The sequence below is a fragment of the Phaenicophaeus curvirostris genome, chromosome 12 (assembly GCF_032191515.1).
Source record: "Phaenicophaeus curvirostris isolate KB17595 chromosome 12, BPBGC_Pcur_1.0, whole genome shotgun sequence".
NCBI classification, from domain to species: Eukaryota; Metazoa; Chordata; class Aves; order Cuculiformes; family Cuculidae; genus Phaenicophaeus; species Phaenicophaeus curvirostris.
Window position 1 is genome coordinate 18640492 of NC_091403.1, and position 135381 is coordinate 18775872.

The 135381-nt window shown below is 53.7% G+C and overlaps 8 protein-coding genes and 1 long non-coding RNA gene across 15 annotated transcripts in view; 5 read left to right on the plus strand and 4 right to left on the minus strand.

The window, feature by feature from the left end:
* Positions 1-9121, plus strand: part of SNUPN (snurportin 1) — a 10152-nt gene extending 1031 nt beyond the window's left edge. Inside the window, exons 3-8 of the mRNA XM_069866491.1 lie at positions 715-819; positions 939-1035; positions 1595-1692; positions 2583-2660; positions 4585-4665; positions 8124-9121. Coding sequence (XP_069722592.1) covers positions 715-819; positions 939-1035; positions 1595-1692; positions 2583-2660; positions 4585-4665; positions 8124-8453 — 789 coding nt within the window. The 3' untranslated portion in view covers positions 8454-9121. The remainder of the gene's footprint in view (positions 1-714; positions 820-938; positions 1036-1594; positions 1693-2582; positions 2661-4584; positions 4666-8123) is intronic.
* Positions 9122-12777: 3656 nt separating this feature from the next.
* On the plus strand, positions 12778-25079 carry PTPN9 (protein tyrosine phosphatase non-receptor type 9). Of its 2 annotated transcripts, none has more exons than XM_069866409.1 (13): positions 12778-12826; positions 18193-18336; positions 18800-18889; positions 18984-19108; positions 19963-20068; positions 20698-20808; positions 21803-22131; positions 22512-22605; positions 22713-22782; positions 23338-23416; positions 23641-23791; positions 23893-24100; positions 24358-25079. In XM_069866409.1, the coding sequence occupies exons 1-13, from the start codon at positions 12794-12796 to the stop codon at positions 24582-24584; spliced, it is 1767 nt and encodes a 588-aa protein (XP_069722510.1). In that variant the 5' UTR covers positions 12778-12793; the 3' UTR covers positions 24585-25079. The 2 variants fall into 2 exon arrangements, with proteins under 2 accessions (XP_069722510.1, XP_069722512.1); XM_069866411.1 differs by lacking the exon at positions 12778-12826 and adding an exon at positions 15742-16122.
* A 4582-nt stretch (positions 25080-29661) lies between these two features.
* On the plus strand, positions 29662-66583 carry SIN3A (SIN3 transcription regulator family member A). Its single transcript, XM_069866967.1, has 21 exons — positions 29662-29822; positions 38417-38637; positions 40643-40819; positions 42257-42363; positions 42842-43124; positions 45332-45583; positions 46070-46222; positions 46545-46703; positions 47874-47963; positions 50063-50181; positions 52680-52890; positions 54834-54950; positions 55647-55885; positions 56953-57136; positions 57317-57890; positions 58606-58775; positions 60097-60270; positions 61091-61183; positions 61533-61627; positions 62061-62268; positions 63934-66583. Exons 2-21 carry the CDS (start codon positions 38449-38451, stop codon positions 64162-64164), a joined length of 3825 nt encoding a protein of 1274 aa, XP_069723068.1. The 5' UTR covers positions 29662-29822; positions 38417-38448; the 3' UTR covers positions 64165-66583.
* Positions 66584-67079: 496 nt separating this feature from the next.
* MAN2C1 (mannosidase alpha class 2C member 1) lies at positions 67080-84011 on the plus strand. Of its 2 annotated transcripts, none has more exons than XM_069866698.1 (26): positions 67080-67173; positions 68899-69024; positions 70446-70569; positions 71461-71531; positions 71749-71926; positions 72706-72895; positions 73784-73890; positions 74053-74163; positions 74538-74630; positions 76002-76118; positions 76854-76949; positions 77236-77381; positions 77833-77956; positions 78132-78253; positions 78825-78910; positions 79360-79521; positions 80211-80293; positions 80479-80573; positions 80701-80805; positions 81008-81164; positions 81479-81622; positions 81721-81830; positions 82409-82488; positions 82605-82750; positions 83256-83359; positions 83440-84011. In XM_069866698.1, the coding sequence occupies exons 1-26, from the start codon at positions 67082-67084 to the stop codon at positions 83555-83557; spliced, it is 3087 nt and encodes a 1028-aa protein (XP_069722799.1). In that variant the 5' UTR covers positions 67080-67081; the 3' UTR covers positions 83558-84011. The 2 variants fall into 2 exon arrangements, with proteins under 2 accessions (XP_069722799.1, XP_069722800.1); XM_069866699.1 differs by lacking the exon at positions 67080-67173 and adding an exon at positions 69522-69647 and having other exon boundaries at positions 69005-69024.
* Positions 84012-84264: 253 nt separating this feature from the next.
* NEIL1 (nei like DNA glycosylase 1) lies at positions 84265-89685 on the minus strand. 2 transcript variants are annotated; one of them, XM_069866971.1, is made up of 9 exons: positions 89251-89685; positions 87845-87964; positions 87598-87676; positions 86461-86560; positions 86185-86309; positions 85672-85699; positions 85153-85235; positions 84789-84987; positions 84265-84613 (listed from the first exon to the last, which is right to left on the minus strand). In XM_069866971.1, exons 1-9 carry the CDS (start codon positions 89676-89678, stop codon positions 84600-84602), a joined length of 1176 nt encoding a protein of 391 aa, XP_069723072.1. In that variant the 5' UTR covers positions 89679-89685; the 3' UTR covers positions 84265-84599. The 2 variants fall into 2 exon arrangements, with proteins under 2 accessions (XP_069723072.1, XP_069723071.1); XM_069866970.1 differs by having other exon boundaries at positions 84265-84619.
* A 1119-nt stretch (positions 89686-90804) lies between these two features.
* Positions 90805-93214, minus strand: COMMD4 (COMM domain containing 4). Its single transcript, XM_069866506.1, has 8 exons — positions 93169-93214; positions 93014-93085; positions 92848-92913; positions 92396-92435; positions 92196-92315; positions 91901-91981; positions 91642-91818; positions 90805-91002 (listed from the first exon to the last, which is right to left on the minus strand). Exons 1-8 carry the CDS (start codon positions 93169-93171, stop codon positions 90962-90964), a joined length of 600 nt encoding a protein of 199 aa, XP_069722607.1. The 5' UTR covers positions 93172-93214; the 3' UTR covers positions 90805-90961.
* A 3203-nt stretch (positions 93215-96417) lies between these two features.
* LOC138725813 (mucin-1-like) lies at positions 96418-103249 on the minus strand. Its single transcript, XM_069867041.1, has 13 exons — positions 103189-103249; positions 101054-102492; positions 100813-100874; positions 100404-100558; positions 99194-99297; positions 98977-99035; positions 98576-98712; positions 98376-98500; positions 98085-98143; positions 97610-97764; positions 97094-97203; positions 96843-96965; positions 96418-96633 (listed from the first exon to the last, which is right to left on the minus strand). Exons 1-13 carry the CDS (start codon positions 103247-103249, stop codon positions 96586-96588), a joined length of 2637 nt encoding a protein of 878 aa, XP_069723142.1. The 3' UTR covers positions 96418-96585.
* Positions 103250-104653: 1404 nt separating this feature from the next.
* C12H15orf39 (chromosome 12 C15orf39 homolog) lies at positions 104654-115411 on the minus strand. 4 transcript variants are annotated; one of them, XR_011338300.1, is made up of 4 exons: positions 115219-115411; positions 107241-110451; positions 106465-106956; positions 104654-106055 (listed from the first exon to the last, which is right to left on the minus strand). XR_011338300.1 is itself a non-coding variant. In XM_069866969.1 (4 exons), the coding sequence occupies exons 2-3, from the start codon at positions 110389-110391 to the stop codon at positions 106465-106467; spliced, it is 3189 nt and encodes a 1062-aa protein (XP_069723070.1). In that variant the 5' UTR covers positions 110392-110451; positions 115219-115410; the 3' UTR covers positions 104654-106055. The 4 variants fall into 4 exon arrangements, 2 of the variants coding, with proteins under 2 accessions (XP_069723070.1, XP_069723069.1); XM_069866969.1 differs by having other exon boundaries at positions 106465-106502; positions 115219-115410; XM_069866968.1 differs by lacking the exon at positions 104654-106055 and having other exon boundaries at positions 106345-106956.
* Positions 115412-126790: 11379 nt separating this feature from the next.
* On the plus strand, positions 126791-132970 carry LOC138725630 (uncharacterized). The gene is made up of 3 exons (XR_011338275.1): positions 126791-126963; positions 127193-128377; positions 129133-132970. It is a non-coding gene; the product is annotated as an uncharacterized lncRNA (long non-coding RNA).
* The last annotated feature ends 2411 nt before the right edge of the window (positions 132971-135381 follow it).

Genomic DNA, 135381 nt, shown 5'->3' on the forward strand with positions numbered 1-135381 from the left:
TTCAACAGTTCCATATCCTTCTTATGTTGGGGATTCCAGAACTGGACACAGGACACCAGGTGGGGTCTATGAGAGCAGAGTAGAGAATAACTTGTCTCAGTGCTCAGTTAGGAAGTGTGCCGCAGTTCTGCCCCTGTTCTATTCCAGTGGATGACAGTTGGAGATAAGTCACCTGTGTACTTTGGGAGGTTTGTATTCCATTGTGCAGCAGGCAGTTAAAGGCTTCCATCTCTCTCCATGTCTGGGACACCAGGAAGGAAGGGAAGCCTCAGCTGATGGGTTTCATAAGCCTTGACTGCTACATTGGTCCTAAAAGGTTGAGCACCGTTCAGGTGATAACAGCCAGAGTGGCTCTGAAGAGGTTGGCTTATCTGGGCTCCTTCCTGCTGGTGTTCATGAATCTTTAAGCTCTGATGTGTATTTATAGAGAATTAAATTCAAGGTGCTGGAATACAGAGGTGCCCAGGTGACGACTGTGAGCCTTGTGCTATAGTTGGAAGCTTAGCCAGCAGCTGGGAAGCAGGAGAAAGAATTGAGAGGGTTTGTTTTCCTGACTGGATAGAGAGATGGAGGGAGCCCCTTTGGTGCTGTAATGCAGGATCTAAAGCACCTAGTTTAGCTGTAGAAGCAGAGTCAAAACCTTCTTGCTGTGACTTTACCATAACTGCCAGAGAATTATTGCTGACTGCTCTTTTTTTCTGGATTTCTCCCTAGCTGATGCTGTCTGAATGGCTGGTTGATGTGCCCTTGGATCTAGAGCAGGAATGGGTTGTGGTGGTGTGTCCCGTTGGAAAAAGGGCACTGGTTGTGGCATCCAAGGTAAGGGGCAGCAGTGGTGACACCTCACCACTGGGTAAAAGACCTGTACCCATCTCCCAGCCAACATCTGACTGGTCCCTGTGCCTGACTTGGCTTTCCTTTCTCTCTGGTTTACACAGGGCACAACGGCGGCTTACACCAAGAGTGGCTATTGCGTCAACAGGTTCCCATCCCTGCTGCCGGGAGGGAACCGGCACAACGCAGGGAGCGAGAAAGGTAACAGCGGTGGGGAGGCTGTGGGGGTAGAGAGAGGGGAGCTACCCACTCTTCCCTCTGCGTGTGTCTGCCAGCAGCTCGGTGTCGCTCCTCCAGCTCCCGGGAGATGTGCCCTTTTCTGGTGCTTCAGACCTGATACTGTACTTCTGGGGATAACTAGGCATGAACAACCTCAGGCACTTTTATGTTAGATAAAGAGCATATTTAAATTAGCTTCCTGATTAACTTACACTCTTAAACCTCGACATTGTCTCTGTCTTCTGACAGAGCAGCCTACAGTGTTATCTTTCTTGATACCTCTTGCAGTTGCTTTGCTTGTCCTGAGGAGGGGTTGCTGCTGCAGAAACGCTGCCCTCTGAAGCATTCTTTGCTTTGGCACTGGCCTCCCAGCTGAAGATTTTCAGCGGTCACAGCTTCTGTTAGCAGAAGTGGATCCCTCTCTACCTCTCAGCCTTGTATCAGGGCAGGGTTAATGTAGGGGAGCTGTGATCTGGTGTTATCCTGTTGGGTTGGGCAGTCTCTGCAGCATGTCCAGACCTCCCTGTGTTTGTGTGCACAGTGTACTCCATCTTGGACTGCATCTACAATGAGGTAAAGCAGACGTACTATATCCTCGACGTGATGTGCTGGAGAGGACACCCTGTGTATGACTGCCAGGTACTGAACCTCCCACTGCTGCTCTGTGCTCCCTTTTGTTGTTCCCTGTACTGTGAGCTGCTTTGCAGGAGGCCCTGGGCAAATCCTGCTGTGCAGTGGGATGGATATTTTGTCTTTGCAGCTTGTGGGCTGCTGCCAACTGGAACCGTGAAATGGTTTGGGCTGGAAGGGACCTTAAAGTCCATCCAGTTCCAACCCTCTGCCATGGGCAGGGACACCTCCCACTGGATCAGGTTGTTTGGAGCCCCGTCCAGCCTGGCCTTGAGGCCTTCCAGGGATGGGGCAGCCACCACTTCTCTGGGCAACTTGGGACAGGGCCTCCCTACCCTCACAGGAAAATATTTCTTCCTAAGATCTCATCTCAGTCTCTCCTCTTTCAGCTGAAAACCTTTCCCCCTCGTTCTGTCCCTGTCCTTCCTGATCAAGAGCCCCTTCCCAGGTTTTCTGTAGACCCTGTCAGTAGTGGGAGCTGCTTTAAGGTCTCCCTGGAGCCCTGTTTTATCCAGGCTGAACATGCCTGCTTTTCTAAGCCTCTCATCGTACGGGAGGCGTTCCAACACTTGAATCATCTCCGTGGCCTCCTCTGGACTTGCTCTAACAGATCCTTGTCCTTCCTGTGCTGAGGACTCCCAGAACTGAACACAAGGATCCAGGTGGGATCTCACCAGAGGGGAGAGCCTCCCTTTAGGCTGCTCTCTTGAGACCTCTCCTAATTGGGTGCATCTTTTGGGCGTGTCTGGGAAAATAGCGGAGTTCAAGGTGCCAGCTGGTTCTACGGATAAGGCTGAGTTTGTAAATCTCCTGGGAAGCACAAGGGACTGGAGACACTCGGCAGGTGCTGATTGGTGATGTGTGGGCACTAGTCATTAAATCTCTGCCTCCTTTCACAGACCGACTTCAGATTCTTCTGGCTTTTCTCTAAGATCCAAGAGGAGGAAGGACTGGGAGAGAAAAGCAGGATTAATCCGGTAAGTTCTTTTGTGCTGGGAGGAGGATGGGGGGTGAGCTCTCCTGTTCAACAACTTCAGCACTTTCTTTCACAAGCGGAAGCTTTTTTCTTCCCTCCCCTCACAGGTCAGGCTTCAAAATGTACTTCTGATGAAATGGGATGCCGTGTTCAGGATGTAAATAGAACCTCTGAGTATTGTAAATGAGCGTGGTTTTCTTTTTCCCAGCCAAAGTGCTGAGGGAGATCAGACTGCAGGGTATCGGCTAACTTCCATGCCGTTTTTAGCTTTCCATTGAAACTGAATGGAAAACCAGTGCGGTTTCTATGGGGGCAGCGTTAATCAGCAGCCTGACTACAATGGGATTTGTTCTTGCATAGTCTTGTGGGCTTGCAAGGCAAGGGGAAAGGCTCATAAAGCTTTAGCCTTCCCTCCTGCTTTTAAACTGTTCATTGACATGGGGATGGATGCTGGATTGCCACCCGCAGTCCCTGCTGAGCACGGATAAAAAGTCTTCCTTTGAAGACTTACGCGTGGAGGTCAGACCTGAGACCCACAGCAGCTTGGAAAGCATTTTTTGGGGGATAGAAGGAAGAGATTTGGCAGCCTAGCTTATGGACCAGAGTTTGCAAAGCAGGGTCTGATCACTACATGGCCCTTATGTGTGCTCAGAAACTGCTCCAGGTGGTTTGGCAGATCTGTCGTAAGTGAGGTTGACTGCTCCTGTGCCAGCAGTGAAGGTATCTGCATTTAAAGAATGTCCTGTTCTGATTCCAGCAGGAATATCCAGAAGACAGCTACCTAAGGAAAGGGAGAATGATTTCAGCTTTCATTTCCTGGGTGGGAAAATTTGCTTGGCTGAGCCAGCAGGCTGGAGCAGGCGTCTGTCTGCTATGCATCCTGCCCAGGGGCCATCATTTTCTATTTTGGTTAAAAGAACTTCTCAGGGTCAGCTCTCCTGAAAAGTCCTTCCTGCAGCCTTAGATGATTGGGGAAAAAAGGCATCAGTAGCATGTGGGAGCTGTGTGCTGAGTCTACTACATCCTCATCTCTCATTAAATGCCAGAGAGGGGGTTATTTGGATGATAAAATACCTGAAATAGGTCTTTCTGGGCACTCTGGATTTTGTGCTGTCTGGGCACTGTGGTGGTAATTCCCTGCTCTTTTAAGGGTCATTTTCTGTTGTTGCAGTGAGATTTGTAATGCCGCAGCAGTGTGTGTGCTTTACTGAGCACTGCTGGAGAGGTGGCGGGGATGATCTCCCAAGGGTTTTTCCCACCTGGTGGCCAGGGTGATTGCTGTAGGTTTTCCTGCAGGCAGTTTGAGTTTCTTTGGTGGGATGACCAGCTTAGTCCTGTCGTTTTGTCTCTAGATAACGGAATCATGAAAACTTTGGGTTGGAAAGGACAGTAAAGATCATCCAGTTCTAACCCACTGCCATGGGCAGGGACACCTTCTACTGTATCAGGTTGCTCAAAGCCCCGTCCAACCTGGCCTTGAATCTGGGGTTTGCTTACAAACCGCTGTTCTGAATCACATCTGTCTGTCCCAGTGGTCATATTCACAGAGATCTGTCAATATGGGAAGGGTAAGGACCTGGGGATACCTGTCATCTTGTCGCTGTCTTCATCAGCCAGGGGCTGCACCCAGACCACGGAGTTAATGGCTGTGGGGACACATCTACCTTTCAGGAGTTGGTCTAATCTGCATTTGGGTCCCAGTTCCCTGTGGCAGGAAGAGCAGCGGTTTAATGATGTGCTCCCTGCTTGACATCTCTCTGGTCACTTCCTTGGATACCTGTCCCTCGCCCTGCCTCTCCCATGCTGGATCTTGTGCTGGGGGAAATCCTTCCTTAGTAGCTGCCTGAACACCAGTGCTCAATTCCATGAATTGTTCTGCTTTAGTCCGTGCTATTATCTTTTCTAACCCTTTCTTACTCTTCCAGTTCAAGTTTGTGGGCCTGCAGAACTTCCCCTGCACCTCGGAGAGCCTCTGTAAGGTGCTGGCCATGGAATTTCCCTTCGAGGTGAGAATACGCAGGTTGGGGCCTGGATCTCAGCCTTAGAGACAGCCCTGTGGTACCTCTGCCAGTGCTTGGAGAGGTGCATCCCCTTCGCTTGGGAACTGTGTCTCTCAAAGCCAGCGAGAAGCTGGCTGAGCTGCGCTGTTATTTCTTGGGGGTGCACGTCTCTTATGCTTGTGGCTGCGCTGTTACGCTGTCACCAGGTACAAGCTGTGCCCAAACAAATTAGCAAGAGTTAAATCGTGGCATTCCCCGGGCTCGGGTTGCCTTTACTGCTGTTGGCTTGTCCAAAAGTGCCCTGGGGGGGAAGGGGTTGATGCGTACACCCGAAGAACTGCCTCTGGAAGCAGCGCAGCTCCCATTCACACGGGCCAGCGTGATGGCCAGCTCGATGGCCAGCTCGCTGATTTAGGGCTGAAGCTGGTGCTACTGGCTGCCCTGTGGGTTGGCCTGGGTACAGACATGAGGGTCTCTGCGTAGTGCTCCCTTATGTGTGGTGTTTCTTGAGAGGTCTGTGGGGTGGCCAGAGTGATTTCCTTAGTCCAGCTGCTTCCAGCTGCCTATCTATGCAAGGCACTCAGCTGCCCTGTGTCTTGTGGGGAGGACAGAGGAGCAGGGTGGTAGCTCTTGGTGAATTCTAAGGGGTTCAGATGCTGGCGATGGGCACTTGAGACATACAGGAGCTCGGGGCAGGTGGCTGCAACAGAAATGGCTGGGAGGGGTTCAGGTGAGTCTTTCCTCCTGCTGGATCTTGTGGAGGGGGTGGTGCAAGCTCTGCTCTTTGCTCCGGTACAGAACCAGCAGCCTCCTGCCTTTGGCTCATGCTGCTCTTGGCTTGCTCTGAAGTGGACGTTCCCGTCCCTGCCTCCCCACCCAAACAGCAGCTGAACAGGACACCTGCATTTACTTCAGCAGCTTTGACCGTGCCTATTCTGTTCTCCTGGCCTCCATTAGTGATTAACATTAAGTACAGGTTTAAATTTAATGCTTGTCAACACTAGGATGGTCGTTAGAGTCGGAAAATTCCAGCCCCTTGCTGGTCTTGCCAGACCCTGCTCTGAACACAGATCAGGGAATGCTGAGAAGGCATCCCAGGTTTCCTACAGCTGACTTGCTCAATTAAAAATGCTCCAAGTGCATCTACTGAAACAATCCTTCCCGTCTTTGCTGAGTAAAGCTTCGTTCCTTCCCGAGGCAGCGGCTCCCAGGAGAAAAGGCTGAAGAGTATTGCCCCACTGCAGCGGAGGAGACTTTTGGAAAATGCCAGAGGAGCGAGATGGAGTTGGTCAGACTTTCCCTTGCAGTCCAGCTGTGCTTTGCACCCCAGGTTCTCTGGTTGGTACCTTGGGGCGCCAGTCCAGCAAGTGGAACGTGGTGTAATTTGGCTCAAAGCAGCCAGTAACCCCATGGAAACCATGATGCTGCTTCCAGGAATGAAGGGAACTCTGGGTCTCTGGGCTGTGCCACAAGGGGGAGCCCAAGAAATCCCTGTAAATAGCTTCCACCGATGGCAGGTAAAGGAAGGAACTTTGCAGAAGTCAAAACGCTGCCTTGCTATGGGTATAGCAGCGTAACAGAGGTCTCTATGCCTGGGCCTTTGTCATCCTTGCAAGGATCTGGTGCATGTGGAGGCAGCAGGTGGGTTCAGTGCTTTCGGACCTGGGTCTCTAGAGTTAACCTGTAACCTCAGAATGGATCAGATCCTCGCTCTACGCAGCAAAATTTCACCCCACTGAATTCAGTGGACTTCGGATCAGTTGACTGGCACTGAATTGGAAGTGGTTTTTGAAGTGGATCCTAAGAGCTACTGTCCTACTCATGGATCCAAGTAAAACAATGTTCAGGTTTCCACTGAGGCAGGAGGAGCCAAAGTCTCTGAGGATACCCACTATGAAGGAATGGGCTTGCAAGCACTGAAAATCTGAGCTGCATGTCTGTGGAATCCTGCCAGGCCTGTTTCTCACCAGGTTCGGTCACTTGGGGACAGTGTCAGCCCTTGTTCTGGTGTCGTGTGGTGACTCAGGGTAGGGAGCCAGTCAGCCAGTTAAACAAACTGGAAGGAATATGGGAGTTGGAGTAAGGGAAGTCAGGGGAAGGAAGAACATTACCTAACTCTGTACCAGGCTGAACTCACTTTGAGTTCTCCAGCTTGGGGAAGATATTTGGAGGGATCTGAAAGGCAGAAGCCTTTCCAGGCTCTGATCTTTAGTAAAACATTCCTGTGGGTGCTGGAGAATCCCTATTGCTCATCAAGTGCCGGGTACCCACAGGAATGGGCTGGATGTGCAGGAAGGGTGCTGGAGTGCTGTGGAATCTGGCTCTCCTGACATCTTCCTGGGAGGCAGGGGGAGGGAAAAGCTTTGCACTTTAGATATCCAGAGGGTTACACAAGCTCATTGTCCTGTTTACTGTTCTGGTTTCATGTTTTCCTAGCACAGGAATCCCCCTTTTCTGGGATTATTTTGCAAGATCTTAACAGTGACTGAAAACTGCAGACAGAGTAATGCAAGAAGCTCTACCCCCTCTGCGTCCATGAAGCAGAGGTTGGATGGATGCTGCTCTTTGCTCAGCCTGGCATGCAGTCCACTACAGTAGCAGAAATCACCTCAATCTGCTTGGTTCACCCACACGTAAGCTCCCTGTTGATCCAGATGCCGTTGTGCCATATATATTCCAGGGCCTGTAGGCTCAGGAGGGGCTTGAGAGTAATTCAGCCTGAGGTGAGCTCTTCCTCATCTGACCACTCTTACTCCTAGGCAAACGATCTTTTAGGAGCTTGTGAGGCTGAGCTAAGAGGAGCACGAGCTCCAGCATTAGTCAGGATGTAACCCTGCAGAGCACCCTGGAAGGTGCAGGAAGAGGAGAGTGAAAAGCCCTCAGCATGTCAGGGAAGCGGGGAAAACGTCAGCCGGCTGGAAGTATTGCAGAGTATGGAAATAGTAGCACAAGAGTTAGGGCCTAAACCTTGAAAGTCCTGAGTGCCCTTAACTGTCATTGATTGCTGGAGAAGTTCTCCCTTGGGAAGCATTAAGAATTTATTTTGTATAAGCCAGCTGAAAGAGCAGTAGCTGTGTTACGAATCCAGGCTCCTTGGCGTCATGCGCTCTAATTACTCTCCAAATGTATTATTTAAAATAACCTTAATCCAGTAAAGTGGCTTTTCCACATGCTGCCTTATTCAGAAACCTGATGGCTTTTCTGCACAGTGGGATCCTAGCAACCAGAGGAAAAGTCCCGATCTGTGCTGACATCAGGCTGGAATTGTTTGTGTTGGATGATTTAAAGCTATCCGGCCATCTCTAGGTTCGTACTGCTCTTTCAGGGCAGGAGCTCTGCAGCTTTCTCCTTTCCTTTCCACTATTTATTGCACTGCTTGAGGAAAAGCGATCCAGCTGGTAGTTTTGGCCACCTGGAAAAGCCAAAGGTTCCGGCCTTTCATTCACTCGCTCTCCCTTTTACAGGTCGATGGGCTTCTCTTCTACCACAAGCAAACCCACTACACCCCCGGCAGCACCCCGCTGGTGGGCTGGCTCCGGCCCTACATGGTACCTGAGATCCTCAGCCTCGCCGTGCCCGCTACCGCGCTCACTGCCAAACCAGACTACGCTGGGCGTCAGCTCCAGCAGATCATCGAGAGCAAGAAGAGTAAAAAGTTGGCAGCAGGAAATGATGCCCCGAGCAGTGCAGTGGCTGCAAGGAATGGGCATTATGAGCTGGAACACTTGTCTACCCCTCAGCCAGCAAATTCTCCAAAGGGCCAGGATGAAGCAGTGAGCCAGATGGAGAATTAGGCTGCTGGGGTGGACTAGTTGGGTGTGGAGGAAGCAAAAGGTTCCCCGTCTCCCTCTGTTGCTCAAGCTCCCTGAGAGGAGGGGTGTCAAAGGTAATGATAGGAAGTTTTGTTCAAAGGGCAGGGAAGTGGAATGTCTTGCTCCAAGTGCCACTGGATTGTTATTATTTTTATTTTGCCAAGGCTTCTGTGAAGCCATAACAGGATTCTCTAGTTCTTTGCCGAGGCTGTCATGCATTGGGAAATGAAATTATCTGTCCCATGCTGCAGGGTTCCCAGTTCAACTCCTGACCCCAGCTTCTGTTAAAGCCTCTGGCAAAGCTCCGGCATAGGAATAGTGCTCAGACCTCTGAGGTGCAGCCGTTCCTCGGAACACTGGAAATCGGGGCATTCCAGCCTTTGATCTTACTGTTTACAGAGACCTAGTCAAGGAAGGCTTTGTGGTCAGTCTGCTTTTAGTAGCAAGTTTACAGCAGACTGCTGTGAATCTGAAGGCTGGGCTTTTCACACTTGCATCTTATTGAGAGGAATTGAATCGCCGTGCAGCTTTGTGCAGCGTGAGTGCAGCCCAAGCCTGCGCTCAGGCTTTTCTCAGTAGGGGGAGGAAGGCATAGTTTCGTTCAGAAAAACACTTGCATTGATTGTGCCAAATAAAAGGTTCCTCAGAAAGGCAAATTCTTGAGTGTCTTCCTGCTACCTAAGGGTGGGTGCGTGCTGTGCCTCCCAAACAGGGACTGGAAAATTGGATACGGCGCTCACTGGAGCGGAGGAAATGCTTGTGCGGGTTTTCTCCTTTGCACACTGAGGTGCTTTGATCCCTCCCTGCCGCTCTTATCCCATCCCAAGCCTGCTTTGGGAGCCCTGGCTGCTGCCTTTCCCTGGTTTTAGCAAGGATGAAACAATTGTACGCAGCGTCCCAAGGTTGTTTTCCAGAGGGGGATAAAGAGGCCAGAGCAGGACTGCTGTCGCTGTGGAGCAAGGGGGATGGAATCAGTCTAACGGTGGGGGGTGTGCTCCCAGCCCTCTGTAAAAATGCCCAGGAAGAGAGCAAGAGCCCTCCCAAGAGCAGGATACTCTGCTGATACTGGGGGCACTTGGAACCTGCCCTTGCACTCCCTGTTTTTCCCAGAAAAGCACTTATTTCTGTGCCAAGCATGCAGCCTGCGCGCGTTCATCTGACCGTGCAGCCGCTATTGATTATACCAGCGGGCAGCAGGAACTGCAGCCGGAGCTGCCTGTGAGATGGGAGGAAGGAGCACCCCTGCATTCAGATGCGGCCGAGCGTGCTGCAGCCTTTATCAAGTGGCTCCTTATTTTTAATATATTTATCATCATTATTATTTTGATAGGAATGGTTGGACTCGATGATCCGGTGGGTCTCTTCCAACCTGGTTGTTCTATGATTCTATTCTATTTTCAGCACGTGAAGCAACTGGTCTGGGGGAGGAGGACAAACACCTGGACTGCCTTGTTTTCCCTGTCCCTCTAAGGCTCTGGGCTGCTTCGACTCTGGGTTCCCCCCAAGCTTCGTCCTCCCCAGCTGGCAGAGGAGCACAGGAAGAGCCCTGGCCGGGAGACCGCATCCAGCCTCCTGTCAGTGCAGTTTTCCTTCCGTCAGGCAATTAAACCCGGAGGTGGGCATCTGGATGAAAGATTTGTGCATCCCTCAGGGCACAGAAAGCTGCGGCTCCGGTTACAGCCTCCCTGCTGCCCTCCAACAACTTTCCAAGGTCCTCCAGCCACGGGAAGGGAGCAGCAGGAGGGAAGACACAGCTGAAGAGGGGCTGCCCTCCTGATCCACGGAGGAGAGCAAGAGGGAAGCAACTGTCGCTTTCCGCCTGCTCCAGATGATGCTGCACAGTTTCCCTTTTAAAAGCATGAGCCCGGCTGGAGAAATAAATATTTGCGTTACGATTCCTGTTGGAAACGAAAGGCCGTGTTTGGAGAGTGGGTGTCAAACGGAAGTTGCCGGAGCCAACGCAGTTTGTTGCTGTGACTGTTTTATTTGCTGGGTGCGATCCCTCTCCCAGCTGTTCCCTGCTCCCAACCGGAACAGGCGGCAGCTTCAGCAGTGACTGAGGAGGCCTCAGCCCCTGGGGGCTTGGTTTTAGTCTGGAGCAGGAGAGCTGAGCAGGAGGCTTAACCTGTAAATGTGGCTGATGGATGGACAGCCAGCCAGCCCGCATCCAGCACGGGGCTCAGCCGCTTCCCTCGGCCCTTCCATTTTCTCTGGGTTAGGTGCAAAGGCTCCGGCTGCGGGCGCGTTGCCAGCACAGGCCTTCTCGGCTGAACAAAATGTCCCCCTGTCCCAGAGCCCCGCGCTGCGGGGAGGTCGCTGCTGTGCAGCACAGGGCCCTGCTTCCCGGGATCCCCACTCCTTTCCGGAGGAACACCGGGGCTCTCTGTCCATCTGTGCCCAGCTGGGGAATGCTGTTTAGGGATTGCAGAGGAGGGAGAGCAAAGAAACAGCTGGGAATCCCAGACTCCTGCGGGGGGAAGGCTGTGGGGCAGAGGCTGAAGTACCGGGAAGGGCGAATCATAGGATCACTAGGTTGGAAAAGACCTCTTAGATTATTGAGTCCTGGAAGGGTGGTGAGAGAGGGGAGCCAATGCTTGGAGCACGCTGGCTGCTCCCATCCTGAATCACACTTGGGGGTTACAGCACACGTCCTGAATAAACCAGGACTGATGTTGGAAGCTTCCCTTGGTGCTGGGCTCACACCAACACCCGGCCCTTGGGGTTCCTCCAAGGTCCCTTCCTGCCTGTAAAGGTGTTCCCAGGGTGAAATACTGGAAAGGGAGAGTCATAGAAGGGTTTGTGTTGGAAGGGACCATGAAGGTCATCCACTTCCAACCCCTCTGCTGTGAGTAGGGACATCTTCAACTCAATCAAGTGATGTTGGGAGCTTCCCTGGGTGGTGGGATCTTGGGTTTCCTCTCATGTCCCTGGTTGTGAAAGTGTTCCTGGATGGAAGGCAGAGCCTGAGGCGGGGTAGGGGGGGTGTTCAGGAACCCTTTTCCAGCACTGTCCCCTCCTCTCCCTCCACATTACAGACATGGATCTGTTGGAGCGAGTCCAGAGGAGGCCATGAAGATGATCCAAGGGCTGGAGCACCTACCATATGAGGAGAGGCTGAGAGTTGGGGTTGTTCACCCCAGAGAAGAGGAGTCCCTGGGGGGACCTTAGAGCAGCTTCCAGTACTGAAAGGGGCTCCAGGAATCATAGAATCACTAGGTTGGAAAAGACCTCTTGGATCACGGACACCAACCATTCCTATCTGCCACTAAACTCTTTGGAGAAGAGGAGGCTGAGGGGAGACCTCATTGCTCTCTACAACTGCCTGAGAGGCGGTTGTGGAGAGGAGGGAGCTGGGCTCTTCTCCCAAGTGATAGGGGACAGGACAAGAGGGAATGGCCTCAAGCTCTGCCAGAGGAGGTTTAGGCTGGACATTAGGAAAACAAAATTCACAGAAAGGGTCATTGGGCACTGGCAGAGGCTGCCCAGAGAGGGGGTTGAGTCACCTTCCCTGGAGATGTTTAGGGACGGGTGGACGAGGAACCGAGGGACATGGTTTAGTGATTGATGGGAATGGTTGGACTCGATGATCCGGTGGTTCTTTTCCAACCTGGTGATTCTATGATTCTATAAACCATGTCCCTGAGCACCTCATCTACCCATCCCTTAAACCCCTCCAGAGATGGTGACTCCACCACCTCCCTGGGCAGCTTCTGCCAGTGCCCAACGACCCTTTCTGTGAAAAATTTCTTTCTGCTATGCAGTCTGACCCTCCCCTGGTGGAGCTTGAGGCCATTCCCTCTCGTCCTGTCCCCCGTCACTTGGGAGAAGAGCCCAGCTCCCTCCTCTCCACACCCTCCTCTCAGGCAGTTGGAGAGAGCGATGAGGTCTCCCCGCAGCCTCCTCTTCCCCAGGAACGCCGGGCCGGGGCTCTGACCCGGCTCTGCAGGGCGGGGGGGGCTGGTTTCCGAAGAGGGGGACACGGCGGGGGGGCTGTTCCCGGGGTTCCCGGTGTCACCGCCCCCGGGGGGTGTTCCCGGCCCCGCCCGCAGCTCAGGGGCTTCCGCCGCCCCCGCCGGGGCTGAGCGAGCGCAGCGGGGCCCGGCGGCCGCATCACTTTTAGTGCTATTTTTTTTGTACTAGATTTCCATTTTTTATTTTATTTTTTTAATTTTTTTTTTTTTTTTTTTTTTAAGGCTCGGAGCCGCGGGAGGGGCCGGGGCCGGGGATGGGGGCGGGGGGGGGGGCGGCCGCCGCCTGACCCGGCACGGACCAGTACGGACCAGTACAGCCCAGTAGGGCCCAGCAGGGGCCGGGCGCCCAGCATGGCCGCGGAGCTCAGCGCCGAGGAGGAGCAGGTAGGGCCCCGACCCCCCCCACCCCGCGCCGCTTCGCCTCCCCCTCCCCGCTGCCACCTCGGTTCCCGGCAGGGCGGCTCGCCCCGAGGGCAGCCTCCGGCCCCACGGCCCCCATCCCCACATCTCCAACATCCCCACATCCCCCCACCCCCACATCTCCCCCATCCCCTCCATCCCTCCATCCCCTCCATCCCCCCATCCCTACATCCCCCCATCCCTACATCCCCCCATTCCCACATCTCCCCCACCCCCACATCTCCCCCATCCCCTCCATCTCCCCATCCCCTCATCTCCCCATCCCCTCCATCCCCACATCCCTCCATCCCCACATCCCCACATCTCCCCATCCCCTCCATCCCTACATCACCCCATCCCCACGTCTCCCCCATCCCCACATCTCCCCCATCCCCACGTCTCCCCCATCCTCTCCATTCCCACGTCTCCCCCATACCCACATCCCCCCATCCCCTCCATCCCCCTGTCCCTCCATCCCTACATCCCCTATCTCTACATCCACTCATCCCTCCCCATCCTCACATCCTCCACATCCCCACGTGCCCCCCACCCCCACATCTCCTCCATCCCCACATCCCCACATCTCCCCCACCCCCACATTTCCCCCACCCCCACATCTCCCCCATCTCCCCATCCCCCCATCCCCCCATCCCCCCATCTCCCCATCCCCTCCATCCCCACATCCCTCCATCCCCACATCCCTCCATCCCCACATCCCTCCATCCCCACATCTCCCCATCCCCTCCATCCCCCCATCCCCACGTCTCCCCCATCCCCACATCCCCTCCATCCCCTTCCCCCCCATCCCCACGTCCCCGCCTTCCCCCCTATCCCTACATCCTCCCATCCCCTCATCCCTCCTCATCCCCCCTCCATCCTCCCTGCCCCCTCCATCCTCCCTATCCTTTCATCCCCACATCCCCCTTTCCCTGCAGCCTCCCACTAACAGAGCCCCTCATCTTCACAGGCCCCCATCCGGACATCCCATAGCCCCCAACCCCCACAGCCTCCCACTCACACAGCCCCACATCCCCTCAATCCCCACACCCCCAAATCCCATATGCCCCTTTCACTAACAGAGCCCCCCATCTCCTCAGGGCTGCCCGGCACAGCGTGTACCCCAAAAACCCTGCTAGTGTCTGTACAGTGGGCAAGCCGGGGTGGTTGCGCTGGGGCAGGCAGGGGTGCTGCGGTGTCGGGCTGGGGTCACGCATTCGCAAACCGGCGTGTTCCCCCCCAGTACCGTCAGCCTCTCCTCGCAGCACCCCTCTCTCCGTGGGCAGGCTGGCGTGGGGATGTCTGTGCACGCGCTTCCCACGCCCCAGGCCTCCTGTGAGGTCCCGGCTTCCTCCGCCGGCCTTGCGTCACCGCGGGAGGATGTTGCTCAGCTCGGGGAGAAAGGCTGATAACCCAGCCAGGGCGCGTCAGATGGATGGCGAGAGCAACCTCTGACTCTCCCCTCCTTCATCCTCATCCCTGAGGATGCCCACCCAGCTCTGCATCCTCCTTCATCCTTATCCCTGGAGATGCTCACTCAGCTCTGCATCCTTCTTCATCCTTACCCCTGGGGATGCTCACTCAGCTCTGCTTCATCCTCGTCCCTGGGGATGCCCACCCAGCAACATATCCTTCATCCTTATTCCCAGGGATGCCCGCCCAGCTCTGCTTCATCCTCATCCCTGAGGATGCCCACCCAGCCCTGCATCATCCTTCGTCCTCGTCCCTGGGGATATCCACCCAGCTCTGCATCCTCCTTCATCCTCATCTCTGGGGATGCTCCTCAGTTCTGCTTCATCCTTCATCCTCACCCCTGGGGATGCCCACCCAGCTCTGCTTCATCCTCATCCCTGAGGATGCCCACCCAACTCTGTATCCTCCTTCATCCTCATCCCTGGGGATGCCCACCCAGCTCCACATCCCTACTGGATGGGTGCCAGAGGCTGCCTTGAAGCTGGACTCCCGCAGTGATGCTCAGGCTGGCTGAGGGCATCTCATCCACCACCTTGTTGCCTCCCGGGGCTGCAATGCCAAGGCCAAAGGGACTGGATGGTCAGTTTTCCATTTGTTCCATTGCTTTCCTTTTATAAAACATCTTTCATCGCAACAGGGAGTTTTGGGAGGGTTGGCACAGAGAACTCACGTTCCCAACCCCCCCCATGCCATGCAGGGAATGCTTGCTCAGAGCTAGAGAGGCTCATCCTGCACTGGTTCTCAGGAAGTGCAGTGCTCCTAGGCTTTCTCCTCCGCCACTCCTCCCTCATATCAGCGCCGCTTCTGGGAGCAGTACTGCTATCTCCAGGGTAATAAAATCCCTGGACTAGGGGGGTGGTTCTTGCCCTTTGTCCCCGCAGGTGCCTGTGGTTTGTACTTCTTCTGCGTCGTGGAGAGGGCAAAGCTTCCAGCAAAGGGGGTTTTAGGAGACCCTTCTCTGGTCTCCAGTGAGAGCTGCAGCTGGGCTTTTCCAGCGGTGTCCCAGGGATCTGAGATGTTTGGTTTGTGTGGGAGTATTGGATGGAGAAGATGAAGGACTATTTGCAATAGCGGCTCCAGGTTTGGACCTGCAGCCTGGGATGGGGGAAGCCTGGCCTTGGGGCTGCCTTCCATGTCTTGCGAGCTGAAATAGTGGAAATTACGTCCCCTTCCTGCCATCCCTACGGCCTCCTCAGGACCATCAGGATTTCCTTCACTCACTCCTCTCTCCCCACTACTGACAGCAAGCCACAGGGGGATTTCACCCCTCTGCGCTCCCTGCCAGCTTCAGGACATCTCATGCTCCGTTGGATTTCCACACTTCCCTCTCCATCCCATCCCAGAGGGACCAGAGGCGCCAAACCCATTTTCCTTGGGGGGTTTTCAGCCCAGCTGCAATTTTTCACAGGACTTATTTTGGGGGTGGATTTGCTGCTTGCGCCACCGTGTTCCTGCACCGATGGCTTTGTCACCACCCTGCCCTGGCGCAGCGGAGCAGGGACTTGGATGATGCCAGCGCTCCAAAGACCAGCATTGTTCTAAACGCCTGGCCACAGACTGTTTTGCTCACAGCGCTGCCATCGTTTGCAGAAATGGAGTTTCTTGCTGCAGATCTGGGTCCATGAGCTTCATTTCCAGCACATGGAGTGATCCCTGCCGCGCTTGCCTCAACATCTGTATAAATCCGTTTAGGATTGGGTCCAAGAATGGCAATGAGACCCAGTGGAGAGTGCAAGGGAGGCAGAGCGACAGCTAGTATTGATGCTAAGCTCAGTAACTCCTGGCTCGCCTACTCTTGAATGTCAGCGCTGGTAAGTTTGGGATTTTGTTTTGCTTCAGAGAAAGCAGGGAATGCTGGAATTCATGGCTGAGCCACCCAGCAAAGCCAGCACTTGTTCTCCCGAGTCTTCTCCCTTGCCAGAAAACCACAGCAACCCTCGTGATGGGTGCTGGAAGTGGGATCGCAGGAAGTGCGATAGGTTAGATGTTGAGGAAGTAGACCTGAACCACACATTACATCCTCTCCTTGCTGTCACTGTGCCCCTTGGGGTGTCTTTCTCATCATCTCAGGGTATCCTTCCCATCATCTTAAGGCATCTTTCCCAGCTCAAGTCGCGCTGCTGGCTCCAGTTTCCACCTGAGGGCAGTGGGGGTGTGCCTAATGGCCATACAGTTTCCCTATCTCACCATATGAATAGGATATATTTCTGTATGCATACGTGTGTGTGAGTTGTCTTAATATGAATATGGTTTCTGTACTGCCCCATTTATTTTCCTGTCCCTGTTCAGTAGAGGAGGAACCATTAGGAATTTGGGACAGGGAAGAATTGCTTTTGTTTTGGCAAAGCGGAGGCTGTTGGAAATGAAGCCGTAGGGATAAAGGTGTCCTGTAAGCACAGCTCCCAGGAAAACCTCTCACCGGATGCTTGCTGGGAGGTGGGAATAAGACGGGATGTGTAGCACCCTGTGCTCTTTGCTCCCCCTTTTGCCTGCTCCCTTTTAGTCCCTTGCTCCCAGCAACTGTCTGTCTGTCTGGTGAACATCGCACGCTGCCTCACTGGGAGGGCTCACGATCCTTAAAGAGGATTTTTGCGAGGGCTTGGAGCTGGGCTATTGAAATCTGCTTTCACATTCCTCCTGGCACTGTTGGCAGCAGATCCAGGCTGATTCCATGAGTTCCCTGCTGGCTGGGGTTTGCCTGGCAGTTCTGTGGGACTCTGATACTGAGCTAGGGAGCATCTGGCTGTGATGTACTGGAGGTCTGGGCTTCCAACAGCCGGGTGAGCTGGTATTCCTTCCAAAACACCCACTGCAGTGCCAGGCAGGCTGTGGAGAGACCCCTCGGGTGAGCTAGGCTCCTTCGGCTCATTGTATGAGAGGGCTCAGTGCCCCCACAAAGCCTCGCACCACCGATAAACCCCGGCCCTTCGCTTCCTCCCATCGGAAGTCATTAATGCCGATGAGCTTTTCTGGTTGAATAGCTCCCAGTAACTCTGTGCCACCGCTTGACATCCAACACCACCGCCTGCCCACAGTCAGTCTGCAGCAGAAAGCAAAGCTGCTTCCATGAGTTCAGGAAGCCTAAGCCCACCTTGCAAACCCAGCTTGTCAAAATAATACTTTTTGGAGTTATTTTGCTTGCTCTCAGGTCTTGAAGCCTGACAGGAGGTTGCAGTTGGGTTTTGTGACTCTGCTCCATCTGCACGAGGGTTGGAAAAGTTTCTTTCACAGTTTGGTGTGTGTGCGGTGCCGGTGCTTTGGGAAGGGAGTGTGATTGTGCAGGATGGCCCTGGCTTGTTATGGGGAATTTGGGGAGCACTGGGAGCATCCTGGGACCCGCCTGAACCGAGCCCTTCTCGTCTGGCCTTCTGTAGCTGTGTGAAACTCACCTTACTGGGTGAGCTGGGCCATGTCCTGTAGCACAAGGAAGCGTCAGCCCGTGGTGCTGGTCATGCTCAATACCTGTGTCCACACAGCCAGGTTTGCTGCTCCAGGGTGGAACGGCAGCCCTGGGAGGCCGCTGCCAGCTGGTGGGTTCCTGCTGCATCCGGGCTGCTCTGAACTGGAGTTTGCCACCTGTAAATCCTCCTTTTGCTCCCTTTCTCCCTTCCCTAAGTCTCTCCCAGCCCGAAGGCTGTTTGTCCTCTGCCAGCACTGCCACCACTTGCTCCCTTTCCCGTGCAGGTGTTGCCTTCATCTCCATCCTCACCTTTCCCAGTACCTGCTGCAGAGCTCCCCGCTTCCCTTGAGGAGCTGTTGGGTTTGCCGAACCATGCTCAGCACCTGCCTGCGCACCAAGGGCCATACCCCTCCCACGGTGACCAGCGATGCTCTTCAGGTGCTCTTCCCATCTCACCACATGCCCCTCATCTCTCCCACAGGCAACCAAGCAGTTCCTGGAGGAGATCAACAAGTGGACAGGCCAGTACAATGTGTCCCCGCTCTCTTGGAATGTGGCCGTCAAGTTCCTCATGGCTCGCAAGTTTGATGTCCTGCGAGCCATCGAACTCTTTCACTCCTACCGGGTAAGCACGCGAGGCTGGGTTCCCCCCACCCGAGGGCTTCTTGTTCTTCAAGAGATCTCTAGTCCCAAAGAAGACTTTCCCCTTGCTTTTCTGATTTCCCCACCCTCTCTTATGGGCTTTAACTGGCTGAAAAATCCTTTTCCAGCCCAGGCGAGTCACCATGGAGATCTCACTGACCCTGATCTCCTCCCTCCGCTCAGAGCAGCATGCATGCTCGCAGGGTGCCCTCCCATCTGTCCCACAGGGCATCCTCCATATATAGATGTATATGCATTTATAACTTCTCCGTCCCATGCTTTTCTCCATGCTGGGAGTCGCAGTTCCCAGCTGGAAAATCGGGCTGTGGATCAGAAGTTTCCCCACTGGGGCTGCCCTCGGAGGGCTGGGTGCCCCCCAAGGACGTGGTGGTGGGTGGAATACCGGGGTGCCCGCGCTGGCTGTCACACCAGCTCCCTGACTGCAGGAGACGCGGCTGAAGGAGGGAATCGTGAAGCTGAAGCCACATGAGGAGCCTCTGCGCTCAGAGCTGCTCAGCGGGAAGTTCACCATTCTGGTAGGTGGGGTTGTTACTGCTGGGGTGGAGGCTCATCCCGGCTCCGCTTGACGTCCTTGGGTGCCGTGGGACCCTGACCCTGTTTCCTCACCAGAGTGTGCGGGACCCCTCGGGAGCCTCCATCGCCCTCTTCACAGCGAAGCTGCATCACCCTAGCAAGAGCGTGCAGCATGTGGTGCTCCAGGCGCTCTTCTACCTGCTGGACCGGGCAGTGGAGAGGTGAGTCCTCTGGTGTCACATTGCCAGGAGCCCCTTTTTCCCCCAGGGATGAGGGGAGATGCTGCTACATGCTGAGTTTTTGATGAAATCCCTCCTAAAGGCTTTACAGGGAAAAGATGAGGCATCTCTGCAGTGAGCATGAAATACTGAGGGGGAAATTGTGCCTGAGTCTGTCTGCCTCTTGGTACAGTTAGGAGAGGAAAGAGGGTCACAGCTCCCTGTGGCTTGATATCCCCTGTCTTCCCCCAGTTTGAACTCAAGCCAGTCATTCCTATGGAGACATTCAGCAGGGGAATAAAATCCCCAGCTCTTCACAGCCTTTCCCTGCCCACGTCCAGGTTTCAGTTTAGCAAAACCCCTGATTCCTTGCAGGCTCCAGGGAGGAGGCAGCGCTGCTGCCAGCGAGGCGTAACATGAGCCCTGCCAAAAATACAAAGACAGGAGGTCCCATTCATCCTGCTGAGCTCTTTCTGGTTTTGAACTTGCCCATCACAGGCTTAAGACATGAGCCAGGCTGAAACAGGGATTGCAGGAGAGGCAGTGGAGCAGCTGGGAAATGCAGGAGTGACCTCTGAATCCTTCTGGAAATACAAGAGGGGATTTTGGGGGGTCAGCAAGCAGAGGATGAGGTTAATGTTGAATCATAGGAATCGTTTAGTTGGAAAAGACCTTTGAGATCATCAGGTCCAACTGTACCTGTCCACTACTGAACCAGATCCCTGAGCACGTCATCTGCCCATCTTTCAAACACCTCCGGAGATGGAGCCTCCACCACTTCCCTGGGCAGATCCACTAGTCCAGGAGCCAAGCAGTTGGATGTTGCAGGACTGACATTGTTCTCTCCCCTCTTTCAGCTTTGAAACACAGAGGAACGGGCTGGTGTTCATCTACGACATGGCTGGCTCACAGTACACCAACTTCGAGCTCGACCTCAGCAAGAAGATCCTCAACCTGCTGAAGGTAACAGCTGGGGATGTCCAGGGATGTCATGCAGGCCACTGGCTCACTGAGTGTGGGAAATCCTGTGGGTTTGGCGTAGATTTTCATGCCGGACCGTGTTGACCACGTCTCAGCCAGCTCCAGCCCGCAGGACCTCAGGAAGGCACTGGGAGCCTGCCAGCTTGGACCTGGCCCGGGCTGTGGTGTCCAGTGGGTGTGAGGGGATCAGCTGTCCCCAGGCTGGATTCCTCGCGCAGCTGCTGGCGGTGCTTTTGGGAAAACAGATGCAAATTATTTTTTAATCATGCTGGCATTTCTTGCCTCCTCCCTTCTCCGGAAGAAAGAAATAACAGTAAATATTGGCCGGGATATGTTCTCCACAAAAATCGCTGCTTCCAGGCTTCACCTCTGCCAGGCAGATCCAAACCCTCTGCCTATCTAGATCCAAGGAAATAATTTGTTTATCGGAGCATGAAAATAAGCCATGGGCTGCTGGCTGTGCACAAGGCACACTTTGAATGTGACATTGCTACCTTGGGATGCCTATGCTGGCTGTCACCTCTGCTAGGAAGCATCCACCGCCCTGGCAGAGGACAGAGATGGAGTGGTTCCTCCCCATCAGCATGGATCTGACCCCTTCCTGCCCGCAGGGTGCCTTCCCAGCTCGGCTCAAGAAGGTTTTCATCGTGGGAGCGCCCATGTGGTTCCGCGTGCCCTACTCCATCATCAGCTTGCTGCTGAAGGAGAAGCTGCGGGAGCGGGTGAGCGCTGGTCCCACCCCAGCACGGGACCCTCGGCAGGGAGGGCTGGGACTGTTTTCCTGTCGGGACAGGGTGGTGTAAGTGGCCTGCGCCCCTCAGCTTCTTCTACTGGGAGCTGCTGAGCCCAAATCCATGGAAAACAGATCAGGCTGAGGACAGGCTGAGAGAGTTGGGGTTGTTCAGCCTGGAGAAGAGGAAGCTTCGGGAAGACCTTAGAGCAGTACCTGAAAAGTACTCCAGGAGAAGTGGGGAGGGACTTTTTACAAGAAGATGGAGTGACAGAATGAGGGGGAATGGCTTTAAATTGCAAGGGCGAAGTTTTAAGGAAGAAATTCTTCACTATGAGTGTGGGGAGGCCCTGACCCAGGTTGCCCAGAGAAGCTGTGGCTGCCCCATCCCTGGAGGTGTTCAAGGCCAGGTTGGATGGGGCTCTGAGCAACCTGATCCCATGGGAGGTGTCCCTGCCCGTGGCAGAGGGGTTGGAACTGGATTGGCTTTAAGGTCTCTTCCAACACAAACCATTCTATGATTCTTCCTCTGTGATGAGGCTGCCAGCAGGAGCAACTGGAAGCAATGGTCAATAATTAAAAGGAAAGAACACCTATGCTGAGCACACAGGAGAATAGGGGAACTTAAAAACCTGAGCCCACCTCAAAAAATCTCCTTAGCATCAGCAGTGTTGCTGATAGAGCCTGTTTCCAGCGCAACATCTCCCTGGGCTGGACTTTGCCCGTTCGCTTTTGGGAAGAGCTCAGAGCCACTTGCAAATTGAGAGCTGGGTGTCAGTATGGGGTCGTATGTGGAACATGGGGGCTGGTGTTCCCCTGAATGCCCTTCCTGGGCAGGCGAGGAGTGGGAAGACCCTGATGCTGTTGGGAAAATCTCCAGACTGCAGTGGAATTGTGCCAGACCATGGGCATCCCTGTTCCCATCCCCAGTGAAACCCTCTGTATCTTTCTGGGAGTCACCCTGGCTCCTCCTCTTCCTCCCACAGGTGCAGATGGTGAAGATGTCAGAGCTGAAGGAGCACCTGCCCCGGGAGTGCCTTCCTGAGTACCTCGGGGGGTCCCTCAAGCTGGACCCTCTGAGCTGGAACTGCCGGTTTCTGCCCCAGCAGAATGGGCACCCTGACCCCCTGGATGAGCTCATCCTGGTGCCACTGGTGGCCCCCAAAGACAACGGCTCCGTCCACGTCCCTGGGCCCAAGTCCTTCACCCTGCAGGAGCTGCTGGACCACGTCAGCCAAAAAGAGAAACGGGGCATCTATGAGGAGTATGAAGATATTCGTCGCAGGAGCCCAGCCGGTACCTTCGTCTGCTCCTTGTAAGTCAAGGGGGAAGGAGCCGGGTGCGGGTCAGCATGGGAGTCCCTCTCTCACTCCAGAAAAGTTGGGTCATCCTTGCCCGCCTTGCTGCTGCTGCTTAGTGGGAGCCCAGCCATCTCTTTGTGATGTGGTGCTTTGGATTAGGAGTGGAGAAGCCCAGCCTAGTGATGCTGCAAACCCAGTTTGGGGCTTCTTGGGGAAGGAGGGAGCTGTGGAGGGAATAGTGAGGACCAGGACCTGGCTGGGACTCTGCTTCCCGAGGCTTTGGCCAGGTGATGGCAGCAGAGCCCAGGCTGTGGGTGCCTGGATGCTTATGCGGAGGGAAGGGTGCTGGGTGTTCCCTGGAAATATCCCTACTTCCCTCTCTCCTGCGTCTCAGGGCACCCTACAACCAGGAGAAGAACCGGTATGGAGACGTGCCCTGCCTGGACCAAACCCGTGTCAAGCTGGCGAAGCCGTACAGCCGCCCGGAGGTAAGCCAGCCCAGGATGGGAATTTGGGGTCCCATCTGGAGCTGCTGCAGCCATCCCAGCCACGGGGCTGAAGAGGGCTCAGGCTGTGCCTGCTTTTTTCTCCACAGCTGACCGACTACATCAACGCAAGCTTCATGGACGGCTACAAGCAGAGGAACGCTTACATCGGGACTCAGGGTACGGGCCTCAGGAGTCACCAAGGGGATTCTTTTGCTCCTGTTTTATGTGGGGGCTTCACCTCCCTGCCCAGCATCAGTCACCAGCTGCAGTGGGGACAGCCTGGGAGGACCACACTGCCCAGCAAGTCCCCTTTCTCTTGGGGTGTATTTACTCCTCTTGGGGTATGCTTACTTGTGTCCCGGTCCACAGCTGGGAGGGAGCAGTTTCTCCTGGGAGGGGCTGAGTGGGTCTGTTCTTCAACTGCCTCCCACAAACTGGGAGAGCAGCTCCCTGCTAGCAGCAGTGGTGGCGGCCCCTCCTCCTGCCCCTAAACCCAGCCCCTGCCTTTGCCCCAGGGATGAAGCAGCGCAGATTGCAGGAGGGATGGCAGAGGAGGGATCGGTGCTGAGCCATACAGGTTTGCTGCTGGGAAACCGAACTGGTGGCAGGCACAGGCAGGGCAGGTGGATGCACACTGGGATCAGTCCCACCGGGAAGAGACTGCGGTGGAGGCTACAGGGCACAGGGACTTGCCCGAAACCTTTTGGGCTGAGATGTGGACTGTCCCCACAGGGCCTCTGGAAAACACCTACGGTGACTTCTGGCGCATGGTGTGGGAGCAAAATGTGCTGGTGATCGTGATGACGACCCGGTGAGTGCTCTGGGCAGGGCTTAACCCTGTTTTCTCTGTCAAATGTTGGATGAGCTGCGCTGTGCTCTCTGCAGTGCCCCTGCAGCCATGGGACCAGCCAGAACCCTGCCAGGTGGGGACACCACATCAGGGATGGACTGAGCAGGATCCCCAACCGGAGAAGGCACGGGAAATGTCTTTAGCAGGGCGAGGAGGCCATCACCAGCTTGTCCTTCTGCTCACAGGCTGGAGGAGGGAGGCAGGAGAAAGTGCGGCCAGTACTGGCCCCTGGAGAAGGATTTCCAGATGTGCTTCGGGGCCCTGATCATCACCAATCTGGGTGTGGAGAACCTCAACCATTACAAGAAAACCATCCTGGAGATCCACAGCTCGGAGGTGTGTGGGTGCAGCTGCCTGGTGGGAGACACTGGGGGGAGGGTCTTCCATGGCCAGGGGCAGAGAAGGGGAGACGGTCTAAGCCCCGTGCTGTTTCACAGACCAGGGAACGGCGGCTGGTGTCCCACTTCCAGTACCTGAGCTGGCCAGATTACGGCGTCCCCTCCTCCGCAGCCACCCTCATCGACTTTCTGGGGGCTGTGAAGCAGCAGCAGAGGGTGGCAGTCAGCGCCCTCGGACCTCGCTTCAAGGGTCACCCTGGGGGACCCCCGGTCGTGGTGCATTGCAGCGCCGGCATCGGCAGGACAGGTGATGGGGCAACCCCGTGGCTGGGTGGGGGTCTTGGGGGTGGGAGGGTGAGACCAGCAGGACCAGGTTTGCAAGCTGGTTCATGAGGGACACACGTCCCTAGGGTTTTCTGCAGCCATCAGACCTGGAGGAAGGCTCTGCGCCGCTTCTCCTAACGCCCATGGTCCATGTGGGAGGCTGGGAGAGAGGTTGAGGACCACTGCTGCCCCACTCTTGTTCTCTTTGGTGGCTGACACTGTCCCCATCGTTGTCCCCAGGTACCTTCTGCGCGCTGGACATCTGCCTGTCCCAGCTGCAGGACGTGGGCACCCTGAACATCTACCAGACGGTGCTGCGCATGCGGACCCAGCGCGCCTTCAGCATCCAGACCCCTGAGCAGTATTACTTCTGTTACACTGCCATCCTCGAGCACGCCCAGCGCCAGGGCCTGCTGCTCACCAACCACAGCCGGGCCGGCCAGGAGAAGAGCTCGCCGGGACACTGAGACCCGCCACCTCCCCGCAGAACCCCCTTTCCCGTTCTCCCAGGGCTGACAGAGCCGTGCCTGCCAGGACTCAGCAGAGCTGGTAGCATGGGAGCACGGAGGCAGCTGCCCATCCTCGACTATTAGCAGTGCTGTCGAACTGTGCCTTATTCAAACCAAACGGTAGCTGCCGCTCGCTGCGGTGGAGGACGGCGCAGGAAGAGGCTCACGCTCCTCTCCGCGGTATTTCTGTTGGGGGTTTGGTTGTTTGGGGAGGTGGTTTTCTTTCTCTTGGAGTTGTTTGGTTTTTTTTTTTTATTGTTGTTTTATGGGTTTTTTTGTTGGGACCATCTAAAAAATGTGTCTAAAGAAGGGGCTTGGTAAAGCCCTAGGAAATGTATTTCCAGCCCTGCCCTGGCCTGGGGCTTAGGAAGAGGCACCTACTTCAGTCTTACCTGCCGCTAAGCCTGTGTGTCAGTATGTATGTGTGTATATAATATATCCTCGCTGTGCCCAGCCCTGGCTGTTACAGAGATCCATAGATACAAGCACCCATTTTAGCAGCTCCCAGGGTCCCCACGGTCCTGCCATCTCGCCACTGTGATCCCTGGAGCGGTGAGTTTGGGCCTGGCTCTGTCTTGTCTTTTTTTCCCCCGCCTTTTTTCCCTCCCTGCTCCTTGTGGGCAGCTTTGGGAACTGGTACCGCTCCTGTGCCCATCCTGTAGGAGGTACAGGGATGCTCAGTGGTATCCCCTGCTTGTCTTGTCTTCCCCACCCTTATCTCCTGCTGGGAGAGGGCAGCTCTGCTCCCAGGAGGAGGATCCGGAGGGTTTTGGCCAAGGGCGAGGAGCTTGCCGGCATCCTCCGCCCCTTGGGGTGCAGTCGCAGGAGTCACTAGGTACGAGGTGATGGGGACGGGGACCAACCGGCTCTCCGGGTTGCCCGGCTTTCCCAAGCCAGCGCTGGGAACCCGTGCACCCAGCTCTGCGGTGAGTCACGGGCTGGAAAAGTGCTGAGCAGAAAAGCCCAGAGCCCGAGGATGCAGTGAGTCAATCTCTGGGGCAGCAGAGGTCCTGGCCCCTCCACCCCCCAACCCCTCTGTGCTGCCTGGGGGGCTGGGACCAGCAGTGCCTGGGCGTCCATAACTTTATACTGTAATAAGCTCTTTGAATGTGTATATTCTTATTTTTTTATAATCCTGGGGAGGGTCGGGTCTTGTTTTATTTTGGTGGGGTTTTTTGTATTTAACGTTAACTTGATCCAAGCCAGAGCCAGAAGTATTTGTAAATGTTCCTATTTTGCTCTCGTTCAGAGAAACATTTTTGTTGTAGTTACTTTTTTGGGGTTGTTTTTTTTTTTTATTTGTATCAACATACAAATATACTACCAGTGACCGGTCCTCTTTGCTCTCCTGGTGGGGTTGGTCAGGAGCAGTTTAAGGCCGTGCTGGGGAGCACGGGGTCGGGCTTGCGTGGAGCTGGTGGCAACAGCTGTAAGAGCCGGCCAGCCTGCTGCTGGATGAGCCCTGTGAGAGATAACCAGGCTGCAGGCAGCTTTCCTGGGCAGGCAGGATAACTGCAGGAGGGAAGATGAGGAGATGGGCTGTGCTGTATGCAGCCCCGTTTGCTGGAGGGGTACGATCCGCCCTACTCCTGCTTTTTTTTTCCCAGGGCCTCGCTGAGCCTCAGAGCATCAATCCCTTGTCTTGCTCTGAGCAACAGAGCCTCTTCTTCTTTGCAGAGTCCTTTTCTCCAGCTGTGCCTTCCTCCTATCAATTGTTATTCATAATTATTTAGGAAGTGCCCAGGGTACTTGGCCACCCTGATGACCTGGCCAGGCAACCAATCCTCTGCCTGCAAGGAACCTCCAGGGCCCAGGCTGGAGAAGCAGCGCTGAGCCCTGGATGCGGGCTCGAGCAAGCGGGATCTGCCTGCTGCTGCCAGCACCTCATGTGGCATGGTGATTTCAGGGTGGCTGGGTTTGCCTCTGTCAACAGCAAAAGAATAGGTGGCTGCTTATTTGAACATGATACACTTGATCACGTTGCTGCTACATGTAACGTTCAAGGGATGGAAGTAGAGATTAAAGGAGTGGAGTTGTTGGGCACTTCTGGTGTTATTTCCCTGGCGGGTACAGCTATGGTTTGGGGAGCATCCGCTGTTTTCCCATGTTCAGGAGCTTTCTGCAAACTGCCCCTGTAAAATGATGGTGGTGTTGGGGAAAGGCATTTTGCTGCTGTATTTGGGGGTGAGGGCATTGCTTCTGTGCTGTCAGACCTGCCCTGAGAACGTTTGTAGGGCACAAAACACAGCTGGGCTGCCCATGGTCTGACAGCCAGCCCCAGCGCCTTTGGGTGCGAGCAATGCCAGTCTCAAAGCAGAGAGGCTTCGGGGTAAGGGAAGACAAGAAGTGACTGGTGCAAACCGAGCCCTAGAGCCAGCCCTGGCGAGGCTTGCAGGCAAGAGGAACCACCCACGGGTAGAAAGAGCAGCACCTGTGTTTGCTCAGCTGGAGTCTGAAAAAGCCAAGGAGGCCAGTGCCTCTCTGGGACTGGCAGAGGGGCAAGCTTTTCCCAGCACTTGAGGCATGAAAGGCTTGGCCATGGCAAACAGGAGCCAAACACATCAGCAGGATGGTTGGAAAAGAACAGGAAGCAGGTGGGCATCCCATCTCCGAGGGAGGGTACCCCAAGCAGCTGCCGCTCTGTGAGAGGTGGGCGTTTTGGACATCTCTGGATCTGTGCGTGTCCTGCCTGTGAAGCGGTTTTGTTTCAGCTGTAGTGTCCCATTCTTCTAGGTACCATTTTCTGCCCTGCTGGGCTCCTTGGGTAGCATCAGCCCTCTCTCTGACCTGCAGAGGTGGAGATCCTCTGTCTCAGGCTGGCCTCATGTTTCCTTCCCTGCACCCATGGTGGGTCCCAGCATCCAAGGGAGCCCCACATCCCTGGCTTCAGGGGCCCTCCCTACTCACTGTGAACATTCTTCACCCCAGCCAGGCTTTTTTGCTGGCACATGTGCAGAAAGGGGGTGTTTGTGGTTTGTTTTCAAGCCTGCGCTGTCAGTAGCAGCTCTCCTCAGCTTATTGGGGCATTCAGCAGGGTGTTGGGTGCAGGTGGAGCTGAGCATGGTCCCATGGCTGTGCCCAGCCTCTCTTCCCCTTCCACAGGCTGCAAAATCCCAACTGAGTCCTGTGCCAGGGATGTGGGGAAAGGCGGCTGCACCTTTCAGCTGAATCCCATTCAGTGTGGGGCCAAAGAACCAAAATACTTGCAGGAAGACTTATGTCTTGGATGCCCGTTGGTGGCACAGTGGGCAAGCAATTCCAGGGCTGTTTTCTTCGCATCCTTGAGATGTTATCTGCTGTTCATCAGACCAGTAGGTGCTCAGAAACACAGGCAGCCGGTGAAGGCATTTGATGGGGCTTTGAGCAAACCGTTGCAGTGGAAGGTGTCCCTGCCCATGGCAGGGGGATTGAAACTGAAGGGGCTTTAAGCTTCTTTTCCAAAACATTCTATGATTTCTTCCAACACAATCCAAATTGCTTCTTCTGCAGCATGGAAGTGCCTCAAAAACATCCTGGGTTTGGAGGGGATAGAGACCACCCTGCTCACCCAGCAGGGTTTTATTACCCTGCTACTACTTATCACCCTCACATCAGCTGATATAGAGGAGGTTGGAACTGGAGAGGCTTTAAAGTCCCTTCTGACCCAAACTATTCTATGATCCTTCTCTGCCATGCGTGCAGGACCTGGTAGCACATCCATGTGCCTGTCCTGGCTGGACATTGGAGCTGAGAAAGGGAAAAGCAGCTGCAAAGGGGAAAAACACAAAGAGTTTTAGAGCTTTTGGGAGTGAATGAGGGTGTTTGGGGCTATGGGGGTGAACAGGGAGATGAAGTTGAGGCACGGGAGTGTTTTATTCCCTCCTGAACGTGCTTGGAGTGACCAGAGGACCAGCAAGGCCTGGGAGAGCGAGGCCACGATGAATCCCAGGCAGGCAGAGGGGAATCCAAGAACTCCCGGCATAACTTTTATAAACCCCGGAGACAAGAAGGAAGAATTCAAACCAACGAACTCCGCCACTGCCGCCCCAGCAGGGTAGCCACGGCGGAGGGGCTGGGGCTGCTGGCTTTGGGCGTTCGGGGCGTGTTAACAGCTGCTTTTTACCCCCCTCTTCTCTTTGAGACACACACGCTTCCCGCCTCCCCCCTGACAGGGAACCCGCTTCCCGCCATCGCGCTCAGGGCGAGCGCGACAACGAGGCCACGCCCCCTTGGCGCCTATTGGCTGAAGGGCCGTGGCCACGCCCCCTCCGCTCCTATTGGTTCCTACGCCGAGGCCACGCCCACCGGGCCGCGCGGGGCGGCCCCCCCCCCCCCAATGCGTGTGTGTGTGTCCCCCCCCACGTGTAACCGACCCGCCGCCATCCCGGAAGTGAAGGGGTTGCGGACAATAGCAGCACCGCCCCCGGGCTCCGTAGCCGCCCCCTTCGCGCCGGGGCCCGTTGCCGACCCCCCCCCGCCACCGCCGGTGGCGGGGGGGGGTCGGCAACGGGCCCCGGCGCGGGGGGGGGCGGCGGCGGGCCGCGCGCAATGTAAACACGCCACAAAAGGGCTCCCCAGAGAGGGGGCGTGGCCTCGGCGCTGGGGGGGCGTGGCCAATCCCCTCGCCGCGTGGGCGGGCTCCCCGCCCGTGACGACGGGCGCGTCCCGCGTCGTGATTGGCTGGCGCCTTCCCCCGCCGGCCAATGGGAAGGCGGGGTGGGCGGGGCGCGCTGCTTATACGGACATTTTTCTTCGGCGCTCGCTCGCTCCCCCCCCCCGCTTCTCCTCCCTCCGCCCCCCCTCCCCCCTCCCTTCCTCTCCGCATCCCCTTCCTGGGCGCCGCAGCCAATAGGGGCGGGCTCGGGGGGCGGGACCAGCGCGCTGATTGGCTGAGGCGCTGATTGGCGTGCGCTGCGGCCAATCGGAGCGCGGGGCTCCCCTCCCTCAGCGTGCGCGGGGAGGGGCGGGATTTCCCGGGGAACAGAGAAGCGGGCAGCGCTCCGCCGCCGCGGCCCACGGGCGGTTACTCCATCTTATACCCCCTCCCCCCACTTCCCGGGCGCCCCCCCCATCTCCGACGGGGCTCCGACGCCGTCCCCGCCTTCCCTGCCTCCTTCTGCGGGAGGAGGGGCGCGGGGGACGCCCCCTCCCCGCTCCTCGCCGCTCCCCCCCCCCGGCCCCGAGGGAGCCCCGGCCGTTGCCAGGCCGCGGTTTGAGGTAACGGAGGCGGCGGGCGGGCGGGGGGGGGGGGGGGCGGCGGGGAGAGGGGGGCGATGGCGAGGCCCCCGATCCGTAGGGGGCGGGGCCCGGCGGCAGCGGAGCGGCGGGGGCGGGCGGGGAGAGGGGGATCCGGGAGGCGCGGGTGCCCCCGGGGGAGCTACGGGGCGAGAAACGGGGTGGGTGTGAAGGGGGGAAGGAGCTCGGTTGCGGGGGGGTGGGGGTGGGGGGAGAAGGGGGGGCGGGTGTCCCGGCCCCGGCATGGCGGGAGAGGCGGGCGGAGCGTGCGGCGGCGGCGGGGAGGCGGGCGGCGCCGCCTCCTCCTCCCTGCGCCCCGCCTCCCTCCCGCCGCCCTCTGCCCGGTGCCGCTCCCCGACCGCGCCGCCGCGGAGCACCGGCCGGGGGGTGGCGGGGCCCGCAGCCGTGGGCCCCCTCCTCGAACAACCCCCTCGTCCCCCCCACCAGCCCCGGAATGTAAGGGGGGAACCGAGTCCGGTTCCCCGTTCCCCCTCACCGCCCCGAGAGGGGGTGGGGGGATCCTAGCCGCGGTCCTTTGCTCCCCCTCATCGCCCACCCAAGGGGATGGGGGGGGGGGCGGGGCCGGTTTCATGTTCCCTCTCCTCGACCCTCACGGAATAGGTGGGGATCCCAACCGCGGTCCCTCGTTCCCCCTCACCACCTCTCAAAGAGGATGTGGGGGTCCCCGCCGCTGTCCCTCGTTCTCCCTCACCATCCTCCAAGGGGATCCCAGCCCTGGTCCCTTGCTGTTCCCCCCTCCAAGAGGGACGGGATGTTATCTCAGCCCCGGACCCTCGTTTCCCCTCACAGCTCCCCCCAGCCAAAGCGGGGCCGGGGGTGGTGTCTCAGCCGCGGTCCCTTGCTCCCCCTCACCGCCCCCTCAAGGGGATGCTGGGGGATCAGTTGCGGTCCCTCGTTCCCCTTCACCACCCCCACATGGGGATTGGGGGAGTCCCGGTCCCCCGTCCCGCTTACCCACCTCCCACTTTGCCCCTACCGAATGAGGGGATCCCTGTCCCCCCCACCCCAGGGATGGGGGGATCCCTGCCCTGGTGCCCCGTGCCACTTCTCTGCTTCCCCACAGGATGCGAGGGGGAGTCCCAGCCCCGGTCTCCTGTCCCCATTCTCCACCCCACACTGCCGCTGCCCCCAACCCATGGGGATGGGGAAGTCTTGGCCCTGGTACCCTGTCCTCCTTCTCCACGGGCATGGGGCATTATGGTCCCCTTTTCTGCCTCCCCATGGCATGGGGGGGTGGGGTGGGGGTCCTTCCTGTCTGCAGGGATGGGGGGTTCCCTGTCCCCCCTCCCTGGCCTATGGAGATGGGGGGATCCCGGACCCGGTCTCCACCGCTCCAAGGTGGTGGGAGGTCTCAGCCCCTGTCTCCTCTGCTTTTCTGTGTTCCCCCTCCTCACCCCTCCCTGCTGCCCCTGCCATGGGGATGGGAAGTCCCAGCCCCATACCCCCCTGCTGCCGATCCCAGCTTCCCAGAGGTGTTGCTGTTAAAAGCCTTTTCAACTGCCTGGTGAAGCTCCCTCCGTCTTTCCCAGGAGTCCCTTCTCCCAGTCCCTGCTGCAGTTTTTCACCTACAACCCTGCATCTATCCACAACGACCTGTTGGAGTGATATATGGATCTATGGAAACCAGGGAGCTCCTCTTCCACGCGTTAATTTTTTTTTAATAGCAAGCTGCCATCCTTTTTTCATGCCTTGAACTTCCCGGAGCCTCACACTTGAGACCTCAGCCCTGGTTTTTAATTCTCCGGATCACTCCCCGTCCATCAACACGGCATTCAGTGCTTGCTGGGGATTGCGGGAGGCTGGCTCTGAGCTTCAGATGGGCTTAAAAATACAAGTGCGCTTGCTGGCTGTATAGCTCAACCCTCCTTTTTCTGCATTTTCCCCCCAGTGAGTTTTTATAGTGCAAATAATGCCTATTCAGTGTGTCTATCCCAGATTAAATGCATTTATTTACACTACTAAAATGACACAAATAACCTGTCTAAAATAGCACTGGAACAAGGGACCAAAGGCGCCATGAGCTGTGCCGGGATTTTTAATCTCTCACACTGTCCAGAGGAATCAAAACCTGGTTTGTGCACTAGTTTGTGCCCTAACACCTTGGGTTTCTTTCCAAACCTGTTGCTTTTATACCCATCAGTTGTGTTAAAGGGTGTGGGGTCAGTAAACAAGCGGAAAATGCTTGACTTATTTCCGTATTGCTCTATATGCACTTAAGTCTTCTGCTCCAGACTTGGAATTTCATTTAAAAAAATGCAGAAACGCAGTTTCAGAGAGATACATGTTGTTCAAAATCCAATACCATGTATTAAAATGGCACCTTGCCTCAATTTAGTAATTTTAAGGCACCTGTAAAATTCCTTTCTCACATTAAAGCACCTTGGCAGCCTTGTGTCAGCCCGTGCTGCAGCGCCAGGAACAGAAACCCACTTTTTAGGGTCTTTTCTTCCCTGCCTGGGTGCAGTTAGTGGTTTTTCAGGCTCTTTACAAAAGCCAGCCACACTTTCTCTCCCCAAAGTCTCATCCTCATCCCTTCCCTTCTGGGTAAGGTGTGTGAATTCATTTAAAAAGCTTCAGCGTGGTTGTTCTCCCAATAAACGGGTAGTAATTTGGCAAAGTTGGGGCAAATCCTGGTGATTTAGATGTCTTTGGGAGGCAGGGTGGGAAGGGGGATGCTGTCATTCCCCCTACCGAGCCTGGATTGCCGGGGGAGCCCTCTGCACACACTCCTGGCACGTGTGGGTCTTGGAACTGGGAGCATCGTGTCGGAATTGGCAGGCAGATCATTTGTGTTTCCAGGATTTATGAATCGGTTTTCTGTCCAGATTGCTGGTCTGGTCTTCTCCAGTGCTGGAAAGCTTTTATGGCCCTTGAAACTGGAGCAGAAATGCAAGTCCTGTAAGAGCTGTCACTTCAGCAGGGGGTACGCTTGCGGGGGGGAGATCTGCTTTTTTGACAGCTCCTGCAGGGGGGCTTGTCTCTTTTACTAATAAATAAGTAAGTAATAGTATTCTCATAAATCCCTCTGCTTGGGAAACTGGTCAAAACAGTACTGACTGCTGCATGGAGTGTAAAGCTCGTGGTAGATCGTCTCTTTGAGGTGGAGTTTAATGCCCAGGTGGTTTGTAGCTTTGGCAAAGCAGGGATCGGTGCCATTCTGGCTTGTTATCTGGCTTGCACCATGTCACCTTGCTGAAAAAACTTTTAACTAAAGCTTTAACAGTTTATTTTTTATTCTGGATACTTCTCATTTCACTGTGAAATGCCTGGACCTCTCCAGTGATGAATCTGCCCATCCTGCTGCAGCAGGACCAGGGGCTTATTTCCATTTTACAGGCGACAGAATCCGGGCTGTGTGGCACTGTGCAAAAAATATACTGGCAAGTGCTGAACAAGCTGGGTCATGTTTTGGATGTCGTGCGGCACAGACAGCAGTGCTGCCGGAACCTGAGCCGGCTGCCTTCTAGCAGGTGCCGTGATATACAGCGTCAAAATCCGGTTGGGAGCTTGTCCCGTGGGACATCTGCAACGCCTCCAGGGTTGGAGCTGCCCCTCCAAGGTCTGGATCTGTAGCAGAGATTTATGCTTGCTGCTCCTGAGTCCCGAGTCCTTCCTGCCTGGAAAGGGAACCTTTTAAAAGCCCCCGTGTGTGTTAAAGCCATCATCTGCAGTCATGGGATTTCCCTGCCCTTTGTCATCTGGGTCCCCGGGCTGCTGGGACCGCAGTCCTCTCCAGCGCGCTTTCACAGCCTGTAGGTGAAGATGATGTTCAGCCCCAGGTGCCTTGTGGTTCCAACGGGTGCTGAGGCTGCAGGCAAGCCATCTTGACTTGGCTCCTATTCTCTATTTGCCTTTTCTTTTGATTCTGGCACCTATCTCACAGTGGATTTCAGAGGACCCTGCTTATCCCATCAGAATACCTGAAATAAAAGAGGCAGATTTTTGAGTTATTATTTGGTAAAAGTTCAGAAGTGGAGCTGCCACAGGAGAGGGAGTTTTGAGAGGTATGAGGAGGGTACCCAAGCTCTCTCACTTCTTGCTTCCAGGGAGGAGTGAGCAGGGAGAAGGGAGCTGTGCGGTGCTCTGCCAGCTGAATCCAGCCTTCTGGCCTTGTCCCCACTTTGTTCCTTCTCTTTCTGTGTCAGCGCTGCTGAAGGGATGCGCTCCACTTACATTTATCGGTCCCGCTGGCTTATCGAGGCAGATGGATGGGGAAACCTTCTGAGGAGATTGGCGGGGTAGAATTCCATAATTCCAGTGTTACTGAGATGAGATGCGCCTTTTTAAAAGTTTTGGGTTTGCTTTGCCAGCTGAGGATCCCCTATGTGTTTATGGTTTGTCTGCCTGATCACTATACCTGTAGCACTAAGCAAAGCTGGAGAGCTGGGAGGTCCCACAGGTGGGAAGATCGAGGTGTGTTCCTACGTGATGTCCTTTTCCCACAAACAGGAGCACTAAAAACCTCAGGAAAGTTAAAAATAAAAGTTTACATCCTCCTGTAGTCAAAATGTAGTGTACTCTGAAGCTAAAAGATAATTTGTGTAGAAACGTTTTTGGAGGAAGGGGATGCAATTCTCTGGACTGCAGAGAGTGGGACTTGGTCTCTTCAGGGATTGCTGAGCAATCCTGTGTGCCTCAGGTTAATGCTTTTAACAAAAGAAAGTAGCTGAATTGCATGACTTGCTTTCAGTTTTTTTCAGTCCTGGCTGTGATTTTGGGGCTGCTTTTTTTTTTTCCATGCCCAGATCAAGAGTATAGATGAATTGGTTCCAATTTCTAAGTCCTAGAGTCAAGGTCCATAAGGGGATGCCACACATCTGAGGAAACAACATAAAATAAGCTGGTTTTAGGGTCACCTCGGTGCAGGGTGGCTGGCTCATAGAAGTCTTTGACACTACTGATTGCAATTGTATATTCAAACACCTTTTCACATTAGCTGGGCTTTGCCATCAGCAAAGATGCTGAGAGAAATCAGGGATCGGTGAGGCCTGGAGCAGGTGGAACTGCCCCTTTGAACAGCAGACTTAAGTTAAATCAGTTTAAAATGGCATGTCTGGTCCTGGGTTTCACCACAGCCTTTCCTCCTTAGGCTAGGAGGGCTGGGACTTGCTGCACAACAGATCTCTTCAGCTTCTGGATGGAGGAGATCTGTCGGAGGTGCCAGGTTCTCAGGGAGGAAATGAATGCATCCCATTTTCTTCTGCGAGATGCAGACCAGTTTCTGCACTAGTGATGGTTTGCTTGCCCTGTGGTGCTTTCCGCTCTCTGTAGAGTTTCGGTGGTGGCGGATGCACAGCCTCAACGTCACCATTCTTCGCCCAGGTACAGCTGAGTGTTGAGAGCATCTCTCTGCTAGGATTAAAACAGCCACTAAATTAGTAATCTTTGCTAAGTGGTGGTCCACTGCAAACCACTCTTGCGCAGAGAGTGCAGACCCTGAGTAGGAGTTTAGTAGGGTGTTATCTAGGAAGGTTTCTAATGCTCTTTGCTTTATATAGAGAGAATAATACGAAATTTTAAAGTTGAAGCAGGGACAGTGCTTGGATAGAAGGAGGGTCCAAGCTCTGAGGGGAATTCTGAGGCGGAAAGAAAAACAATAGGAGCTTTAGTGTCAACCGTACAGCAAGCTGGATTTGTGGAAGATTGCTCACTTGGTCTGTAAGAATTAGGAACTTCAGAAAGTGATGTTCATGCCGCTGGTGTGTAAGTGATAATGTATCCTCAGTGCTACCGCAATTCCCACAGCCTTACAGGGCCGGGATGTTTGCTGGCTCCATGGGGAAAAGGCTTCTCTGTCAGCCTAAGGTGGCATTTTAATCCTCATAAGGGCACACGAGTCTTCCGGGCATCTCCTGTCCTCAAAAGCCCTCTGCTTTAAAGGTTGATTAGTCCATCCAAAGCGACAAGCGTGGCATGCTGCTCTGGGAAGTGAGATGCAAGGCTGGGATGCTGAACAGCCGCCTCACCACCTTCAGTGGGCTTATGGTCTGTCTATCTCTGTACATACATGTATAGACACACACCCTGCATCGCAGACATTGTGTTAAGCCTGCTAAAACCATTTCACTCATTTATAGCGAATCATACGTGAATGTTCTTTGAGCACGTTTCTGCATTGGGGATGTTGCAGGGGTGTGTCTGTAAACCAGCATCTTTGGCTTGCTTCCATGGGGAAGGAAAGCTTGAGAGGGTAAGGGGCAAAAAGGGAGGTGACAAGAAAGTGGAAGGACTGGCTGGGTTGCTAGTGTCCAGAGCAGAAGGGTATCCATAGTGGTGAGCAGGTTATAAATAGATGCCACCAAAGCTTTGCCCAGACTTTACTCGTGCAGTCAGCCATTGTCATGCAAAATCCTGGCTGGCTCTGCTCCGGGATGGTGGTGCCCGGCCAGATCTGCAGGCCTTGTTCAGTTTAGTCCCAGCTCTGTTAGCATAAACCTGTAGTTTTTTTACAAAGCTGAATTTGGGCTGTGCTTGAGGGGAGTAGCTCCCCGTTAACCTCTTTATTTGCCATCAGAGCTCAGCTGCATGAAAAGACAACCAACACAGGTACCCTTAGCAAAAGGAGATCCTGGAGCGTGCTTCCCTGCTTTCTGAGTGGGCGCTGGAGGTCAGACCTGCTTAGGATTTGTGCCTTGTAAATAAGATCCAGTTAGCGAGCTTTCCCCTCTACTTGGGGTGCGGAGTCCTCCTCTGCCTCTGACAGTTGCCTCCCACCTGCCAGGTGCTTTGGAGACCTGATAAGGGCCTGTTCCGAGAGGTTAAACTTGAAAAGCAACTTCAAAATGAAATGAAGTCATCTTCCTTCTTGTCCTACCCCCTCCAAGCGTAAACAGAGACTAGTGGAGAGTAGACTGTGTTGCACAGAACCTTGATCTGTTCTGAACCTCTGTCCTGTCCGTTCCTGTTTACATACTCATGCACTGAGATATTGGTGAATGGTCTTTGGGTTACTTGGTTAGTGATGGGTTTAGACTGTGAAGAGCTGTCCTGACTTGGTAGATGAGGACTGGCTTAGTTGGCCGTTGTACTATTATTCTGGTGGACCTCCATTCCCTCTTGTTTGTCTGTGTGTCCGTGTTGGCATTGTGTGTGTTTAACTGTGCTGGAACTGAAAAGGAGTTGCTTTGGAGAGGTCTTGCTGAATTAGAGGCAGAAAGAGAGTGTATTTCTCTCTGTTCTCTGCCCATAGAATCATAGAAAGGTTTGGATTCAAAGGCACCTTAAAGCCCATCCAGTTCCAACCCCCCCTGCCTTGGTGCTGGGACACCTCCTACTACATCAGGTTGCTCAAAGCCTCATCCAACCATCAAAGGCCTTTATCAGCTGCTTTTGAACACCAAGTGGTCTAATGAACAGCAGATAACATCTCAAGAATGCATAGAAAACAACACTAGAATTACTTGCAGAAAGGAGTTGGTGAGTAGTACAGTCAGAGCAAAGAGTTCATGGCATTTATTGAAGCGGGACAGTGGCAAAATGATCTGTCACCTAAAGAGGAAGGAAGGTGCATAAAGGCAACTTGGAGTAGGGCAGGAACGTGCCTGCATGTTGGAGAAGAATACCAGAGAGTGAGTGTGAGAGCTGCTGCTCCGTGCTGGCTGGTGTCCTTGGCAGACATGTGGGATGCCAGCCGCTGTGCCTGCTGGCACTGCTCTGCTTTGTGCTCTTTGGCTGGGTGCTGGTGAGTGGGACCAGGGTGCTGGGAGGACCTCAGCTCCGTGGTGTTGGGTGTGGGGGCTGTGGATTTGACTGAGGTTCCGCAAGTGAATTAAGTGTATTAAACAGAGAGCGCGTTCCTTCAGGGCTTTGTAAGGGGTTTCAGTATCTGACTACACGTCCCGCTTTTTTCCTCCTCCTTTGACCTACCACCCACATTTTTTAAAGCCTATCTCACAGCTGGATGTCATCCCACCTGGACTGTCCAGGAGGGCTTGTTTTTTGCTTTCGGTGTAGGCAGCTTGGTTGAATCTTTATGCAGGTAACGTGCCCGTCCAGAGTCTGTTGAGTTCCAGCATTGCCTTTGCGAGTTCTGTGTTGCTTAGAATCATAGAATAACCAGGTTGGAAGAGACCCACCAGATCATCAAGTGCAACCATTCCTATCAAACACTAAACCATGCCCCTTAGCACCTCGTCCACCCGTGCCTTAAACCCCTCCAGGGAAGGTGACTCAACCACCTCCCTGGGCAGCCTCTGCCAGTGCCTAATGACCCTTTCTGTGAAAATTTTTTTCCTAATGTCCAGCCTAAACCTCCCCTGGCGGAGCTTGAGGCATGTGCTTGAGATGCCCAGTGTTTTGTTCTCTAAGCTAGACTGAAGAAATCGCTAGCTTGTAAGCAGAATATGTTATTGCCAACAAGGCTGTGTTTTTTTGCGGTAGAACATGTATTTGATGCAGAAAGCTGAATCTTAATTCCCTTTTGCTATCTCGAGATATCAGTAACCCAAATGAATAGGCAGAAACTTGCCCTACCTGCTCTGAGTGATCTTAGCATCCACAGTGCTGGTGGGGAGTGATGAATCAATTGCATTTGTTAATCAGTCTGTTTTTAACAGGTTTTGTAGTGCTTCCTGAGCATGAGTTCAGAATGAAGCGGCGATTGGATGAGCAGGAGTCACCTGTGTATGCGTCGCAGCAGAGACGTATCACCAGCAGCACGGAAGCTTTCCAGCACCAGCACCGCGTGCTTGCCCCAGCCCCACCAGTCTATGAGGCTGTTTCAGAGACCATGCAGTCTGCCACAGGCATCCAGTACTCGGTAACCCCCAGCTACCAGGTGCGTATGCTCGGCTTGCCACTGTTTCACGGGAGATCAGCTGTGGTCTTGCAGTCATAGGATAGAATCACACAATGGTTTGGGTTGAAGGGACCTCAAAGCCCATCCAGTTCCAAGCCCCTGCCATGGGCAGGGACACCTCCCACTGGACCAGGTTACTCCAAGCCCCATCCAACCTGGCCTTGAACACCTCCAGGGAAGGGACAGCCACCACTTTCCTGTGCAGCCTGGGCCAGGGCCTTCCCACCCTCACAGGAAAACATTTCTTTCTAAGATCTCATCTCAATCTCCCCTCTTTTAGCTTAAAACCATTTCTCCTCATCCTATCCCTGCACTCCCTGATAAAGAGCCCCTGCTCAGCTTTCCTGTAGCCCCTTTCAGTATTGAAAGGCTGCTCTAAGGTCTTCCTGGGGCCTTCTCTTCTCCAGGCTGAACAAGCCCAACTCTCTCAGCCCATCCTCCATGCTCCAGCTCTTTGATCATCTTCATGGTCCTGCTACATCACTAACCAGCACCAAGTTGTTTCACAGTAGAATTCTGTATTTGAGACAAAGTTTTATTTTAGCAACCAGGATTTCCTAAAGCAAAGCCAAGATTGGACAATATACTTATCATACATCTCATTTTAAGCCCTTCCTTTAAGACTATCGGCTTCATTCCTTTAAGACTATCGGCTTCATTCCTGGTCGGAGCCACCTGAACAAACGCGGTGTGACTTTGCCTTTTTGAACATGATTCTTTTAATGACTCTCTGAGATCATGGTCTCTCAATCCAAGAGGCAAGTGTGTGCAGGGCTTTTTCTCACCAGGAAAAGTTTTGTTCTTATGGTTGCTCCATCACAGATGTATGATGTCTTGGGTGATTGTAAGCTAAACAGGCTGGATCAGCATTTAGATCAGAGACTTTCAGGAAAAGTGAAAAGTTACTCCAGGGTCATTATGTGGCAAGGAGCTGCCAGCTGGGGAGAGGAAAAACGCACTTTAAGAAATGCACTGGAGAGACCTCCCCATGAAAGACCAGGGAAAGACTGTTCCTGTCTTACTGCTCTCTGCCGTGTTTCTGGCATGTTGTGTCTTCCACGCTTGTGTTGCTGGGGAGCTGCCTTCCCCATCTAGTGCCTGATTTTACACACAGCTTCTTTCTTCCTTCTGCAGAAGGATGTTCACGCTGATAGCAGCAGCCGCAGAGCTGAAGAGCCTGCAGGCACGCGCTTGCAGGGACTGGAAGGAGATGTGTTTATGTTGGCAGTCCTTCCCAAAAAGAACTTGGATGGGCCAGCAAGTGAATCGCTTCTCATTCATGAGAAAGATTAAGACAAATATATCCCATCTAAAAGAGGCTTCACTAGAAAACAGTGTTTGTGTAAAAGGAAAAGTTTTATTATATTTTATTATATTACAATACTTTATTTTTAAGGGCTTTTTATGTCCAAATTGAAACTTTTCTGATTCAGTGTATGAAAGAGGCCTGAAAAATGCATGCCTTCTCTTTCCCTAGTTTTCTAGGGGACATAGCAAGCTGAGTTTTCTCCTGTGTCATCTGGGGCCAGAGAGTAACAGTTTGACTTCCAGTATCCAAACTGAACAGCAAGAATGTGGAAGCACTTCAGAATTCATTTGCTCAAGTTATTGGTTATGACACAAAGTGTATTTTACAGAAAAGAGCCTTGAAAGAGTAAAAATCTCATGTGATGTCTCTTCTGCATGTCTTTGTGTGTGACCAGCCAGCTGGTGAGTCTGTGGGTGGGAGAGAACCTGTGCTTGTGACCTGTTTGCAGAAACAGCTCTCCTGTATTTGGAGTGTAGAGTGAGAGTTGTCTTGTTTCAGTTTTAGGTCTCTCTGGGTCCTTGTTGAAGAAAACAAAAGATACTTTTTGAGTAAGGTTGTTAGCAGCCATGATTAAAGGTCACAGTGACTGCATTCTGCTTCCCTGAAATTTGAGTTGTCTGCGTCTGGGAGGACTGACCTGCAAAGCCATAGGTGACGTCCTCTTTGCCTTTCCAGGTGTCAGCGGTGCCGCAGAGCTCGGGCAGCCACGGGCCAGCCCTCGCAGCCGTCCACAGTGGCCACCACCACGGCGCGCCGGTGCAGCCCCACGGGAGCCAGGTGGTGCCGGGCCATGCGCACCCCACCCCGCCAGCTGTGCCCGTGCAGGGCCAGCAGCAGTTCCAGAGGCTCAAGGTAACGTGGAGCACCACTACATTGAGTAAACCAACCACTCCCTAAATCCTGAGGCAGTGGGGGCCTTTATCCGTGCGGTGTGTTGGGGATGCTTCCCTGCAAAGCCAGTCAGTGACTTCCTAAAAGCTTTCCTGACAAAACTTAGATGCTTGGAAGACTATTGAGAGGAGAAAGAGACTTTTCTTCATGCTGAAACCCTGTTGTTTCAAATACAGTCATAAAAAGTGGGCTTGCTAGGAAAAGATCAGGAGCAGAAAGGAAAAAGAAGAACTACTGCTGAGAGTATTCCTGTGAATGGGTTAAATTACCAAAACATTTGTTGCTTTTCTGAACACATGGCATATGTAGGTGTTTCTGTGGGAGTAATTTGGGAGTAAGGAGGGTTATATTCCTGGATTATGTGCTGTAAAAATCATTAAATAAAGAGAACTCCACCACAAATAGCCCCTTTAAGCAGCTACACTTGGTTCAGCTCTAGTGAGAAGGCACATACATACAGATTGATCCCTGTTTCTTAGTCTCTTCCAAATACGGCGCAGATCTCTCCCATCTTTGAGGAACCCACTGCCCTGTTGGGTGAGAGGCCCTTGCCTTTTGTGGAACATAGGACACTTCATTTCTAGAGAGCCCTGAAAATGGTTTCAAAATGTGTGATTCATTCTCCTAGTGAAATTGATGGCATATCTTTCACTAATGCAAGACTGGGGCTGTACACAATAGTCTTTTTTCCTTCGCTGTCATTTAATTTCAGACAAAAGAGGGGTCCTTAACTCCTGCAGCTGATCTGCATGTGGCCTGGCTGTCAGAGGCGGTGGGGACCCAGAGCTCTCATGTTAGGCTGTGACTGTTCTTTCAGTACCTCTGAAAACTGGATGTTGGTACACGAATGGTTCATAAACTTCTTGCTGTTTGAGGTGTTAAACAATTTACCGCCCACAGCTGCCATTTCAAAATCCTTCTATGTTGAACCAAAATGTCTGGCTTGGAGAAAAAAGTGCAAGCGTGTACCTGGCAGACATCTACTACGCTGAATATGTCATTTCCACTTTCTGCTTATTCTTAGACTTCCATAATAATTTCCACATATGAATGCAGGAAAAATACTCGGCCTGGTGCTGTTTATCCTAGCAGTCACTTCAGGGATGGTAAATTTGGAGTGTGGTTTTATTTCTGAGTAATTCTGCTGATCTATGTTGCTTTTTTTCCTTTTTGTTTTTTTTGGTACAGTTTTGTCTTGTGAGCCAGGAGTGGGGAGTGAGTATCTCTCTTTCAAATGGTGCTGACAGTAACTAACCAGGCTCATCATTTTTTGCTCTTTAATTCCCTGCACAGGCTCAGGGCTAACAGCTGTGTTTTGAAATAATGCGTGTTTTATAGAACAATGGGAGGTGAAATAAAACCTTCTCTGCTGATATAACCTGCCTGTTGTATCCCCAGGTGGAGGATGCATTGTCTTACCTTGACCAGGTGAAGCTGCAGTTCGGTAGCCAGCCCCAGGTCTACAATGACTTCTTGGATATTATGAAGGAATTTAAATCTCAAAGGTAACAAAGCTGTGTTTTGCTTCTTCCTTCCAGGTTAGAAAGAGCACAAGTGGGCATGGGAGCACAGAGCAAGACCTGAATTCTGTCTGTGTGCAGCATGCCTCTAGCACTAGTGTAAAAGCAGTTGTGTGCTGTATTTTCGTAAAGTTAGATGCATCCTTTCATGCTAAATCTCTGCTTAGAGTGGGAGTTCACAAGTTCAGCCTTGACAACTGATTCACCTGACCGTCTGGTTGTCTGCCCACTGATAATGGTCAGACTTGGGACTGGATCTCAGATATAAAATGCTGTCTGGGCTAATAAAACAGTTGTAATGTTGTTCTTAAGTTCAATAGTGGATTTATAGGATCAGTTTTGTGTTGTTTCATAGGTTAGCGACAATAAGGTAAAAAAATCTACTGAGAAATTCTTGTGTGGAGACCTTGCTTATCATGGAAAGGGCCCATGAGGATCCTGACGCTTTTATCTCCTTCTTCAGTATTGACACTCCGGGAGTGATCAGCCGTGTTTCACAGCTCTTCAAGGGCCACCCAGACTTGATCATGGGTTTCAACACCTTCCTGCCACCTGGTTACAAGATTGAAGTGCAGACAAACGACATGGTGAATGTGACAACGCCGGGGCAGGTTCACCAGATCCCCACTCACGGCTTGCAGCCCCAGCCCCAGCCCCAGCAGCAGCACCCATCGCAGCCTTCAGCTCAATCAACCCCAACACCAGCACAGCCGGCGCCGCAGCCACCTCCTGCCAAACTCAGTAAGGTAAGAGCCTCGGGATGACCATCATGGGGATGAAGAGCTTGCTTAGTGATGTAGTAGATTCTGCATCACTTGAAGTCTTCTTTCCTTATCGGACATCTGTTGTATAGAGCAGTCTAGTTCAGCCACTGGATGGGCAAAGGAGTTGTTGGCACAATCTGAAGTGCAAGAATTAAGGCAAGGCGACCGTCATGCTGCATTTAGGTATCAGTTTGTGTGCCTGAAACTGAGACCTTTCAATAGTAAAGGGAATTTGACTCCTTGCTTTTGATAAAATCCAGATGCTACCGTCCAACAGATGTATTTTATGTGATTGGAAACAGAGTGAGATAATATCAGAGGCATTCAGGGAGCTTACTCCAGGTGAAACATTATGTATTTCAGGCTTAGAATGTGGAAAGGTCCAAGAGCCTTAGGGAGGGAAAGAAACCCCAAAGATTCAGAGGTTAATCTCTAAACTGTACAATTAGCCCACAACTGGCTGGAAAAGGCTGGGGAGGGGGAAGGAATACACAGTTAGAGAGCAGCAGGATTTAAGGTGTAGCAATAAGATGATCCCTAGACAAATATTGGCGGGATTTTCAACCCCCTGTTCAGAAATGGCAAAGGAAAATGTGCTGAAAGGTTTACAAGTCTGAACACTGCAAAGCTAAGGCATTGCGGAATTAACTCACCTGTGCCAGACTGCAAGGCTTTTCTCCAAAGGAGCAGTATGTGCTGTTAGTGAGGAGGTTGCAGTCTCTTTCTCATCCCTGTGGGCTTTCTCCCCGTGTCAGCATCCTGCAAAGCTTTGCTCTATTGTTGCTGAAACTTTAAAATTAACCTGAGGGCCATGCTACATACTGAGGAGAGGTTTATGGAAGAGGTGGAGCTGTAAGTAAGCAAGGCAGAATTTTGTACTGGGATGCTTCTGGCTGTCCTGCAACAGTTATCTACTCTGTCCGTCCACTGGATCAGGTTGCTCAAAGCCCCATCCAATGTGGCCTTGAACACCTCCAGGAATACTTCTCTGGGCAACCTGTGCCAGTGCCTCACCACCCTCATCATAAAGAGTTTCTTCCTAACATTTAATCTAAATCTTCCCCCTTGCAATTTAAAGCCATCCCTATCACTCCAGGCCCTTGTAAAAAGTCCCTCCCCAGCTTTCATGGAGCCCCTTTCAGTACTGGGAGACCGCCTTCTTTTCTGAAGCTGAACAAGCTCAACTCCCTCAGCCTGTCCTTGTACGGGAGGTGCTCCAGCTGTTGGATCATCTCCATGGCCTCCTCTGGACCCATTCCAACAGTTCCGTATACTTCTTGTGTTGGGGACTCGGAACTGGACACAGGACTCCAGGTTGGGTCTCGCAAGAGAGGAGTAGAGAGGGAGAGTCACTTCCCTTGTCCTACAGGCCATGCTTCTTCTGATGCAACCACTTCAGAACTGCTATTTAATTTTCTTGTAGCTGTTAGATGTTTATTTAACAGTATTTGGAATAATTGCCCCGAGAGTCTTATCTCTCTGCTCTTTGTCTCAATATTGAAATAAATTCCAGTTTTACCTTGATGTTGCCTTTGTGCATCCCAGAATTCTTCACAAGGGGCAAAATAAGTTGCTGTGCTGGAGCAAGCCATGCCTCTAAAATATTTGAGGGAGTATGTGCAAGGGAAAACAACTATTAACAACTTGAATGGTCTGAATGTTTTGTCTTCTGGTGAAATGTAGTCTGCTGGCCCACTAAATGTTTACTGACTTTGGATAACAGTTTTCTTCTCCTCGGTCTAGCTGTATTTATGCCTCTGCTAATCTTTAAAACCAAAGGCAATGGAATGATGCTTCTTAATTTGAACTCATAACAGCAGCTTCTGCTTAGACAGGGATGTTTTCAGTTTATGAAAGATATTGTTAAAATTCCCTAGACCTGCGAAGGGAATAGCTGTTTGGTAACAGTTTAAAAAGACTTCTAAGGAAGTGCAGCAAAAGTCACCCAGGGCCAGTATGTGGGAAGAGGTTGTTTGCATGTGGTAGTAAGAGATCTCATCCAGCTGCTGTGTCCTCTGCAATTCCAGCTGAGAGGTGTCTCTGCTCAACCCATACTGTTCAGTTGGCATCAGATAAAGTTATGTGCCGGGTTCTTTCCTCTGGATATTATCCATATGTGGAATAAAAATGCCTTTGTTCCAAACATAAAGGAATCTGTTAATGTCTAACATGGCTGCTTTTCTTCTCAGCCATCGCAGTTGCAGGCACACAATCCTGCCAGCCAGCAAACTCCCCCAATTCCACCATATGCATCACCACGCTCACCACCGGTCCAACCTCATACGCCCGTGACAATCTCTCTGGGAACCACACCACCCCTGCAGAACAATCAGCCTGTTGAGTTTAATCATGCCATCAATTATGTCAACAAGATCAAGAATCGGTTCCAGGGACAGCCAGATATCTACAAAGCCTTCCTGGAGATCCTCCACACATATCAGGTGAGCGATAACCATGAGTACATGTATGGTTCTTTGTCCTTTGCCAGGGGAAGCAAGCCCAAGACTTGCAGTTGGGTCTTCAGGATTAGCATTGGCCAGCAAGCTAAGCGGAGTTCTTGCAAAGTGGAAGATTGGCAGCGTGAAATAATAGATTTCAGCCCATCATCTTTGTTTGCAAGTGTCTGAAATGCTTTTTAAAATCATATTTGGTAATTTTTTCAGATTGGGAGTAGACAACATGGCCAAAGAACTATGTTAGAAGTAGGGAAACCACATCCTTGATCAGTGTCCTACTCACCCAGGGCCTGCGGAACATTTAGCATATGTTTATAGTATATAGAAGTATATATATTTAGTGTATGTATAATATTCATGTTATTAATATTGTATTATTCTTTGCATGTGATACTGAGACCTTTGCTGTTTTCTCTGTCACTTAAAAAGTTAGCGCATCCTTTCTTCTGACACTTCTCTTTCCTACGGCAGAAGGAGCAGCGTAACGCCAAGGAGGCAGGAGGCAACTACACGCCGGCTCTGACGGAGCAGGAGGTGTACGCGCAGGTGGCTCGCCTCTTCAAGAACCAGGAGGATCTGCTCTCGGAGTTTGGGCAGTTCCTGCCTGATGCCAACAGCTCAGTGGTGAGTCTTGTTGAAGACAGGCTGGAAGTGAAATACTTAGTGGGAAACCATCCCTTGTGTAGCCAGAGTTAAGAAAAACGTGCTTTCACTGTTTGTTTCTTGGGATTTTTTTTTGAGTGGTCTTTTATTGAGTGTGGGAATGGGGCCAGGGTGATAGACTGTGTTTTCTGGCTGTAAATACAATCCCTTTGCCTAAAAGCGGTGTTCTAAGACTGCGGTAACTGCGTAAAATGCATTGGTTGTCTAGAGAAGCAGACTTTTTTTTTTACCTGGGTGCGTGGAACTCGGCTTTAATGTTCTTACGGGTTTGTCTCTACATAAGCTGTTGAGTAAGACAACTGCAGAGAAAGTGGAATCAGTAAGAAATGATCACGGTGGCACAGTGAAGAAGCCACAGCTCAACAACAAACAGCAAAGACCCAACCAGAATGGCTGTCAGATCCGACGGCACACGGGACCTGGAGCAACCCCACCAGTGAAGGTAAGAGCGTGTGCTGCTCGTTTAGCAGCCCTGTTTTTCCCAGGAGCCCGTGACAGTGGGATGCGTTTTAGGAGGCTGTGTAATTTTTGCAGCACAGGCTGCAGCTTGAGAACACAGAAACTTAAGGCTTGCTGTTAAAAGATACTTTCTGAAATCCTTGTTCCTAAGCACAAGGCATTGTCACTGATATTCACAAACTGGTGGGGTCATCTGTACCTGAGGGTGGTAATAGTTAACTTCACAAGCTCGGAGAAAGTGGGGCTTTTCCCACTTCATTAGGATGCTGGGGGTAGTTTTGTGGGTGAATAAAACAGTGATTGGTGATGAGTAGGAGCTGCAGAGTGTGAAGACAAAAGTCTTAATAAGGTCGCCAAGTAAATGTGTCAAAAATTTGTAGCGGTGTTTCCAAGGCAGGGGGTGAGATAAGGTGAGGGAAGGAGAAAGGTGTGCCCAAAAGCCTCCTTGTGGTAGAACTTGGAGCAGATGCAGTGAAATCGAGATTGCTCATTCTTCCTATCATAAACCTTATAATGCTACAGTGGATGGTTATTCTCTTAGCAGAGTTTGCCCTTTTCAAGTGACACACGTTTTGAGAGTGTGAAGCTTTGTAGTGTAAAAACGTGGTCTCGTGGCCAGGTGGTTCAGCGTTGCATTAGGGACAACTTTGCCTGTTTGATTTGAAGGTGGCATCTCTTGCTCTGTGATGAAAAGCGTTAGCGCATGTAACTATCATTCAAATCTAGGGATTTAATTCCCCTTCTGCCCTTGCTCCTCCCCTTCAAATAAAGGATGGCAAAATAAAACATGTCTTGGAGGAAGCTGTCAGCCTTTCTGAGGGTGTTGAGTGCAGTAATGTGGGGAAAATAGCCTCGTGCAGTGAAATGCAAGAGAGAAAATTGAAATACACTAATTTTAGGGAGGTGTGAGACTAAAAGAACTGGGAGAGCGATAGGAAAAAATGGATTGATTTTTGTAATTTTGCAGACTAGTCAGACAAGTGAGATGCCTACACCACGTGTTTCAGTCCACCAGTAATGGCAAAGGTTGCAACAGTGTATTAAAAATCTATGGTGTCAGAGAACTGAAACTCTTGATAGATAATCAAAATATGGCAACCTGCTCCACTGAACAGTCCTTTTTTTTTTCCTCTCCCTTTTTTGTTGTTAATAGAAGAAACCGAAGCTGCTTGGGTTAAAAGACCAGTCTTTGGCGGAAGCCAGCAAACATGGTGTGGGGACAGAATCTCTCTTCTTTGAGAAGGTGAGAAGCAAGATCCAGAGCGCGCTGTCTTGTGTTGTTGGTTTATTCTTAGTGTGGATACATCTGGATTTTTATTACAGAGAAGTCTGTGATGTGTCTGCCACCCTCATAACCTTTGTGAGCCTGACCTCAGGTGTGCCTTGTGACCTCCAAGTCAGAGCCATTGAATTTTTTAAAAGCCTGATGATCTTTTTTACATGGATATTTGTGTCTTTTCCTCAAAGGTCATCCTCCAGCTTTTCACCCACTGTTGCAGTTTATTTGCAGGAATGGAAATTTTTTCCAGTTAATGCACACTCCAAATCTCTTTTCACCTATCTGAAATCCCTGGACAGCCGCTGATGTGTGTGGCATGTGTCGCTGTGTTGGCACAGTCGCCAAACACATCCACAACCCGCTGCCCACAGTGTGGGAGCTCAGTTTACAGAGCAGCTGATTCATGTCAGCATTGGGGTTTTCTTTTTCCTCTGAGAGATGAATCTAATTAATTGCACCATTAATTAATCTAATTAATTGCACCAGGTAAACCTGGTGCTGGTTTACCACACAGAACAAATGAAGGATATATGGGATGTTTCCAAGTGGTACCTTGGTGTCTTCCCTATGGTTGTAAAATGGTTTGGGTTGGAATGGATCTCAAAGCCCATTCAGTCCCAACCCCCTGCCATGGGCAAGGACACCTCCCACTGCATCAGGTTGCTCCAAGCCCCATCCAACCTGGCCTTGAACACCTCCAGGGATGGGGCAGCCACCACTTCCCTGGGCAACCTGGGCCAGGGCCTTTCCAACCTCACAGGAAAGCATTTCTTCCTAAGATCTCATCTCGATCTTGCCCCCTTCCAGCTTCAAAACATTACTTCTTGTGGAGAAGTTTTTGGTCCAGGGAGGACATGATTTGCTGGCTGTGAACAATCCAGGCTATGTAATGGAAGCTTTAGAATAGCTAACCTTGAACCGACCTTGTACGGGTGGTACAGGGAGGGAAAAAATAGGCGGTAAGGAGGGAGCTGAGCTGGGTGTGAAGCCTCAAAGCTGAAACATTGTGACAAACACATGGCATGATAACCAGTTAAAAGCAACCTTGAGTGCATGGACAACTTGCTTTAACCAATGATGTTACGTCACTGTGGCGTGTGGACAGCTTCAAGGTGTGTAAATAAGCGGTACTTCAGCAATAAAGTTGAGAACAATTCGGCATCGCAGCGGTGTGCTGTTGTTACTCGTGACTCATCTTCCTATGAGGTACCCTGCAACAACCTCTTTTTCTATACAGTCCCTTATGGCTCAGAGGAGAGTATATATGGAATGTAAACAAGCGTTTTAAGTAAATTCATGTGTGGATGGAAGTACTGGTTGCTCCTTGATGATGTGGTGCATTTTGCAGCACACTGTAGACCAGCTAATGGGAACCAATCTATTGCTCGGAGGATGTGTAGGTGTTACCATGAGTAAACCAAGAAATCCCTGCTGCAGAATTATAACCATAACGACGAATGTCTTAATGATGATAGTATCTTCACACCAGACAGAGATCTAACAGTTCTCGTGGGAAAGGTTGGGATGAAGTGTTCAATATCCTTGTACGGTAAAGATAAGGGTTACAGAAACTGGCTTATCCATGATAACCCAAGCTGTGATGCAGGTGGAGGCTGGAGTGGTGTTACCCAGGGCACAGATCTCCCTGCTCCATACTTGCCATATTTTCTGGTGTTTAAAGGTAGCCTGGGTGAGTTTGCGGTGCTGCAGCTGCAACTGACATTCTCCACGATTCCAGCATTTTATAATCCAGCTGTTTAGGAGTTCTTTGAGGGATTTTGTTATTCACTTGGCACTCCTTTCTTCACAGTGATGTACTGGGTGCTGGTGTTGCAGGGCTTACCCAGTGCAGAGATGGCTCACATAGGTATCTCTTCATCTGGCCCTGTGTATGGGGCAAGTTACCCACTGTCCAACTCAAAGATTTACACTCTCATTCCATGCCTAATGTCCATGCATCAGTGAGAAACACAGTGTTGGGTCCGGGTCTCCCTGACAGCAACAGCATAAGCAGCCAGATCTCACCTGACAGTAACTCTTTCTCTTTTTCTCTCTCTTATAAGGTCCGCAAAGCTCTGCGTAGCACAGAAGCATACGAAAACTTCCTTCGCTGTCTGGTTATTTTCAACCAGGAGGTGATCTCTCGGGCTGAGCTCGTGCAGCTCGTTTCTCCATTCCTGGGGTAAGTGGTGCTCGTGTCCTTACACAATGTGACACGTTAAATTCACTCACTCGCATCTTGTGTGGCTGAGTGGCCAGAGCAGGAGGAACGCTGCTCTGGGAGCTGGGTGGTGGTTTCTTGGGCCACAAAGTACAGCTGAGATGGAGTCCCCGTGCATTGCCCACTTCCTCTGCTGTTGGTTGACTCAGCTTTATCTGGGTATCCTGCCACTGCTTAATTGTCTATCCAATAAATGGTTGTATGAGTTGCTTGTATGGCAATGCATCCTCTGACATCTCCTTTGATAGGAATGGTTGGACTCGATGATCCGGTGGGTCTCTTCCAACCTGGTTATTCTATGATCTCCTGTGTCTTCTAGCTCAGGCTGAGTATCAGTAATGTACATGGTTAGATGCCAGGTGCTGCTCTACAGGCAGGATGACACTGTTAGCTCTTGGAAGCCCTTCAGTGGCCAATACAGGGCAGGTGCTATGTACTTCAGGTTTTCAGACTTCTTAGCACAGGAAGGGCATGGATCTGTTGGAGCGAGTCCAGAGAAGGCTGTAAAGGTGATCTGATGCCTGGAACACCTCCCATGCAAGGATAGGCTGAGAGAGTTGGGATTGTTCAACCTGGAGAAGAGAAAGCTCCGGGAAACCTTAGAGCAGCCTCCCAGTACTGAAAGGGGCTGCAGGAAAGCTGGGGGGGGGACTTTTTACAAGTGCATGGTCTGACCGGATGAGAGGGAAGAGCTTTAAATCGGAGGGGGGAAAATTTAGATTAGATGATATGAAGAAATTCTTCATAATGAGGATGAGAAGGCCCTGGCCCAGATTGCCTAGAGGTCTTGTGGCTGCCCCGTCCCTGGAGGTATTCAAGGCCAGGCTGGATTGAGCTTTGAGCAACCTGATCCAGTGGGAGGTGTCCCTGCCTATGGCAGGGGCTTCGAACTGAATTGATTTCGAGGTCCCTTCCATCCCAAACCATTCTGTGATTATTGAACGAGGACATTAAGTCCTCTTCTTCAATTTTCCTTCCAACTGCATAGTTTCCTGCACTGCCCTTTTCCGTTCCTTGTCCGAGAGGAGGTGAGAGAGAGATTCCTGGTTATGTCTTGGCAGGCAAACAGTATTTGAGAGCAGCTGTGGTCCTGTTTGCATTGTTTCTTCCTTTTTGAGGAGAGCAAATGGAATTATGTAGCAACTTGTTATTGCAGTCTCTTGCTGTGAAATTGTGGATTATTTCACTTGAGAAAAGATTGACTAATTATGTAGGAAATGTCCCATGAAAAAGAGTGCTGATACAAACTCACTAGAATTTCAAAAGAGCAAAAAGCAGCTGTATTCTGTCCTGAAGCCAAAAATTATAAGGAATACTATAGTTTAAACAGGAATTGTAAGTTCCGTGATTGCCAGTTGTGTACCAAGCAACTCTGTATCAATTGGCTCAAACCAACTTGGGGCAGGAGGATTAATGCTCCTTCTTCCTGTGAATTGAGTTCCTGCTTCCAAGGGAGAAGGCAATAGCAACAGAAATTGGGTTCAGGACCCCATTACACCGGCTGTGCAAAGAAACCGCCCCAAGGAGCTTACTCTCCTTCCATAGCTCCACCAGAATTAGTCAGGTGTCAGCAGGATGCTGTAGCTGGGAAAGGTGGAGTATTCGCCAAAAGAGTCTGGATTGCTCCCATCTACCATCTGTGCTCCTAGCTAGTAGGGTGAATATCTGTACTGGGAAAGGTGTAACACAGTTTTCTTGTTCCGGAGTTGGACTTTATCTTCTGTTGTGTAATGAAAAAGCAATAAATGAACAATAATTTAATTAGCCTCAGTAACAAGTTTGATTCCTCTTATTGCTGGGGTTTTGCTTGAGATAAGAGGAATGGAACAGATGCAGTATTTTAGGCTAAATAAATACTTCGGAAGTCTTTTCTCTGTGAGCAGGCAGACTTGGGCCTTGCAGAAGAGGGCTTCTGCACATGTGCTGAGGAGGCAGCACTACTTGAAGTGTGTAGTTACAGAGTCGCTTCTCAGTTTCCTCTTGCTAGTTTGGGAAAGGAAGGTTCTGGTTTAAGGTTAAGGACACTGGCAAACAACTAGGAGTCTGGGCTAGATGTGCTGCCAGGGTGGTTTGGGAGGCCTGGTTGTGACCCTGCAGTGGAAGCTATGGCTGCTCTTCCTTGCCACTTGTCTCATGGGGACAGGACAGTACCCACAGGGCACATGGAGGATGCATCCGTGCTTGTCTGTGTGTCCTCAATGATATGGGGGGTCATACTGGAGCGTGTTAGTTGTGCCCAGAGAGTGATCCACCACCTGATAACACAGAGGCACTCACTTCTCATTTGATTCAGCTCTGTGGAAGCAGGGCTGAGCTGAGAGAGTCCTCTCTCACCACAGAAAATTCAGAGAGCCTTCTTGGGCGCAGCCTGCCTGTAGCGGTCAGCTGCAGCCTCAGCATCAGAGCTCAGTGTTGTTTGAGTTCTGCTTACCTAGTTTTCCCCTTCATTTTATTTTTAGGAAATTCCCGGAGTTGTTCACTTGGTTTAAAAACTTCCTGGGATACAAAGAATCTGTTCACATGGAGACATATCCAAAGGAACGGGCCACCGAGGGGATTGCCATGGAGATAGACTATGCCTCCTGTAAAAGACTGGGCTCCAGCTACCGAGCCTTACCCAAGAGCTACCAGCAACCCAAATGCACGGGGCGGACTCCGCTGTGTAAAGAGGTAAGATGCTCTCAAATAGGGATTGCGTGACAGGAAGGCTATTCCCAGCCTTCTTGGAGGGATGGAGCCAAGGCCAAGCGGAACAGAACAGGATGGGGGATTTATTTGGTGTCTTTGTGCTATGCTGAAAAGGTTTCCGGGGATGTCAGGACACGTTTGCTCTCGTACTGCTGAGTTGTGCTGCTGTCTGCAACCTGGAACAGGTGCTGGCCATGGAGCTGGGGCCGGGCAGCTGCCTGGTTAGCACTAACCCGTGTTGCTCCTGCATCCAGGCATGTGCTGGCATCCCATCCTGGCTCAGGATCACCATGGTGCATGTCGGAGCCTGAGGTGAGCACACCCCGAGGTGTTCCGAGTAGCAAGTGAGCACTTGGCACTCCTGCAAACATCTGAATCGTGTCCGGAAGCTGTTCCACAGGGCAAGGCTCCAGTCTAGGAATGGGTTATGCTGGAAGCTGGCTAGGAGATGCGATCCCCATGTGGCTTTGGCATCAGCTCTTCTCCAGTGGTGCTGGTGAAAGCGTTGTGTGAAACTTTGGAGAGCACCTGGAATAAACCCCACTGAATAGTTGTGAAGTTTAACTATTTAAATAAGATGTAGGGGCATCAGATACAGGTGATGTTTTGCATAGCCTAAGCTGTGAAAAGATGATTACAAACTTAAAAACTCTGAGTAGAAAATGGCAGAATGAGTTTTCTGCATGGTTTTAATGTGACTTTAGGGACCTTTTACAAAGCAGTATGTAATTCAAGTTTATTGCTACCTTTTTACCCAAATTCCCACCTACTTTATCATCAGAGTCCTCTCTTAAGCCAACCTTAAAAGGAAACAGTGTTTTTTGTGGACAGATTCTCCCATATATCCTTCACATGCTTCTTTCTTCGTACCTGAAACGTTAAGAAATGGTGCGTTACTTTTGGAAATGGGCCCTTTTGGTCAGCAGTGAAAGCTGGTCTCACGACAAAGTCCTGCAGGATTGGATGTATTCGTTGAGTCCTTTAACGTGTTGTAATGACCTTTGGATCAAAGTGGGAATGGTACTGGCCTGTCCCTTCACTGGTGTTGTTTTGGAGGTGACTTTTGCTGAAGGAGGAGGGAAGAGCCCCAGCAATCGCTTCTCTGTGACTGCTGGCAGCAGTGGCACCCACAGTGAACAGCGAGGAGATTGCTGTTCGAGAATGTGATGGGGTTTGTGTCCCTAAGCTCTTGTGAGAGATGAAGAGGAATAATGTGGATGATCGAGTCCTCCAGTTAGCAGATGGGATAGGTGTCAGCTGAAGTGATGGCAGGAGAGTGGAAAACAGTATGGGCCAGAGACAAGTGCAGGTTTATTAGTCTGAAGTCCTGACATGTCTCTGAAAAGCATGTTGTGTGATCTTGTTACGGACTTTTTCTTCCTGGGAGAATCTAATTACTCAGTTGTTTGTGAAAACAAAGGCCTAACTTCTGAGACTACCCACGAGAATCCTTGTTTCTTTGCCTTTGGCCTCTCTGAGGTGTTTTTGACTGTTGTGCTCCTGGTTTGGAGGTGGTGAGAACTACAGGTGCTTGGCTGCTATGTCAGGAAAGGGGCTGCTGGGGTGTGGATTTATCCTTCAAATCAGCTTTATTTGGAGGCAGAAGCAACATACTGTCAGTCATGTCTGATGTGTTGACCACCCAGTGTTGCCAATGGTGAATCACACACACCATGAACACACTGGTTGCAATTCAGTCCAAAACAATGGCAAAGCTACTTGCACCTTTATTTTTCTCTTCCCTTGCAAGTTTTTTCTCACTGCTCCAGTGAATTAATTTCTGACTGCCTGGATATTTTGGTTCTGCCTGTTTGGGGTTGTGTCCTGAGTGCCAGGCTTTGGAAGGAGCACACACAACTGGGGAATGAGATCCTCCTATTGGAAGACTGGGCTCTGATGCTTGTCCCTCCCTTTTCCCCTCAAAGGTTTTGAATGACACCTGGGTCTCCTTCCCGTCCTGGTCTGAAGACTCCACATTTGTGAGCTCCAAGAAAACACAGTATGAAGAGCACATCTACAGGTGTGAGGATGAGCGTTTTGAGGTAAATTGCTTTCCTTGATTCATGTCTCAAAACTTGGGGGTCTGTGAGCAGTTAATGATCTTGATGTAATTACATCTTTAATGCTGCTTCTTGGAAACTCTTTTTATTTTGTCTGTCACCTGTTCTTTTGCACAAAAGCTTGTGTTCTCTTAATGCAAGAAGCAGCAGCTGCATAACCACCTCTTATTCCAAGCTGCTACCCCTGCCCCCCACTTTCTGTTGTCACCACGCCAGGTGGAATTGTTCAGTGACCAGCATATAATCTGATGCATCTTCTGTCCTTACTGCCCACGCAGCACATGAGAACATGCATAATAATCTGAAAAGTAATACATTCAGGGTGTTAAACAGCTGACATCATGACTTGAAATGGGAGTTAGCTTGGCAATTACCTGCATACGCACAGATTCGGCGTGTCCTTTTGTAGAGAAACTGTCAAGTGTGTTCTATTCCCAGGTGGAAAATGTAATTTCCTAACAGTATCATCCTAGTAGCCCTTAAATTCTTATGCAGTATCATCTAGGTAGCAGATAAAACATAATTGGATTACTTGAGAGCAGCCGAACATGGAAACCGCTGCTGAGGAACACCTTGTTAAACATGCGCGGCTTCTTGTTTCATGTCACTTAAATGTTAGCCTCTGTGAAGTATCATGTTTTATCTATTCAATGATGGCTAATGCTCCGTTTGCTTCAGCTGGATGTTGTCTTGGAGACCAACCTGGCAACGATCCGCGTCCTTGAGGCAATCCAAAAGAAACTCTCGCGCTTGTCTGCCGAGGAGCAGGCCAAATTCCGGCTGGACAACACTCTGGGTGGCACTTCAGAGGTGATCCACCGCAAGGCTCTCCAGAGGATATATGCAGACAAAGCAGCCGACATCATCGATGGACTTCGGAAGAACCCATCCGTGGCTGTTCCCATTGTACTGAAAAGGTACCGACTGCTCTACCACCAGTCCCGGGGGCTCTGCTGGAGGATAACGCACCATTCCTCATCCAGATTTATGTAAAAGTATCTTGTTTCTGCCCCTGGAGGGTATGACCACCACAAGGCTGTAGTTCAAGAAGTGCGTTTTGTGTTCTGATCAATTGCTGTGTTTCGCAATAATCACCTAGAAAGAGGGAGTTAGCCCCTGAAACAAAACCTTTTACACTCAGCTGGAGGGATGTAGAGCTTCTGTTGTCTCCTCTTAAACCTTTTTTCTTCCATGGTGTCAGCATTGTGCGTAAGGCGAGGAAACTGTAGTGTGTGCATTGATCCGGGGCTAAATTGGATCCCTTTCCAAATCCCACTGCTCTACGTGACTGTGGGTTTGGATCGTGGTGGCTGTGCTACCCTCAGATTCCCAATCTGGTTTCTATTGTCAACTTCCCCTTTCTCAGTCAAGAAAAGGGAGCTCAAAGAGGTGCGTGAGCAGATGTTCTTCCTCAGCCCCTCACCCAGGATACCTGCAAAGTCACAGCTTCTCCACCCAGCTGCCTCTTGCTGTGAGCCAGGTCTCAAGCTGCATCGGGTACTTTACTGAAGACACCAAGCTGAGGTTCAGGAGTCTGTTCCCAGGAAGCTCAGTTTGCTGCAAGGCAATAACTTTGTTAATCATCCAGACTAAGCTACTTTCTTTCAACAGCTGGAGTTACACAAGGTTCAGGGGTTTTCCGAGAGCGCTGGGCCACCTCTTGTGGCTCTCCTGGCCCTTCAGCCCCTCTCCCTGCTGTGGACAGTGGGGCTGGAATGGTGTTAAACCCACTAGCTGTTCTGGCACACTGCAGTGGGAAGCACAAGCCTCCAAGCTACTCTGTTCCTGAGCCATGTAACTTGGACACAAGAGAAGCCTTGGGGTTATTCAGAAAGGCATGTGCAGGGTGCTCCTCCCGTAAAGCTTCGTTCTGTGGGACAGTGTTCATTTATACCTGTCTCATAAAGAGCTTAGCCCCTCTTAGCATCAGCTAGGAACCACAGGCCTAGGTTTTCCTAGCTCACCCTTGTTTTATTGATCCCAGGTTAAAGATGAAGGAGGAGGAGTGGCGAGAAGCCCAGAGAGGATTTAATAAAGTCTGGCGAGAGCAGAATGAGAAGTATTACCTGAAATCCTTGGATCACCAGGGCATCAACTTCAAACAGAATGATACCAAGGTCCTGAGGTCAAAGAGTCTCCTCAATGAGATTGAAAGCATCTATGACGAGGTAAGACTGTCACCGATAGTTTCCTTCCCTCAAGTTTATGTACTTCAAGTGCAGTTTCAGTTCCTATTCCTCACTGCTCAATGAGAGAGGAAGTCTGCGCCACTGGCAGAGCTTTCTGAAAGCTTTCTTGCTTGGAAAGAGTTGTTCAGGACTGACTTTTGTGCTGTTTCTCATTTGTAGAGGCAAGAGCAGGCTTCAGAAGATAACGCTGGCGTCCCCACGGGCCCACACCTATCACTAGCCTACGAAGACAAGCAGATCCTGGAAGATGCTGCCTCTCTCATCATCCACCATGTGAAGCGGCAGACGGGAATCCAGAAAGAGGACAAGTACAAAATCAAGCAGATCATGTATCACTTCATTCCAGACCTGCTGTTTGCTCAGCGAGGTGAACTCTCGGATGTGGAAGAGGAGGAAGAAGAGGAAATGGATGTGGATGAAGCTACTGGGGCTGCAAAAAAGCACAACGGTGTTGGGGGCAGTCCTCCAAAAACCAAGCTGATGTTCAACAACACGACGGCCCAGAAGCTGCGGGGCATGGATGAGGTCTACAATCTCTTCTACGTGAACAGCAACTGGTACATATTCATGCGGCTCCACCAGATCCTGTGCTTGCGGCTGCTGCGAATCTGCACCCAAGCCGAGCGGCAGATCGAAGAGGAGACGCGGGAAAGAGAGTGGGAGAGGGAAGTACTGGGCATAAAGCGAGACAAGAGCGACAGTCCTGCCATCCAGCTGCGGCTGAAGGAGCCTAGTGAGTGACTTTGGGTGGGATGGTAGGGAAGAAATATGATTCTATTTGTAGTGTGTTGATGGGGCTTAGTTACAGTGGTGACCCTTTAAAACTGGAATCTCTCTTACAGGATGAGGGGGAATGGTTTTCAGCTGAAAGAGGGGAGATTGAGATGAGATCTCGGGAAGAAATGTTTTCCTGTGAGGGCTCAGGTTGCCCAGAGAAGCTGTGGCTGCCCCATCCCTGGAAGTGTTCAAGGCCAAGTTGGATGAGGCTTTGAACACCCTGATCCAGTGGGAGGTATCCCTGCTCATGGCAGGGAGTTGGAACTGAATGGGCTCTGAGGTCTCTTCCAACCCAAACCATTCCACGATTCTATGATTATCACTGGGCAGCAGTGGGTTGAGAGGAAAGGTGAAAAGGTGTAGGGTACATGGGCCTTGAATAGCTTGGATTATAGCAGTTATTTCATAAGAGCTTCCGTTTTATACCTGCAGGTCTAAATTATCCTTGAGTTCCCTAACTAAAAGCCTTTTACTTATAGAAAGTCTTTCTGAAACAAAGGCCTCATGGAGGAAGCTCAAGCTGGAAAGCAAGGCATTAGTCCTTAGAAGGACTCCTTTAAAGGTCTGTAACAGACAAAATTAAATCTGTTTCAGGAACAGATCTGTGGGCCAAACCTCAAAGCAGCCCCTCCTGAGAGTGGTGTGTTCATCTCCATTCTCTCTCGTTGCAGTGGACATTGACGTTGAGGATTATTACCCGGCCTTCCTGGACATGGTGCGCAACCTCCTGGATGGGAACATGGACTCATCACAGTATGAGGACTCCTTGCGTGAAATGTTCACCATTCATGCCTACATTGCCTTTACCATGGACAAGCTGATTCAGAGCATTGTTCGACAGGTGACTACTGGTGATACTGGAGGGTGGATGCTCTGGGGTAGAGGAAGCAGCCGAGGTGTTTGCTGCAGTGAGAGCCTGGACCCACTTTGGAGGGGTGTGTTGTGTGCCTGAATGGGGAATTTCGAGGGTGAGCAGGTTGATTTTAACCTAGCTTTAAGACTTCTTCCAAGTGACAGGGGACAGGACAAGAGGAAATGGCCTTAAGTTCCGCCAGGGGAGGTTTAGGCTGAACACTAGGAAAAAAATTTTCACAGAAAGGGTCATTGGGCACTGGCAGAGGCTGCCCAGGGAGGTGGTTGAGTCACCTTCCCTGGAGGGTTTTAAGGGGACGGGTGGACAAGGTGCTGAGGGACATGGTTTAGTGATTGATAGGAATGATTGGACTGGATGATCCGGTGGGTCTCTTCCAATCTGGTTATTCTATGATTCTATGATTATGTAAGGACACCTGATAAAAGATAATTTCTGATGTATTTAAATTATTGATAATATGTGCAAACTGTCTTTGCACATAGAGTTCTCCCTTTTGTTTTCCAGAAGTTCTAGGTTATAAGTTCTCAATCTCAAAACATCTCCAGAGCTAATCTTGCTTTAACTTTGTAAAATGAATTAAATGTCATTTAAATAATTTCTTTCTTGCTGGTGTCACATGCCTCTTCAGAAAACTTAGCTCTTTTCTGGATGTTGGAGCAGCTCACCTTGCCATTTAAACTCCGATCCTTTTATTGGACTGGTAGGAAGAATGTGTGACCAAGGGAAAAGTTCTTCCTGTGCCTTTTTGTAGCCTAAAGAACAAAACTGTACACAAGGGACTGGAAGTGGAATGGCTTGAGAAACCTTTTCCTCCTTCAGAAGGGTAGAGCTGCCTTTTTGAAACCCTGTGCTTCAGTCCAGAGATTAACTGAATACAAAAGGCGACTGATTGACTTTCAATGTTTAAAATTGTGCAAAACAAGGATTTGATACCAACTCTCCCACCCCTCTCCTCAGATGCAGCGGCAGCCCCTTGCCATGGAGGGGATCAACTGTGCCGCAGTGCTCCAGCCTTTCCTCCCCTGCTGCTGATCAGGTTGTTCCCTAACCCTGTTTTTCCTCTGAGTAACTATACTTTGCCACCTGTTAATTATATTAAAGATACATTGCAGCAAATGGAAGAGGTTACTCAAAAAGATGGACTTAAACTCATGCTTTTTCAGCCATTTTTTTTTTTTTTTTGGCTTGGGCTTAAACCCGTGGTCACATCTTTGTTTCTTTGCTCTGTGCTGAAGGGCCTGCAGCAGACTCCCTGACAAACACTTTCCCTGCATTCTCCTTTTTGCAGCTCCAGCACATTGTAAGTGATGAGATCTGTGTGCAGGTAACAGACCTCTATCTGTCGGAGAACAACAACGGAGCAACTGGAGGGCTTCTCGCTTCCCAGTCATCTCGTGCTCTCCTGGAGGCCGCCTACCAGCGCAAAGCTGAGCAGCTCATGTCAGAGGAAAACTGTTTCAAGGTAAACTGCGCTGTGAACCATGCTGGAAAAGCAGCAGGCAGCAAGGGGGCTGCCTCATAAGGAGGGAGAGATGCCAGTCATTTAAAAAAGGAGCCTTGTTTAGGCCCCAGAGTTCTGCAGACTTTCTGTGGCTCTGAAACTTGAAAGTTTTGGTGGCAACTTTTGGCACGTATGTCAACGTAGACCCTTCTGTAAGGGCCTCTCGGAAAGGAGATATGAAGGAGAAATAAGTTTCGTGGAACAGCGATGATGAATGTCACTCATGCTTTACAGTGTCATTGGGTTGTATCACATTGACTGCTTTGCTGTCACCAGTTTTAATTTGTTGGCTCAAACTCCCCCATTTCTCTCATGCCTCAGCCTTTGTTGACTATGGGGAGATCTGCTAATACTGACTGGGCATTGCCGACTGCATGCATTGCTAAATAAACCTGGTGCACTGTGCTAATCAAATCCATGCTTCCTTCGCTGAAGATGCAGGAAGTGGCCAGGCCCGTTCTGAGCGAGTAAAGTGCTTTGGATAAAGGCCTGCATGTATGATCTCTCTTTCCTTGCTCTCAAACTTTCTCTGGGTGCTCAAGAAGGACCTGCATGGCTCCAAAAAAAAACAACAAAAAAAGATTTTGAAAAAGCATTGCAATTTCTCTGTTCCTCAGAGTTTGTGCAGTTTGAGTAGAGTTTTCTTTCCACTGTCAGGCGTGTGGGAAGTGTTTTTTTCCCTTACTACTATGATAGCTTGCTTCCTTTGCCCCAGTGAGAAATTAAGGTTGTCTTATCTGTTTGCAAGCTCTTACTAGTCCTTTCTGCCTCTTCTTTGTAGCTGATGTTCATTCAGAGCAGAGGTCAGGTTCAGTTAACCATTGAACTGCTGGACACTGAAGAAGAGAACTCTGATGACCCTGTAGAAGCAGAGGTAAGAGCAGCTTGTCCAGAGAGCTGACAGATGGTCAAGGGTGCACTGGACAAGGGTGTCCAGCTGACTGCTGTTATGATCTGTTAGCCCAACCTAAGAAACATCAAGGACACACTGTAAAGCTTTCAATGCTGTGAGTAGGCATGTCCTTCATGGTTTGTTTTGTATTAGAAGATGCTCAAAACTATGTAGATAAATGCTGTACCTGCCTTTTTGGGGGTTTTGATATGTGGAGCCTTCAAAAATGACCTTGTGTTCATCCATGTAACTTCCAGCTTTGCCTCTTTAACCATCTCCTGTTGTTTGGTGGGAAAGCAGGGGCTGATCTGTACTCTGTGCTCATTTCCAGCGCTGGTCGGACTATGTGGAGCGGTACGTCAACTCCGATTCTACCTCCCCTGAGCTGCGGGAACACTTGGCCCAGAAACCAGTCTTCCTGCCCAGGTGAGTGGCCGTGCTCTGCCATGAACCATACCCAATGGGCTGGATCTGGCCATAGAGAGCAGCGCTACTGTGCTCTGTGACAGTGCTGGGCAGTCAGTCTCATCTGTATTTTCACGCTGGTTTGTCCTTTCTTTTTTTTTCATGCTGCCTTGTTCTGTGTTTTAAGGCCACCAGTCCCATCTTGGCTGACAGTGAAAAAGCAGCGGGCACCGCATTGGGGCTTTTTCTGAGCAGGGAGTTGATTTGCACAATAGGTGTAATTTCAGATAAACCAAATGGGCTGACTTGTTGTAGGGGTCTGAGCCTGTAAACTCTGACGGGCAGCTGAGCTCCGAGGTGTTTGCCAGGGGCCAGCACAGATCCACCAGCTACATTCCGCTGAGTAGTGCCAGGGGGTAAGCACTAATTCCAAGAGGGGTTCTCTGGTTTGCAGGAATCTGAGGCGGATCCGTAAGTGTCAACGTGGTCGGGAGCAGCAGGAGAAGGAAGGGAAGGAGGGAAACAGTAAGAAGTCCATGGAGAACGTGGAGAGCTTGGACAAGCTGGAGTGTAAATTCAAACTCAACTCCTATAAGATGGTGTACGTGATCAAATCAGAGGATTACATGTACAGGAGGACCGCTCTGCTGCGAGCTCAGCAGGTAGGAGTGAACAGAAGGACTGGGGTGGGCACCTGGTGTTTCCTAGCCCCCCTGCTCCCAAGGGTCAGGTGGGGAGAGTCAGCTGAAACAACCCTGGGGATCCTGGCGAGTAACACTTTGTAGCCGTTGTGTTGCTGAGAGGCTCTGTCAGCAGAATCCTCTTCTGCAGCTGTGGAGATTGTTTCCAGTTTATGAAATTACTTCCTTTTCTGAGGACGCTACTGACCACTGAGAAAATTCCCTGGGGGTTGATGCTGGATGGGCTTTAAGGTCCCTTCCAACCCAAACCATTCTGTGCTTCTATGAGGGGGTGGGAGAGGTGTGCGCTGCTTCCTGCCTAGGACATCATTGTTACTGCTCTGTTGTGGTCATGTAGTTGGACTTCTAAACCAGCTCTTTACCATCTCTGCCTTGCTGATGAAATACAAATAATGGGTCTACTTTATTAGCACTCAAAGTTGTTAAACTCTCATTCGCATCAGAGGAGTGGTTTATTTCAGCGGTGCCTCTGCAATAGCAGTACCAAGGATTCTGATTGAATCCCACCTATCCCATTCAGCTGGCACAACACTCAAGGAAAAGTTGTTTCAGCCATGATGTTCTGTGCCAGGGTTTATCACAAAGAACCCAAACATGAGTCAAATTCCTGAACTGTTAAGTACGTAGCATGCAGCACGGCCCCTCAGTGACTGCAGGCACCAACAGAGCTGCAGAAGCTACACTGAACGACAGATCCATTGGATTTAACAGTGAACGCTGAGCAGCAGTTGGTCTCTGGGAGAAGAACAGAACAAATAATAAAATACATAAGTTTTAATCTGGAGGCTGAATTATATTTGCTGTTTTCAGTCATGGCTGTAGCTGTGGCTTTAAACCATCTGCCCTGGATTTTACGTTCCTTAGGCAGATGCTCTCACTCAGGACATACATGGTTTTTCCTCTCCTGATACTTCTGTTAAGCCAGCAGTTCTCAGACTTTTTAGACCTGACCCAGTTCTTTGTTTTCCATAGCAGTTGGGTCCTCTGGTATGTGTAATGAGTATGAAGCTTGCTTTCTCCTGGGGACCATGCCCCGCCGTTGTGGGCTGGAGGCAGACCCCAAGGGCTGGGGAGGGCAGGGCTTGCATGATCTGGGGGATGTCTTCGCTGGAGAAGAAGCTGAGGGGAGACTTCATTGCTCTCTGCAGCTCCCTGAAAGGAGGTTGTAGTGAGGTGGGTGCTGGTCTCTTCCCCCAGGTAGCAAGTGGTGGAACAAGAGAAAATGGCCACAAGTTGCGCCAGGGAGGTTTAGATTGGATATGAGGAAAAATTTCCTCACAGAAAGGATTTTCGAGCACTGGCAGAGGCTGCTCAGAGCAGTGGTGGAGTCGCCATCTCTGGAGGTGTTTAGACGATGGGCAGATGAGGTGCTCAGGGACATGGTTCAATGGTGGACAGGTATGGTTGGACTCCATCTCAAAGCTATTTTCCAACCAAACGATTCCATCACCCTCAGGCCTTTATCAGAGATTGTCTTCTGTTGTTAGCAAGAGCTGATGTCTGCGCTCCAAATCCCCTCTGGCTATTGACCCCTTCAGTTGTGTTGACCGGCAGCTGAGCTTTGTGTAACACTGCAATCTGGAGGCCAGGCTGCCTTTTGTCTCACACCTCTTTCTATTTCTGTAGTCCCACGAAAGAGTGAGCAAGCGGCTGCACCAGCGGTTCCAGGCCTGGGTGGACAAATGGACCAAGGAGCACGTGCCCCGTGAAATGGCAGCCGAGACAAACAAGTGGCTGATGGGCGAAGGGTTGGAGGGCTTGGTGCCCTGCACCACCACGTGTGACACAGAGACCCTGCACTTTGTCAGCATTAACAAGTACCGCGTCAAATATGGCACGATATTCAAGACGCCGTAGGTCTGCCCCAGGGCGAGGGAAGAGCCCGGGCAATGTGTGTGTGTGTGCGCGCATCCAGGAGAGGAGGAGGAGGATCCCTTCCTCCCCTCTCCGTGTATCGCCGTAACATGGCCACTTGACTAGTGCGTGGCTGGTACAGCCTGTCACCAGCAGGATCCCCTGCAGGGACGCGGATCGCCGCCAGCCCTTTGACATCGGCACGCGTCCCCGGAGGGTGGGAAGGACCGTTCTCTGAACTGAGCCATCCCAGAGAAACACAACGAGCTCGTACACACCAGCAGTGTTGAGGCCCTGAGCAGCAGGGGAAGAGAACCGCAGGATCACCGGACCACTTGGATGTGTCCTGAAATCCCCAGGTGCCTGTCACGACCAGATTCTCCTCCCTGGACGGGCTGCTGTGCGGGGCGGTGGGGCAGCCCGTGGCCAGCTGACAGAGCGGACCCTGGGCTCCTCTCTCCTCCCTTCCAGGCTGGACTTGCCCCGTGCGGATCGGTCTGTCCTTTCTAGTGCCAGTGGAACTGTTGATTTCCCTTTTTTTTTTTTTTTTTTTTTTTGTACCTGCTTGTTTACTAGTCTCTCCTAGTGCCATGCACCAGCTCTTCACAACATGTACGTACACACACACAACAGAACAACACGATTTTAACATGTTCCCCTCCTTTTTTTTGTAAATAAATGTACAAATTGTCAATTTTTTTTTGGTTTTTTTTTTTCCTCCTGTTTTGTTTGGGTTTTTTATTAAAGGAAGTATGCTTGATGTGCTAGCATAACTGTACTAGCTTCTTGTGTACCATAGTACCAGGTGGCTTGAGAATTAGTACCGACAGACAGACCGACGGAGACATTTATTACACTTTTTACCAAAGGGAGTTATCATTGTAGTGCTTTTGTGTGGAAACTTTTTTCTCCTTTTTTTGTAAATAAAAACCAATGTCTTTGTTCTTAACTGGAGGAACACACTCGCTCACCTACAGCCTTGTTCCTGGTCTGAAAGGCACCGTGCAGCATGCAGTTTTGGGGAGGGGGCAGGGGCGCATCTGACCACTTTTAGGATTGGCTTCACAATCTGAGAGGAAAAAGCGGAGGCAGCGTGTGTGTGTTTTGTGGTTGATGACCAAGGTACAAGCAGCCTGTTAAGATATATAAATATATAGTATATAATTGTTAATTTTTGTTTTTCCTGGTGGGTAATTTTTATCCACCTTGTCTTCCAGCTCCAAGGACCTTCGCTTTTGGGAAGTGTTGCTGAGCTACTTAGCCTGGGGTTGATTGTGCTGATGTCTTTTTTTTTTTTCCTTCTCAGTATTGGAGAAAACATCATCGGAAGTTACCAAACCAGTGTTGGACAGCTGCTCTGCGTGTGTGTTTGTGTGGGGTGTGTGCGTGCGAGAGAAGAGGGTGACGGGCGGGGGCGGGTCTCGGCGCATTTCACTTGTGAAATCCACATATGGGATATATATTTTTTTAAGTAGAGAAGTTTAGCGCTGGCAGATATTTAAAACACGGGAAATTCCTGATTTTAAAAATAAAGAAGTCTGCACAGACTTCGTAAGCCACGACAGCCACAACTGCACTGTCTCTCCTCCTCAAAGGAGGCAGCTTTCCTTGCACAAACCCATGCTGCCAGTCCTAAGCACCCGAAACAGCTTCCATCGTCCTTGGCTTGGGGAGCTTTGCTGCTCCTTAAACCTTTCCCAGGGATTTACTATTTTTCCAAGACAGCAGGTTCTCTCCTGGCACCAGAGCTCCCCTCCCTTCTGCAGGCAGGGAGCTGGGAGTGGGCTCGGAGAGGGATGTGCACCTCGCTGGTCCTTCTGCAGCCAGGAGAGCCGGGGTGCAAGTCTGCACTCCTTGGCAGCCAGATCTTGAACCAGAGCCTCCTGTGGAGAGAAGGAAAGGGAGGGCAGAGCCCCGTGAGGAATACTCACAGTTTGCCAGCAATAAGTCACCCGTCTACTTTCCTCCTTTGCTTTAACCAAGCAGGACGGGGCGCTGCGTGTCCTCTTTCACTTCAACGGTCTCACGTGTGCTCCCCCTCTCTCTGTTTCCCCTGTTTATTTTTCCTGTTGTATTCTCAAGGTGATCTGGAAGCGAAAATCTGGGGTGATTTAGACTTTTTGACCAGCTTGAAAGTAGCTGCTGCTGCTTGGTGGGTGTCTTGTCCCAGGAGCTGTGCCTGCATGTCACTGAGCGCACGGGGGCTGGTGCTGATCCCGGGATACGCTGTGGAGACCTTGGCCTCTGCCATCCCAGCTCCATTCCCTGCCTGTACAATAGCAGAGGGTTTGGTTTGTTTGGTTTTTTTTTCTTTTTATTTGAACTCGCTTTTTGTATTCTGTAATGTGATCCTGGCCCACAACCCATGTGATTTCTATCCAAATGTTGTAAACTTGACTGTAGTGCAGTATTTCCATTAAAATATCAGGGCTAATTCTTGCCTTACGCATTATTCTTCCTTCCTGAGTGTACGCAGGGAAGGTTTGGGGTGCTTTTGAAGGAAAAAAGGGGTCAGGGAGGATGATAGGTGGGCGTGGAGTCACTTCGGCTAGAGGATTGAGACGTGAACCCGAGCTACGGCTCGGGTTTTGTAGAATCAGGGAGTGATTTGGGTTGGAAGGGACCTTAAAGCCCATCCAGTTCTAACCCCCGGGGGCAGGGCCACCTCCCACTGGATCAGGTTGCTCAAGGCCCATCGACCTGGCCTTGAGCCCCTCCAGGGATGGGGCAGCCCGGGCCAGGGCCTCCCCACCCTCACAGGAAAACGCTTCTCCCTAAGATCTCCCCTCTATCAGCTCAAAACCAACCAGTTTCTTCCTAAGCCTTCCCCTTCCCTATGTAAACACGTTCCCCCTGCTCTCCCCGCCTTTCCCGGCCCCGGGATCCGCTCGCACTGCGGCTGCGCGGAGCCGCCCGCCTCATGGCCGCCCCCGGGCACCGGCGATCGGCGCTGGAGAGGGGGGAGAAGTTCCTCTCCGAGCTCTACTTCACCGACTGCAACCTGCGCGGCAGGTGGGGCGGCGGGAGGAGTCCCTGCCCTGGGCACCGGGGGCTCGATGTGGGGTCCCTGCTCTTGGGGCAGCGGGGTCTCCATGCGGGGTCCCTCTCCTCCAACACTGAGGCCTCGGGGTGAGGTCCCTGCCCTCAACATCAGGGTCTCCATGCGGGGCCCCTCTCCTCCAACAATGAGGCCTCGGTGTGGGGTCCCTGCCCTCAACATCAGGGTCTCCATGTGGGGTCCCTCTCCTCCAACACTGAGGCCTCGGTGTGGGGTCCCTGCCTTCAGCATCAAGGTCTCCATGCGGGGTCCCTCTCTTCCAACACTGAGGACTCGGTGTGAGGTCCCTGCCCTCAACATCAGGGTCTCCATGCAGGGTCCCTCTCCTCCAATACTGAGGTCTCCTTGCAGGGTCCCTGTCCGTGGGCACTGGGGTCTCGGTGTGGGGTCCCTGCCCTTGGGACATGGGGGGTCTCCTTGCGGGGTTCTTGCCCTCCAACATTGAGGTCTTGGTGTGGGATCCCTGTCCTTGACACCGGAGTCTCCATGTGGGGTCCCTGTCCTCAGAAGCTGAGGTCTCGGTGTGGGGTCCCTGCCCTCAACACCGGGGTCTCCATGCGGGGTCCCTCTCCTCCAATACTAAAGTCTCCTTGTGGGGTCCCTGCCCTTGACACCAGGGTCTCCATGCGGGGTCCCTCTCCTCCAATACTGAGGCCTCGGGGTGGGGTCCCTGCCCTCAACACCGGGGTCTCCACGCAGGGTCCCTGCCCTCAACAGTGGGGTCTCCATGCGGGGTCCCTCTCCTCCAACACTGAGGTCTCCTTGTGGGGCCTCTGTCTTTGGGTACTGGGGTCTTGGTGTGGGGTCCCCGCCCTTGGGACATGAGGGGTCTCCTTGCGGGGTCCCTGTCCCCCAACACTGAGGTCTCTTTGTGGGGTCCCTGCCCTCCAGCACTGGGGTCTCCATGCGGGGTCCCTGTCCTTGGGCACCAGGGTCTCCATGCGGGGTCGCTGCTCCCCAACACCAGGGTCTCCGTGCGGGGTCGCTGCTATCCAACATCAGGGTCTTCATGGAGGGTCCCTACTCTTGGGCACTGGGGTCTCCTGTGTGGGTGCCCCTGCCCTCGGATGCTGCTGTCCCCAGGGCTCAGTTCCCTCTGTCAGCACGCACAGCCCTGCCCCTGGGCGTCTCTGCCCCCCTGCCCTCCTCGATGGGACACGGCCGGGGCCCTCCTCCAACGGGCCCCTTCATTGTGTAGTGATAGGATGAGGGGGAATGGCTTTCAACTGGAAAGGGGGAAGATTGAGATTAGACATTAGAAAGAAATTCTTCAAGATTTGGGTGGAGAGGCACAGGCCCAGGTTGCCCAGAGCAGTGGTGGCTGCCCGATCCCTGGAGGTGTTCAAGGCTAAGCTGGATGGGGCTTTGAGCCCCTGATGCAGTGGAAGATGTCCCTGCCCATGTTAGGGGGGTTGGAACTGGGTGGGCTTTGAGGTCTCTTGTAACCCAAACCATTCCACAATTCTGTCATGACAAATCATAGAATGGTTTGGGTCAGAAGGGGCCTTAAAAGCCCATCCAGTTCCAGCCTCCTCTGTGTCAGTTGATGTGAGGGTGTTAAGTGGTAGCAGCATGATAAAACCATGTTGGGAGAGCGGGGTGGTCTCTATCCCCCTGCACCAGGCTGGTTCCTGCTGCTTTTGCCTTGTTAATCGTGTCCTGGTCATCTCTGACCGCAGGCTCTTTGGAGATCGCTGCCCACTGGCATCACTTTCCTGCTTCCAGACCCCGCGGCGCATTCGCTACGATGAGGCCATCAGGCAGGAGTTCAGACCGGCTAAAGTGGGAGACTCCTTTGGGCCCACGTGAGTACCAGGTTTGGTGGTGCCATGAGCGTGGTGGGTGTGGAGCTTGTGTCTCAGAGTTACTCATGTGTATGACTCCTCACAAGCTCTTGGTAGTGAGCTCTTGGTAGTGAAGAAACCCTCTTGTGTGCTTTAGAATCATTGACTGGTTTGGGTTGGAAGGGACCTTAAAGCTCATATAGTCCCAGCCCCTGCCATTGACAGGAACACCTCCCACTGGATCAGGCTGATCAAAGCTCCATCCAGCCTGGCCTTGAACACCTCCAGGGATGGGGCAGCCACCACTGCTCTGGGCAACCACCCCACCCTCACAGGAAAACGTTTCTTCCTAGGATCTCATCTCAATCTCCCCTCTTTCAGCTGAAAAACATTCCCCTTTGTCCTATCCCTGCAATCCCTGATCAAGAGCCCCTCCCCAGCTTTCCATTACTGGAAGCTGCTCTAAAGTCTCCCCAGAGCCTTCTCTTCTCCAGGCTCAACAACCCCAACTCTCTCAGCCTGTCCTCAGATGGGAGGTGCTCCAGCCCTTCGATCATCTTCGTGAAAGAATGACCTTCCACCTTGAGATGAAGGGTGCCTGCCCAGAAGCCCTTGGGAGATCTACTGAGAAAACAGACCAAGATGTGAGAGCTTATGTTTGTAGTCATGGTTGAGACCCTGGTGCTTGCTTCTCTGTGGGATCCGCGTGCTTGTCAGGGCTGGGAGAAGACTGGTGTTCTCCTGGCAGTGGTCGACACCCCCTCTTTCTCCGGGTGGCAGCAGAGGCTGGGTCGGGGCCTGCACCACAGGGTTTGTATGCTGGTTTGTGTGCTGCCTTCTGATCTTCCTTGACCCCTGGGTCTGCTGTGCCTCCTCACAAGCTGGCCCTAGGGGTTAAGGGCTGTGAAAAGAGGGGTCACAGGTCCAAGCGTGTTGATAAACTGCCCTGCCCCAGGCATAATCTGAGTCCTGGTGTGCCATGGTTTCCTCTGGGTTGCTGTAGGGGATGGAGGAGCAGTTTTTCAGTCCCTGTCAGCTTGAAAGAGATCACCCTACTTAGCTTAGCTTTGAACTTGCTGTTGAATCTCTGACTCTCAAACGACTGAAAACAGCGCTTGGAGCAAGGTAGAAGTTTCTTTTGGTGAAAGAGTGACCGATCAGGTCAGCAGCTGATGGGAAAGGGAATTCCCGGTACATTTAACCAGCGCAGAACAAGGCTGGCACATGCAGGCACTGCACGCTGCTTAATCTGACAGAGCGTCACAGCATGGGGAGCCACCTCCAGACTCTGTCATGTTTGGAGCTTTGGTCTGTACGGACAGGTAGCATTATCACGTCTGAGCACACCGAACTTGTGCCCCTGCTTGTCTTTTCCCGCAGAGACTCCGAGGAAGCATGGTTTCTCTCACAGGGAGCTGAAGTTGCTGCCTGCTCTCTTCCAGGTGGGAGACGTGCTGGTTTAAGGTGGAGCTGAGCATCCCCCAGGCGTGGGCAGGGCAGGAGGTGCACTTTGTCTGGGAGAGCGATGGGGAGGCCATGGTGTGGCGAGACGCCCAGCCTGTGCAGGTAAGGAGGTGTGGATCAGTGCTAGCCCTGCTGGGTCTCTGCTATGTGCAGAGCAGTTATCGCCCTTACCCTCTGCAGTGGGACGGTAAAAGAAACCCTCCTGTTTGTTACATACTCTGCAGAGGAATGTCTACGTGAGCTGGGAGGCATAAAACAACATGGGGACCAACAGGAGAGAACCAAGAACAAGCAGAGGTCCAGACAGAGTGGTCAGGAGTTAAAACAGAAGGAGGTTATGCCGTTGTGGAGTTGTTTAGCCTCAATTGGTGATGTCTTAGGCACTAGGAGAGCTGTCTCTAAACAGAGGCAGGCCTGCTGTGCAGAGAGGGGCAAGTGTTTGTGCAGAGTCTGGTACGTGGGGTGGGAGAGAGGGCTACTCTCGTGGTTTCCATGCTGTGCTGGTGGACCACAGCAGGTCTGTGAGCCCCTTCCAAAGTTTGGCCCCTGCTCCCTGGTGGGTTTGAGTCATATTTTCTAGAGGTTGCCCCCTGCTAGGAGTTAAAACTCTGGTCTGCAAACCGGTAACAGCTGAAAATTCCTTGCTTGGGTGTTAGCAAATCTGCCTTGGAAGAAGGGCCTGCAAGTGCTGGGCCCTAGATGCGAATCTCCACTGCTCTCAAGAGCAGTGGGACAGACTCTGGTCACACACGTCAGCTTCAGTCCTGCTTTGGGGTGGGAGGGTGATTCAAGGTCATCTTTTGCAGCCCTGCCTGCTCTGTGGTGGTATTGGCTAGGTTTGAGGAGAGCATATCAGTGCCGTTTGGTTCTCCCACTGGAAAACGGCTCCAAAGTCTCCCTACTCTGCTGGGTGGAAGCTTCACTTCCAACCTAAGCTTATTCCTCACCATGGACCTTTGAAAACACATGTTAATACGCCATTTCCTCTTGCAGGGTTTAACTAAGGAAGGTGAGAAGACCAGCTACATCCTGACAAGCAGCCTGAAAGAGACAGAGCCCCACAGGTGGGTGGCCAGCCTGGACAGAGCCCTGGCTGCTACGGGGAGCCAAGAGGCTGGGGTTGGACACCCTTGTCTGCATCCAGGTGCTCTCGGAACTATCTGGCAATGAGGGGCTCTACCCATTGCTCAGGTTGGGCCAGTCCCACCACAGGGAGGGGAATGGGCTTTCCAAGCTGATGGCTCATGATCTGCTCCCTGATGGTCTCCCTTTGCTCTCCAGCCTCACGCTGTACGTGGAGCTGGCCTGCAACGGACTCTTTGGGGCCGGCAAGGGAAGCTTGATCGCCCCTCCAGACCCTGACAGGAGGTTCACCCTCAGCAAGGCTGAGCTGGTCATCTTCAACAGGGATGTTTATGAACTGCTGATGGATCTGGAAATACTGCTGGACATGGCCAAGGTCTGTGAGCTCCTTCTCTTCCACTTACCTTTTCCACCTCCTTCCACAACTTCATTTTATCTCCTCCCACCAGGAGGCCCTGGAGGAGCAGATGTTTACTCCTGCTGCTTTAGCATAAATGACATTAACTAGAGTAGGAGGGAGTAGAAGGCTCTGGGGAGACCTTAGAGCAGCCTTTCAGTACTGAAAGGAGCTACAGGAGAGCTGGGGAGGGGCTCTTGATCATGAAGTGCAGGGATAGGACAGGGAAGAAGGGTTTTAAGCTGAAAGAGGGGAGATTGAGATGAGATCTCAGGAATAAATGTTTTGCTGTGAGGGTAGGGAGGTTCTGGCCCAGGTTGCCCAGAGCAGTGGTGGTTGCCCCATCCCTGGAGGTGTTCAAGGCTAGGTTGGATGGGGCTTGGAGTAACCTGATGCGGTGGGAGGTGTCCCTGCTCATGGCAGGGGGTGGGACTATATGGGCTTTAAGGTCCCTTCCAACCCAATGTTCAATGATTCTATGAAAACTGAAAAAAGAAGCCACAGGTATTTATTCATCTACTTTCTGCTCCAAGGCAGGATCTGTTAGACCAGAGCACCCTGGGATGGGTGTGTCTGTAACCTGGCTTTAGAAGGCACATGAGCAAAGGCGTAAGGTTGTGTCTGTGAAGGAGGGACACAGTGTTTACCCCTGGTGGAGTCAGATGTTGGAAGGAGGGAGCAGGTTCTCCCTGAGGCAGGTGGCATCCTGGGTGATACAGAGATCTGTGCTGAGCTCAGAGTCTCACTCCCAACTCCAGCTCCTTGGGGAAGAAAACCAGAGGAGTTTCCAGGCCTTGTACACTGCCAACCAGATGATCAACGTGTGTGATGTTATGGACCCCTCCACCTTCCCTGCTGCTCGTGACCTGGCTGCAGCGATCTTCAGCCAGAGGAATGGCGAGAGCCAGCACACCATCCATGCCGTGGGTCACTGCCACATTGACTCTGGTGAGAGCAGCACAGTGTTCCCTCTCTGCTGACGGCCAGGGTGTGCTGATCGAGGGAAGATCTGCCAGCCCTGGGGCTCCAGGCACTGGGTAACCCCAAGGGAAGGGAAAGGGACCTCTGTGCTGGTCTGGAACTGAAGCAGGGCAACTGGTGATGAGGGGTAGATTACAGACTGCTGTCTTCCACCTGTTGGACTTCACCCCTTAATTTCCAGTCCCTGGAAGGGCTTTGGTCACAACAGAAAGGCAGCAGGAGACGTGGGATGTAGAGGCCCCAGGATGCGTTGCTGTCAGGCTTCTAGTCAAAGGACAGCGTTTTGCCATTGCTTTTTCCCTGGCTGACCTGCAAATGGCAGCACAGCTCCTTTCCCAGAGGAGCTTGTGCACAAGAAGGGTGTTGAGGCTCTGGAGCGAGTCCAGAGAAGAGCAACGAAGCTGGTGAAGGGGCTGGAGAACAGGCCTTATGAGGAACGGCTGAGAGAGCTGGGGGTGTTTAGCCTGGAGAAGAGGAGGCTGAGGGGAGACCTCATTGCTCTCTCCAACTACCTGAAAGGAGGTTGTGGAGAGGAGGGAGCTGGGCTCTTCTCCCAAATGACAGGGGACAGGATGAGAGGGAATGGCCGCAAGCTCCGCCAAGGGAGGTTTAGGCTGGACATTAGGAAAAAATATTTCATGGAAATGGTGATTGGGCACTGGCAGAGGCTACCCAGGGAGGTGGTTGAGTCACCTTCCCTGGAGATGTTTGAGGGATGGGTGGACAAGGCACTGAGGGACATGGTTTAGTGATTGGTAGGAAGGGTTGGACTCAATGATCCAGTGGGTCTTTTCCAACCTGTTGATTCTATGATTCTATGTGATAACCGCAGTGAGGCTGTGTCTGTCCCCGCAGCCTGGCTGTGGCCGTATGAGGAGACCATCCGTAAGTGCGCTCGGAGCTGGGTCACGGTGATCCGTCTGATGGAGCGCAATCCGGAGCTCACCTTTGCCTGCTCCCAGGTGAGTGATCTCCCTCAGGAAGCTCTCCTTCTGCTCATAGCTAAAACATGACTCAAAACGAGATGGGGGCTGACTGGGAGAGCTCTGTGCAGCTGCAGAGGGGAGGGACGCTGATGTGGAGCAGTGTGGTGGGAGCTGAGGCTGGTCTCTGTGCTCCGGCAGGCGCAGCAGTTCGAGTGGGTGCGGAGCTGGTACCCTGGGCTCTACGTACAGATTCAGGACTTCGTGGCAAAGGGGCGGTTCATTCCCGTTGGAGGCACCTGGGTGGAAATGGTGAGAAGCTTGGGGAGCCTGGCTCACTGCACCCTCCCTGCACCATTCCTCTGACACTGGATGGGGAGAGCAGAGCTTTTGCTGAGCCTGTCTGGTTGGTGATGATCTCCTGTCCCAGAAGACAGCAGGTGTCTGCATTGTGTAGCCTTGCAGAAATGCCATCCCTCTCTCAAATCATCCCATTCCCTGAGAAAGGAGCTTTGGTCTGAACTGGCTGAGCTCTCTTCCTCCCTTCGCCCTCTGCTGAGCTCTGTTCTCACCCTCCTTGTGATCTGCTGGGTTGAGGTGGTGGTGGGTGGGAATGAGGTGCTTGCAAGACTTCCCCTTCCCCGGTGCCCGACTTGCCGTGGGGACTCCCTGTGCTTTCCCCCCAGGATGGGAACCTGCCCAGCGGGGAGTCCATGGTGCGACAGTTCCTGCAGGGACAGCGGTTCTTCCAGGAGCAGTTTGGCTGGATCTGTTCAGAGGTACTTACTCCTTTCCAGTTCAAATTCCTTGAGTACTATCTCCTTTCACCTCTTGCTGTGCATGAGGGTTTCTTTCTGGTTTGCCTTCCAGATATCATGTTCAGGTGACTCACAGCAGTCTATTTTCTGCAGCTAAAGCTGTGATGAGTGAAGATCTAATGCCCCAGCTATCCTGGCAGTTACCACAGCCCAGGTCTTGGTTGTATTGCCTGTAGATCCCTGGCAGGTCTCTAGAATTACTCTTTCTCCAGCACAGCTTCAGTTGTTCATGGCTTACACAGGTGTCCTCTTCACTGCCTAAAAAAACTAGCTGGTGGCTGAGCCCAGAGAGTTGTGGTGAATGGTGTCCCCAGGGCTCCATGGGGGAGTTGGTTCTGTTTAATCTAGCCACGATCTGGAGGAGGAGATCAAATGCTGAGTTTGCCGATGACACCAAGCTGTGCAGGAGTGTCGATCTGCTTGAGGGTAGGAAGGCTCTGCAGAGGGGTCTGGACAGGCTGGATCCATTCGTCAAGGTCAATGGGATGAAGCTCAACAAGGCCAAGTGCCAGGTCCTGCACAACAATCCCATGCAACCCTCCAGGCTGGGGGGAGAGGGGCTGAAAATCTGCCTGGTAGAAAAGGACTTGGTGGGCAAGGAGGCCAACAGCATCCTGGCTTGGGTCAGCCGTGGGGTGGCCAGCAGGAGCAGGGCAGGGATCAACCCCCTGGACTCAGTGCTGGTGAGGCTGCACCTTGAATCCTGGGTTCAGTTTTGAGCCCCTCAGTACAAGAAAGACCTTGAGGGGCTGGAGAGTGTCCAGAGAAGTGGAAGGAGCTGGGGAAGGGTCTGAGGCCCAGGGGTTCTGGGAGCAGCTGTGTTACCTGGGGCTGTTTAGCCTGGAGAAGAGGAGGCTGAGGGGAAACCTCATCGCTCTCTGCAGCTCCTGGAAAGAAAGCTGGAGCGAGGTGGTTGCTGGTTTCTTCTCCCAAATAAGAAGGGGTAGGATGAGAGGGAATGGCCTCAAGTTGCACCAGAGGAGGTTTAGATTGGATATTAGGAAAAAATTCTTTACTGGAAGAATGGTGAAGCCCTGGCAGAGGCTGCTCAGGTCAGTGATGGCATCTCCATCCCTGGAGGGGTTCAAGAAGCGTGTAGACGTGGCACTTGGGGACATGGTTCAGTGGGCACAGTGGTGTTGGTCTGGCAGTGTGACTGGATGACCTTAGAGGTCTTTTCCAACTTTAAGGATTCTGTAACTCTGCAAGTCCCTGCAAAAAAGGCTTAGAGCCTGACTACCAAGAAACCCTCCATGAGTGCAGGCTGTGATTTGTGGCCAGTGTGACTCACGTGTGTCTCTCTTGTTCTGCTCCTGTCACCTCTGCTCCCAGTTCTGGCTGCCGGACACGTTTGGATACTCAGCCCAGCTGCCCCAGCTGATGCGTGGCTGTGGGATCAAGCGGTTCCTCACACAGAAGCTCAGCTGGAATCTGGTGAACACCTTCCCGGTGAGCTGTGCTTTCCTTCTTCCCCAGGGGATGAGCTTGTGGTTGCTGATTTCTTTCAGCAGGGCTGGACTTATTTGTTCCACAGGTCAAGACAGTCCTTTAGCTCAGCTGACACAGGCTTTTCTTGCAGAAGCCACCAGTTTGTGGCGGTAGCAATGTCCTGTTAGGCTTTAGAGGAGAGGAAAGGAAAGAGGATGGTTAGAGATCCCAGCTGGTCCCTGGCCTACAGGCTCCTTCTGCTTCCAATGGGAAGCTGTGACCTGCGTGCAGGTCTAGCAGATGGCAACCCAGCTGCTCCTCTGCTGTCCCCTGCTCTCGTGGCAATCCCCATCCTCGTATAACTGTCACCTTGCACTGATGTGTCAGGGCATCCTGCAACCCCATGGAGAGAAAGAGAAGGCATGGCTTGAATCCTCAAGGGGCTCTGAAGTCCCTGTCTCCCATGCACTTCCCTGGTGACAAAGGTGGTGGGTTTTGTGTTTGACAGGGCTTGCGAGCAGGCTTGGGCTTTAAGTGCATGAGTGCTATGTTGATGTGGTTGAAATGAGCCCTCCATGGGAAGAGATAAGCTCAGGAGTCTTGAAACATTGAGCTAAGACAGATTTGTCTCTTTCTGGTAGCATGACCAGACGTTTCCTTTTGGGAACTCCTGGGAATAATAGGGCTGTGCTTTAGCATTTTGGCACAGAGTGGGGGCTGTATGAGACACCACAGTTTCCTTTGGCTCTCCTCCAGCATCACACCTTTTTCTGGGAAGGCATTGATGGTTCCCAAGTCCTGACCCATTTTCCCCCCGGCGACTCCTATGGGATGCACGGGCGAGTGGAGGAGGTGAGTGAACTGCAGGGCCAGCCTCTTGGGGCCAGATCTGAGGCTCCTGGGAGAGGGCAGTGCCTGGGAAGGGAGCGGAACAGCTGGCAGCATTGCTGGACAAAGGCTGTTTGGGTACCTGGCAATCACTTGCCTGCCTCCGAGTTGTCTCTGTGCACCTCTTTGGCACTTTGGGCTGGGGAAGAGGGGCAGGACTGGGCTTTGCATCCCAAAGACTTCCCTGGCTTCCTTGTGTGGAGCTGGGGCTGGGCACCAGGGGATCGCGGCTCTCCAAAATTCCTTTTAGATGCTGAAAACGGTGAAGAACAACAAGGACAAAGGGCGCGTGAACCACAGCATTCTCCTCTTTGGCTTTGGAGATGGAGGAGGAGGTCCCACGCAGAAGATGCTGGACAGGATGAAGAGAATGAGTGACACAGATGGGCTGCCAAGGTGAGAGGAGAGCTCCCTTCCTCCCTCCTTGTGGAAGTGCTTGTTTCGAGCCAGGCCTGGCCTTCAGCGGTGCCAAAGGAAAGGGTGTGCAAAGGAGTGCAGGGAACTGGGAAGGATTGTCAGGGAGACAGAGCCCCTCTGTCATCAAGGGTTGTAAGAACAGGTACACGGGGTGGCCTGGAGCTGCTCACAAGCCCTCAGCTGAGTTGTGGGACAAAGGACTAGCATGACAGTGGTGCCTGGGAAATGTCCCTGTCCCATGGCAGGCAGCAAGAGCAGCGTGGAGCTGAAGAGGGGTAGGAGGAGGTTGAGGAGAACGCTGTGCATGTGGTTGTGTTGGTGTTTCTGAGGCCTCGGTTCTGGGGATGTCACCTTTCTGGTCAGAATTCCCTGTTAGCTGCGTCCCAGGCTTCTCTGTCTCATCGCTGTGTGTGCTTTTGTCCTCCTGCAGGGTTCAGATCTCCACTCCTGACCAACTCTTTTCCGTCCTGGAGAAGGAGTCATCGCAGCTGCACACTTGGGTGGGAGAGCTCTTCCTCGAGCTGCACAATGGCACGTACACCACCCAAGCCCAGGTGACCGCACACACAGGATGGAGACGGCCTCGTTCCCAGGGAAGGGGACCAGTCTCCATTTTCATGACACCTACAAAAACCAAACTGGAGCTGGGCTTTTGCAGCTGGCGTGAGAAATCCTCTCCTAGCTACCGGTCTTCTGAGCATCTTGCTTCTCTCCTTGCTTTGACCTCAGATAAAGAAGGGGAATAGGGAATGCGAGCGAATACTCCATGACGTGGAAGTGCTCAGCGCCTTGGCTGTGGCGCAGAGCAGCACGTTCCAGTATCCTGCCAGCCAGCTGCAGCGGCTCTGGAGGTGAGAGCGTGTGGCAGTGCTCATGGTGGGGAGGCTGGGGACTTCAATGTAAGAGTTGGCTGCTCTTGGGGTGCCGCGCCCCATTCCCAACTGCTCCTTGTCCCTGCGTGGGCAGAAATCCTTGCTATCAGTGTCCCAAAATTAGCCTGGACGTGTTGGGTGATAGCGGTGCAGGTGGTTATCGGGCAGCTCAGATGGGGTGAGATGGTCACTCGTCTGCTGATGGAAGAGAGCCTCAAGGCCTCACTACTCTGCTGGCTGGAAGCTTCATTTCTGATCTAAGCTTATTGCTTGCCAGTTTTGACTTGTCTGAACTTGTGCAACAATATATCTGATAGCCAGAGGGATAAGAAAAGTAGCTCTTTCTCTCCATGGTTGTGGTTTACCAAGATGAGGGTTGACAAGTCCTGATATAAAGGAATTTAAAGGGAGCTCTGGAAAAAATCCTTTTCTCAAGTGTTTGTTAATGGGAAGGTAGAAAACAGTTATGAAGTCTATCCATCTTGTAAATAGGGCTTGCTAAACCAGAATAAGTTCAGTGGTCTCTCCTGGTCTCTGCTCTCTGCTTTAGGTTATTACTGCTCAACCAGTTCCACGACGTTTTGCCAGGCAGCTGCATCCAGCTCGTGGTTGAGGATGCCCTGCAGTACTACGCAGGTGAGCAGGGAGTTTGGCTAGGAGGGCTCTTATCCATTAGAGCACATTGGCTCCTGCCTGGTGGGGCTGCCGACTTTTGAATCTTGGACTTCACCTTTATCCTCGTCCTCAGTTAATTGACTTCTCTGCTTGCTGCTGGCGTGCCAGGAGACCCAGCAGAAGTTTCCTCCTGCCTGCTCACAGGCATTTGCAGTAGCTTTGCTTTATTATAGCACCACAATTTTCCAGTTGAGCTGGCAAAGCTCCTTATAATCTTGTAACAACAAAGTCAAGAATCATTACAAACTTTAATTACTTATTAATAGATAATAATAATAATTAATGATAATTAGTATTTGTAGCTTGGAAGCAGTTAAAGTGTGTGTGTACGCTGCACGGCAGTGACAGGAGTGCTCTCAGATGTGAGAAACACCCTGCGTGGATCTAACTCGGGCCTTTTTCTTGCTCAGAGATCCGCAGGGCTGGCGCTCGGCTGCGGGAGGAAGCTGTGCAGTCCTTATGCAGAGAACTGCTGCAGCCCAAGGCTGAGAGCGCTGAGAGCACCCTCGTGTTGAACACTTTGCCCTGGGAACGAACCGAGGTGATCTCCAGGGCTGGGACAGACAGCCTGGGTATGTGTGGCTCAGGGGTTACTCCTGCATCAGAATTTCTTATGGGGCAGAGACAGCTAACAAAGAAATACTCTGCCTCTCCCTGCCCTGGAGAGGGTTTGCTGTCTTGTCATATTGCTACTTGGGACTTTATCCCGTTTCAAGTTCGTGGAATGGTTTGGGTTGGAAGGGACCTCAAAGCCCATCTAGTTCTACCCCCCTGTCATGGGCAGGGACACCTCCCACTGCATCAGGTTGCTCCAAGCCCCATCCAACCTGGCCTTGAACACCTCCAGGGAGGGGACAGCCACCACTGCTCTGGGCAACCTTGGCCAGGGCCTCCCCACCCATTTCTTCCTAAGGTCTCATCTCAATCTCCCCTCTTTCAGCTGAAAACTATCCCTTTCATGCTATCCCTGTTCTCCCTGATCCAGAGCCCCTCCCCAGTCCCCAGCTTTCCTGGAGCCCCTTTCAGTACTGGAAGCTGCTCTAAGGTCTCCCCGGAGCCTTCTCTTCTCCAGGCTGAGCAGCCCCAGCTCTCAGCCTGGCCTCATATGGGAGGTGCTCCAGCCCTCAGTTGTCTCTAAACAACGGATGAAGAAGAGAAGGGTGTGGAAGGAGGTGGTAGATCTGACATAAGAGCAGCAGGGCAGCGCAGTGACTTCGGGTTAGGTCTGGAGCAGATGGAACAGAACCTCTTTGCTTTCCAGTGCTAGTGACAGTCCCCAGCATGGGCTATGCTCTTGTGAGGGAGCCACTGCTGCCCGTTCAGCCTGTGGCAGTGAGGAAACAGGTAAGCCAGCAGTGGTTGTCCTCAGAGGTGTGTACCCTGCATCAAAGACTGGCTGGGGAGACGTCCAGGGAATGCAGGGGCTGTGAGCTCTGGACACAGCAAGTTCGCACACCAGATTTGCACCTGGGGCACTGGGCTCCCACAGTTGTGAGTCTGTGAAATCTGTTTCTGTCCTTTCCCTGAAGGAAGATGGCTCTATCACCATGGAGAATGGGGTGATTGCAGTCTGCCTGGACACGATGGGACGCCTGACCTCACTCCAGCTGGTGGGCTCTGAGAGGTAAGTCTGTCTCTTAGGTACTGGAACCAGGCTCCTCAAACCATTCTTGGGTCTTCGTCCCACTGTACGCCCTTCTCCACTGCCAGGTCTTCTTCTGCTCCTGTTTCTCTGTTCTACTTTGTTACAGAGAGTCAGTCCCCGATGGCTGCCATGCCAACCAGTTTGCCCTCTTTGATGATATTCCCCTGTACTGGGATGCCTGGGACGTGATGGATTATCACTTAGAAACCAGGTAAAGGGACAGAGCATGCACTGCTCAGTTTTTGTCTTTGCTCCGAGGTTCTTGTCTCCCTGTCAGTCCTAGCTGTATCGATAGCTCCAATGGAGCGTTCACTCCGGAGAAGGGAGTCCCTGCTGTGTGGGAGGCTGGAATGGGACTTGGGAACCTGGATCTTTCAGGGTGAGACCAGGTCTGCCTTCATCCTTTTTTCTAGGAAGCCAGTGACAACACTGCTGAAGCCTCTGGAAATCACCCTGGCTGGGGGCCTGCAGGGAAGTGCAAGCTTCTCTCTGCAGATTGGGAAAAGCAGCACTTTAAGGCAGGAGATCATCCTGGATGCCGCGTGCCCGTACCTCCGCTTCCTGACCCAGGTTTGGCCAGTGGCTACTGCAAATTGCAGGCAGCTGAGGAGCTGAACCTCACATCTCAATTGTGTTCCCCCTCCTGTTTCCGTCCCTGGAGCCCCCTGCTCCCTGTCCCCCTCTGCCTTAGGGGAAATCAGCCCAAGAGTGGGGATCCTGAGGGACAGGGGTGGAAGAGAAACATTTCAGTTCTTCTGTGTTCAGATTGTACTGCGGTTTTATTTCCCTTGGTCTGCAAGCTTGCTGCTGTGCACTGGGGAAGGATGAGTGCAGCCTCTGCGTGTCAGCTCCTCGTGGTGATGCCTTTCTGTTACTACATCTAGGTTGAATGGAAAGAGGCTCACAAATTCCTGAAGGTAGAGTTCCCCGTGAAGGTCCGGAGCACAAATGCCACCTACGAGATCCAGTTCGGGCACCTGCAGCGGCCAACGCACTGGAACACGTCCTGGGACTGGGCACGGTTTGAGGTGAGAGGAAAGGGGGTCCCCTCCTCCCATGGTGGGGCCACGTTTGCTCCTAGGCAGGAGGTCTGGGTGGTCAATGTGTCCTTCGATGCCGCCTGCAGGTGTGGACTCACAAGTGGCTGGATCTCTCCGAGCACGGCTTTGGGGTGGCGCTGCTGAACGACTGCAAATACGGGGCATCAGCCCACGGGAACGTCCTCAGCCTCTCACTGTGAGTTAGGGCTGGCGTGAGGGTGGGGGCACAGCGCTCACTTTGCCTCCTGAGTGTCTCTTGGAAGTCAAGGCAAAGCCTGGTCCTAAATGATCCGCGTTAGTAAGGAAATAGTCTGGTATTAGTCTGAAAACTTTTGGCTGGCTTAATTACAATTGACTAAGATAATGTAATTGCTATGAATTATGCTCACAAATAGTGCAGGAGAGATCAGATCCACATTTACACCAAGTAATTTGTGTGTATAACAGCCCCCAGGCGAGAAGACTGAAGGAGAGGTAAGGAACAGCTATGCTATGCTAAAAGAAACTCAGCATCATGAAGTTTCTCTCCATCAGCCACAACTTTCACAGGAAAACACTCTTCAAAGGTCGATATGATTTCTGGGACACCTCATCTAGGGTGTGTTTGCGGCTGCAAGAAACCAGCAGCATGTTGGCTTCCACCTCAGGAGCCATCCTCGAGGAAGCAGGAGGTGGCAGATGTCCTGGCACAGTGCTCCTTGGGCTCGGCACTGGATGACTGAGCACGCTGCCAAGACACCGGACACCGTTCTCACCTACCTCTCGTTGCCTTAGGCTGAGAGCACCCAAGTCCCCAGATGCTACAGCAGACATCGGGCACCACCAGTTCACCTATGCCGTGATGCCTCACCAGGGTGAGTGAGGGGCAGAGCCCTGGGGGGACACGCAGGGTGGAGGATGCTCCAGTGAGCCTCGGGGTGAGCGCACCTGGCTGTGCCTGGCAGGCTGGCCAGACCTTTTTGCGTTGCAGGTTCCTTCCAGGATGCTGGTGTGATCCAGTGTGCCTATAACTTGAATTTCCCGCTCCATGTGGTCCCAGCCAGCTCTGCTCAGTGCCCAGCCTGGAGTGCCTTTTCTCTCAGCTCACCTGCAGTCGTGCTAGAGGCCATCAAGCAGGTGAGTCCACAGGTGGAAGCAGCAAGGGCAGATAGGCTGCACTGTTGTTGTTAATGATTCCTAATGTTTTTATGATTCTACAAGCCTGACAATGTTCCAGAAGCGTTTGGTCAATGCTCTCAGACACACGTTGTGAATGTTGGGGTTGTCCTGTGCAGGGACAGGAGCTGGACTTGATCCTTGTGGGTCCCTTCCAACTCAGGACGTTCTATGATTCTGTGTTAAGCACAGCTTGCTCTTTCCCCCACACTGGGCCAGGGGGAGGCTCAGCTGAGCAGAAACAGGGATCCCTCAGGCTTGCATGTCCTGCTAGCTGGGGACAAGGTGGGTTAGCAGCCCTCTATGCCAGCCCCCCAGCAGACACTCGCCCCAGGGATCGCAGCAGCAGCAGGAACGTGCACACACACCCAGTTGCGGTCGCGTGGGTCGGGCTGTACCCCAGGTGAAGGAGAGGATGTGCAGGTCTCACTCTGCTGAACTCCCTTCTGCGCTGTCCCCCCGCAAGGCCGAGGACAGACCTGACGCCCTGGTGCTTCGGCTGTATGAGGCGCACGGCAGCACGGTTGTCGTCTGGCTCCAGACCTCTCTCCCCATTAAGGACGCCACGCTGTAAGTCCAGGCTGGAGGGCCAGGTGGCTGTGGGGATGGAGATCGGTTGCTGCAGCCTCACCCCTTGCTTTCTTCCTCAGCTGTGACCTCCTGGAACGGCCGGCTGCACAGGGCCACCTGCTGCTGGAGCAGCAGGGCCTGAGGCTTTCCTTCACACCCTTCCGTGTGCTCTCCGTCCTCTTGGTCTTGAGGCAGTGACACCTCTGTCACCCCTGCTGCTGCCACAACAACCTGGACCAACACTGTGAGCTCAAATCGAAGCCTGAGGGCTTCCCCCATCCCCAGGTTGTGGTCCCAGGGAAGGGCAGAGCCTCCCCCTCGCCCCCAACCCAGCCAGTGGAGAGCAGTGCTTGAGAACAACCATGTTCTTCAGGAAAGGAGGACAGTTCCCCCTGCCCAACCAGGGCCCAAGGGAGTTCCCAACTAGCATGAATTAGGGTTGTCTGGCTGCACCTGGGCTCAGCTCCCGTCCCAGGGGGGTTGGGGAGGAGCAACTTTCCCCTATCTCAGCCTTCATCTTGTTCAGACCCAAACAGCAACAAGCTGCAACCCGGCAGTGAATTTAAAGACATTCCCCTCTCCCATTGCCTCCCTCCTGCACTGCCCTGGCGGAAGAGGAACACAAGTAAACAAGAGCATTACAGAAGAACAAGCTCCAGCCTGGTTTCTTAGCTTATTTCTTGGTAACGGCACGGATCTGCCTCCTCCCAGGGGCTCCATGGTAGCTGCTGCTCTCTTGGTGTCCCCCTCACCAGGATTTTGCTCCTGGGACGAGTGAGGCAGAGCTTACCTTTAGTGTGGGGGACAAGGTGGAGGGGAAGCCTGCTCTAGCCCATCTAGGGGAGAGGATGGGGTGCAGGGGTGTTATCCTTAGCGCAGAAAAGGTGTGCGCAGCAATTTCTACACAAAATACTTTATTAGTCAGCTAAAAAGAGCAATCCAGGCAACAGCCAGGAAGGGGAGAGGGGAAGGAAGAGGGAATGCAGTTTTAGGTGGAGGGAGAGGTCAGAGGCCAGCAGAGTGTGGGGCCTGTGGCCCTTATCCCCCTCAGCTGCCTAGGGACAGCAGAGGGATGCTGGATAAACCAGCCCCAGCACCTGGTCCAGCTTTTCCTTCCCAGAACGTGGAGGCAGCAAGCAGGCGTGAGCACAGACAGAGCAGCCCTGTTTCTCCCCAGTGTTAACCCAGGCAGCCTCCCCGAGATGTTAGTAGCCCTCAGGAGGAGGGCAGCTCACGGCACTCACACAGCAGGGGCTGCTCCTGCAAGAGGAAGAGAGAAACAAGAAGTTAAGAGGGTGAGGGAGTGCCTGATTCCACCCTGTGAACCCCTACTAGCTTTTCTCCTGCCCTTTAGCATTCCCCTGACAGGAGGGAGTGCTCCCACAGCCCTAGCATCGTATTTGAAAGCCAGAGGGACTGCCAGCCTCACCTTTGCCCCTGCGGGCAGTTGTCCGGCAGCTTCTTTTGGCATTGACTGGCACCTCAGGCTCAGATGAGGCTGGAACAGCAGTTGCTTTCTGCCTTGCACGAGCACGTCCCTTCCTCGGCCTTTCAGCCTCCTCCTTTGCAGCTGGCTTTGGGGGTTTCGCTGCAGCTCCGGAACGCCGTTTCGAGGCACGCGTTGTGACCTGGGTGGGCATCAGAGCCAGAGCTCAGCAGCAGAAAAGTGCTTGGACCACCAGCTGATAAGAAACTCGAGTTCATTGTGAATCCCAGAGCAGCCTGAGGAGGGCGGGGGGAACAGGAGAACCTCTAGACCCAGCAGGAGCTGCATCAGTGACAACATTGCTTACCTTGGGGGTCAGTGCCTCGGGATCTGCCTTCAGCGCCTCGGGATCTGCCTTCAGCCGAGTGCGCTTCTTGCGGGACGCCTGCCCTGTGTGAGGAGACGTGGCCAGGTCAGGTGGAGCAAGAAGGGCAGAGCACCTGCACCTCAGGACAGGCTGTGGCACAGCGGCCTCTTAGGGATGGGGTCCTGGATAATGTGTGAGCTGAGCACTGAGGAACTGGCGCTAGGGTGGAGGAATGGCTCAAGAGGACTCCTCCCTCCCAGCCCCATGGAGAGCACAGCAGCAGCCCTTCCCGCTCCCAGCCTGGCAGGTGAGGAAGGGGACCCTGGAAAAGTCCCCTGCGGATACAACAGCAGTGCCCTGTGCGCTGGTGGGAAGCCTTGGGGCTAGTGGGCTCTGTCCTCCAGTGCCACCGGCTGTCACAGGCCCCTGGGCGCCCCAGCTAGAGGGGTTTGCTCCTGCCTTTGCCCACGGGCTGGCTTCCCAGGCTCCAGCCCACCCGGGGCAAGAGCAGACACTCACCTTTGGGAGCCATGGGACCAGGCTCTCCCTGCAAGGAAGGCGACAGAGGGTTGGCTGGAGCAGTCATTCTGCTGGCAGCAGAATCCATGCCCCTTCTCCACCCTGCAGACAGGGCAATGATAGGGAATAGACCACATTTCCCAGAGAAGCTGGGCTTGCTCTGCCTGCCCTGTGCCTCGAGACCTGTCCTGTCAGCCCCTGCTCCTTCTGCAAAGCCCCACCACGGCACCTCACTTGGATATGGGGCACAGGAGAGGGGAACCGGGCTGACAGCCCACCCAAGCCCCCATTCCCACCATCAACCCCTCTGCTCCAGGCTGCCTCCCATCCCATGGCCACCAGATGGAGGGTGTCACCCTCACATCCAGCCATCACAGCCGTCTGTCGGAGAGGGGTGCCCCCAGTGACACAGCGTAATGGTGGGAGGTCTTGAAAAGCAGGAAATGAGCTGGTGTCTCCTGGGAGGAGCATTCACGGGGCATCCAGCCCCAGGCAGCGACCCCAGACTCCTACCTGGAACCATATGGTCCTGCCATTGCGGTCACGCAGGGAGTTCATGCCAGGCACCATGTAACACTGCAGCCAATTCTTGAAAGCAGCGTAGTTATCCAAGTGATCCGGCTCAAGGAAGTTTTTCTCTGCAAAGGGATGGACAGAAGTAGAGTGGAAGCAGTGACCATGGTGCTGGGGTGCCCTCCCAAGCCTTCTGCTTGCTGGGAATGCAAAGCCCAGGCCTCCTCACCAGCCCCAGCCATCCCTATTCCCCAGCTCCCTGTCCTATCACCTCACCCATTGCGATGACCTCCATGGGCACGGTGTGGCACAGCTCCAGGAGATCCGGGTTGTCCCGCTTCAGCTTCAGCTTCTTGCTCAGTGTCAGGGAGGCATTCTGCAAGGGTGGAGAAGAGGAGGGAGGTCACCAGCAGCCACTCTGCCCTCATTGGGGTCTCTCCTCCCTAACAGCAGCCAAATTCCACATCTCCTGCCTTCTGGAGGACGAGCTGCCACATTCCCCACCAGCTGCTAGCCCTGAGCTCACCCCATTGTAAGCTTTGAACAGCACATTAGCACCCAAGAACACAAACACTTTGTAAAAATGGCTCTAGAATCATACTGTTTTTATCCTACTTTAAAACAGCCACATCCTCTCCCCCAGGGGATCAAGATCAGCCTGCAGCCTTCCCCGGAAATCTGACACATGCAAAGTGTTTCCCTCAGAGACTTCTTGGAGGCAGAAGGCAGGTGCTGTTGGGCAGCAGTGTGGCACGCAGACACGTGCCGAGGGAGCTGTCACAGCTCGCCAGCCCAGCCACGTGTGAACATGAGCAAGAGGCATGAGGTTACAGAATTGCTTTGCCCCATTTCCCACTCCATTGGAGGGGCAAACATGCTCAGACATGGGTGTTTACAGCAAAGGATGGCAACATGCTGGAGGAGAACGATCCCATGCAGCAAGAGGTATAGTTGTGAAGGGAAAATGCCTGCTGTTGGGTTGGGAAGGACTTGGAGCAACAAATACTCCCAACAGCAGAGTGGGCAGAAGCTGCACGAGCTCTACAAGGACCTTGTGACAATGTTCCACCCCATCAGAGCGAGGAGACAAGCCTGACCTGAAACTGGCCCCAAACAAGCCCGAAACAGCAGCCCCAAACCAGAGCTTCGTGCCCAGCTAAGCCCAAAGCAGAGCCCAAGCCGGCTGAGCCCAGGCTGGGGGCTGGAAGCAAACTGAACTACCTCCACCACTACTGAACCCAAACCCGAATCAGGAACGCTTCTCAGCTCAGCCCAACTCCCTGCACAGAAGGCAAGAGGATCCCAGGAGCTGCCAAGACATCCCTGCAGGGACACAGGCTGATAAAATCCCTGGGATGGTCTCTGTCTGGAAATCTGCCCCTTCCTGAGCCTACACCACCAGTCATTCCCCACCTTCTTTCTCCGCGCCTGCTCCTGATCCTTCAGGGCCTCCAGCACGGTCCGAGCCTTTTCAAAGGGAGGGATCTTCAACCTGAGAGAGTCCATCTGTGACACAGCAGCATGAACTCTAGCTTCCGTCACTTGCCCATGTCTACGGGGCAGGAGGCCCACCCAGCTTAGCCGAGGAGCCGTCAAGCCCCAGCAAACTCATGGTGATCAAACCTCCACAGCAGAGCAGTTGTGGCTCAGCGCACCTTACCTGTACAGGATCTCAGCGCGGAGATAATTCCCAATGCCATTGAAAAACTTCTGGTTCAAGAGGGCCTCGCAGATAGGCTTGTCAAAAGCCTTGTCGTCTAGATTCTTCAGCACGTTCTCCCTATGAGAAAGCACGGAACATTCGGAAGGTTCATGGGAAAAACACTCATAGAATGGTTTGGGTTAGAAGGGACCTCAAAGCCCATCCAGTTTCACCCCCTGCTATGGGCCTGGACACCTCCCACCGCATCAGGCTGCTCCAAGCCCCATCCAACCTGGCCCTGAACGCTTCTTGGGCAGGGGGGGCAGCGACTTTCTCAACCGCCAGCACCCCAAGCCCTTGTGAAACCCAGCTGGAGGCCAGTGACAAGTAGGGTTCCCCAGGGCTCAGGGCTGCGTCCAGCCCTGTTCAATGTCTTTATCAATGACCTGGATGAAGGCATCGAGTGCACCCTTAGCAAGTTTGCGGATGACACTAAGCTGGGTGGAAGTGTCGATCTGCTGGAGGGTCAGGAGGCTCCAAAGGGATCTGGACAGGCTGGACCGCTGGGCTGAGACCAATGGCAGGAGGTTTAACAAGGCCAAATGCTGGGTCCTGCACTTGGGGCACAACAACCCTGTGCAGCTACAGACTAGGAGAAGTCTGTCTAGAAAGCTGCCTGGAGGAGAGGGACCTGGGGGTGTTGGTTGACAGCGACTGAACATGAGCCAGCAGGGGCTCAGGTGGCCAAGAAGGCCAATGGCATCTTGGCTTGGATCAGAAACGGCGTGACCAGCAGGTCCAGGGAGGTTCTTCTCCCTCTGGACTCGGCACTGGTGAGACCGCTCCTCGAATCCTGTGTTCAGTCCTGGGCCGCTCACCACAAGAAGAATGTTGAGGCTCTGGAGCGAGTCCAGAGAAGAGCAACAAAGCTGGTGAAGGGGCTGGAGAACAGGCCTTATGAGGAACGGCTGAGAGAGCTGGGGGTGTTTAGCCTGGGGAAGAGGAGGCTGAGGGGAGACCTCATTGCTCTCTCCAACTACCTGAAGGGAGGTTGTGGAGAGGAGGGAGCTGGGCTCTTCTCCCAAGTGACAGGGGACAGGACGAGAGGGAATGGCCTCCAGGGGGGGCCACCAGGGAATGGCCATTCCAGGGAATGGCCACCAGGGGAGGTTTAGGCTGGACATTAGGAAAAAATTTTTCACAGAAAGGGTCATTGGGCACTGGCAGAGGCTGCCCAGGGAGGTGGTTGAGTCACCTTCCCTGGAGGTGTTTAAGGGACGGGTGGACGAGGTGCTAAGGGACATGGTTTAGTGTTTGATAGGAATGGTTGGACTCGATGATCCGGTGGGTCTCTTCCAACCTGGTGATTCTATGATTCAAGGCTGCTCCATTTTCTGTGCGGAAGCGGAGCGGGAAGGGCTCACCTGAAGTCCCGGTACTCGGTGATGACACAGGGCCCGCGGCCGGGCTGCCAGTGCGGCCCGAGCCGCCACGACCCGAAGCGGCGGGGATCGACGAAGCAGAGAGCGCGGGGCGGGAGCTCCCGGGTGCGCAGGACGAGGTGGGCATGGCGGGGGGGGCTGGCGGCGGGGCACAGCCGGAACGAGCCCGTCATGCCGAAACGGAACACGAGGTGCAGGGCGGCGTCGGCGGCGTCGGGCCCGCTCGGGGCCAGCGTGAGCCGCAGCTCCTTGCCCCGCGCCGCCGCGCGCACGGCGAACGCCTCGCTGCTCAAGGGCACGGCGGGGCCGCGGGCCACGGCCGAGCGCGTCACGGGGCCCGAGAACAGCAGCCCGGCGCACCGCGCGTTGATGTAGCGGCAGGCGAGGTGCAGCTCGGGGCACTCGGGCATCGCGGCGGCTCCGAGAAGCCAAGACACCGCTCCCCACCCCGCCGCCCGCCGCAACGGCCGCGGGGCACGCCGGGAGCTGGCGTCAAGCCACACCCCTGACGCTACGCGCGCCGCAGTGCATGCCGGGAGGTGTAGTCCCGCTAGTCCCTCGCCGCCGTTAGTCGCCGCCGGGCCGCAAAGCTTGTTGGGAACTGTAGTCTCGCCGCGCGGACCGCAGTGCACGCCGGGACGCCCCCGCCCGCTTCCCCTGAGCCAGCAGTGACCCAGGTGGCCAAGAAGGCCAATGGCATCTTGGCTTGGATCAGAAACAGCGTGGCCAGCAGGTCCAGGGAGGTTCTTCTCCCTCTGGACTCAGCACTGGTGAGACCGCTCCTCGAATCCTGTGTTCAGTTCTGGGCCCCTCACCACAAGAAGGATGTTGAGGCTCTGGAGCGAGTCCAGAGAAGAGCAACAAAGCTGGTGAGGGGGCTGGAGAACAGGCCTTATGAGGAACGGCTGAGAGAGCTGGGGGTGTTTAGCCTGGAGAAGAGGAGGCTGAGGGGAGACCTCATTGCTCTCTCCAACTACCTGAAAGGAGGCTGTGGGGAGGAGGGAGCTGGGCTCTTCTCCCAGGTGACAGGGGACAGGACAAGAGGAAATGGCCTCAAGCTCCACCAGGGGAGATTTAGGCTGAACATTAGGAAAAAAAAATTCACAGAAAGGGTCATTGGGCACTGGCAGAGGCTGCCCAGGGAGGGTGTTAAGTCACCTTCCCTGGAGGTGTTTAAGGGACGGGTGGACGAGGTGCTGAGGGACATGGGTTAGTGTTTGATGGGAATGGTTGGACTCGATGATCCGGTGGGTCTCTTCCAACCCGGTGATGCCAGGATTCATTAGCACGGGAGGGAGGCGCAAAGCATGCCGGGAGCTGTAGTCCGGCTATGCCGTATCCCACACCCCTGCGGGCCGCAGTGCGTGCCGGGAGCCGTAGTCCTGCCGCGCCCCCGCCCCTTCCCATTGGCTGCGCGTGCCGCAACGCACGCTGGGAACTGTAGTCCTGTCCCTCCCCCTCGGCTGCCCGTGCCGCGGTGCACGCAGGGAGTTGTAGTCCGTCCTGCAGGCACGAACACACACGCACTGCTCGGCGCGGCCACCGCTGCCTTTATTGGCGCTTTATTGGGCCCCGGCAGCCTCACCCGCTGCTGCGGGAGGCGGGGCAGGGAGAGCTGCCCCCCCGCTGTCCTGTCCCCAGGGCCAGGGTCCTGCCCCACGGTCCGTTGCCTGCGAACCCTTCTCGCGGCCCCTCAGAGGAGGGTGTTCATCAGGGCCTGGGCCTGCTTCAGCTCTGAGGAGGGAGGGAGGAGCGGTGCGGGAGCTATTGGTGCTGCAGCATCTCCCTGGCATCTCCCAGCACTCCCACAACCACTCCCAGCATCCATCCCAGCAGCCTCACCTGCACCCTAAGCACACACCTCCCCCAGGCATCTCCCACAGCATCCCCTTAGCACCCCCGCAATATCCCACCCCACATCCCTGCCACCATCCCCCCTTGCATCCTTCAACATCCCCTCCAGCATCTCCCAGCTTCCCCCTCCAAAATTTCCTCCCTAGCATCCATCCCAGCACTACCCCCAGAATTCCCCCAACACCATCACTCCCTCCAGCCTCCCCCACCGACTCCCCCTGCATTGTCCCACATCCCCCCCTGCACTCTCCCAACAACCCCCATCTACCTCAGCATCCCCTCCTTGCATCCTGCCCTATATCCCTCATCTTCCCCACAGCATTCCCTGCCCCCCCCAGCACCCATCCCAGCATCTCCCACCTTTCCCCCACAGCATTCCCTGCGCCCCCCAGCATCCATCCCAGCATCTCCCACCTTTCCCCCACAGCACCCCCATCACAACCCCATCAGCACCCCCTAATGTCCCCCCCAGTACCCCTCAGGCCGGGAATCCCCGCTGACATCCCTCCTTGTCCCCACCTGCCAGCAGCACCCTGAACTTCTCAGCCGAGAGGACCATGGGCACGGCGGCCGTCTCTCCGTGCTCTCCATCCCGCAGGTTAAAGGTCAGGTGGACGAGGGGCTCGTTGACCTCCCGCAGCTCGCTGGAGCTGAGGGTGAAGTCCACGCGCCAGCACACCGAGCCCAGCCGGCTCACTGGAGTGGGTGAGCAGTGTCAGCACCTCGGGGTGCTCAGCCAGGGCACCCAACCCCGCCGCACCACCAAAACCGCACTCACGTCTCAGGCTGCAGGCTCTCAGCCTGTCCTGGAGGGAGCTCTGCTTCTCCTCGTAGGATCGGCACAGCCCGCTGGCGTGCTCTGCCCAGGGCAAGACACAAGATAAGACAAGACAACCACCCCCTCACACCGGCTCTGCTACCACCAGACCCCGGCAGAGCACCCGGAGGAGCCCGCGGGGACGGATGGTGCAGAAGGGATAGGATGGAGCACATGAAAAAGGCAGTGCCAGCTCAGGGCTGGCGCATCCCACTGCATCTGGCCCGCGGTGGCACCCCGAGGGTTGTCCCCACACCTTTGGGCAGCCCCAGCTGCTGCAGCTCGCTCGACAAGGACTCGCTGTCCACGTTGTGCTTGGCGGCACTGGAGAGGATGAAGCCAAGGACGGCGATGGTCGCTTTCACGTCCCCTGACTCTGTGGGCAGGATGGAGGGTGAGCTCTGCTACCGTGGGAAGTCACCACCTGCCAGGTCACCCCCTGTCCCCGGAGCTCACCTAACTTGGCATCTGAAGTCAGCTTCAGGATCTTCTCATACTGTGGGAGAGGAGCACAGGGCCATCAAGGTAGACGGCAGGTACCGCCAACCACCACATCAACATCAACAATCCCCACCTTAGCATCAACACCTAACCCTCAGTGTCCACACCAGCTGGGAGCGATCTCAACCCCGTGGCTCCCGTGAAGAACCTGGCTGTCGGCTGGGTTGTTAATTATGTCATTAAATAACACGCAGGGACACTTCCCACTGGATCAGGTTGCTCAGAGCCCCATCCAACCTGGCCTTGAACACCTCCAGGGATGGGGCAGCCACCGCTTTTCTGGACAACCTGGGCCAGTGCCTCCCCACGGGACAATATTTCCTCCTAAGATCCGCTCTGCTCTGCTGTGGGCTATGGGATGGCAGCTGTGTCCGTGCTGCCCTGCGTGGCGCGGGGGTCCCACTCACCTCCATGGGGTCCCCCAGCAGGTCCCGCAGCACCTGGGCGCAGATCAGCTTCAGCTTCACCGAGGACTGCGGGGGCACAGGGTTGGGGGGGGGGGGGTCAGCACCGCTCCCGGGGGTCCCGGGGGATGGAAAAGGGGGTTGTCCCGGGGGGATGCGCGCACTTAACGATTTTGGCCAGGGTGCTGATCTCGGCCAGGACCCAGTCGGGGCAGTCCAGGTCCCCGCAGAAGCGGAACCGCTGCGGGACAAGGCGGGGTCAGAGCCCGCAGCGGCCCCGCCGCGCCCCCCGCCCCGCTCCCCGCATCCCACCCCCCTCCCCACCATCTCGCCGCCGCTCCCGGCGCTGCCGCCGCCTCCTCCGCGACCCGGAACAGATCGGGAGGGGCGGGCAGGGCTCCGCTCCGCCCCGACACAGCACGGATCCCTCCTCCCCGCAGCCCCGGGACCCCTCGGTCCCGCTCCGCCACCCCACGGCACGGCAGCTCCCGGTGTCCCCTCTCCGCCCGGGGATGCTCCAGCCCGGCAGCTCCCGGTGTCCCCTCTCCGCCCGGGGATGCTCCAGCCCTGCAGCTCCCGGTGTCCCCTCTCCGCCCGGGGATGCTCCAGCCCGGCAGCGCCCGGTGTCCCCTCTCCGCCCGGGGATGCTCCAGCCCGGCAGCTCCCCAGGCCCTGTGGTGGGCACAGGGTGAGGGATGCTCTTGGCTGTTCAGCTCCTGCTAATTCGTAGAATCCCTAGGCTGGAAAAGACCTTTGAGCTCATTGAGCCAAACCGGACCTGTCCACTACTAAATCATACCCCTAAGCACTTGATCTACCCCTCTTTTAAACAACTCCAGGGATGGTGATCCTACCACCTCCCTAGGCAGCCTCTGCCAGCGTCCGAGAAGCCTTTCAGTGAAGAATTTTTTTCCTAATTTCCAATCTGAACTTCCCCGGGCGCATCTTGAGGCCTTTCCCTCTTGTCCTAAATTGCAATATTTAGGGGTTTTTTTCAGCCCATCACTGGTCCTGCTCTGCTCAAGGACACTCCAGCCCCTCAGCATTTGGGCTCCAGGCATGCATTGTTATAATTGAGTTAACAACACAAAGTCCAAACGTGGATCAATTTACTATTTATTTAGATGGGAAAGCAAAAGCAGCGCTGGGCGGCCGGGGAGTCGCAGCTCCACCAAGGCTCGCAAAGTTAGGTAAGCTGAGCGACCCCTTTTATCCCCTCCCAAGTTCGTTCAGCGTCTTTGCAGATGCCCCCGCTTCCTCTAGGGTACATGCAATCTCCATATGGCCAGATAATAAATTAGCTAAGCTTACAGAGTTGTCTCAGTTCAGCAGTCTTCAAGGTTGTAGTCCCGTTTCTCATCAAACGGTTCCTAACTCCTCTTCCTCCTTATCTCTGGGCCATTTGTTCCTTAATTGCACAAGGCCGCATTCTTTGAGCTGGCTAATCAACGTCTGCTGGGGCCCAAGGAGATCTGTTGCTCTTAACTCTTGCTTCAGGAGGTTTCAGAAGGCTCGGTTATAAATTCAGTAGATACTTAACTTTTAGCATTTAGTTAAGATAGCATTGTGGCTTTGTCTTTCTTACCAAACAAGATGTTCCTGTGCTCTGAAACAGAAAGATCGCTGCTCCTTTAGTTGGCTTGATCAGCAAATTACTTTCTGTTACTCATTACATGCATCATCTCAGCTCCAGATGCTGCATGCTCTGGGAGGAGGTTCTTCAGCTGAAGGAACCTCATGGATACTCCTCACTCGCACTAATTGTCCCCTGGGCTTGTGGCAACTCCAGCAACTTCAGCCCTGACCAACAGACGCTCCAGCCCAGCTTCATGTTGGTTCCCGATGCTGTACTCCCCTTGTAGGAGATGCTCCTGCTTCTCCCAGCTCCAGCTCATTTCAGCTCTGGCTAATTGCAGCAATTTGGGCTTTTCTCCAGCTCCCAGCACAGGGCTGTGGCAGGGACCAGGCAAAGGGGTCACTGCTGATGGGACCTCAGGGACAGTATGGGGTCCAAAGCCATTGGGCAGGGACCCAGGAGCTGCCACAGACCCCCTGTCCAGCAGCCTCACCGTGTCATTTCTAGATGGAGCAGGGAATTTTATTTTCTCTCTGTCTTGTTTTTCATCTTTGTGATGGTTTGTTTTTTCCAGGCTGGCTCTCACGCTCACTCAGCCCAGTTGTTGGGATTCCCCCTGTTGCGGCTCTCATGCCGCAGGTTGGCAGGTTCCTGCCTGTGGCTCTAGGTAAGCGTCACTTCTAGAAACCCAGCATTTAAAAAGAATTCTAAGGAATCGCCTATTTTTCTTGTTTTTCTTCTCCTCTTAAGTACAGTAGAACCGGTCTGGTTGGGCTTTGGGTTACACTTATGACTCTTCACACACGTGCTGGGGTTAGGTGACAGCTAGGAGAGGCAATGAGTCAGTTCTGGGGAAGCTCTTGATTTGCAAAGCCAGCCCTACAGATTTGAGTTGACAAGCAGCAGTGGTGGCTGGTTTCAGTCACCCCAGCTCTGATTTTCTAGAGCTCTGAGGATGTAAACAAGTTTTCCCCCCTCCCCCAAGGAACTGGCTGCTTGTGGGTCATTTCCAGGCAGGAGCTGGCAGGGAAAGGGGGAACTTGAGGAGCACGAAGCTGGTTCCTTGTCTGGCTGAGTTTAGTCTCTCCCACCCTTAAAAGGGAGCAGGACAACCCAGCACACTCCTGCCAGCAGCATCCAGGGAGACCTTAGAGAAGCCTCCTGTACTGAAAGGGGCTCCAGGAAAGCTAGGGAGGGGCTCTTGCTCAGGGAGTGCAGGGATAGGATAAGGGGGAACAGTTTTAAGCTGAAAGAGGGGAGATGGAGATGAGATCTTGGGAAGAAATGTCACTGCCCCCTCCCTGGAGGTGTTCAAGGCCAGGCTGGATGGGGCTTTGAGCACCCTCATTCAGTGGGAGGTGTCCCTGTCCCTGCCACAGAGGGTGGGTCTGGGTGGGCTTTAAAGTCCCTTCCAACCCAACCCTTTTATGAGTCTAACATTCACCTTTTGAAGTGAGGCTCTTTATGGAGAACCAGGTTTCTGCCTCCATGCAAAGCCAAGGCCTCCCTCACCAGGGACAAGCACGCAGCAAGGAGAAAAAAAAAGCACAAGTTTTTAGTACAAAACCTTTGTCTGGTAGTTAAGCAGGCAGCAGTAACAGCCGCAGCTGTTGGGGACAGGGGAAGCACCCAGATCAAGGACAGGAAGGGCTCCTTACCCAGAGAGCTCAATTCCCCCAGCCCAAAGAGGGATTCATTTCCTTGGCCTCTTATCCCCCAGCACTGGTAAGTAGTTAGTCAAGAGCTAGAGAATTTCAAGCTTAGCTTAATGCCAGGTGCAGCAGTAGCCCACAGCTTGGGCTGCTCAAAGCCAGGCCTGCAGAGGAAGAGCTTGCAGCTCTCACCAAGCCTGGGGGTAAAGCATAAACCACACGTTGCCTGGCACCTGCCCAGCGCAGCTCGTACCACCAGGACCTTAACCTGGGTGGAGGGGAGCCCGGGGCAGAACTCGCCACCACCCAGACAGCAGAAGCAGAGCCTGGGCACAGCTAGGTTTGACATTCTAGAAATGGTTTATTCAAGTTCAAGATACAAAGTTATTCCTTTATCTACCTGCATCCTTCTCAGGGAGCGTTCGGCAGCTGCAGCCGGCTGAGCAGCTTCTCAGCATCTCTCCCCTGACAGCCCCTCTGCAGGCTACCTCCCTCCATCAGCTGCATCTTCTCTCAAGATGTAGAGGCATCTTCCCACCGTCTACAATCATCCTCAGTGCCCTGCAGGTGAGAGGGTGAGAAGCTGCTGTGCCCACCTCCAGTAAGAAGTGAGGTCTCCTTCCCTCCTGGGGGTCTCCAACTCCTGGCATTGCCCAGAACCATCACCAGTTACAACAGGGACCTGTGACCATCAGAAACACCAGCTGTGCTTGAAGGGTACAGCTTTGAGGCACAGAAAGCTAGTTTAAGGGGCTGGAGAGGCCACTTGCCTGTTCAGACGATGCCCAGAACCCTCGATTAGTCATTTCCAGGGTCTGAGTCCCCACTTCAGGGTCTCTTCTGTCCCAGAGGACTGTCATGTCCTGCCAGCCAAGCCTCTTGGTCCTCATATACTAGAGAGGAGAGCGTGCAAGCTGCAGCAGTGCCTGGCCCCGTGCTATTCCCCTCCCACAGGGACCAGGGCTTCATTGCCCCAGCTTGTTTCTGTCCACCCCAGCAGACAGACAGACATCTCCCTTACCACCAGCAGGATGATAGGAACAGTGATGATGCAGAGACCGCACACAACCACGATGGCCACACCGTACTCTGGAAAGCCTGGTTCAGGCAGAGGTGGCTCCAGGGTGTCCTCTGGAGGGGAGAACAATGGTTAGCAAAACCTCCAGGATACAGCAGCAGCCACCCACCCTCCTCTGGGACACAGCAAGCAGCATGGAGGATGCCACTGCCATCTATTTGACACCCTTCCATGCCCTTTCCAGACAATAAGGCAATGCATCCCTCCTGTCCTCTGCCAGCCTGCAGCAGATGGGTCTCTCCAGCTCCAAACCCCCAAGGCTGTGCAGAGGGACAAGGGATGTTTGTTACTAGAGGCAAGTGTTCCGATCATCCATTGCAAGCTGGTCACCCCACCAACCACAACGCTTTGCCTCCCTTTGCACAAGAGATCTGGACAGAGCTGGTTATGAATCACACTGCAAGCACGGAGCCACGTGCTGGTGAAACTCATGTTCCCACAGCCCAAAGGGAAGCTTACCTCCCACAGCGAGAGAGTAGGGGTCCACCTGGAAGCCTGAGCCAGCCAAAGCCTTGTTTGGCCCAACTGAGAGCACGAGTGCCTCCAAAACTTCCAGGCTGGTCAGAGCAGGGTGCTGGAAGACCACATCCCCATGGCAGATCAAGGAGCCAGGCCTGCAGACAGGGTTGGGATGAGCTCCAGCAGCTGCAAAATCCCACTGCGATCCCACAGCCGCATGCTAGGAAGTAGTCTCTGCACTCAGGGAGGCACTGGGTTTACATCTGCTCTTTGGGATGGAAGGGACATCCCTGGGGACCTGGCAGGTCGCTTCTGAGACAGTGGGTAAGTGCTCAGCCTCAGCTGCCTGCTGCAAACCCTTCTATGGTTGAGAAGATACACCAGCAACCATGATCTGTTGGCTGATTGACCTCCCTGGATCCACGCACACTTGGCTCCACCCTCCTGCCCAGGCAAATCCTCTGCCTCTACTCACAAGAATCCTCTTATCACCACTTGCAGGAAGCTCCTGTGGTCCCTCAGGGCTCTCACCACCTGGAAAAGAGGTTTTGCTTAGCTTCCCACCAGCCTGTAGGGCATTTCACCCATCAGACCACCACTTCCACAGCCATGATAGAGCTGGGACAGCCACTACAGCAAGCACACAGAGCAGCTGTGGTCCTGCAGCATCTCTACACACTTAGGACAACCCCAAAACAGTGTCTTTGCCTTCAGTGTTCCTCAGCACCCTTGGAGGGCCTGGCCCCCTCCCACCAGCCATGCCTACCACATGACCAAGTTCTCTGGTGAGCTCCTGGTGCTCTATGGTGAATGGATCCAGGAGGTCCTCACTGAAGTGTCTGTTGGTGATGAGGAAGGAGAATGGGTAAACCTGCAGGTGAAGCCTGGCTCCTGAAGAGGCAAGACATGAGCATTAGGTGAGCAGACCTGGCAGCAAGCCCTACCACACACAGGGAGTGTCCTTACCCTCCACTGAGAGGGAGGTCAGGTCCACAGAGAAGTTTGCAAGAGCTGTCAAGGCTTGCAGAACCTCTTCTACATCAGCATGGATGATTGTGTCAAGGTAGACATGTCCAGTGATCTCCAGGTCCCCACTGATGTTTCTAATGGGAGAGGAGAGCTCTAAGCAAAGGCAGGAGAACTGGGACCAGACTGACCAGACACTCCCTTCTGCAGCTCATAACGGTTCAGCCCAGGGAAGGCGCTCAGTTACTGTACATCTCTACCACGCTGCCCATCACCCTCCCAGATGCAGCACAACTCATCCTCCCCGTGTTTGCAGCGTGGCTACTTCACTGCTGAGTGTGCAAAAGGCAGCAAAGGTCATTTAACAAAGAGCCTTGGAGAAGAGCAGTTGTGTTCCGTACCTGAGCCGGGCAATAGTGAAGTTCCTTACATGGTAGAGGGCACTGAGAAGCTGAACCACCTGGAGGAAGAGGAGAAAACAGCTCACTCTGCTCCTGCTTTTAGCAAGCATTACCCCACTATGGAGGCAGGGAAACAGGTGGCCTGTGCCCATTTTCCTGATAGGTCAAGTTCCCAGCACCATCACCCTTTGGAAGAGCCACCAAAGGCTTGGAATACCTCACTGATCAGCCTCTGCAGGGAATCTGTCCCGCTTCTCCCTAGCTGGAAGGCAGTGAGAGAGATTGACAGCTTCTCCGGGTCCAAGTTCTCCAGATTGAAACCTAAAAAAGTTCAGAGGGCAGTTACGCCCGTACCTGCTTCCCCTCCTTCCTTGGCAGACACCAGCCAGCTTGGGCTCATCCTCTGCTGTACACTGAAAGCAGAAGCCAGCGTGGCAGCTGAGACCTGTCCATTCTGGCGGGGGGAAAGGGCTCAGTCTACACCACCTCCTGGGAGAGGCCAAGCAGGTCAAGGAGGGGAAGGCAGGTGGTTTAGCAGAAGCCCTGGACCACACAGGTTCCACTGCTGCAGATGTAGCCTCCAGCATCTTGATAAGTGGCACATTTCAAGTTAGTATGTCTCATAGTGATGTGTGTCTTGAAAAATGCTTTCTTTCCTAAAGGGGGACCGATGAATGGCAAATGTTTGAATTTGTGCCTTGATCTACAACAATTGTCTAAGCTTGCATATCCCATAGTGATGTGTGTCTGGAAGGATGTTTATCTAAAGGTGGGTCAGCTGTGAAAGGAACAGGCATCCCAGGCATCCCGCAAGATAAGATAAGGAAGCCTGAAATCCACACCACCACACAGCGGAAAAGGACTGGTTTTCCCAAAATTTGGGCTGCATCCCCCCTTACTTCTAGTCCTCATCTTTGGGCCTCAAGAGGGGGTCCTCAGACCACCAGATGGATTGTCCGTGCATATAAACATGGTGTGGAGAGATGTTAATGACTCTTCAGAATACCTTTTATGGAGGTGGGGTGATGAAAAATACAGAGATCTATACTATAAATGACACAGTTTCTTGCTTGGGATACGTGGTTTTGGAGGATTGATTCCCCCACGCATCCAGCGCTGCTAATAAAGAACAGCTGCTATGATATATAATAACGACTATCTAGTTGTTATTGAGTTAGTATATCAGAACCTTTGCAGAGCCGCACCTCGCCTCCCACTTTGGTGAGGATTGCCAGAAAGCAAGGGGGTTTGGAAACTCCATCCTTTGAATCAATCTTCAGCTCTAGAGGGGTTTGAGTGGGTCAGGAGAGGGGATGTCAAGTGAAGGTGAAGCCCGAGTTCCAAACTGGGCAGGTTTTGGCTTTGAGAGATGCATAAGGAGGACACTGACAGCAGCCACTGCGCTGCGGGAACTCTCCATGACTTACCGCTGGACTGGACAGATTGTGGCTCCAGTTGCCATCTGAAGGTGCTGTTCCCCCTGCTCGCCTCTGTGATGACTGTCCGGATGAGGTGGGAGTTGGTGGGAGCAGGAACGTCTCCCCGGAAAAGAACCTCCCCTCGCACAACCACAGAGCCATTCCTGGGAGGGAAATGAGGTGATGGGCAGCCCACCTTCTCTTTGGAAGAAGCTTTGGAGCCCCACCATCCCCACATGAACGCCCCATCCACAGAGACATCTCGGGAGGCTTTGTCTGGACCCTCAAACACTTCCAAAAAAGACCCTGGGGTGGGACTTTAGCTCATCCCAAACCGATTTTTCTGAGCAAACCCTTCCCTCCAAGCCAAACCCACTCCCCCTCTGCCTGTTGCCCCAGGGCAGGGCTGTGTACTCACCTGAACTCGAGGACGTTTGCCTGCAGGAAGGTCTCATAGGTGGAGGACAGCATTCGGTTTAGCTGGAAGAAAGAAGCACCTGTTAATGGAGAAGCTTTTGCAAATACCCCTGCATGAAGAGGATGTGCCTGTAGGTGTGAGATGGCTCTACCAGCTGCCAGAGCTGAGGGGAATCCTTCTCAGCTCCTCTCCACCCCACCTAGAACCTCCAGTATCTCCACCGACAAGCTCCTGCACTCACCATCATCATCACTTCTTCCTCCAGTTCCCTGAAGCTCCCTGAAGACCTGTGGCTCAGGGCCTTGGTGTAAGCGATGCCCGAGAGCCGGAACTGCAAGGGCAGCACCCACACGGGGAGAGGATGCGAGAGAGTGGGAAGCCCAGTGGGCTTCACTCCTGGGGAGCCAGCGTTGCCCATCGTCATCATCTCTCCTGGTGTGAAGGTCTCTGCTGCAGCTGTGGGGAAAGGCTTTCCAGCTGCGGAGGGACGCTGGGAGGTGACAGAGTGACCTGGTGTGGGCTGAGCATCAGGCATCCCCTCTGCCGGTGCAGTCAGGGTCTGAGAGCCAAGGGGAGAGCTGGTTGTGGGCACAGCTCCAGTAGAAGTCAGCAGGGAGGATGGAGATGGCGAGCTCATGTGGTGCACAGCCTCAGAGCAAAGCTCTGGAGCATAGTTCTCGGAGCTGGGAGGAGACACAGAGACTGGGCTAGCGCTGGTGGGCCTTGAAGGTCCTGCTGGACCAGCAGTGGATCCTGCTGATGCTGTCCTGGGCTCGCTGTTCCCAGCTGCTTCTTCTATTGACACCTGTCCAGGCTGCACACTCGTCACTGCCACTGTCACAGGCTGGCGTTGCCCTGCAGTGGGTCCATCCTTAGATGCTGTTTTGAGGAAGGGATCTAGATGCAGAGAAGGCCTCTGGGTTGATAACCCCAGGAGAAAGGCATGTGTCACACCTGCAGCTCTTTGAGAGGGGGAAGCCACTGTAGCAGCTCCATCCTTGCAGGGAGCTTGGATCACACCAGGCTCTGGGATGGCAGTGGGGGCTGGCGAGCTCACCTTCATCACAGCAGGACCTGCAGCACTGGGAGCCCTGGTCAGAGCAGGGGAAGGGTGAGCTTTGGTGGGTGTCAGAGTCTGCTCTGTGTGAGAAAAGAGGTCACTTAGCTTCTGTGAAGTGACAGCAGGCCCCCCAGATTCTGCTGCAGGAAGGAAGGGAGGCAGCTCTTGTGGAAAGCTGGCACCACGGGTAGACGCAGCAGCAGGAGGGGATGCCAGGACTGCAGCCAGAAGTTCAGACCTGTTTCCTGGAACCTTGGCCAAGACTGTGCCCACCAGCAGAACATCTTTGCTGTACAGGAAGGTGTCAGCAGGTCGTGTGTCCCAAAGCATCTCCGGTGTCACAGCAGAGGGTGCCCACGCAGCACCAGGACGTGTTTGCGTCAGGCTGGATGTTTGTTCTGATGGCATTGATGAGGGCACCCCTGGAAGAGGCACCAAGTGAGGAGGAGTGTGGTCCTCATCTCCAGATGGCACAGGGCTTGGTCTCACCTCTTTCTGCTGCCCATTGTAGATCCCTGTTGTGGCTCCAGCAACTGAAGCTCCATGCTGAACGTCAGAGAAGCCACTGGCCGTAGATGGATCAGATGCAGACGTGCTGCCGGGAGCCTGCAGGTTGCTGGCTGGGACCAGAGCAGGAGGTTTAGAGCTCACAGCTGGACTGAGAACTGCTCCGCAGCCCATGATCTGATGGTCAGGGGATGCCTTAAGGGCCAACGTCTGATCCCCTCCAGGTTGGTCTGTGGTGCTGTGGCTCTGGGAGGGAGCACCCCTTGGTGTCCACGCTGTCCCTGCAGGTGATGGAGCACGAGGTGGGACACGAGTGCCCCCAGCAACCTCTTCAAGTGAGACCTTCTGGGTGGCCACAGCCTCAAGCAAGGGGCCAGAGGCAGCTGTGGGCAGGGAGGGAAGCTGCCACCACGCTGGGGAGCTGGCAGGGCCCCAGGCATCTGGCTCACCCTGGGTCCCCTCAGACCCCCACCCTGAGCTCCTGGACTCCGCAGTGTCCACTGGCCGCCCGAGGCCACGGGCCAAGGTCACTGCAGGCCCCCATGTTGCTTCATGCGAGCCTGGTCCTGTACCAGGGAGGCTTCCCAGAGCAAGGTGACGCTGGGAGGATCTGGGGTCACCCACGGTCCAGAGAAGCTGAGCTGAGGTAGCAGGCACCCCTGCGCCAAGCCACGGCGCTGGCAAGAGCGTTACAGCCACTCCAGTGCCCAACCCATCTCCAGATCCAGGTGGCCCCTGTCGTGAGGTCTGAGCTGTCAAGGGAGAGGCAGTGGTTGGTATCCCTGAACTCCATCCTTTGGCATCATTACTGGGGATCACATCTCCTTCATCCTCCGAGAAGGAGCCTGTGGTGCGTGTAGATCCCATCATCGCCTCCCCACACTGATGCGTCGCTGGGTACACAAGCGGATTCCCATGTGTTGCCATCAAATCCTCACTTGCCCCTCGCTGGGAGGACTGCAAGCCCAGCCAAGCGTGGGAAGGAGACAGGGAAGCTGGAGGAGCTTGGGACGGAGCAGCCAGAGAGCCCAGGCTGTACAGGAGAGCAGTGGCAGAGACGCAGACAGCCAATACCAAGAAGGCTTTGCACCACAACCTGCCGGCAGCAGCAGCCACCTGGGTAGCAGGACTCAGGGCCACGGCCACAGCCCCTTCCCTCTCACCATGGAGCACTACTCGTGGCTGTAAGGCAGCAATATCCATGGGGTCTGGTGGTCCTACCCCCCAGCTCTGCTTAGGAGAGGCCATGGGGAGATCCCAGCTGTGGAGAGATACAGCACAGATTCAGACTGGGTCCTCTCCAAGTTCTCCTCCCACCCCAGCGACCAGCCCATCCTCAGAGCATCCCACACACCAGGGACAGGAGGTCCCTTGTCAAGGCAGCTCCCCAGTCTCCAGCAGCACCAAGCAGCTTCTCCAGCTCAGCAATGTTCCTGGCAAGGCTCAGCATCCCCCAGGAGGAGCCAGGAAGAGTCCTGGTGTAGAGCCGAGCTGCAACCAGCCTCAGGCTCAGACATTACGTTATTCCCAACCAAAACCTCCCCCTTCTCTCAGACAGCCTCACCAGGGACAGCAAGACTTAAACCCACAGCAGCCCTTACCCAGCAGCACCAAACCAGAAGAGAGCACAAAAGCCTTTGCCCCCAGCCCTGTGCTTTTATCTCACCTCCCAAAAGGAAGGGGTGTGGTTCCAATCCAGCTGCTCCCAATTAACACTCCAGCTAATTCACAACCCCCAGGTGAAGATCTCTCAGAGCTGGAGCAGTCCCAGCTTCCCTCTGCTCCTCATTAAGTACAGGGAACAGTTTGCGCTCCTGTTTCTCCTGATAGGCTGGTCCCCAAGCACCAGCCTTAAACATCAAGGATGCTTCTCAAAACGCCTCATTTGTGGGGAGGGGGTCATGGCAGTGCTGCTCCCCTACTGGGCTTGAGTAACTTGGGCTGGAAAACGTGGCTAGGGGTGTTTGGCTCAGGACCAGGCAGATTTCACGCTTCTGCTGGGGGCTCCCAAGGAACAGGGTGTCTTTGTGGTCCCTGTTGAATCAGCCTTGGGTGCGCCCCACAGCTCTCCTGCCTGGTGTCTGATGTCCAGACACCTCTGCTAGCACTCTTCTCCTGGGCTGCCATCCGGGGAGCTCAGGACATACCCTTGAAAAGTGCTGGATGTGCTCCCTTACTGAACAGGGGACCCAGGGGTGCCAATTTGGGACCCCTCCATCCCCAGAAAGGTCCCATCGTGCCCGCACTGGCAAGAAGAGACTGAAGCACAGCATGTTTGAAAACAAGCCAGAGCCTTTAATCAGGCGAGGCACCACTTAAAGTCCATATTCTTACAAAATATTAAATAAAGCAAAGGAACTTTCTTCCCTGCAACCTTATATATATAAAAAATTACAGTGTTATTAACAAACACTGCTTTCCAAATTGCTTTATAACGCCAGGCACAGACCCCGTGCATCCATCCCAGTGGAAAACCAGAAAGGCACCTGCAAAAAACATGGCAGCAGCCACCTGCCAGGCTGACAAACACACCTTTTGGCTAAGAAAAAAAAGTCTATGGTATGGTTTGGGTAGGTATTTTTTTCCATTTTCTCCATTTTCTTAGTTTAAAATAAATATCTCCTGTAGTGAAGTAAAAAAAAGTAATAACAATCCTCATTTTGTTCCTCCAGCTGGAAAAACACCTGAGTGTTGGGTTTGTAAGGCCTCTGCTGTGTCCCACCACCGCAGACCAGGCAAGGACGAGTCCGTCTGTCCTTGGCTGCTGGGATCCCTCCTGGGATGCCCACCCTTGTGGTGCTTGCGGGATGGGAACGACCTCTCCTTCCAAGGTCTCGCAGCATCGCTCCCCTCTCCTGCCCTTCTGCTTGTGCCAGTGTCACCGTGTTTCCATCAAGGTCATCCCCAAACGTGCAGCTCCCACGTTCTCCTTTGGGACAGCTGGGATCTGGGTTGTGAAGTGGTTTGGTTTCCTTTAATGGTCTTTACATCTCTTTTTCAGCCTTCTTCAGCTACGATCAGGACTGGAACTCTCACCCTGAACAGCATCGCTCCTGCCACCTTGGTTTGGCAGAGTAAACAGGGAAGCCGTAAGTTTAAATAAAAAGACAAATATAAATTATTCAAGGCTTTCTTTAAAAAGACAACCATAACCTGAAGGCAGCAGCTCCTTAAAAAGATAAAGTCATAACACCTTAAAAATCAGTCCTGTAATGACAGAAGTTGCAATTCCCTTGATGCTTAATGTTGTGTTAAGTCTCTGTAGCACTTTAAGAACCAGGAGGAAGGAACATTTATTGGGAACGGTGTGTATCAAGCAGGAGAAGCGAGTGAGAGGAGAGAAGAGGGGATGTGGTAAATCATCCTCGCAGCAGCCAGCCTTTCTCCGAGGCTGGGAATGGCGGCGTGGCCATGGCCCATGCCAGCCATCCCTGCTCATGGCCCTGGAGCATCTCTGGGTCGTGCATCTCTGCCACTGTTTTCCACCCCAAGCACCGTCCTCGATGGGTCCCTGTGTTGCCAGTGGCAGCATCCCAGCAGGACCTGTCCCCATCCTCCAGAGCACCCGTGTCACTGCCAGGCAGGTGGCTTGGCTGTTGCCCTCGGCGTGCTCCTCAGCACGGTGCTACCCGTGGCTGTCACTCGGCCATCAGCTCTCAGTGCCTCCACACCAAGGCTACCTGGAAGTAGAAAGAGTGGTTAGGAGGGGTGGAAGGGAAGAGGAGGCTGAAGGGAGGAGGCTGCCCAGGGCAGTGGTGAAGTCTCCTTCCCTGGAGGGGCTCAAAAAACATGTAGATGTGGCACTTCAGGACATGGTTCAATGGGCTCAGTGGGGTTGGGCTGACAGTTGGACTGGATGAGCTTAGAGGTTGTTTCCAACCGTAATGATTCTATGATTCTAGGGTCTTTCCACCCCAAATAATCCCTCCCAGCCACAAATCCCCACCTCCAGCACTCAAGTACTCCTCCTTAGGCAACCCAAGCTCCCCATCATCATGGCATATGCACACAAACACAAAAAAAACTTCCCAGAACAACATATATATTCTATAAATACAAATAAACACACACACAAGAAGCGTTACCTACTTGGAGAGGTGCTGGCCAGCCTGTGAGCTGGACCCTGTAAGAAATAAAAAGCGTTGGCCATGGCCTTGAGCAGCAGCAAAAGGGCTTCTGGACAGGGACAGTGGGATAAGTCACCATGGGTGGCAGGTCCAGCATGCAACGTGCGCATTGACCCACTCCCAGTGTGCCCCAGAGCCTCTGGTCTCACTGCCTTTGGAGAGGGAGGTGGCCTAGAGGTGACCAACACTTCAGCGATGACCTTGCTTGCTCAGGCAGGGACAACCCCTAGCTCCACCACCAGCCTCCCAGCTCAAGCTTTCATCCCCCACAGCCCATGGAGAAAAGCTATTCTGCTCCACAAAAACCTTCATAGGGCAAGGATGCTGAGGGACCATGCAAGGAATGGATGCTCCCACCAAACAGCAATATCTGGAAAGCAGATAGGGCTGGAGCTTCCCTGGAAGAGACCCAAGGACCCTCAGGTGCCACCAGCCCTCCATGGGAGATGCCTGTAAAGAAAACCAAACCACTCTACAATGCAGATCCCAGCTGCCCCAAAGGAAAACAGAGGAGATGCACATTTGGGGATGACCTTGTTTTGTCAAGCACTGGGAAAAGCTGCCCAGGAAAATGGTGGAGTCTCCATCCCTGGAGGAGTTCAAAACACATGTAGATGTGGCACTTTGGGACATGGTTTAGTAGGCACATGGGGTTGGGCTGATGGCTGGACTGCATGATCTCAGAGGCCTTTTCCAATCTCAGTGATTCTATGATTCTACAACAGGCTACCTACCAAGCTGCTGCCGGATGGAGTCATGCCAGTGGAGGTTCAGCAGGTCTGGGTAGATGTCAGGGAGCTGCTTGAGTGCCAGAAGCTTCAGCATGCGTGAAGTACAACTTTTCAGCTCCAGGTCCCTCAAGTGCCTCTCCTCGGAGAGCGTGGTGGGACGCAGTTCCACCTTGTGCTCCTGCAGCACTTGGTCAACAAAGACCCCGGGGAGCTTAGGGAAGAGCTTCTCCTTCACCACATGGATGGGGATGAAGACGGCCCCTGCCCGGACTACGTGGGGGAAAGGACACTTGCGAGCAAACATGAAAGTCTCCATCTGAGACAGGAGATTGGTGAGAAGAGCAGCCACATTTTGGAAAGCCAACCAGATCTCCCTGCCTTTGCTGGGCTTCTGAGGTTCGGGGATCCTGGAGCCATTCTTGGGTTTGGGGGGAGATTTGGCCCTCTCTCCGAGCTCCTCCACCACCTCTGCCTTCTTCAGCCACTCCTGCAGGAGCTCCGGGGAGGACCTGGACACTGAGCAGGAAATAATATTGCAGAGTGAGGTGTGCAGAGTGGTGAAATAGTGGCCAGAGGAGATCTGAGCTGCAGGAATTTCGCACTGCCCGGGCAGCAAGATGCTCTCCTCTGCCGGCGCACAGTGGGCTGGAGGCAGCGGGGGCTGCTGTGGGGCAGGGCGAGCTGCTGGCGGAGCCGAGGGGCCAGGCTGGGGGCCGGGCTGTGGGGCTGTGGGGCTGCTGGCCGGCGGGGAGACAGGTGGGGTCCGTGGTTGCGGGGTTGGGGTGCTGCTAGAGGGGGCCACTGGCGGTGGGCTGGGCTGGAGGGCTGGGGGGCTGCTGGCCTGCGAGGGGGGCACGGTGCTGGGCAGGCAGGAGCGCAGGATCTTGTACTTTTTGAACATGAAGGTGGCCGAGCTCTGGAAGTTGCTCTTGTCCACAGAGTGCACCTCAAGCAGCAAGGGAAGCACCTGGGGCTTGGCTCCCTCTGCCTCCTCCATCTTCTCCCCTGGGCTCTCTTTCTCCTCCTCTGCAACCTCCCCATCGGGCGACCCCTCTGTGCAGCCGATGGGTCCCTGGGGCTTGCTGGCTTTCACCAGTCTCTTCTTCAAGCTGAGGTCCAGCACAATGTCCTTGGGGGCTGGCTCGTCGCTCGCCACCCCACCAGGGCTGCCCTCCTGAGACACCAGGTCTTGGGGCACAAGCTTTGGCTTTTCGGAGACCCTTCTGGAGCTGCTTTCCCCTTGGTTCTGGACTGCACTGCTGCCTGTCTTCAGTGCCTGGCTGCCTGCTGTCCCTGAGGGGAGCAGGCTGGACACCACCGAGACGTCTCTGAGGGCAGCGGGCTTTTGGCTGCCCCCCATGTTTTGGGGTGGGGTGTCCCTCCGTAGGTGCTCCCTGCACAAGGGCACCTGGGCTGAGCTGTCAGTTCCCTCCAGGTAGTCTCGGTAAGGTGCCAGGCTGAAGACGTTGTTGATCACTGGCATGGGTGGGGAGGAAGGAGAAACCTTGCCGTCCCTCTGGTCTTTCAGCCTTTGCTGGGGGGTGGTAGATGAAGAAGGGCTGATGAGCTCCTTGGCTGCCTCCTTGACCTTGCAGGTATCTCCCTTCCCTACGATGATGGGAGACGGTGGTCCCCCACCAGGGCTCTTCCGAGGGGCTGGGCTGGCCCCCTTCCTCCTCTCCGGGTAGGGAAGCTCCTGCTCCCCCTGGCTGGGTTTCACCCAGCTCCCTTCTCCTTTGGAAAATGTCTCTGTCACCCCACCGGGGCCCCTGGGCACCTTCTCCGGGATGCAGATGGGTTGGAAAGCACTGTTGGGCTTCGCTGCCCCTCGCTGCCACGGACTTTCTGCCCTGTGCTGCTCACAGCTTGGCTCTGTGCCGGTGAAGGAGGTGCCGAACACGGCCACGTCCCTGGGGCTGAAGGCAAAGCCAGGGCTCATCGAGCAGCCAGCTTGCTGCAATGGCTCGTTATCCCTTGGCGATGCCACCGACTTGGTGGGCGGTGATGCCACCGTGCTGGCACCAGCCGCCCTCGGCACGTAGGTGTCCAAGGGGGTGGGAAAGTAGCTCCTTGGGGCTTGGGGCTTAAGGTAAGAGCCAGGAAAGGGCTCCCCGCTTCCCACAAAGCCAATGCCTTTGTAGGTGCTGGTCTGTGCCTCCAGGGGAGGAGCCGGCGGGTGGTAAAGGAGGGCAGCCTTATGGAGGGGCAGTGGGTAGGATGCTGGTGGCCTCTCCTGGTACCCGGGGCTGGAGGCAGGTGGCTGGAGCTTGGGCCAGGGGTCCGGGCTGAGGCTGGGGACCTCGGGCACCTTCCTCTGGCTGTGAGCGGTGGGGCAGCCGGCTTCCAGGAAGGGGGTTGCAGGGGGAGCCCTGTATTTGTCAAAGGCGGCGTAATAGGAGAAGGCGACAGGGGAGCCCAGTTTCTCCTTGGTGGGCAACGCCAAGCTGGGATGCAGCGGTGGGAGGCTGGGGTTGGAGTGGGGACCCTTCTTGTGCAGCCCAGTGCTGCTGCGGTGTTCACCAGGGTGGAGAGCGTGGTTGGCGGGGGTGGTGGTGGCCAGAGCCTGGTCTTCATCACCTGGTCTCTGCTGCAGGCTCTCTGCCTGGTGTCCCAGCGGCAGGGCCATCCTGGGGTCTAAAAAGCACGCTGGGGCTCTGTACACCGGTTTGGGGACAGCTAAGGGAGCCGCCTTGTTCACCGCCACCGGCTTCTTCACCGGGAAGGGGTGTCCCAGAGCTGGTGGCAGGCTGGTCCACTTCTCTCTTGCCATCAGCACCTCCCTCATCATGCTCTCCTTGTCCTTTTCAGCACCTGGAGGCTGCAGCCCGGTCCCCAGGCTCTCGGATCGGTACAGCAGGCAGCTCATCAGTGGCCCCTCCGCTGGCACGGGGTGGCTGCTGGCTCCGGGACCATAGTGCAGGTAGGGAGCTGCTGGGCTCCAGCGTGCCAGGGGCTGCTCGGGGCCATCGGGGCTTTGCAGTGGGCAGGCAAAGTAGGAACCCTTGTAGTTGAAATGGTCCTTGGAGCCAGGGTCAGGCACGGGGCTGGATTTGCAGAGGCTGGTGGGGAAGCTGGTGGTGGGTCCTGTCTCCAGCCGAGGTAGCTTGTTGAAAATCACGGGGTCCAGAGACTCCAAGTGCCGTTTCGAAGCCATTTATACGGTGCAGCCGGTGTCCTGACCAGGGTGTGCGATGGGAAAGGTGAGCTGGCCTTCCTGAACAGGAGAGAGAGAGAGAGAACATCATGAGCAAAGTAAGTCCCCATGGTAAGCACTCAGCCCATGATGGGATGGCATGGCTTCATTGGGAGCCCCCCAGAAATCTCCTTGCTGGCTGGAGAAAGCACGGTGGTTTTCATCTGCGGCTCTCCAGTACTCAGCATTGCACTGGAAGGATAAAGAAAAGGAGGGGAGCTGTGGAAAGCTGTCTCACAGTCAGCCTCTGCCAAGGGCAACAAGGACTTGCTTCCCTTCTCCCATCCTCCCAGCACCTGGCAGAGATCCTAAAAAACAGAACCCACTCCAATTGACAGGCAATATTTGATCATCAGCGTGGAAGCTGGGGATCCAGTCAGCCGCTCCTTTCCTTCAGTGCTGGCCAGGGCAGCCCTGCACGAGCCAGAGCGGGAGCCCAGTGCTGGCGGGGGAGGGATTCCTGGCAGGCTGGCTGAGCATTTCTCCATTATCTCCTTGGAGAAGTGCTGGAAAAGCTCTCGCCACTTGGTTTCAAAGCCTCAATGAGTGTCTGTTGCAGGCAGTGGGGAGCAAAGCCAGGTCAGCTCAGGTGAAGAGCCAGCAGACTGTGGCACGGGACAAACACAGGCTGCCCCAAATCCCTCCCAGTTACCCCATTCAAGCTAATTCGAGGCTTTTTCATCAACACAGCAGCCTGCAGCTCGGGAGGACCCTCTCTCTTAGGGTCTTTTCAGATTTTGGGCTGCCGCTGTGGAGGGGCCCGGGTGCTGCCAGCAGTGCCAGGTGGTGCATGCCAGCAGGTGGAGCTGGCAGACCAGTGTCACCCAGCCTCCCAGGGCATCTCCTGAGCATTGCAAGTATCCCCTCAGTACCTTCTGGCACCACCCAGCATCCCCCTAGTACTGCCCAACATCTCCTGAGCATCCCACTGAGACACCTGAGCATCACCCGAGCCTCAACAGCATCACCTGGCATCACCCAGTACCCCCCTACATCACCAGAGCATTGCGCACATCACCTAAGCAGGCCCCAAGACCTGCTTGTGCATTGCTGGATCGCGGTTCAGCATCCTCCAAGCACAGCCAAACATCACCCAGCATCTCCCAAACATGGCTAAACATCACCCAGTATCTCCCACGCATGGCCAAATGTCACCTAGCATCCCGCAAGCATGGCCAGATGTCACCTAGCATCCTCTTGGCATGGCCAAACATCCCCCAGCATCTTCCAGACATGGCCCAGCATCCCCCAAGCCCACGGATGGACTTACTGTGGTGGGATCTCGTGTCTGGCCTTCACTCCCCGGTATTATTTTTTTTAATTATTTCTTTTTGTGGCAAGACTTAGCAGAGAAGCACAGAAGGAAACGGCGGAAGTGAGCGTGGAGATAAGATAAAAGTCTCGTCCACAGAAGGGGAAACTGAGCAGATAACTGAGGAGACTTGGGAGGGTAGATAAGGGACCTGAGCGCGGTGGCTCTGCTCGGCAGTGCGGCTGGAGTCCAGAGCTCTGGCAAACCACACGCTCCACCCTGCCAGCCCTCGCTGCGTGCAGGCAAAGCCCTGCCAGACCCCACAAACAGGGGGCCCAGCTCCCCTAGCTGCCCAGCCCCCAGCATGGGTCTGCTGCTCTGCTCCCCACATTTGAGTTGAGTTTCTTTTCCAAACTTTGACAGTTCCAGGCAGGATGCTGCTTCCCTGGACTCCTCTGCACCTTGGAGGCTTCTGGATGAAAATCTCTTTGGGCGGCTGATGCTTCCCTGTGATTGAGAAGGACGCTCTTCTCCCTGCTTGCACCCTCAGAAGCTGCTCCCCAAAGAATGGGGTTGTGCACCATTTCCAACAGCTTTATCCCCGGGAGCCTTGGGGTCATTTCCAAGACATCTAGTACCAATTAAATCTGCCATCACGCCTATCTGGGGAAAATGCCTCCTTCAAATTAAAAAGATGGGAGAAAGCCCTCCAAGACTCCCAAATCCTGCTTTCCAGGAGACCCACGTGGCAGTGTACACCTGACTTCTCCTGGGATAAGCCCCCAAAATATCTCAGCCAGCTTGTGGTGATGGAGGAGTCTCCCAGGAGAAGCCGGCTGCACGCTGCCACGTGCCCCTCCAAAAATGAGCCACGGGCTTTCCTTACACCCCAGATGGGAGGCAGGAGGGGGCTCAGCTGGGAGGGCAGGGTGTCCCAAACCAGGTTATTTTCCATTCCAGACGGAAGTTCTCCCCACCCACCAGCAACCCGAGAGGGATCTCTTGGGAGGGTGGTGTTTAAATCTGTCTCCCTGGGAGATGCAGCGTGGGAGGGAGATGCAGGCCCTTCCCTTCCATGCAGTGACGATGTTTGGGGTGGACAAGCTGGGACAGAAAGCTGGGAACTTGTGACCTCTGACATTTCCTCGCTGCTTTTTCCCCCCCACCCCCTTTCCCTGAAACGCACTGATCCACAAACCCCACGGTGCCGGGAACGTTGTTGTGCAAGTGGCTCTGCTGTCACTGCAGGAGCGGGTTACGCTGCCGGGCACATCACCCCGTTTCCAAACCGCCTGCGACTGCAGCAGCGGAGACCCCTCTTGGGGGGGAAAAGGAGGGAAAAGACCCCACCCCAAGGAGATCTTTCCCCTTGGGAATACCCCAACCCATTCAGCGGGAAAGCAGGCAGGCAGCTCCAACTTCTAGCCTCGCTGGAGGGATGCAGGACAGAGCAAGTCATCCCACAGCGGCAGCCAGAGCCAGCCACGTGGATTCTCTGATGTCTGATAGGAGTTGAGCTCATTAACCTCATTAGGGTGAGGGCACTAATGGGTTCTCTCTTTCCATGCAATACACTGGGGCTTTGACCCAGCGCCTTCCCTACACCTGCGCCATCTGAGACTCAAGAAAACAGCTCTGCGTTTGCTGCCACCATCAGCCCTTTCCCCTTTGGGACTATTGCCTTGCAGGCGGCGCAGGGATGCCGGTGATGCCTCCTTCCTTCCCCCCGGTGGTTCTCCCACAGCCGGAGCGGGGATCCGTGGGGAAGAGAGGGGCACGAGGCATCTGGGGGCACGCCTGGGTGAACACTAACACGTGCAGCCATTGCTTGCGATACTGAAACCCCATGGCTGGGGTAAGCAGTGGGCGGGTGAAACACAACCGATTTATTCCTCATTTTCTACTTTTGTTGATTTATTTTTTTTTCCCCTCCCTCCTCTTCACACGGGGTTTTCCCAGAAGGGGCTGTTTGGCGGGGAAGGAGAAAAGTAAAACCAAATGCAACGGAGCACGTGCCGTCCCACAGGCAAAACCTCCCTGATAAGCACTCGCGGGCCACAGCCGGCTTTATCTCTCATGTTTTGGATGTTGAAAGGGCTCGAGAGAGTTCCCTTGCCGCCTCCAGTAGGGCTTCTTGGCTGCTGAGGCTGCTGGGGATGGCTCCTACGGCTCTTTTTGCTCCGACAGTTCCGACCAAGCGTGTCCGTGTGTGTCATCGCCAGCATTTCCTCCGCGGGATGCGATGCCCTAACGCGGCGATCGTAAGCGGGAGCCTCTCACCCCAGCCTCCCGCCTCCTCCTCCATCGCCACGTGATGCGAAGAAACAGCCGCCAACTCCCAGGAATCAAGAAATCAAACCCCAAATCTCCCAGCCAGCCCGCAGGAATCAAGAAATCAAGCCCCAGATCTCCTAAGCTCACCAAGCACTGGCCATCGCTGGCTGGCGCCAGGGTCCCGGGCTGGTGGGCTGCGAGCAGATGGGGCTTTCCCCGTGCCACCCTGAACCAAATGGACTTCTCCCCCAGTGAGGTGGTGGTTTCCCATCCAGCTGCGATACCAGTTTCACAATCATGGGGACCTTGGCTCACTGTGGAGGAGGTCACCTTTCCTATCTCTCCAACAAGCTTGGATGGGATCACCTACAAGGCTCCCCGCCACACACCCCGTTTAGCTCATTTAGGGGAGCAAACAAGAGGTCTTAGCAGTCCCAGCTCCCTCATTTTATACCTTAATGCTTTTCAATAAAGTTTGAGCTATTTCCCAGGTAGGCAAAAGCCCAGCCGAAGCCTTCACTGCTTTATATGACACTATCCAAACGCATGCAGCGAGCTTATATTGCAAATTAGCTTGTTATTCCTGATAGAAAAAATCCCTGGCAATATTAATTTTTAAAATTAAGCACGCAGCAGCCACCACAAGGGCACAGCGATTGCCTCCAAGATGCTTTTAGGGGATCCAAACCTCTCGGACGGGCACGGAGGCCTCGGTCCCACCGCGAACCCATCGGTGCCAGGTTGGCTGTGGCCAGGTGGGACACCCCTGTCCTCACCAGCATCCCAGGGTCACCTGCCTGACCACGAGGCACAGACCCAGCGTCTGTCTGTCCTGTCCGCACCTCTGCAGCCCCGGCTGATGCTAAAGGGATGGTTGGACTCGATGATCCAGTGGGTCTTTTCCAACCTGGTGATTCTGTGATTCTAAAGAGACACCCCAGCCCCCCGCTCAAGTCACCCTCGCGGGTTGCTGCTCTCGCACAAGGCGCGTTGCGCATCACTCCCAGAAATAAATGTCCATAAATGAAAGTGTCCATAAATGGGTAAAAAACCAAAGCAAACCTGCAACCGAAACCTGGAGCCCACGATTTCCCCGCAGCGCCCAACGAGAACCAGACGATCCGGAGGGAAAGTCTGAGGGGAAAGTGTGGGGAACACCCCCCCCCCCCCCCCCCCCACCCCCTTGGCATCTCCTACTCCTGGGGGGGGGGACGACGAAGAAAAAGGGGTACGGGGCAAGGCAGGGGTCCCCCCGCACTCACCTGCGCGGAGCCTCCCCCGCAGCATCGCTCACGGGGCCGGGCGGGGGGCTCGGCGGGGGGGGGGGCGCTGCCCCGCTCGGCCCGCAGCCCGCATTGTGCCGAGGAAGTGGGAGGAGGAGGAGGAGGACGAGGAGGAGGAGGAGGAGGGAGGGCCGGGTGTGCTCGGGGGCCGGCCGGAGGAGGGGAAGGGCCGGCGTGGGACAGCCCAGCCCGGCCCCGCCGCCACTGGTGCCCTGAGCTGCTCAGGGCTCGGCCCGGGCCGCTGGCGCAGGGCCTGGTCCACACCCCCACCCCCAGCCCCACCCCGGGACGGGGACACCCCTTAGTTTGGGGGGCGGGGGGGACCCTGCGGTGGGACCTCCCTGAGAGGGAGAGCCTGCAATGGCGGCTCCCCACAGTGAGAAGGGGGGCTCCCACGATGAGGGGGAGGGGGGCTCCTCACTAATGGGGGCTCCCCATGATGAGGGGAGGGGGCTCCTCATTAATGGGGGCTGCCCACAATGAGAGGGGGGCTCCTCCGTAATGGGAGCTCCCCACGATGGGGGTGGGGCTCCTCCGTAATGAGGGCTTCCCACGATGGGGGGGGTCCTCTGTAATGGGGGCTCCCCACAAAGAAGAGGGGGCTCCTCCCTAATGAGGGCTCCCCATGATGAGGGGAGGGGGCTCCTCACTAATGAGGGGTCCCCACGATGAGATGGGGGCTCCTCCCTAATGGGGACTCCCCCTGATGAGGGGAGGGTGCTCCTCCCTAATGGGGGCTCCCCACAATGAGATGGGGGGCTCCTCCGTGATGAGGGCTCCCCACGATGGGGGGGGCCCCCCACAATGAAGGGGGGCTCCTCCCTAATGAGGGCTCTCCACGATGAGAGGGGGGCTCCTCACTAATGGGGGCTCCCCACAATGAGGTGGGGCTCCTCCCTAATGGGGGCTCCCCATGATGAGGGGAAGGGGCTCCTCGCTAATGAGGGGTCCCCACAATGAGGGAGGGTGCTCCTCCCTAATGGGGGCACCCCACAATGAGAGGGGGCTCCTCCGTAATGAGGGCTCCCCACGATGGGGGGGGGCTCCTCCATAATGGGGGCTCCCCATGATGAGAGGGGGGCTCCTCCATAATGGGGGCTCCCCACAATGAAGGGGGGGCTCCCCACAATGAGAGGGGGCTCCTCCCTAATGAGGGCTCCCCACGGTGAGAGGGGGGCTCCTCACCAATGGGGGCTCCCCACAATAAGAGGGGGGCTCTTCACTAATGGGGCCTCCACATGATGAGAGGGAGGCTCCTCCCTAATGGGGGCTCCCCATAATGAGATGGGGGCTCCTCCCTAATGGGGACTCCCCACAATGAGGGGTGAGGCTCCTCTCTAGTGGGGCTTCTCACAATGATGGGAGGCTCCTCCCTAATGGGGGCTCCCTGTTACATGAAGAACCCCCTTGCAGAGGACCCCTCGCCCCGGAATGCTCCCCCAGCCTGAGCCCCGCAGGATCCGGGGCTGGATGCAGCTTCGGGGTTGGGATCTGGCCAGACACGAGTCCCTCCATCCACATCCAAGCTCTTTCCCATCCCACATGCAGGGACAGAGGGAAGCTGAGGGATCCACTGATAGTCTGTAGGGGGCTGGTTCCTCACCCCCTCTCACAGTCACCCCCACCCCAAAGAGAAGCCTCTCCTCCTTGATTTACCCCCCTGCACACGGGACGCATGCGCAATGCAAAGGCCAAGCCCCAAGTCTATTTGCCAGCATGAATATTTTGTGTTTATCCAAGGAGTTGTGGCTGAAAAGGTCCATGCAAACATTCCCCAACTAATAATTAACCCTCATCAAAGGCCGGTAAATACAATTAACCCAGTGACATAGATGCAGTGGGATTAAGGGAGCTGACCAAGGCCATGGAGTGAAGCTGTGGCAGAGGCTCAGCTCCAAACAGGACTGAGAATTAAAGATTTCTAAGCGAGAAATAAAGATTTCTACTTGAAGGCTACGATGATGATCTGAGGGCTGGAGCACATCCCAAACGAGGACAGGCTGAGAGAGTTGGGGTTGTTCAGCCTGGAGAAGAGAAGGGTCTGGGGAGACCTTAGAGCAGCTTCCAGTACTGAAAGGGGCTCCAGGAAAGCTGGGGAGGGGCTTTTGATCAGGGAGTGCAGGGATGGGATGAGGAGGAATAGTTTTCAGCTGAAAGTGGGGAGATTGAGATGAGATCTTAGGAAGAAATGTCTTCCTGTGAGGGTGGAGAAGCCCAGGTTACCCATAGCAGTGGTGGCTGCCCTATCCCTGAAGGTGTTCAAGGCCAGGCTGGATGGGGCTTGGAGCCCCTGATGCAGTTGGAGGTGTCCCTGCCCATGGCAGGGGGTTGGAACTGGATGGGCTTTCAGGTCCCTTCCAACTCAAACCATTCTCTGACTCTAATTTCCAGAGGACCTTTTGGTTTTATGATAATTTACCCTAAACCACACATCATTTCCCATATAATCTCCCTCTTGGAATAACTGTCTTGCATTTCTCTAGAGCACCGGGGAGGGTTTCTACCTGTACTCTGCACAAATACCTGCTCTGTTTTCTTCTTTTTGCTGTGAATTTCCTTCTCTTGACTTCCTGCGTGATTCATCTCTTCGTTAACAACTGAAATCAGCCGATAAACCCTGCTGAGGCATCAAACTTACTGCCACCATAAGCACAGTAGGCACCAGCCTCAAAAGAAGCCACTTTTAAAAAAATTATTATAGTTTGGGGGTTTTTTTGTTGTTTTTTGGGGGGGTTTTTTACATTTTTTCCAACATAAGCCCTTGAGAAAATGGCTTTTGGGGGAAGATAGGGGGTGATTCCCAGCTCTGATGCTCCCCCAGCCACCAGCATCGCAGCGATCACCCATGGGACTTGGGGTCCTGGCAGATGGAGAGCAGCTCAGGCAGCCTCATGGGGTGATATGAGCCCGAGGAGATGAGACTTTGTCTGAATCAGTCAAATTTTGGCTGTGTGGTTTTCAATGTTCTTTTTGAGGCTTCTCAGCCCTGGCAGCCATGGTGTCTATCTCCGGGTTCATCTCTTGGGTGATTTAATCTGTGGTTTGCCATGCTTGGGCTCCCTCCCAGCACTCAGGAAACCTGCTGGCTTCAGATTGCCGCTGTCTCCAACGCGCTGGTTCCCGGGATGGGTTCCCAAATGCCATGCCCAAAGAGGGGCACCCACTCTCAGGGTTCCCCCCCCTTGCAGATATGGGGAGGAAGGGGCTCAGGGGGAGAACATGGGCATCAGGCTCCCTCCTCCAGGCAGAGTTCTGAGCAAAGTGGGTTCTGCTCCCACCTTGTGTTCCCCAATTTGCTCTGGTGGGAACTAAGCCCCTCAAGGGGGTGTTAACTCCCTTTAGGAGGGCAAAACCCAGAGTGAGCTGGGCCAGGGTCCAAGTGATGGGGAAGGGTGGGTGGGAGTTAACTGTCTCCTGGACACGGCAATTATGCTCATCACCTCTCCCAGCAGCAGGTCTAAGAGCATCTTGCCTTTATTCTTTTTCCTCTTCTTTTTGATACATTCCCTGCTAACATTGTGCTGCAGTTTCCAGAGAGCTGGTAAACTTCGGGTAATCTCTTAGGGTCAAGGAGAGGTGATATTTAAAGTTCACCCACCACCCACAAACACCATAGCTATCAAGCTCTCAAATATAGCATCCTTCCAAAAAGGCTTTGGGTTTGCTCCTGCTGCCTGGACAGGCTTTGGAGTGGGACTGGCTGCTTATGCAGTGATGAGAGAAACTCCCCTCTCCCCTTTGAATCATCTTGCAACCCCCAAATTACCCAAACAAAGCCCAAACAGAGAACAGGAGATGCCTGCTGGACCAGTGTTCCTGCAGATGCCTTCATGGGGATTGCTTGGAGATGGCCACGGGGTCTGCAGAGGAGCTCACCGTCATTTTAGTATCACACCATCTGTCTCCGGTTTCCTGAAGAGCCTGAGGAGACTTCCTGGAAATGATTTCTGCTCAGCCTCAAGAGGAGCAGGCATGGGAAGGTGGTGGGTGGTTTGGTCCCTAGCCAGGGTCTCTGCCACTGCCATCTCCCTCTGGCAGCTTGGGAGGTTCCTGGTGAGGTTTGGGACTGTGCAGCCTCCCCCACTGTAGGTCCCGATGGCTTTTTTGGTGCAGGAGATATTTTGGAGGGGAGCGGGTGACAGGTGCTCTGCATCTGGAGCATATTCCATATGGGATGAATGCCAATCCCTTGGGTACCCCAGGAAATTTGAGACATCGGCACCCATCACTTTGTCCAAGCAGAGAAGAAGTGGCTTTAATCTCATCCTGCTGCACCCCAGGCTACTGCCAGGGACTTTTCAGCCTCCTTAGCAGCTCTCACCTTGGAAACATCCTTGAAGGCAGCAGTGTCCTTGATAGGCTCTAATTATTGAGCTAATTGGAGTAAGAGAGCTGTACAGATGGCCTTAATTTCCACTTTGTCTGTTCCCCATGCTCATCCTGGCTGGAGGAGAGGGGCTGGGTTCCACATCACACTGGCAAGCAAAGGGACACAGGGATGAAGGGTTGGAGAGGTGGCAGGGGAGCTGAAGGGAGGAGGAGGGAGGGTTATAAAGGAGTGCTCCCAACAGCTTCTAGGGCTCTCGAGTTTAAAATACACTCACCAAGAAGAGAGAAAGATTGAGGTTTCTCCTCCTGCATGTCTCCTTCAGTGCCAAGATGGGATTGAAACCTTGAGAGCTGTTGGTTCCTCCATAGGGAGGAGACCCGAGCATCCTCTGAGGCACCTGGTCACACATTTCTCTCCATTCTGTAAGTCAGATGCCAGAGATGAACTTTTAGGATGAATTAGGGAAAAATAAGGCATAGACAAGCTTGATTGCTTGCCCAACATTGGGTCAGCTTCATCTCCTTCAAAACTTTGGCTTACAAGGCCTACAGCTAATTGTAACTAAAATAAAGCAGCCTGCACAACTCACTGCCCCAGGAAAGCAATAAAGATGAGACTCAGTAAACCATAAGTGCAGGTATCTCATTATCTTTAGATAATTAACCATAGATAATGAGATATACAACCCCCAGCAAGAGTGGAGTGGTTAGAAATTCCCAAGGGATGTAAACCATCACCTTCCCACCCAGAAGATGGGCAAACCCCACATGAGGGAGATGGAAATGCCGCTGCTTCTCTGCTCTGGACAGGGTGGGAACAGATATGGCCAACCAAAAGGGTTTTTCCTCTGCTAAACCTTATCCTCAGCAAGCTGCTATCAAATGGACATTTAAAACAAACCAAATCGTGTTCTCCCAGGGGGGAGAAACCAAAAAATAACTGTGCAGCCAAATGAGCAGCACAAAGCAAACTGCTGAACCTTGGGTATGGTTTGGGAGCTGAAAGCTCTCCAGCTCCATGTTCCTGCTTGAATTATTGCTTCTGCATTCACACACTGCTTCTGCACTGAAAAACAAAATAAAGCCCTGCTGTTCCTTTTTTATTTTGTTTCCCAAAGTGAGAGGCTTTGCCCTGTGAAACTCTTGGGGAAGACTCAGTGAAAGGAAGCTGGACAGCCTTTGGGATGCCTGGTCCTGCCAACGCCACCTTCCCTTGGGTGATGGAGCTTATAGTGGGTTTGTTTTATAGTCCTGTAGCACACAGCCTCCACCTTTCTTTATTCTTTTCTTTCTCAAGCGCAAACCCCAAAGCCACCATTTGGCGGTTGGGGAGGTGATGAATTAGGGCTCCTGACAGCCCCCCACACCCTTGGAGGTGGGGAGGCTTCCTGGAGTGGGGCTGGCAGGAGCACAGCCACATCCGCAACAGGGGGAAGCTGCCAAGCACCCTACTTCAAGCCTGTTGTCCAAATCCTTCTGCTGGGATGTTCCCAGGCGAGTCCTGGGAAGTGGCTGGAGCAGTTGAGCCACCACGTGCCCATTGGAGCAGCTCCCAGGTTGCTGAAAGCTGAGGGAAATCGCTCTTGCATCACAATGTGGGTTTGAAAGCCTCTAGCTCCAGCACTGAAAGTTAGCAGCTGGATTTGGTCCACCTCGGCTTGTTTGGATGCTCTGACTGTGGGAAGACCCGAGGGTGCTGGGACTGCATCCCAGGGATGCTCCACGCATGCTCCCTGTTCTTTTGAAGGGCAGGATGCAAGCGCTGGGGTGGCTCACCCACTCCCTGCTCGCAGGAAGGAAGCAACCCCCAACCCAACGACCCATTAACCATCCACAGCAGCCCCATGGCACAGCTTCTCCCTGGCATCAGGGCACGCACAGGAGCATAGGAGCCTCCTGGGCCCGTGAGAAAAAGGCTTTCACAGGAATCCAACACCCAGGAGCTGAGATCTCCAGGCTGGGATTCCCCTGTGAGCTTCCCCTCCTTCTGCTGCCTCCTCATCCAGCCTGGAGACACAGCCCCCTGCTTGGGTTTGTTCCCAGGGCACCCAGCTCCCATCACCTTCAGGAGCACCCTCAGCCTTCCCCAGAGGCTGTTTTGAAGGAAGAGGAGGGGAGCAGGTAGGGCAGGGGAATTACATTGCTCTGTGCTTTGTGGTGGGGAATAGATCTACGGTCTTGAAAATTGTTTGGATGTTGCAACAAGCAAGCCCTCTGCTCTGGCTAGCAGTGGCCACACAGCTCCTGGCCACAGGAACAGCAGGATGAGGACCCACGTGTAGAAGCCAGGCCCATGCCTGAGCACCCCACACCTACCTGGGCTCCAAAATCAAGCCAACTCCCTCTACAGGACCTGCTCCCACCAATCTCCCAGGCACCAGCAGGGTGTCCCTCCAGGGATAGCACCAGACCTTGTCTCACAAAGCTCCCAAAGAGAAGAAGAACCCTGCAAGTCAACAGCATCACCTCCCCATCCTCCCCCAGTATTTTTATTTGGCTCCAATAGCTAATATCATGCAGGTGGCAGAAGGCAGGGCACCTGCCCCAAGCTGCTTGGTGAACCTCCAGCAGCTGGTGTGATGTTGGGCTACTCCTGCACTCAAGCCAGGCTGATTTGGGTTGCCTGGGCTGGGCAGGGATAACCTGTGCCAGGCTTTTCAGCTTTTCCCCAGCTCCGTGTCGCTGGTTTGGGGTCATGGTGATGCCTGGGAACTGCCCCAGTGCTGAGTTCTCCACCAAAGAAAGCAGTGTGGAGACCTGCTGTGTCCTCCTCCCACAGCAACACCCGACCTCAGGGATCTGCTGTCCTGGGGGAAGAAGGGACTTGATGACCGGGGCGCACCAGTGGCCAGGCTGGGGTGGGGGTGGGTATGGGGTGATATTGGGGCTGTGGAGGGCTCTGAGGGGGCTATGGGAAGGTTGGGGAAGGCTTTGAGGTGCTGGGAGCACTTGGGGGCTCGGATGGGCTCTGAGGGTGCTATGAGGTGCACTGTGGGGGTTACGGGGTGCTGTGCATGGGCTATAAGGTGCTGTTGGTGGCTAAGGGGGGCTGTGTGGGCGCTATGGGTTGCTGTAGGGGGGCAGTGGGATGTATGTGGGGGCTGCTCACGTCTCCCCCAGGCAAAGGCACCAAGGGTCTCTCCGTGTGATCTCCAAGGATGAGGTCTACTGAACGAGTCGGCTGTGGGTGAAGCCTCAGGCAGGCGAAGCAGCAGGGGAAGAACCCCAGGGGGTTGGAGGGGTCCCAGGAGGGCTCAGAGCCAGCTGGGCTGGGGCTGTGGGCTCCTGCTGCCAGTGCCTAACAAGCACCATGATGTAACTCTGGGTAAGCCTTGCAGGAGAGCAGCCCAAGGAAGTCACAGTTTCTTTGTCAGGTTTGTTTACCTCTTTTTTTTTTTTTTTTCCTCCCTCCCTTTTTTTCTGCTCTGGGTGAGGTCACTCGGGTTGAACCTCAGCAACACAAGGACCTTCCTCCCCTTCCCCTCCCAGCTGTGGCCGCAGTGTGCACGCCTGTCTTGCTCTCAAAGAGACACCCTCGACATCTCTGACGCTTTCCACGCTCTCAAGGGCAAATGGGGGTTGCATTTCTTGCTAAACTTGTGGTTTGGCTGCCTCAGAAAGGCTACCTATAGCCACAAATGAACTCGATGCAATGACTAAGGAGGCATCGCATCAAGAGCTTTTTCTTTTTTTGCTGTTGAAGGAGCTGGATAAGGATGGGTGGACTGAGGGAAAGGCCTTTGTGTGGAGCTGAACAACGTCCCTTTACCTGTTAGGATCACAAATCACCTTGGGCCCCAGCAAAAGTTAATTAGCCAACTCAAAGAATGCGGCATTGTGCAAGTAAGGAACGAGTTGCTCAGAGATAAGGAGGAAGGGAGGAAAGAGGGGGCCTAGAAACTGCTTGACATAGAACAGGACCACAACCTTGAAGATTGCTGAACTGAGACAACTATGTAAACTTAGCTGATTTATTATCTGGCTTGCAAAAGTCTGTATGGAAATTGCATGTGTCTGTGTGAGTATAAATATATCCCTTAGAGCACCGACTCGGGGTCGTCCTCCACTGTCTGAGGCGACCCTGGCCGGTTCTTTACCTGATTTCCTATATGCATTTAATAAACATTTACGTTGCTAGCAACTCAGTCTCGTCTCTTAGCATCCTGGACCCTTTACATTACCCAGATCAGATCCCCGAGGCAGTGGCACAAAAAGTCCTCTCCAGGAACGAAATAGTGGTTTGTAAATGGTGGGATGGAACATCAACTGTAATGTGTTAGAAGCAAGATCAACTAAGATAGCCTTAATGACCCTTATCCTTTGTGTCACCCAGAGTCCTTGAGACTGACCACTCAGATATGGCCACACCTTAACGACTCTGAGCCGACCTAATTGCATTCCCCCTGGATATGCAAGAAAGTTCCCGGAATAAAGTACAGCTGTCATTTTGAGGAAAAAGTATGAATTTGAAAACAATCCCGTATATAAATTTTCCATGAAATCACTGCTTGCCAGAAGAACTCTGAGGACAAATCCCGAGTCTTCTCCAGCGCTGAATAAAGTGTGCCTGCTTTAATGGTTAAATTAAACTGTTAAGCGTAAGTTTCTTTGTTTCAAATGAAGGCTCCTTTGTCTCAGGAAGGACTTCTACCCAGCGCAAGGAGAAATGGGCTTGCAATGGTCTAGAGCAAGCAGTTCATTGCTTCTCCATGGGCTCCAAGATCATGGAGGATGGAGGTGGCCTCTGCCAGCTGGGCTGGAAGTTTTCCAGCTCCTCAGCTGCCCTCAGGGTTCTAGAGGTGGTGATACATCCTCTGGGAAGGCAGGCAGAGGGGTACAGAGGAGGTGGGAGCATCTCTGGCGCTTCCCAACCAGCAGCAGGATCATGGGTGCCTTCTGCACCCCAGCAGTCCAGCTTACACAGCTAGGACAAACAGGGGACAGGACCTTGTGTGGAGCCACTGACTGGGAACCACAGGATATGAAGACTTAGGCAAGAAGTTGATTGGGCAGAACAGAGCCCTTGAAGCTTGACCATTATGCTTCCTGGCTCAGGAACTGCTCCCCTGTAGTAGTTCCAGACCATCCCAGACCCGTCTGCCCCATTCACAGCCTGCCTTTGACCATCTTCTCCTTTCCACCAGCAATAATTGGTGAAATTAGGGGATGAAGGTGCCCAGGAACAAATCTGGCTGAATGATCAGCTGGCAAGATGGGAGAAAAAAAGGGTTGATTTCCAGTTCTCCAGGGTTTCCAACCAGCAGACCCAGCACAGCAGTTTGCAACCAGCACAGCAGACCCATGAGGTGGGTCTCCTTCAGTGGGTTGGGTTGGGTTTGGAAGCAGTTTCCAGCAGCAAACACCAAGGATGATGAGTTTTCTGTTCCATTGAGGTGGCACGTGCCACTGCGTATACTTGAATTTTAGGAATGGTTAATTCATTTACTTCTCAGTGGTTCCCAAGGTGGAACCATCCAGCCTGCCCAAGTCTCCCACAGATGCATCAAAATGCTCCCAAAGTTGTTAAACTAATTTTGGTTCCTCCTTGGCTGGGTTCAGAGGTAGGTTCACGTCTCCAGGGTTTTCACATGGCACTGCTGTGGTGTCTCCAACACTCCTTTACCTGGTGTGGGAGGAGAGGCAGCCGCACAGCTTTGTGGTGAGTTTGGGTATTTTATTCTCTCGTTATGCCTGCAGAAACCGCTGCGTCAGGAGAGCTGGAAACCCTTCAAAGTCCTTTGTAAGACTTCCCAGCTTTGGGCTGGCTCCAATCCCACTCTGGAGGCTGCTCTCTTCACTCTAGGATGTTCCAGGGTAGTTTTTCCTCTTCCACTGGGAATCCTCAGCATGTGGCACTGATGGGGAAGAGGACACCAAGAAGGATGAAGTTCTTCTATAGAAGAGGCAAGCTCGGGTGCTGCCAGCAGCAGTGAGCCACAGGCCTGGAGGTCTCCCAAGAGCTCCTGCAGGAATCCCATGGATCAGGGTGGAAGGTATCATGCTGCAGCATCCAATGGGACTCACGGTGGTGACCACCAAGTCCCTGGAGCTCAGGAGCACAGGATCCCTGTGCCTGCAAGGAGGTCCCTCTCTTGCAGAGATGATCTCTTCTTCCTCCTAGTTGGTGCTGGGTCTCTCCTCTGGGCTTTTACTAGTTTGCTCCACTCTCCCCATGCCACAGAGCAAGTTGTGAGCATCGCTGCTGCAGCGCAACCAAAACTAAGCGTGATACGGGTAAGAAAAACATCAGAAATGGTGGGAAATGCCTGTGTTCCCCCTGGTGGGACATCTTCAAGGGAGCCCCACATAGGAGGGGATGTCACAGGAGATTAACTGGAGCAACGTGTTTTCCCTCTCCTGAATGGTTTGGCTCAAGTTCTCACCAGAGGAAAGAGCAAGACCATTCTCCCTGTCTGCCAGGGTGGATTAGGACTCGTCTCCTCCAGCCTGCAGAAACACAGCTTAATTGCCAAGGTGGGACCAGGAAGAGGAGACTTCTTTCTCTACTTGCATAGTTTCAAGGTGAATAACACATGCAGCCTGGCTCTGGCTCGCCTTTGGTAGGGCTGTCAAGGAGTGAGACTTTCCTCTCCCAGCTCACCCAGGAGGTGAGGATGGGCAGGAGCTCTTAAGTGGAAGGACATGGGGCTTTCAACCCTTTCTGCACTGTGGCACCAGCTGGGGACTGCTGGCCACAACCCCCTCCTCACCAGGCACAGCAGCTCTTTGTCCTCCTTTCCTGTCCCTCCCCCTTCATTTTGGCATGCACACTTTGATGTCCTCACAAGACAGATTTTCCACTGATAACCGATCTTTGCGGTTGCTCCTGTGACTGGCTCCTACTGAGTCATTCCTCCCATGGAGCAACATCCTAGCAGCTCCAGCTCTGGCCAGCTTGGGAACAGGGAGATTGTCTTTCCTTCATCTCCACCAGCAGCAAATAACCCTCTCCTGCTCCTGATCCCGCTCAGGGCTGCAAGCCGTGACCCAAGACTTAGCCCTCCCTTGGCCAACAGGCCCCCTCAGGACAAACTTCTGCTCTCTATCTTGGACCACGGCACCAGATGTGCGACCAATCTCACCGGTGGGTTTTCTTGCTCCCAAGCCATCAGCTGGAACAGATGACCAAGGGAAAACATAAGATCTTGGCAAATAGCAGTTATTTCTACACCCCTTTAGCACCCAGTAGGGTGAGCTGGCAATGGTCCCGGTGTACTGCATGACTTTCTCTTCCAGGAATTGCTTTTTTGAAGTCATCCGCAGCCTTCCGCATCACATGGACCTACAGCAAAGGGCTCCACAGCTTAATCATATGGAGAAGTATCTCCTTTAGGTTGCTTTGAACCTGCAAGCTCCTGGATGCATTTGATGGCCCTGGATCTTACACAAGAGACAGTGAGTATTCAGCCCCTGATTTGTGTTCTCTGGACTGACTGTGTTATTACAGACCTTGGTCATGTCTGCCCCGGTGTCTCTTTCCCAACCTATTTCATCACCCTTTGCACAGGAGCCCAAGTTTTCACAGAGATAGGCAGGGGACAGCAGCTCTCCAAGGGCATTTGCCATGGGGAGCTGCCAGAGGAAGGATTCTTTAGGGATTTGGGATGTCTCCCTTGTTTGCCAGGGCTGCACAGGGTGTGGGGAGCTGTGTCTGGGAACATCTCATGCTCTCCAGCTGCTGGCAGTGGGAGGCAGATGGCTCCTGGTGGTTATTGCTGTACGGATGAGGTAAGCTGGATCAACACTGGGAGGTTGGGAAACGGTCTGGACCCTCTTGCCCAGGCTGGGGCTGCATTGCAGTGGGAGCAGGAGAAACTCCTCACAGAGCCCGAGGGCCACAGGCAGGCAATTACCGCCCCAGCGTGCTGGAATGCCTATTGCCCTCATAAAATCCTCCTTTCACTCATCAGGCTAATGTGGCTTTTAGCTGGGGTAATTACAGTCTCATAAAGGAACCACTCATCATCTCCCTCCTGCTGCCCCCAAGACCTCTGCAGGCTCTGCCCTCACCACGGCCTTTGGTGGGACTTGGCTGTGAGAACCACCACTTTTATTCTACCTCCTTCCCAAGGCAGACTCCCAGCCCATTTGTGTGCATAGAGAATGAGGAAAAAAAATCCCCAAGCCCCATAAAAAGGCTTTTCCCCCCTCCCTTTTTTGTCTTGCACCTAACCTGCGGGCACAGAAGCTGTTGGAGCAGGATCACACGGGGTTTTGGTGCAGCAGCTGGCCCGTCCCTTATATAGCATGAGGGGTGTTGCAGGATCTGGCCCTGGGGAACCCACAGCCCATGTGGAGCCAAGGCAACCGAGCCTGCCAAGCTGCTGGAGATCAACGTGAAGCCGTTCCTTGCTTTGGGAGCCAGCCAAGTTGTTTTGGCCAAGTGTCTTCTTTAGTCCCTTCCAGGCTTTTTCCGTGCCTGGGCACACTTCCACGGCACGAGGTCGAGTGGAAAATTACCTGTGATGCTCCAGTGCCAGGTCCCTGCCCGGGCAGAGGTGAACTAAGGTTGCGTGTTCAGCTGGGGAACTCCTCACCGCTGGATGCTGTTGGGGCTGAAATGCCTTGAAGCTGCAGCTGAATCATTTAGGAGAAGAAACAGAAAGCTGTTAAAACCAAATATATCTATTTTTGATTAGAAATACTTCTCTGGAGAGATCTGGACATCACATTGAAGAGGGGTTTTCACTGCCTGGAGGTAGCAGAAGAAACTACAAATCCATCCCAAATGGCATAAAGCGACAGATGAAGCAAGACAAATCGAGATAAAGGATGTACATCAACACCAAGGGTCTCGCAAATGGCAATGGTAAAGAAATGCTTTTAAGGTGAAGAGCAAACAGGCCATCAAGTTTCAACCTGCAATGTCAGGTTTTGCAAGAGGCTTTCCAAATGAGCAGATGGCTGGTGCTGCTCTAGGGAAGGGGGCAAGAAATAAAAGCACAGACCCCAACTGCAGTGTCAGCAGAGAGCTCAGGGTTGGGGATAGCTTAGGTTTGGTGCCACCACTCAGGGATGGAGGGATGGATGGTTACAGGATTAGGGAGCAAGCACTGACCATCCCCTCACCACAAGAAGGATGTTGAGGCTCTGGAGCGAGTCCAGAGAAGAGCAACAAAGCTGGTGAGGGGGCTGGAGAACAGGCCTTATGAGGAACGGCTGAGAGAGCTGGGGGTGTTTAGCCTGGAGAAGAGGAGGCTGAGGGGAGACCTCATTGCTCTCTCCAACTACCTGAAAGGAGGTTGTGGAGAGGAGGGAGCTGGGCTCTTCTCCCAAGTGACAGGGGACAGGATGAGAGGGAATGGCCTCAAGCTGCATCAGGGGAGGTTTAGCCTGAATATTAGGAAGACTTTTTTCAGAGAAAGGGTCATTGGGCACTGGCAGAGGCTGCCCAGGGAGGGGGTTGAGTCACCTTCCCTGGAGGTGTTTAAGGGGCGGGTGGACGAGGTGCTGAGGGACATGGTTTAGTGTTTGATAGGAATGGTTGGATTCGATGAGCTGGTCTCTTCCAACCTGGTGATTCTATGATCTCCTTTCTGCTAACTGGGCATGATTCATGGACAGCAAGGCCAGCCAGCCGAGACACTGCTCCTCCAAGGACACAGAGGGGAACATTGCAATCCTCCTGTTATGGGAAACCCCTGATTTCAACATGTGAATGAAGGCGCCAAGGCTCAGTTGTTGCTCTCAGCTCGGGTGCAGTCATCCTTTGACCCGGGAGCATCCACTCCTGTGCAGTTCCTCGTGGACTTGCACCCACATCCTTTGATGCCTCCCAATGCCTCTCTGCAGGCATTTTCCTCATCAGAAGGTGCAGCAGGGTAGGTGTGAGGCCCCCTTGGACTCTTTGTAAGGGCTGAGAGGATGTTTCTGGGCTCAGAGATGCTCGCCTGACTCAGTTCCCATGCTGCAGGGCTCTGGGGCAGCTGAGCCAGGACGAGTGGGAGGGATGGTGCATGCCCTGCTTACATCCAGGTCACTGGAAAATCCCCTTGGCTGGGACAGAGCACGTACACCTCGAAGGGCTGAGCCTGGTCTCTGCCCTGGGTTCCCCTGCCACTGCACCTTCAATCTTCCTAGGTTTTTTTTCTGCAACTACCAGGTTTTGGTGGTATTTATGCACAGGTTTTGTGGAGTTCATCCTTCCAGCCAGGAAGAGCAAGCCGAGGTGTTTAGCACCCATAAAAAGCAAACATCTGTTTGGCAAACACAGCAAAGCCATTCATCGCCTCCAAATCCTCTGCTTCCCACGCAGCAATTTTCAGTGCCTGAAAATGAAAAAAAAAAAAAAAAGTCATAAGAAATGAATGAAATTCTTGGCTGTGCCCTCCATGGCATTCCTGGACGCAGGCCCAAAGCTTGAGCTGTGGAACTTTGACCAGCCTGGCATGGGAGAGGAGGTTGCACCAGCCAACCGCTTTGAAGTTCAAGCTCTCTTTCTCCATCCCTCTGTTCTGGGATGGGGACTTCAGGGCTCACCTGCTGCTCCCCAGGTTTCCTCAGCAGAGCTTTTCCCGTGCAGATCCTCAGGGAACATGGCTAGAGGTAGTGATGGGATAAGCCACGCTCCTGGTGCTAGGATGGCTTTACTACCCTGGCTAGTGGTGAAGGGCAGCAGCTCAGTGCTGAAATGACCCTCCACCCTCACCTCCATCTCCCAGCACCCACATCCTCATAATTTTACAGGTCGTGGAAAGCAGCTACAAGGAGGCTTAACCCCAGCTCAGCCCTCCCGCAGAGATTATCTGCTGACATCTGATTTCCAGCATCTGGATCAGCCCTTCCTACCCAACGCTTTCAGGGAACCACAGCTTGGCCTTGGCTGAGCATCTCCCCCTGCCTGGGGGACTCCCTGGCCCTAGCTGGCAGCCAGCCTTGATGCCACCAAAGTCCCTGGGGACTTCCCAGAGCTTGCCTGGCTGCTCCCACCCCTGTGGGGAACTGGGATGAGCAAGAGCTTTTCAGTACTTAAAGGAGGCTACAGGAAAGCTGGGGAGGGGCTCTTGATCAGGGAGAGCAGGGGTAGGATGAAGGGGAACAGTTTTAAGCTGAAAAAGGGAAGATTGAGATGAGATCTTGGGAAGAAATGTTTTCCTGTGAGGATGGGGAGGCCCAGGTTACCCAGGGCAGTGGTGGCTGCCCCATCCCTGGAGGCGTTCAAGGCCAGGCTGGATGGGGCTTTGAGCAACCTGATGCAGTGGGAGGTGTCCCTGCCCATGGCAGGGGGTTGGGACTGGATGGGCTTTGAGATCCCTTCCAACCTAAACCATTCCATGATTCTATGATTTGAAAGAGCTAATGCTGCATCAACCAGGTTTGGAGAAGCAGCCCCAAAGACACCCAGGGATATCCTCCTCCTTCTCTTGCTCTCTGATGAGCTTTTCCTGCTTTGCCTGTTCTCCTTTCCTCCATTCAGCACCCAAATATGTAGGCACCATCCCAAACCCATGTTCTCCAAAGTACAGCTAAGCCAGTCAGCAAGGGATGTGATTGCACCTATTAAAGCCGGAACCTGTCTGTGATGTCCCCCCATCAAGGTGACATCCCCATGGTTTATCCCAGAGGATAAATCAATAAACTGCTCTCAAACATGGTTTTAGTTGTCTTTATGAATGCAGCCTTCGATGGGAGGAAGGAGAGAAGAAGAGCTGGCTCACATGTGGTTGGCATGGCTAGGGGAGCAGCGACAGGTCTGATTTACCCAGTTAAGCAAAAGGCGTTCATCTCTACTTGTTTGCAGGGAGCAAAGATTGAGAAATGGATTGGTTGCGCAAAACAGACGTTAACACATTTGTAACCCCAAAACCATGAAAACTCCCCAAACTCTGACATTCTTGTGGTGACACCCATCAGCTCCTCCCAAACATACGCAGCCACTGCTAACAGGGTTCAATAAGCATGGAAGAAGCTGGCAGAGGTGCAGGCAAGCTGCCTTGTCAGGAAGGTGGCCATCAGCCACAGAATCATCCAACCATTTGCTTGGAAAAGACCTTTGAGATCACCGAGTCCAACCGTACCTGTCCACTACTGAACCAGATCCCTGAGCACCTCATCTGCCCGACTTCCAAACCCCTCCAGGGATCGTGACTCAACCAAGAAGCTGGGAGCAAACCCACCCGCCTTGGAAACCCTCACCTTTACCTTCCTAATTTCTGGGGCTCTTCGCCAATGCCAGCTCATCTTGGGCGTGATCCCCCACCTTTATCTGTGGCTTCCCCTCCACCCCTGAGGCTGCTCCCTCCAAGCTCGCCCCACTGATCCTTCTGGGTGGCTGCTCCTTATCATAGAATCGTTAAGGTTGGAAAAGACCTCTACTCTCATCCAGTTCAACTGTCAGCCCAACCCCTCTGTGCCACAACCACACGCTTTTTGAACCCCTCCAGGTATGGAGACTCCACCACTGCCCTGGGCAGCCTCTGCCAGGGCTTCACCACTCTTTCAGTGAGGAAATTTTTCCTAACATCCACTCTAAACCTCTTCTGGCACAACATGAGGCCATTTCATCTTGTCCTATCCCTTGTTACTTGGGAGAAGAGCCCAGCACCCACCTTTATCAGCACGAGCCAAGGAGCATTCGCTTCCCTTCTCCGTTCCAGGGAGGCATGCTGAGCAAGATAAGGATCCAGCATTCGCTTCCCTTCTCCTGTTCCAGGGAGGCATGCTGAGCAAGATAAGGATCCAGTACTGGGGTTGGGAGGGAAGGAGGCGCCCCAGAACCATGCCAGTATCTCCCAAGGACGAGGTGGAGGAGGCAGACACCCACTCTGCCAGAGAGCCCAAGGGCACCTCACGCCACAGCCACCTCCTGGCTGTCAGGCACCCATCGCCCGGGCATACCTGCAAAGTTAGTCCCACAGCTCCTGGAAAGGTGAACATTAACATAAAATGAGATAAACCCAACAGAGGAGGTGCAATAGAAGCATTGCACTTGGCCACTTGTTTCCAAAGCCCTTTTCTTTACAGATGCAGTGAATGAAAACTGTTTTTTTTTCCCCTAAGCTTTGTGCAGATTGAGACCAGCAGAGAACCAAGACCTTGCCACATGTTTAGTAAAACCCAACCCCATAACCATGGGATTTTACATCTCATTTTCTGCTGAACCTGGCAGTGTGCTCAGGAGAGGAGGAGCCCCAAAGCCCAGCTAAGGGGGGTGTCCATCTCCACAGCCAAGCTGGACCACACTCCTGTTTTCATAGAATCATAGAATTATTTAGGTTGAAGAAGATCTTTGAGATCATCCGGTCCAACCTCACCGTGCCTCCTACACCATGTCCCAAGGTGCCACGGACACACGTGTTTTGAGCCCCTCCAGGGATGGAGACTCCACCTGGGCAGCCTCTGCCAGTGCTTCACACCTCTTTCATAAAGAAATTATTCGCAATATCCAACCTAAACCTTCCCTGGCACAACTTGAGGCTGTTTCCTCTCATCCTAACAGTTTTTCCTTGGGAGAAGAGACAAGCACCCACCTCGCTCCAACCTCCTTTCCAGGAACTGCAGAGAGTGGTGAATGAAACCTCCCCTCAACCTCTTGTTCTCTCACAGGCTGAAAGCTGAACAACCCCAGGTCCCTCAGCTGCTCCTCCTAAGACTTGTTCACCTGCCCACGCAGGAAGGGAAGAGGAGGTTTGGGGTAGAGGACCCTCACCTGGACCATCCCACCCACCCACCTGTGAGGGTGTGATGGGAGAGGTGCAGGCTCCAGGCGGATTTGATGGTGCCTGCGGAGCAGAGCTGGGAAGGGCTCACTGGGAAGCCCTGGGGCTCACCAGGTGAAGCCAAGGACCCAGAAAGGCAACCTCCCCCAGCACACACCGGCCACGCTGGGACGCGGCTGGCCAGGATTTTCAGCAGCTGAGTGAGCCAGCAGAGCAAACATTAGCAAAGAGCTCCAGAGTCGTGTAAACAAACAACCAATTAAGAGTTGAAATAAATCTCCCAGGTACATAACCTTTCTATTTAAACACCGACCAGGCCTGGAATTGCTCCAGAGAATCTGACCCAGCGACGCCTGTGATCTATCTGCTACGATCCTGTGGGATGGAAGCAGCTGAATTTCAGGGAGTGGCTTTAAATTTCTACAATTTCCTCCCTAATTATATTATTTTTACTTATTGTGCGAGTTAAATTCAGCCCCCAGCCCTTTTCCCTCTGCATCCCCTTCCCCATGTAGACCAGGACCTAGTAAATCGCTGCCTGCTTCCTTGTCTCTATTCCACCTCTGGAAGAGGATTGACTGTGTTCATCTGTTAATTATGGGATTTGAGGTTGATATATAGGAAACACAGGGGCCAAATTAACCCAGTGGCATTAAAGGAGGAGTGGGGAGAGAAAAGCAAGGCTTTAAATGGAGGGCAGATGGCCCTGGGGGGAGCTCAGCTGAAGGTTTTGCAGGTATGAGGATGCTCCTTTGCAGGTATAAGGATGCAGGGCAGTCTCCGGGTGTTTTAAAGTCAGAAATCCTGAAGGAGGCTGAAAACGATTGGTGTATGTAGGAGGGATGCTGATTTCCTACCCTCTCCAAACCCTGTGTTGGGGGAATCATAGAATACTTCGGGTTAGAAGGGATCTGAAAGCCCATCCAGTTCCAACCCACCTGCCATGGGCAGGGACACCTCCCACTGGATCAGGTTGCTCAGAGCCCCATCCAGCCTTGCCTTGAACACCTCCAGGGATGGGGCAGCCACAGCTTCCCTGGGCAACCTGGGCCGGTGTTTCACCACCCTCATAGTGAAGAAATTCTTCCTTATGTCTAGCCTAAATCTGTCCCCTGCCAGTTTATAGCCATTGCCCCTAGTCCTATCACCACAAGCCTTTGTAAAAAGTGTCTCCCCAGTTTTCTTGTAGCCCCTTCAGGGACTGGAAGGTCACTGTAAGGTCTTCTTGGAGCCTTCTTTTCTCCAGGCTGAACAACCCCAACTCTCTCAGCCGGTCCTCGGATGGGAGGTGCTCCAGCCCTCGGATCATCTTTGTAGCCTCCTCTGGACCCTTCCAAAAGTTCCATCTCCTTCTTGTGTTGAGGATTCCAGAACTGGACACACAACTCCAGGTGGGGTCTCACAAGAGAGGAACAGAGGGGCAGAATCCCCTCTCTCACTCTGCCGGCCACACTTCTTCTGACGCAGCCCAGGACACGGTTGGCCTTATGGGCTACGAGAGCACATTGCCAGCTCATGTTGAGCTTCTCACGCTTATCTTTGCCTTCAAGATTTGGGGTGGCTTGGCCTTCACGCCTTACGCTGGCAGTACAGAGCGAACCAGGAGCTGTTGTCTGCAACAGGAGTCAGGAAAAAACCAAAGAGAAGCAGTGTATTTTGTAGAGGCAGGACAAGCTGGGAGCAGGGCTTCATGGCTGTGCAATCCCAGAGCATCCTCACCTCTCTGCTCACCCCTCACCATGTCTCCATCTGTAACCATGAGCAGCCCCATTGCAGTGGGACCAAACAAGCACGGCTCACTTAGTTGGTAGCCAAAGGTGACACTTGGTAGCCACAGAGGGAAGAGGTAGGATCCAGCCTCAGGGCTCCTGGGTCCCTCTGAGGTGCTTGTCCTGAGCTTTTGGGGATATTTAATAATAAATACACAATAATTCCCCAGCACCCAGGAAAGAGACCAAATCTCATTGTCTGAAGGGCTGCATCCTCTGTCACCGAGGGCTTGGTCCGGCCCCCATGAATTGTTACACCAGGCTAAAGGTTTATTCTAAAGATTTCCTGATGCTTTCTGTTCCCCTTCAGTGGATGCAGGGGACCACGTCCCAGCTGGTCACTGAGCCCTGCAGCCAGCAACTTCCTTGCAGCATCCAAAACCACG

Excerpts from the sequence above, each read along its gene's own strand:
- NEIL1 (XM_069866970.1), bottom strand. The coding sequence starts at position 89,678 with ATGCCCGAGTGCCCCGAGCTGCACCTCGCCTGCCGCTACATCAACGCG. Across the intron at positions 87,965-89,250 it reads ACCGAGTACCGGGACTTCAG|GGAGAACGTGCTGAAGAATC; the intron begins GTGAGCCCTTCC and ends GCTTTCTCATAG. Across the intron at positions 85,236-85,671 it reads TGGTCCCATGGCTCCCAAAG|GGCAGGCGTCCCGCAAGAAG; the intron begins GTGAGTGTCTGC and ends CTCCTCACACAG.
- PTPN9 (XM_069866409.1), top strand. The coding sequence starts at position 12,794 with ATGGCCGCGGAGCTCAGCGCCGAGGAGGAGCAG. Across the intron at positions 18,890-18,983 it reads GCGGGAAGTTCACCATTCTG|AGTGTGCGGGACCCCTCGGG; the intron begins GTAGGTGGGGTT and ends TTTCCTCACCAG. Across the intron at positions 19,109-19,962 it reads CTGGACCGGGCAGTGGAGAG|CTTTGAAACACAGAGGAACG; the intron begins GTGAGTCCTCTG and ends CCCCTCTTTCAG.
- SIN3A (XM_069866967.1), top strand. The coding sequence starts at position 38,449 with ATGAAGCGGCGATTGGATGAGCAGGAGTCACCTGTGTATGCGTCGCAG. Across the intron at positions 43,125-45,331 it reads CTCCTGCCAAACTCAGTAAG|CCATCGCAGTTGCAGGCACA; the intron begins GTAAGAGCCTCG and ends TTTTCTTCTCAG. Across the intron at positions 58,776-60,096 it reads TTCAGAGCATTGTTCGACAG|CTCCAGCACATTGTAAGTGA; the intron begins GTGACTACTGGT and ends TCCTTTTTGCAG.
- C12H15orf39 (XM_069866968.1), bottom strand. The coding sequence starts at position 110,391 with ATGGCTTCGAAACGGCACTTGGAGTCTCTGGACCCCGTGATTTTCAAC. Across the intron at positions 106,957-107,240 it reads CTCCATCCGGCAGCAGCTTG|GCATCTCCCATGGAGGGCTG; the intron begins GTAGGTAGCCTG and ends TTTTCTTTACAG.
- MAN2C1 (XM_069866698.1), top strand. The coding sequence starts at position 67,082 with ATGGCCGCCCCCGGGCACCGGCGATCGGCGCTGGAGAGGGGGGAGAAG. Across the intron at positions 71,532-71,748 it reads AAAGAGACAGAGCCCCACAG|CCTCACGCTGTACGTGGAGC; the intron begins GTGGGTGGCCAG and ends TTTGCTCTCCAG. Across the intron at positions 78,911-79,359 it reads TGCCCTGCAGTACTACGCAG|AGATCCGCAGGGCTGGCGCT; the intron begins GTGAGCAGGGAG and ends TTTCTTGCTCAG.
- LOC138725813 (XM_069867041.1), bottom strand. The coding sequence starts at position 103,249 with ATGATGGGATCTACACGCACCACAGGCTCCTTCTCGGAGGATGAAGGA. Across the intron at positions 98,144-98,375 it reads CCAGAGAACTTGGTCATGTG|GTGGTGAGAGCCCTGAGGGA; the intron begins GTAGGCATGGCT and ends CCTCTTTTCCAG. Across the intron at positions 96,966-97,093 it reads TTCCTATCATCCTGCTGGTG|TATATGAGGACCAAGAGGCT; the intron begins GTAAGGGAGATG and ends TCTCCTCTCTAG.
- COMMD4 (XM_069866506.1), bottom strand. Across the intron at positions 91,982-92,195 it reads GCAGCTGGGGCTGCCCAAAG|AGCACGCCAGCGGGCTGTGC; the intron begins GTGTGGGGACAA and ends TGCCCTGGGCAG. Across the intron at positions 91,819-91,900 it reads GAGAGCCTGCAGCCTGAGAC|TGAGCCGGCTGGGCTCGGTG; the intron begins GTGAGTGCGGTT and ends CACCCACTCCAG.